Source organism: Phyllobates terribilis, unplaced genomic scaffold (genome assembly GCF_046119375.1).
Source record: "Phyllobates terribilis strain yellow unplaced genomic scaffold, ASM4611937v1 Scaffold_7__3_contigs__length_470593459, whole genome shotgun sequence".
Taxonomy (NCBI): Eukaryota; Metazoa; Chordata; class Amphibia; order Anura; family Dendrobatidae; genus Phyllobates; species Phyllobates terribilis.
This window is the reverse complement of record NW_027362767.1, coordinates 236,365,378-236,509,100: the sequence shown is the minus strand read 5'-3', so window position 1 is coordinate 236,509,100 and position 143,723 is coordinate 236,365,378. Positions and strand designations below refer to the sequence as shown.

Genomic DNA, 143,723 nt, shown 5'->3' with positions numbered 1-143,723 from the left:
ATTTAGATTTCTCTTTTCTTCATTCACTTTGCATTTTGTTAAACTTATAAAAACAAACTTAACACTTCCATTTTTAAAAGCATTCACTTTGCAGTATTTTTCTACACCTGCCTAAAACAGTACAGTATGTAATTTGTTTAGAGATCATTCCTAATAAAAATCACGACGCAGGGCAAGATCCATGGAATAACAGCTACTGCTGGCAAATAGCAGACCCAGTTGACTTATATAGGGGCCGTCAGGATCTGTCTTGGTTTGTGTTATTTTGAGGAGAAAAATAGTGTCTAAAATGGGATGGGATTGCTAATTGCCGTGTGAACACAGCCTTATCTTCACATTTTTGTCGGTGTCAGGATGGTGGGACTAAGTTTCATCATTTAAAAGGATTGTCCATTACTTGTATTGTGAAAAATAGTGACAGATCTGGGATCATTTCACATTTTATAAGGTGCTCATTTCCTCTTTCATCCTGAAGGGGGCGCTTTGAACCTTTTATATTTTTTTTTTGTACAAAATCTCAGAAAATCAATGTCTGAAGATAAATCAAACATTTTTCTTAATTTGGGAGAAAAAATTAATTCAAACCGTTGGCAAAATCCTGTCCGGTCTGAGTTATCACATTTCTAAAGGCAGAATTCTGACTATTTTTATGTTCTGTAATTCAGGTTTGTGTTATATTAAGAAGATAGAAAACTGAAGTCTGATCTTTAGTATTCAGTACTTATTTCTATCAGAGGATGGATGCTGTAACTGCTGCATAGACAGTAATTGTTTCTTTCCAATCGTTTAGACCAAACCTAGTGGTTCTTTTATGTCTTTTGTTGCCATTTTCTGAAAAATTTCATTGGACTCCATAACAATACTATAATGTGCAACTACAATCACATAAGACTGAAAGCCACGACCAGCTGGAGGTGAATCGGCTCACAAGATAAGCCGGTAATTCACTAGTATTTCCGAAGACTCGTGTGCCCCTGCCGGTGAGCGTGGCCTTCATCCGCATGTGGCAGCGCAGCGAGCAACCGCACACTTAGGAGGAACTTTTATAGGATTGGAACAAGTTTTCTGGGAAATTTAAAACAGTTTTAAAGATTTCAGACATCTAAAAAAAAAATAGAATAAAATTAGTCCTCACTAATCTCCCATTCCAGTGCTTACTAGGTCCCTTCTCAACATATCGGACTGGCTAAGCATTGGAACAGGGTGTTGCGGTTGAACAATGAGTATTATTATTTTTTTATTCATTGGAAAACCCTTTTAAAGGGAATCTGTCAGTAGGATCAACTCTCCTAAATGGTCTACACGGGCATAGCTGAATAAAATGAAACCTGGATATCTGTGTTCCCATGTCTTTTTATAGAGAAATCCACATCTTTTTCAATATGTAAATGAGCTGTTAAGATCTATGGGTGGGACATAGATCTATCTGAGGATCTGCTTCCAGAGCTTATTATAAACGTTTGGGGCGTTACCAGTGTGAGACATGTAATAACTGACAGTCTGCTCTCCTGATCTCACACTGGTAACTGCGCCGTTCATTTACAATAACCTCTGGAGGCAGAGAAGATCTATGTCCGGCCTATAGATCTTAACACCTTATTTACATATGAAGAAAAATGTGCATTTCTCTGGAATAAAACATCGGGTCACAGATATCAATATATAATTTTATTCATCTTCCCATGACCTACATGCCCATATAGACGGTTTAGAAGGGTTTATCCTACTACCAGATTCCCTTTAAAGCCACATGCAGGACTGTACTATCTATTATTACCTGTCTCTCAGCTAAGACACTGATTTTAGGGACAACCATTGTAATTTTTCGCTTAATTATGACCCACATTCACAGCAATCATTTGCTACATCCTGTAGCATCTGCGTCTCTGCCCCCTGCCCGGCAGAGATGCCGTCCCCCTTACTGCCGCGGTCCTGCTCCGGTGTCTTCCTGCAGCTGCTGCTGGTGCACGCAACTTCCCCGGCTCTGTGCTTAGGGCACGTGCGCGCTCCCTCCCTCTTAAAGGGGCTGCGCGTGCCATCCTAAAAAGTCCCCGGCCAATGGCCGGAGGACTTTCCCTATAAAAGGCACCTCCTCCAATATGGAGGTGCCCGTGCAAGGTTGTTGCTTTGTGTTACTTACTTTGCTTCGTGTTACTTACTTTGCTTCAGCCCTCAGGTCCTCTGCAAGTCAGCCCAGTCCGCCAGTCGGACTACTATCTAGCCCGACTGTCTGTCCACAGTCCAGTCCACCAGTCTGTCTATGGGCTCTGCCCGCCTGCTTACCTGGAAGCACCTGCGAGCTATCTGTTGTGCCCGCCTGCCTGCTTACCTGGAAGCACCTGCCAGCTGTTGTGCCCGCCTTCCCGCTTACCTGGAAGCACCTGCCTGTTACCTGCCGTGCCCGCCTGCTTACCTGGAAGCACAAGCCAGCTATCTGTTGTGCCCGCCCGCTTACCTGGAAGCACCTGCCAGCTATCTGTTGTGCCCGCCCACCTGCTTACCTGGAAGCACCTGCCAGCTATCTGTTGTGCCCGCCCGCCTGCTTACCTGGAAGCACCTGCCAGCTATCTGTTGTGCCCGCCCGCCTGCTTACCTGGAAGCACCTGCCAGCTATCTGTTGTGCCCGCCCGCCTGCTTACCTGGAAGCACCTGTCAGGCAAAATGTATTTTTGTCCCAGTTTTAAAAATGAGAGATGTCTTAAATCTCCACCCCCCTGCTCATTTGGAAGAAGCTACATAGTACTCACTCATACTTCCCCCCCAAACCAGGAATTTTTATGAGCCCCATAAAGCCTCAGCCCAGAGCAAGCCTTCTGGTAAACTGGAAATTCCCTCCCAAAAATCCTATTGTCTATCTGTAGAAACTTTTAATGTCGATTTTAATAATGCACATGACGATCACAAACCCAGGGACCACATTTTTGAGATGTTCACCTTTTTCCAATTGTGATGGTGTGGTTTTCGTGGCTGGGAGACCACCGGAAGCCCGGGAAATGGGTTCTGAGCTTCTGAGCGACATAGAGATATCATAATTGATATCCATCTTCATGAATATTGGTGAAGGCAAACATGATGTCTCCATCTTGGATGTGGGACCCCCCCACACCAAGATATGAAATCTGAAGGATTTCTATGTCTTATGCAGCTGGGTGGGTTCACAAAACCGAGCCCCCGTGTGAGGTAAATAACATGGGTGTCTCCCAATGTTTTGGCCCCTTACTATAAACCAGAGCTGCCATTTTAAGTCATTCTTGCCAGGGACGTCAGACGCATGCACACCTTGCTGCGTGGAAGAATCACATCTAATTTCCGGGGAGCCGTCCCCCCCCCCCACAGAATCTGAGACCATCACCTCGTGGCGCAGGTTTTGCTATTACTTATCCCTTTTATTTTAATAACTGTTTATGCATATATGTACATTGTCTCTTTTATAATATCTTGTATATCTTTTGTAAACACTGCCCACTTTCGGGAGTAAATCATTATTATTTACCAGCTTCGTTCTTCTGGTCTTATGTCGAGCAAACACGTTCCTCACCCGCTAATTCACGTTACCTAACGGGTACCCGATCCACCTGTTAAGCGATCGGTGGTGGCAGCATACTGTGTATTTATGTGATATTGTGGTTTGAGGGTGGCTGGACGGAGGTATATATACGTTCCTGGAAGGAACTGGTGGTATATATACGTCCTGTCACATCACGTGCCACAATAGTCAACATAAATTAGAGCAGCTGCGCCCGTGCTTATCCTCGGTCAATACCGTGTTTGACCAGCAGGATAAGGGGGCGCCAGAGGGCTGCAAGGTCTGACCAAGTGTGTTTTCGTGACAGCACCTGCCAGCTATCTGTTGTGCCCGCCCGCCTGCTTACCTGGAAGCACCTGCCAGCTATCTGTTGTGCCCGTCCGCCTGCTTACCTGGAAGCACCTGCCAGCTATCTGTTGTGTCCGCCTGCCTGCTTACCTGGAAGCACCTGCCAGCTATCTGTTGTGTCCGCCTGCCTGCTTACCTGGAAGCACCTGCCAGCTATCTATTGTGCCCGCCTGCCTGCTTACCTGGAAGCACCTGCCAGCTATCCATTGTGCGCGTCTGCCTGCTTACCTGGAAGCACCTGCCAGCTATCCGTTATGCCCGCCCGCCTGCTTACCTAGAAGCACCTGCCAGCTATCCGTTGTGCCCGCCCACCTGCTTACCTGGAAGCACCTGCCAGCTATCTGTTGTGCCCGCCAGCTTGCCTACCCGGAACAATCGCCTGACTATCTGCCTAATCAGCCTGCTTGTCTACCCGGACCAACCGTCAGCCTGCCGCCGAAGCTCATCCGCTGTACCAGTCAGTTCCTGCCTTCTGACCCGCGGGAGTCACCTGCTCTCATACAGAGTCGGTCCCAGAGTGGCACCTGGTCCCTCTGCTCGGTTCCTCCCTGGTTCACGGAGTCGACTAAGCAGCCATGCGACCTTGGTCGGGCCGAGTGGATACTTAGTCACGCCCCTCTGGCCCCTCCTTGCACCGCAGCACAGAGGTTCCACCACCCGGATCCGTAATACATCCACTTTGTACGCTGCGCTCACATTGGTGTTATTGCCTCCGCTTTTCTAGGGCCTATAATGTCCGATGTATTTGTCATCATCTATAAGATCCGTTTCGAGACTCCATTTATTCTGTATGGGGACATAACTCTAGCGGATGCAGTGGCAACAGGCGCACTTGAGGTCCTGGCCACCGAGGGGGCCCAAAGGCACCTCTACCACATAAGAGGACACATGGTAATTAGGGCTCAGTTGGTAATTTAGCATTACTCTCCTAGATCTCTATGTTACACCTCTGAGTCTGCAGTTTTAGTTGTCTTCATAAAATGCATGCTCATGCAGAAGATTTAGTTCCTCAGCTACAGAGCCCTTCCCTAAAACAATTCCAGTATGTTGCTAGGTACGAAAAAAAAACAAAATCCCATAACAAACTGGAAGAGCAGTCAGCCATGAAACACTACCGCTCCGGTCTATAGACCACTCTGTAATGCTTGGAGAGCAAACTCATTTCTTGCATTTGATTAAAGTCCCAGAATTTATGCTACTACATATGACAATCTCAATAATTGCATACCCCCTATTGGGAGAGAGCGGGACCCTGATTATCCCCATTGCTCCAAGCAAAATGACTGATGGCAGTGACTTGACTTTTCTGTAAAAAAAAAGTGTATAGACCATCATTCATAAAGCAATAAGATAAACCATCACTTTCTGATCATGGGGTCACCCCACCAATCCTAAGAATAATAGGACAACAGCACTAATTTAGAGTTGAGCCTGATTCATACTCCCCCCCCCCCCCCCCCCCCCAGAGTGTCGGGGACACAGCAGCCCCTTTATTGTGAGGATTGCTGGAGGTCTCGGCAAACAAATGCTCACTAATCTCTAATTTTTTCCTCTTTGACTACAGAAAGTGCGACCATATTGGTAATCACTTTCAGATTAGCTTTGGTGTAAGGCAACCCCTTGTGGCTAATATTGAAGGAACATGCTGACAAAATGACACTGGGAACCTAATCCATAAGGGACAGCCAATAATGTAGCCTCTCATCAGATATTACCAATGTAAGAAAATAAACAAATAATATAGACATTTTGGATGAAAATCTCCCTTACAGGAGTTATCTCATCACAAGCGTCTGGCACCAACTAGATATGGAGAAATTAAATGGCCACCATTCAGATGAAAGGTCCACCATGAAATAAATGGATGACCATGGTCAGCCAGAGCAAGGACTGCGGCTTCACACTGACTCTCTTCTGCTGTACACTCCAGGTGTCTGCATATACAAGGCTGTTAGTTTGGGACAGGAGACCAGGGGTCGGTCTGGGCATTGAAGTCCATATACAGACGGTGAAACAGGGATGTGTGAATTCGACCTAAAACAGATGGAAGTCCAGTGTACCCCCGTATGAACAAGAGTAGATAGTCGCTAAAAATCAGCGCCCATATATTTTACGGGCTACCTTGTAGTTGTTTCCCAGCCAAAGTATTTTCTGCCCTAATCTGCCCTTCCGGGCACTTTCCTGGTGTGCCGCGGTGTGGTACTGAACGCTGCGACGCACAGGTGCCTGGAGCCGGGAACGCGCTGATACTGTCATATGTCAGCGCCGTCTGCTCTCCTGCCCTAGCAACTCTGCAGCACGCACTGCCCTGCCGGGAGAGCGGGGAATGAGGGGAGGGGAGGAGGAATTTTTTTTAAATCAATCAGTACTTTGTGGGGGCCATGATTCATCATATTATATGGGGGATAATATGTGCAGGACTATATGGGGGATAATATGTGCAGGACTATATGGGGGATTATATGTGCAGGACTATATGGGGGATAATATGTGCAGGACTATATGGGGGATTATATGTGCAGAACTATATGGGAGATTATATGTGCAGGACTATATGGAGGATTTTATATTGGGGATTATATGTGCAGGACTATATGGGGGATTATATGTGCAGAGCTATATGGGAGATTATATGTGCAGGACTATATGGGGGATAATATGTGCAGGACTATATGGGGGATAATATGTGCAGGACTATATGGGGGATAATATGTGCAGGACTATATGGGAGATTATATGTGCAGGACTATATGGGGGATTTTATATTGGGGATTATATGTGCAGGACTATATGGGCGATTATATGTGCAGGACTCTATGGGGGATTTTATATGGGGGATAATATGTGCAGGACTCTATGGGGGATTTTATATGGGGGATTATATGCAGGACTATATGGGGGATTTTATATGGGGGATTATATGCGCAGGACGAGCGTCTGGCACCAACTAGATATGGAGAAATTAAATGGCCACCATTCAGATGAAATGTCCACCATGAAATAAATGGATGGCCATGGTCAGCCAGAGCAAGGACTGAGGCTTCATACTGACTCTCTTCTGTTGTACACTCCTGGTGTCTGCATATACAAGGCAGGACTATATGGGGGATTATATGTGCAGGACTATATGGGGGATTATATGTGCAGGACTATATGTGGGGCCATCATACTATGCGAAGGACTATATATGGGGCCATTATATTATGTGCAGGACTATATGTGGGGCCATTATACTATGTGCAGGACTATATGTGGGGCCATTATACTATGTGCAGGACTATATGTGGGGCCATTATACTGTGTGCAGGACTGTATGTGGGACCATCATAATATCTGCAGCACTATATGTGGGGCCATCATGTTATGTGCAGGACTGTATGTGGGGCCATCATACTATCTGCAGGACTATATGTGGGGCCATCATAGTATGTGCAGGGCTATTAGGACTTTTGCTATGGGGCCCAATGATTTCTATGTAAGACACTGGCTGCTGTCTAATCCACTCCAGACCAGCAGTCATCCGCAGTGTGTTGTCCTTCCTGCCCCTATCTGCAGCAGTCTGGGTCTCCGGCTGAGTTTGTGTTCTCTCCCAGCCCAGAGACAAATTTAGTAAATTTTAAAGTGGTTGTCCACTGCTTTAACATTGATGACTTATCCTTAGGAAAGGGCATCAATGTCTCATCTGTGTGGCTTTGACACCTGGAACCCCCGCAGATCAGCTGTTCTCACAGCTCCGCCTACTGTATAGTGGCCGGTACTGCACATTCTTCACCTATTCAAATCAATAAGGGGCGGATGCGCAGTACCTGATTGTGGCCACTATACAGTAGACGGAGCTGTGCAGTTCTGTAACTGAGCAGTTCCTGGCACCGAAAACAGCGGATTTGTGGGGGTGCCAGGTGTCCCACCAACACCGATCAGACATTGATGACCTATCCTAAGGATAGGTCATCAGTATTAAAGTAGTGCACAACCCTTTAAATATTCATGTTTCCCTCTTCTGGACCAGAACTGACTGGTAGCTGACTTTTGGGGCTGATGATAATTACGTTTTCTCCCTAGTAAAAACAGTCAGTCCTCCAGCCAGTTTTGCACCAGGAACTCATTTGTCCAAGAACATATGATTTCTATAAGTGCTGGACAATCATTCCCATAGGCGGATTATAATGAGGGCAATCTGGACTTCCGCCCTGGGCCCGAGGCCTTGGCGGGGGCCCATTGCCAGATTGCCCTTATTATAATGTTTTGTGCGCCGTGCCACCGATGTGGCGCACATATTCTGTGCTCGGCCGTGTCTGCTTAAGTGACTTCACGCAGTGTGTGCCCGGCCTGCACTGCTGCGTGCTTACCACTGGAGAGGACCTGGACCGGAGACAAGCCGGGGGATGGGGACCGGAGACAAGCCAGAGGATGGGGACCGGAGACAAGCCGGGGGATGGGGACCGGAGACAAGCCGGGGGATGGGGACCGGAGACAAGACGGGGGATGGTGAGTGAGTGCTTCCCAATGTACCCCCTGTGTGTCTGTGTGCATGTATGATTGTGTTATCTATGTAGGTGTGATATGTCTGTTTATATGTATTTTTCTGCATGTCTTCAAATATGTTTACGCCTGTTTGTGTCTTTGTGTATGTCTGTATATGTGTATGTGTGTGTGTGTGTGTGTGTGCACATTTCTGCGACCCGTATATGTGCAAGTCTGCATGTATATACATGACTGCATGTGCATGATTTTGTGTGTGCGTGTGCGTGCCTGCTGGTGTCTGACTGCATGTGTGACTGCGTGTGTGTACTTTACCTAATGAGCTACGTGCAGCCTCATACTGTACCCAGGGAGCTACGTGCGGCCTCATGCTGTACCCAGGGAGCTACGTGCTGTCTCATACTGTACCCAGGGAGCTACGTGCTGCCTCATACTGTACCCAGGGAGCTACGTGCGGCCTCATACTGTAACCAGGGAGCTACGTGCTGCCTCATACTGTACCCAGGGAGCTACGTGCGGCCTCATACTGTACCCAGGGAGCTACGTGCGGCCTCATACTGTACCCAGGGAGCTACGTGCGGCCTCATACTGTACCCAGGGAGCTACGTGCGGCCTCATACTGTACCCAGGGAGCTACGTGTGGCCTCATACTGTACCCAGGGAGCTACGTGCGGCCTCATACTATACCCAGGGAGCTACATGCGGCCTCATACTGGATCTAGGGAGCTACGTGCGGCCTCATACTGTATACAGATGGATATGTGCGGCCTCACACTGTATCTAGGGATCTATTTGGGGGCTCATACTGTATCTAGAAGGCTATATGGGGGCTCATACTGTATATAGGGAGCTATGTGGGGCTTATACTGTATATAGGGAGCTATATGGGGACTCACTGTATATAGGGGGATTATGTGGGGGCTCATACTGTATGTAGGGGGCTATGTGGGAGCTCATATTGTATGTAGGGGGCTATATGGGGGCTCATACTGTATATAGAGAGATGTCAGCATACTTAATTGTACTCAATATTAAGTCATACAATTAATGAAAACAAATAATTATAATTAATATATTAATATTGTGCAGAATTAAATTCAGCCTATTGATTCAGCCTCCACAACAGTCACGGTCTCTCATGTGGCTATTTCTGTCTTTTTCCATCTAAAGATATGCACCAAAGCACCTAGGTACTGCTGACATGACCTATCACGTGATTTATCAATGGGGATCATGTGACATGTGATACATCAGGTACCGGGGTGGGGCCACGCCTTCTAAACTGCCCAGGGCTCTTCCTACTCTTAATCCACCCCTGATCAGTCCCTATATAAATCATATCTTCTTGGCCAAATAAGTTCCTGGTGCAAAACTGGCTGGAGGACTGGCCATTTTTAGTAGGGGGACAAACCCTTTAATTTTTTCTTTATGTGATAACATTAAGGGCTTGTTCACACGAATGGATGATTGCCAGATAATCAGATCGATTATGGTAATGACACTGACCAAACTCTGATCGGAGCTTGATCAGTGTCAGTTTACTGTGATCTGATTCTCTCGCATAAGAGCATTGTATCACAGGTGCGGAGAAGATGGAGAGCTGAATTTCTCCATCTTCTCCATTGTCTGTGTCCGCTTACATCAGACTGTAGTTGAATGACATCCAAGTGCAGTCCGATGTTTCACACAGACCCATAGACTTGTACCGGTGATCCGAGTTCTGTAGCCGCTCACAGATTGCTGCAAATGTTTGTTTTTTTTTCCACAGAATTTGGTCTGTAGAAAACAACGCAGATCTGCACTGCCCCATACTATAACAATGGTCTGAGATCTATCCGATAAAACACTGGACAGCACTCAGCTGTGTTATACGCCAGTGTGAGCGAGGCCTCACTGTGCCAAACACATTCTCATCTGCTTCCCTCAATAGAAAATTAAGAGAATTGGAGGAGAAGTAACGAGAATGTTTGGCAGATCACATACTTATGGTCACATGACAACTGGCTGAACCGCCTGGTAAAGCCAAACCCCAACATTACACTCTGTTAGTCAGCAGTGCAGCTCGCTGAATACTAAAAAAGTGCACTGGGTGGAAAACCCCTTTAAAGAGGTGGGAGGATGGACTGAGTGTATAAATCAGTGGCGTACCGTCAATGGCGGCAGGCCACGCCACTGCTATGGGGCCTGTGAGCCAGGGAGTCCCGTGAGCTGGGGGCCCAAAGCAGCCCTGGGAACGAAGAGGATAGTTGAGTATTGTATTTACCGGGGGAGACGGGGGGGGGCAAAAGAGTGGGTTGCGGCGGTGGAGGAGCGGGGCACACGCAGTAGCCGGTTGCTGCAGCTCCACATGTGCCCGCTGCTAAAGGGAAATGAATATTCCCTCTTCTCCACTCCCATAGGCGTGGAGAAGAAGGAATATTCATTCCCTTTAGTAGCAGGCACAGAGGAGCGCTGAGCCGCGGTTCCTGCTGACAGTGCCCGCTACTGAAGAGAATGCATTTTCACTCTTCTCCACGCACATAGTCCCGGCGTGGAGAGGAGAAATATGCCGGCAGCAGCAGCTCACATCCGTGTCTGTGTGTGCATGGCTGTGACGTCATGCGCTGCTCAGATGCTGACATGAGCTGCTGGCAGATAGGACGCAGCACTGGAGCAGAGGTGAGGAAGGAAGGTGATATAAATGTTGTTTTTTTTATGTGTGCAGTGATGGGGCCATGTATACCAGGATTGGGGGATGAGGGGGCCACACATACCAGGATTGAGGGATGAGGGGGCCACACATACCAGGATTGAGGGATGACGGGTGCCATACATACCAGGATTGGGGGTTGAGGGGGGCATGCATACCAGGATTGGGGGATGAGGGTGCCACACATACCAGGATTGGAGGATGACGGGTGCCATACATACCAGGATTGGGGAATGAGGGGGGCCATGCATACCAGGATTGGGGAATGAGGGGGCCATACATACCAGGGATTGGAGGATGAGGAGTCCATGCATTCCAGGATTGGGGTGAGGGGGCCATGCATATCAGGATTGGGGATGAGGGGGCCCATACATATCAGGATTGGGAGAAGAGGGCCCATACATACCAGGATTGGGGCATAAGGGGTGCCATACGTACTAGGATTGGGTGATGAGGGGGCCATTCATACCAGGATTGGTGATGAGGGGTGCCATACGTACCAGGATTGGGGATGAGGGAGCAATGCATACTAGGATGGGGAAATTTACCAGTAGCGGCTGCATTTCCTACCCTAGGCTTATACTTGAGTCAATAAGCTTTCCCAGTTTTTTGTGGTAAAATTAGGGGCCTCTGCTTGTACTCGGGTCAGTTTATTTAAAATATACAGTATTTTAAAATCAGTGGGTACGTGGTACCCATAATACTGCAGGACTGTGGGGTGCATTATACTATACTAGATGGTGGCCCGATTCTAACGCATCGGGTATTCTAGAATAGGTATGCGGCCGACCGGGCGCAAGCAGCAGAGCGGTGTTTACATTTCGTGCCAAAATCGCTGATTGGTCGAGGCCGGCCACCGCGACCAATCAGCGAAGAGGTGTTTAAATTTGGCGCCAATATCGCTGAATGGTCACGGCCGGCCACCGCGACCAATCAGCAGAGCGGGGTTTACATTTGGCGCCAAAATCGCTGATTGTTCACGGCCGGCGACCGCGACCAATTAGCAGAGCGTTGTTTAAATTTTGCGCCAAAATCGCTGATTGGTCGCTACCGCCAGCCGCGACCAATCAGCAAAGTGGTGTTTCAATTTGCCACCAAAAAAACTGATTGGTCGCGGTGGCCGGCCCCCGACCAATCAGCAGAGCGGGGTTTAAATTTGCCACCCATATCGATGATTGGTCGGGGCCGGCGGCCGCAACCAATCAGCGTCGTATTAGTGAGGACCAGGGAGCGGCGCTGCCTGTGTGGGTACTTCCGCTGCGAGCAGCTGGGAGATGAGATCATAGCGCTGTTTAAATTAGGCGCCAATCTCGCTGATTGGTCGCGGTCGGCTGGCGGCCGCAACCAATCAATAGAGAATTGTTTAAATTTTGCGCTAATCTCGCTGATTGGTCGCAGATGACAGCCGACCGCGACCAATCAGCAGAGCGTTGCTTAAATTTTGCGCCAATCTCGCTGAATGGTCGCGGCTGGCGTCCGCGATAAATCAGCACAGCAGTGTTTAAATTTGGCGGCAAGATCGGTGATTGGTCGCGGCCGCTATTTAAATGTGGCACCCAAATCGGTGATTGGTCACGGGCAGCGGCCGCGACCAATCAGCAGAGCGGTGTTTAACTTTAGCGCCAAGATCACTGATTGGTCGTGGGCGGAGAGCGCGACCAATCAGCGAATCGTATTGGTGAGGACCGGGGAGCGCCGCTGCCTGTTCGGATACTTCCGCTGCGAGAAGCCGGGACATGAGCGACTGCTTGCAGCAGAAGTATCCCGACCCGCAGCGCCGCTCCCCAGTCCTCCCTTGACACCCTAGCCGCTGATGTCCCCATAGTATCCGCATGGTGTTACAAAGGTCCGGACATTTGTGTTAAAAATCGCTGATTGGTCGCTTTCGCTGCCCGCGACCAATCACCGATTTGAGATCACAGCGCTGTTTAAATTAGGCGCCAATCTCGCTGATTGGTCGCGGTCGGCTGGCGGCCGCAACCAATCAGCAGAGCGTTGTTTAAATTTGGCGCCAACCTCGCTGATTTGTCGCGGCTGGAGGCCGCAACCGATCAGTAGAGCGTTGTTTAAGTTTTGCGCTAATCTCGCTGATTGGTCGCGGTCGGCTGTCATCCGCGACCAATTAGCACAGCAGTGTTTAAATGTGGCGGCAAGATCGGTGATTGGTCGCGGCCGCTATTTAAATGTGGCGCCCAAATCGGTGATTGGTCGCAGGCAACGGCCGCAACCAATCAGCAGAGCGGTGTTTAACTTTAGCGCCAAGATCACTGATTGGTCACGGGCGGAGAGCGCGACCAATCAGCGAATCGTATTGGTGAGGACCGGGGAGCGGAATCGTATTGGTGAGGACCGGGGATCGCCGCTGCCTGTGCGGATACTTCCGCTGCGAGAAGCCGGGACATGAGCGACTGCTCGCAGCAGAAGTATCCCGACCCGCAGCGCCGCTCCCCGGTCCTCCCTTCACACGCTAGCCGCTGATGTCCCCACAGTATCCTCATGGTGTTACAAAGGTCCGGACATTTGTGTTAAAAATCGCTGATTGGTCGCTGGCGCTGCCCGCGACCAATCACCGATTTGGGCGCCAAATTTAAATATCGGCAGCGACCAATCACCGATTTTGGCGCCACATTTAAATAGCGTCCGCGACCAATCAGTACAGCGATGTTTAAATGTGGAGCCAAGATCGGTGATTGGTCACGGCCGATATTTAAATTTGGCGCCCAAATCGGTGATTGGTCGCGGGCAGCGTCCGCGACCAATCAGCACAGTAGTGTTTAACTTTTGCGCCAAGATCAGTGATTGGTTGTGGGCCAAGACTGCGACCAATCACCGATTTGGGCGCAACATTTAAATAGCGTCCGCGACCAATCAGCACAGCGGTGTTTAAATGTGGAGCCAAGGTCAGTGATTGGTCGCGGACGATATTTAAATGTGGTGCCAAGATCGGTGATTGGTCGCGGGCAGCGCCCGCGACCAATCAGCGATTTTTAACACAAATGTACGGACCTTTGTAACACCATGCGGATACTGTGGGGACATCAGTGGCTAGGGTGTCGAGGGAGGACCGGGGAGCGGCGCTGCGGGTCGGGATACTTCTGCTGCGAGCAGTCGCTCATGTCCCGGGTTCTCGCAGCGGAAGTATCCGCACAGGCAGCGGCTCTCCCCGGTCCTCACCAATACGATTCCGCTCCCCGGTCCTCACCAATACGATTCCGCTCCCCGGTTCTCACCAATACGATTCGATGATTGGTCGCGCTCTCCGCCCGCGTCCAATCAGTGATCTTGGCGCTAAAGTTAAACACCGCTCTGCTGATTGGTCGCGGCCGCTGCCCGCGACCAATCACCGATTTGGGCGCCAAATTTAAATATCGGCCGCGACCAATCACCGATCTTGGCTCCACATTTAAACACCGCTGTGCTGATTGGTCGCGGACGCTATTTAAATGTGGCGCCAAAATCGTTGATTGGTCGCGCCCGGCGTCCGCGACCAATCAGCACAGCGGTGTTTAACTTTTGCGGTAAGATCAGTGATTGGTCGGGTCCGAAGACCGCGACCAATTATAGAATCGTCTTGGTGAGGACCGGGGAGCGGCGCTGCCTATGCGGGTACTTCCGCTGCGAGAACCCGGGACATGAGCGGGCGCTCGCAGCAGAAGTATCCCGACCCGCAGCGCCGCTCCCCGGTCCTCCCTTCCGCATGGAGGCCAGCGGCGCCGGCGTTCGGGGTCCTTCCGCTGCTACCGGCCGGGAGATGAGCGCCTCGCGCCGCTCATCTCCCGGCTGCATCTCCGTCCCGCAGATGGGTCCGGCGGTCGAGGTCCTTCTGCTGGTACCGGCCGGGAGATGAGCGCCTCGCGCCGCTCATCTCCCGGCTGCATCACCGCTGAGCTCCGCCCCGCAGATGAGCCGCTAACGGCCGCCATCTTTATTCAGAAATCCCGCAGCGCTGATTGGCCGCTGCCGGACCAATGAGCGATGCGGGATTTCCAGGACAGACAGACAGACGGGATAAGACGATTATATATATAGATGGGGGCTGCATTTTACCCTATGGGGTGTGTAATATACTGTATGGAGGACTATGGGGAGTGCATTATATTCTATGGAGGACCATGGGAAGTTCATTATACTATACAGAGGATTATGGGGGGCGCATTATAATATATGGAAGGCTATGTGGGGCCATTATAATATTTTGAGGGCTATGTGGGGGGCCATTATACTGAATGAAAGCAATTATACGGTGTGAAGGTTTGTGTGGGGTCCATCATACTGTTTGGAGGGCTGTGTGGGGCCATTATACTGTTGGAGTGCTAGTACGGGCCACTATACTGTATGTAGGCCCATTATACTGCATGGAGGGCTGTGTGCGGGTCACAGTTGGGGGATCATACTGTGTTAGGGTCACCATACTTTGCCTTGGGAGTTGAAGTGGGGTACAATAGGGTCATTATACTGGACATGTGGAGGCTAATGTGAAGGAATGCATCACGGGGGTATCATACTGTGTTTAGGAGGCACTTTTATTGGCATCACACTTTATGGGGGCAATGAAAGAGGAATATAGGACTTCGGCAGGAGGAAAATTGCTATGTAAAGGCTGGAAAGTTTTGAGATCTGCTCTTCTGTAACACAGACAAATATATATATATATTATTATTATTTTTTTGGGGGGCAATTAAAGCTTCTGCTATGGGGCCCCATGATTTCTATGTTCGTCCCTGGTATAAATTATAATTATTATAATATGCACTGACCTTAGGTCCTCCTGCAGCTAGGGGCATACATAGAAGGCATGGAGCCCCATAGCAGAAGTCTTAATTCTGGTTCACCTTTCCAAAAGTAAAAATTCTCAGCGGGGTCACGGGGCAGAGGCGCAGTCACAGAATGGCGGATCTGCCAACTTTTAAAGACAGTGAGAGGGACATGTACTGTCATTTTTCCCACATTGAACTCCCATAGTGTTCTCCCCCCTCAAACTGTATACAAAAGATCGCAAAGAAAAGATACACTCCTGTTTGAAAACAGAGATTTGCATGTGGGCTGTTTTGGTTTGTGTGCAAGATTTTCAGTCCCAGTCCGGCCCTGATAGGATATATATAAAAATACAATGTATAGTCCATAAAAAAGAGAAAAGTCTTCAGGACTGCTATCTTTGATCCACTGAAAATGCCCTCCCAGCCAATCACTGGCTCAGGCAGGTCATCACTTCGGCCAGTAATCAGGTATTTCCAAAGTGCCCAAAATGGGACCGAGAAGCACAGACCAGTAAGAGCGTGGGAATCACCTTAATGGGATTGGTAAGGGTAACTACGTATCATTTATTCTATTATCGTTAACTATTTTCATTATAAATACACTGCATCAGGTGGAAAACCCCTTTAAAACTGGAATGTGTGAACACTCCCAAAATTACGCCACTTTTGTCCATGGCAGTGTAGCTTAGTAGAATCAATTTCATTTTGCAACTTCATTTTTTTCATTGAATCTTAATCTGTACAGTGTCTTTGGAAACAGGCAACAATCTGCTTATTCTTATTTAGGCTACGTGCACACGTTCAGGATTTGAAGCGGAAATTACTGCATCTCCTTGGCAGGAAAAACGCTGCGGAAAAAATGTGCATTTTTGCTGCATTTTTGTACATCAATGAATGCTTTTTGGAGATAAATAAAATTATTTTGGTGTGACATAGCTTTAAGCCATGGATTACCATCAGAACTGGGGTGAGTAAATTGGTTAATTTAAATGATTAAAGAATGTGTCTGTTGTATTTCAAATAAAGTATTTACTGTGTGTCTGTGTGTTTATTTAACTCTTTAATTAGGTTTAGTGATGAAATGGTCTGATTGACACCTTGTCATCACCAAACAAAAGAGCTCTGTGTCAGCTAATCCCATTCACTCAATCTTCATTAGTATTTCCATTCATGTAATTTCTGGGGCAGCTGTGAGCTGCTATTTTTAGCCTAGGAAGGTGCCATTAGGCAAACATGGTCCCTGGCTCTTATTAACAGCTCCCAGCTGTTTCCTTAGCCGCTACATCCCCACGAACAGCAATAAGCAGCGCTTTGGACGCAGCATAATTTTGCAGCGTCCAAAACGCGGTGTTCTAATGCCGCACTTTTGTTGTCGGTAAATGTGAATCCACCTCATATAATGACACTTCAATCGGTCGAAATCTGCAGCGGAGACTGGCGTGTCCGCTACAGAAATTAACATGCTGTGGGTGAGTTTGGGTACGTGGCCACGATCAGGAGCCGCTGCAGGTTTGACGCTGCATGTTTATACAGCGTCAAAGCCACAGCGTCCAGATGTTACAGCATAGTGGATGGGATTTCTAGAAATCCCATGTCCACTATGCGTGCATCAGAGGCTGCGAATCACCCGTGGACACTGACATGCAGCGCGACTTTCAGCATGTCAAATTCTCTTGCGGAGTCGCTATTCTCCACAACAGAAATTTGACTAGTTGAAAGTATTGAATGCGATAAATCCACATGGTTCAGTGAACACATGTGGATTTACCTGCGTTCAATAGAACGCAGCATTTTGGACGCAGCAAAAATATGCTTCCAAAGCGCTGCTACATCCGGATCATGGACACCGAGCCTTAAATGGAAAAAAAAAAAAATATGGCGTGGGCTCCCGTGTAATTTTTATAACCAGCAGAGGGAAAGCCGACTGCTGGGGGCTGATATTAGTAGCCGGGGAAGGGGCCATTAGCCAACAATGTTCCCTAGCTATTAATATCAGCCCACAGCTGTTTGTTTAGCCTTTACTGGCTAGATTACAGGGGGACCCTAGAAAAAAAATTGACACAGGTTTCACCTATAAAATCTAACCAGAATAGGCTAAACAGACAGCTATGGGCTGATATTAATAGCCAGGGAAGGGGCCATGAACACTAGCCCCCTCCGCTGCTAATAATATCACCCCTCAGCAGTCCCAGAAATGGCGCATCCATAAGATGTGCCAAATCTGGCGCTTAGCCTCCGCTCTTCTCACTGCCCTGTAGCAGTGAGTAGGTTGGGGTTCATGTCAGCCTTGTATTGGCGGCTGACATGAAGCCCGCATTAGTAATGTAGAGCTCACGTGACCGCAGGTCCTGGCAGAGCAGTACATTGCTGGGAGTGAGTGCGCTCCCAGCAGTGTACCGCCGGCCGGATGACATCGCCGGGGGGACATCGCCGGATAGGTGAGAATAAGGTTTTTTATTTTTTTTACGGCCAGTGGTTCCCGGTGCCGGCTGAGGAGACTACTGCTCCCCTCAGCCGCACCACTCTCGCTGCTATCAGCGGGAGCGGCGGTTGGATGAGGGGAGTAGTACTCCTCCTCTGCCGACCCGAGTACCACCCGCAGCGCGTTTCCACAGCGTTTCACCGCCCATTGGCTTTAATTGAAACACAGCAAATCCGCAGGTATAAATATTATACCTGTGGATTTGCTGCGGTTCAATTAAAGCCAATGGGCGCGAATTCGCAGCGGAAACGAGCGCGCAATTGACATAAAGCGTTTTTTTCCGCAATGGTAATCCTGAGTGGAAATTTCCACATCATGTGCACAGCACATCAGGATTACCATTGCAATAGCTGGCAGACCGATTAGCAAGTGTTTTCGAGGCGAAAAACCGCAGCGAAAACGCATCAAAAACGCTATGTGTGCACATAACCTCATACTGTATAGAAGGTAATGTGGGGCCCATTATACTGTATGGAGGACTATGTGGGGCCCATTATACTGTATGGAGGACTATGTGGGGCCCATTATACTGTGTGGAGGACTATGTGGGGTCCATTATACTGTATGGAGGATTATGTGGGGCCCATTATACTGTATGGAGGGCTATGTGGGGCCATTATACTGTATGGAGGACTATGTGGGGTCCATTATACTGTATGGAGGACTATGTGGGGCCCATTATACTGTATGGAGGGCTATGTGGGGCCATTATACTGTATGGAGGGCTATGTGGTGCCCATTATACTGTATGGAGGATTATGTGGGGCCCATTATACTGTGTGGAGGACTATGTGGGGTCCATTATACTGTATGGAGGACTATGTGGGGCCATTATACTGTATGGAGGGCCATGTGGGGCCCATTATTCTGTATGGAGGACTATGTGGGGCCCATTATACTGTATGGAGGACTATGTGGGGCTCATTATACTGTAAACTGGTTGACCTGTGACTTTGTCCAAATTTGTTTGACTTTAACATCCCTGCCATAAAGTAACAGTTCTGGAGCATCTTTCCTTAGAACTCTGTTCAGCGAACAGTTCCTCTGTTATTCTTCCTGGAAATGTATGAATAAATAGGCAACAGTCGGGATGTGTCCTAGCCAGAACTAGCTTATATTTTTCAGGGCTATTCCCATGGGTGCATAAAATATTTATATGGAACTCCACTGAAAATCTGAATAGCCTCACATAAGACTATATAGAGCAGCAATCTTTATTTTCTGTACAATGTATTTCAGTTTGCCCTAAATTATCCATACATTACAGTAAAACCTCATTTCAGCCTTCATTAAAACACAAGATTAAAAGATGCTAAATGTGTCCCTGGTGCAGGTTTCTGGGAATGGAAAACATTACCAGACTTGATTCTATATCAGCACTTTTGCTTTCTCTCATGCATCTGTGAAACTCATGCATTCCCAAGGTTTACCCTTTTCTGAGCATTTCTAGTTTGCAAATCCCATGATCCACATTTTCAAATTCTCCATGACAAAATCAGAATCGGTGAATAGGGATCACAGGATGTGTAAAGACCCCCAGTCTTTACTAGAGTTCAAGTCCTCTTCTTCTCTGAAGAGACAATTTGTATTTTAAATTCCCCAGAGGAGCATGCAAAGCATTTAAGCCTCCTAATACTGGCATGTCACTCTCCATAAGGAGAAAACTTACCCCTTAGATCTAATGACCCCCATACACATTTGATTATAGTCAACTAGCCATCTAAGGCAGGGGTGTGCAATTAATTTCCCTGAGGGGCCACAAGAGAGACTGACTATTGTGGAGAGCAGAACCAATAGTCTGAAATTAATTCTGCTCAATATTAATTATAATTATATTATTAATAATTATATTAATTGCATCACTTAATATTGAGCAGAATTAAGTATGCATTGTATGAGCCCCCACACATCCTCCTTATATGCAGCATGAGCCCCACACAGCATGAGCCCCCACACAGCCTCCTAGATACAGCATGAGCTCCATACAGCCTCCTATATACAGCATGAGCCCCCGCACAGCCTCCCAATATACAGTATGAGCCCCACACAGCCTCCCTATCTACAGCATGAGCCCCACACAGCCTCCCTATCTACAGCATGAGCCCCACACAGCCTCCCTATCTACAGCATGAGCCCCACACAGCCTCCCTATCTACAGCATGAGCTCCACACAGCCTCCTATATACAGCATGAGCCCCCACACAGCCTCCCTATCTACAGCATGAGCCCCACACAGCCTCACTAGCTACAGCATGAGCTCCACACAGCCTCCTATATACAGCATGAGCCCCCACACAGCCTCCTATATACAGCATGAGCTCCACACAGCCTCCTATATACAGCATGAGCCCCCGCACAGCCTCCCTGTATACAGCATGAGCCCCCACACAGCCTCCCTATATACAGCATGAGCCCCACACAGCCTCCCCATATACTGCATGAGCCCCACACAGCCTCCCCATATACTGCATGAGCCGCACACAGCCTCCCCATATACTGCATGAGCCCCTACACAGCCTCCCTATATACAGCATGAGCCCCTACACAGCCTCCCTATATACAGCATGAGCCCCTACACAGCCTCCCTATATACAGCATGAGCCCCTACACAGCCTCCCCATTTACAGCATGAGCCCCACACAGCCTCCCCATTTACAGCATGAGCCCCACACAGCCTCCCCATATACTGCATGAGACCCACACAGCCTCCCCATATACTGCATGAGCCGCACACAGCCTCCCTATATACAGCATGAGCCCCTACACAGCCTCCCTATATACAGCATGAGCCCCTACACAGCCTCCCTATATACAGCATGAGCCCCTACATAGCCTCCCTATATACAGCATGAGCCCCTACATAGCCTCCCTATATACAGTATGAGCCCCTACACAGCCTCCCTATATACACCATGAACCCCTACACAGCCTCCCTATATACACCATGAGCCCCAGCCTCCCCATTTACAGCATGAGCCCCACACAGCCTCCCCATATACAGCATGAGCCCCACACAGCCTCCCCATATACTGCATGAGCCGCACACAGCCTCCCCATGTCCAGCATGAGAGCCCCATAGCCTCCTCTTGTTCAGCGACAGACCCCCATAGCCACCCCTTGTCCAGCATTAGAGCCCCATAGCCTCTCCATGTCCAGCCAAACATCCCATACACAAGAAAAAAAAACATCACATACCTCGGTCCCAGCTTTCTGCTCCTGTCTGTTGACTCTCTGCAGTACAGCTGACGCGATGAGCTGTTTCCCACGTCGATTGGGGGAGGAAGGGATCGGAGGCCCCTCCTCCACCAATGCAGTCAGTGCAGATGGAGACAGCAGGCGAACGGCGAGCAAGCGGCAGAGGAGGGCACGGTGCGGCCCACGGGCCACTGTTTTCCAGCCCCTCGGCTGTCTCGGTCCGTGGGCCAGACTGGAACAGCCAGAGGCCTGGATGTGGCCCGCGGGCCGCACTTTGCCCAGGTCTAATCTAAGGTATATGGTGGGTCTCCCAAGGTGTCTGGTAGCAGTTACTCCCATAGGAAAACAAACGGACAGATTTTTATCTGAGTTCTGAATATGATTTTCATCAATGGTTGGTTTATGCGTCGGTCTTTACCAATCTTGCATCATTCTTTTTTCATACTAAAAAAAAACGGAAGATTCTCAAGCTTCTCCCAGCAACCGGAGAAAAACCTTGCCACCATATAGATGCAATCCGTTGAGCTGTCTGTATTTTTTTCACAGGCGCATTCCACTTTGGGTATTCATTATATTGTAGCAGCTACCACATTACTATTTCTTCTAATCTCTCCTTTGCATCATTATATGCAACGGGTGAAATAAGTATTGAACCAATTTTCTAAGTAAATCTATTTTTGAAGGTGCTAGTGACATGAAATTCTCACCAGATGTTGGTAAAAACCCGTCCAATCCACACAGGAAAGAAATAAAACCATAAATGTCCATAAATTATATGTAATAATGAAAAATGACACAGGGAAAAAAGTATTGAACACATGAAGAAACAGAGGAGCAAAAAGCCATAGAAAGTCATGGCACCAGCTTAAATCTATCAGTAGTTAGAAAGTAATCCTGTCACTCAGTGAAAAATATCAGCTGGTTCAACTGATGGCCTATAAAGAGGTGTCTCATTAACAAGGTGCCACAGAAGAAACATCTCATGGTGGGTAAAACCAGTGAGCTGTCTCAAAACCTTCACAACCTTATTGTTGCAAAACATACTGATGGCATTGGTTACAGAAGAATTTCTAAACTACTAAAAGGTTGCAGTGAGCACTGTTGGGGTCCTAATCCGGAAGTGGAAAGAACATAATTTCACCATAAAGTGGCCATGACCAACCAGGTGCTCCCCACAAGATTTCAAACAGAGGAGTGAAAAGAATTATCAGAAGAGTTGTCCAAGAGGCAAGGACTACCTGTGGAGAGATACAGAAAGACCTGGAATCAGCAGGTACAATTGTTTCAAAGAAAACTATAAGTAATGCAGTCAACCTCCATGGCCTGTATACACGCTGACCACGCAAGAGTCCATTGGTGAACAAAAAGCATGTTCAAGTGCATCAACAACATTTAGACAAGCCTGTGACATACTGGGAGAATCTGGTCAGGAGAGACCAAAATTGAACTCTTGGGATAATAATATGGTGCCATAATACACACCATGTTTGATGGCCAAAATGCACCTCATATCACCCCAAAAACACCATACCAACAGTGAAGTTTAAAGGTGGAAATATGGTGTGGGGCTGTTTTTCAGCATATGAAACTGGCAAACTTCATATAATTGAAGGAAGGAAGAATGGACTAATGAACCGCTGCCATCAGGATGATGAAGATGAAACGAGGGTGGACATTTCAGCAAGACAATGATCCCAAACACACAGCCAAGGAAACTCGATTGGTTTTAGAGAAAGAAAATAAAGTTGCTAGAGTGTCCGAGCCGATCACAGGGCCTGTCCAATAGAAAATGTATGGAAGGAACTAAAGGTCAGAGTTCACAGAAGGAGCCACGAAGATTCAGGATGTGAAGAGTGTACGTATCGAAGAATGAGCCAAAATCACACCTGAGCAATACATGCGACTAGTTTTTCCAATCAGGAGGCGTCTTGAAGCTGTCATCACCAACAAAATTCAGTAAGCGTGTTAAATACTTTTTGTGTCATTTCTCATTATTACACATAATTTATGGACATCTATGGTTTGATTTCTTTACCTGTGTGGATTGGATGGGTTGTTATCGACATCTGGTGAGAATTTCATGTCAATAGCACCTTTAGAAATTGATTTACTTAGAAAATTGGTGAAGTGTTCAATACTTATTTCACCCGCTGTATATTCTTACTGTTTAGGTTTTAAAGTACGTGAAACTTGAACAGATGAATGGAGCCTTAATTTCCACATCAGCAATGAAAGAAACAACATTTCCATCTCACGGTTGACTTCCTGGAAGGGCGGCAGCCATTGTTGGCCAGTCTCCTACTGCAGCATGTTATGGGATCAAACGTGAAAATAATCCTCTGGAAATCGAGCAGCTCATTAATGCACTTACTGGGAAATGATTGTGCTGTGTATGTGATAATTTTCTATCAGCCATGACAGGTTGGAAGGAAGCGTTTAACAATCAGACCTTGCCAAAGCATGTGATGGCCAAATTGGTTGCTTGCCACGCGGCTTATTTCTTGGATCAAGAGGCTAAATATAATTTATCGTCAGCATTTTGATTTTATGAAGAAGTGAAGTCTGCAGTTAGGATGGCCAGGAGGTAATAGGTTCAAGAAACTGAACAAGTGCATCTCTCAAAATAATACCCTTGTTGTTTGCTGCGGATATAATTTACTGTCTTGCAATAGGTTGGAGTCACAGACGTATTTAACCCTTACAATATAGGAATGTGTAGTTTGGACTATACTATGTTTTCTTAAAGGAGTTGTCGATCCTTGGATATATCAGATCAATGAGGGTTAGACGGCTGCGCACCCCCCTGACCTACGGTACCTGGAGCCGAGGCCGATGAAACTCCCATTTTGTATGAAGCCAGAAAAACACAGCTTTGGACATTCTGTAGTTGCCAATAAACTTGGATTCTGCAGCTTAGCTCCTCTTAAAGTGAATGTGATCTGTGCTGCAGTACCCGAGAATGGCCACTACAAAGTGTACGGCGCTGTGTTCGGCCTCTATGGACTGAGAACCGTCCAGGTATACGCAGAGCATGTCAGACACACAGATCTTATATGGATGACCTATTTTAAATCTGGACAACCCATATCAATATTATATTTATTAATAGTTAAAAAAAAAGAAGTGAATTTATATCCTGTGGAATAAAAATCCACTTAAAGGAATTGTTCAACAGCTCAGAAATGTGCTTGAAATGTTATAGAATTGGACTTACTTATAGATATCCCGATTTCAGCACCACTTTTCAAGTGTGAGCAGCACCATTTCTGAGTGTCCCTCCTCCTCGATGTTGGTACACTGTTTCTTCCAATACACGTGTATATGAAGTTTTCCCATGTAATTCTCTACATCTTACCATACCTCTTTAGTGCAAGGTCTTCAAGACAAGTCTATAAAATGTCTGGTGCGGGAGGAAGATCAAAAGACGTTGTTGCAGCCTGACTGATTGAAGCACAAGTTCTCAGTATATTTAACGCTCCTCTTCTGTCAAACAGAAAATCATGGTTTTCGACTAACAATTGTGTATAAAAAAAAATGTTTGTACCCCTTTAAAAATGAAATCATAAAAAAACAGATATGGTTAATCCATGAATTAGCCAACTATGGACAATCTGTACAGCACGGCACAGAGACCTTCCAGCTCCCTACTACGGAGTTGTATAGACTCTATGAACGGCTGTACAGGCTTTGTTCAGACAAACATATGCTAAATAGTGCATTTTTAATAAGGAAAAAAAAAAAAGATTTTTCATCCAAATTGCCATCCTTATGTAATCTGCATAACAGTTTTTTCCCCCGTCTGTATGTGTTTTTTTTTTATAGTCGCATGATACCATATAGTGTCGTTTTTACATGAACAATTCAATAAGCCAAAAAACACATTTCCTACGTCAATAATTACAATAAAAAACATGCATAACATATGTACGGTAACCCACTATTTTTAGTTTTAGCTGCTAGAGCACTTCTTCTCAAAGATTTTTTTCCAGAGCCTCACCGGCACTGGACTTCAGGGCCAACTGCACAAATAAGTCTTGTCCCACAGGGCTAGCCATAGAGCTCCAGGCGGTCATGGGGAGGTGGGAATTTAGCAAGGTCTGTATTCTGATGTAAAAAAAAAGTTGCAGATTTGGACACACACTATTTTGTTAGACGTTTTGTACTTCTCCCGTCATGTTTTAAAAGAACATCCCTGTACTTAAAGGGGATAATCGGGACTTAAAAACTTTGTTTGGGCACAACAGGCAGGTAGACAACTACCTGCCTGTTATTTAAAGTCCCAGATATCCCCTTTAATAGTCGTTTGAATGAGCAAAGTTTAAGCAGGAAGAGGTGGGGCAAAAAAAAAATGATGTCAATTTAAGTGCAAATCTACTCTAGCTCATAGCTTGCACACATTTTATTTTATTGTGCATGGTCAGGCAAAGATGAGGCATCAACCTCAATAAATTTGGTACACCTACTCCAGTGAAATGCATAAAAAGGGAGCTTCTAGTTTGGCCCTTTTCCTAAGTCATGTGACAAGGCCCTTTAAAAGAAATCTGTCAACAGGTTTTTGCTAGGTAATCTGACAGCAGCATAAGGTAGGGGCAGAGAGCCTGATTCCAGAGATGTGTCACTTAGTTTGTTGGGTGCAGTAATTGTGATAGAATCAGTTTTCTCTGCTGCAGATCTAGCAGAGCTCTGAATACTGAGCTGTGTATAACCCCGTCCACAAACCTGATTGACAGCTGTCTGTGTACACTGTGAATTGACAGAAAGCTGCTAATCAGTGGTCAGGTCGGGATTGGATCAGGAGGCACAAGACACCTAGTCCTGTAGTGATAATCTCCTGCTGATAAAACACAGATTGTACTGAAACAGCAAAATAGTCTAGTAAGTGCCACATCACTGGAATCAGGGTCTCAGCCCCTACATTGCTGCTCACAGATTAGATAGCAAACTGCTGACAGATTCCCTTTAAAGGGTTGATGGGGCCTGTGCACATGTTGCAGATTTGCCACTCTTTTTCTGGTAGATTTGTCACTCTTTTTCTGGCAGATTTTTCACTCTTTTTTCTGGCAGATTTATCCAGCAAAGTGAATGAGAATCCTAATGTCTCATGCACACGTTGCTTATTTTTAACTTGCAGATTTGAATCTGCAGCATGTCAATTCTTTCAGCGTTTTTGCTGCATATTTCACGCATACTAATGAGTGGGGAAAAATCTGTACCAAAAATGCACGGAAAATGTGTTTTTCCTTTCAAGAGCAGAAATTCCTGCACCAAATACTTAACATGTGCACATACCCTTAGAATTGTTACTTCCAATAGGTGGCTCCAGCGGTCCAGTCCTCTTCTGTGAAGAGGTTATTTGCAGATATAAAGCCAGTCTTCAGTGTCTCCAGCGCCAGGCATTGCTGCCCACTACCAGTCATAGTGCAGACAGTAATATCCCACTCTCCTCCCCACTTAGCTTTGTAAACTGTGTAGTGGCTGAGCTTGTCTCAAGGGAGGAAAGGTGTTGATTTTCGGTTCCATGGACTGTGAACTTCCAGAGACCACGGCCATTTGCCTTATCTGATTGTGGGGGTGTGGGTTGTCGGGCTCCAAACAATCTGATATTGATGACCTACCTAAGGATGGGCAATCAATATCTACGTCCTGGAAAACTCCTTTAAGGCTGTGTGCCCACGATGCGGTTTTTAAGCGTTTCCGCAGTGGCAATTCCGCTGCAGAAATGCTTAAAAACCGCTTGGTAGAAGGTCTGCCATGTTCCCCAATGATAATCCGCATGTGCGGTGCACATGCTGGGGAAATTTCCACTGCTGATTATCATTGCGGAAAAAAACGCAGCACTACCAATTATTTTGCGGAAGCGCGGCGCTTTCGCCGCCATTGACTTGCATTGGAACGCATGGAATCCGCATCACTGCATCTGTACATGCAGATTACAAGCGTTTCAATGTGCAGATGGTACCCGGGTGTGGAGGACAGGAGACTCTCCTCAGGACCCGGGTACCATAGAACCTGTAAAAAAAAGAATAAAATAAAAAATAAACTTACCTTCTGTTGGCCCGCGGTGTGCTTGTCTTCGCTTGCCGGCAGATCGCGGTGGACTGTAGGTAGGTCCTTCAATGTACCGCGAGCTGCAAGCAAGCCAGGACGGAGCGAATAAAGACTGCAGGGGCCATCAGAAGGGAAGTATAGATTTTTTTATTTTTTAACATTCTTTCGGACACACTACATAAATCCATGTCGTTTGCATGGATTTATATACTGTAACCAAGTTGTCAAGCACTTTCCAAGTGATGCTAAAATCGCTTGGAAAGCGCTTGTCAACCCGCATGTAGAAATGCATGTGAAGAACGCTTCACATCCGCATGTCCCTGGCAGGAAAAACACATGTACAATCCGCATGCACAATCCGCATGTACAATCCCCATGTACAATCCCCATGTGTTTTTTCTGCCAGGGAGATGTGGAAACGCTCAGGAAAAAATCCAGAGCATTTCTGCATCGTGGGCACATAGCCTAAGGGTGATAGAGCAGTTTTGCAATAGTTTAAAGAGTTATTAGTAAAATTGTGCTCTTTCATTAGTGGATTTAACCCTTTTGTTAAAGTATGCATTTTTTTGGCTTAGTGGGTCCGATTCATCATTTACATATTTTAACTCACTTTTCTTTTAGTCTTGTAGTATCTGTTGACCTTTTTTTTTTTTTGCACCAAAATTTTTGAACGGCGCATGTGTTTCATAAAATGTTATAATAAAAACAATGCTCTGTCTGTGAAAGGTTTTGTCTTTCACATTTTGTTAAAATTTATCAAAAAAAAAAAAAAAAAAAAAGGAGAGACAAGGAGTACATATAAACACTCTGGGGAGCTGCAGTACATTTGGACAAAAATATTGCGACTTTTTTAAGAAGAAAAAAAAATGATGAATCGGTCGCAAACATTTCAAAAGCAAAAACAAACCCCATCATTGGCAGACATAATAAAAATAAATGTGCAAAAAAATAAAGAAGTCTTGGCACAAATTAAAACAGTTTGGAGCAAATCAACACATGTAAGGCACAAATGCAATAATGAATGGGGCGCAGTGGCTTTCCGGCAATGATACGACGCAGAAATAACCCCACATGTTAGTACAGAGGGGTGGGATTAGGTGTAACAACGGGGCCGTGACTAGCAAGAGCGTTCAGCATATTTATTAATGTGTTACAAAGCAGTTGTGTTTGGAACAAGTTACTTCAGTTTTGTTTAACAATACTAACTTCAGATAAAACATTTATCGACGTTGTCTTTACCCATCAAAATCTACACACAAATATAAAATTTTTAACACCACAGTTTTAACGGACTAGCAAGGAATTCAATGTCTTAAAACAAACTCAAATCAGGTTCTTTTTTTTTTTTTTTTTTCTTTTAAAGGGAGTAATAACCTCGAGAGGGAAATTTAGGGAAAGAAAAAACAGGCACTAGTTTGATACACGTGGTAACAGAGCGGAACTGTACAGAGAAAGCACTCGGCATACATTTAATTAACAGTCCTTTATATTTGGTCATATGATGTTCACTACGGAGTCTTGAAGCAAAAAAAAAGTGTCTGTTTTGTACGGCTGTTAATGGAAGCAGTGAAGAACGGATTCCCTGTGTCAACGTGGGCTGGAAGCCACTTAAAAAGGAACAAATCTATTTTTGCTACTTCTCAGTTGGGTTTTCTAACACTGTTAAGTCAGACATCACTTAGGTCAATGTAAATCTATTGATTTCACGGATATGAACTTGTAGCCCATGGGAAGTCTAAGTTACGTTTAACAAAAAAAAAAAAATTAAATGGGTTATCCGATCCTTCAGGGAAGACAGAAAATAATCTGGTGAAGACAAGGGCACATAGCATATTAGTGAACAAACAATTGTATATTTGACGTTTGCAAGTCAACCACTTCCTTCACAGAACAGATGGAAGCAGGAAATCAATCGCCCCTGATTGAGCTCCACTGTAGATGATCAAGTGATCGTTAGTCGTGATCGTTAGTTTGCTTACAGTTTATTACTGTCGGCAGCACATGCCGGTGTTCAAGAGTGGCGGACAGCGATGGCAGGAAGCTGCAATCAAAGAATGGCTTCCATTGGCCCATCATTGTATTACATCTGAATGACAGCCATGAAATATTACATTTCCCCTGTAGTGAATAGTCAGGACAGCTTTAATTGTCAGAGGGGTTTTCTTCATGACAAAACCCATTTGAAGAGTAAATAAACTTTTGACATATACAAACTTTTTAGGCCCTTTAATTGCCTGGAGATCATTTGAGTCCAGGCCCTGTGATCCCCAGAGATCGCTCAAAAAATCTCTGAGAAGTGTGCAGGTCTGGAGACAGGAGGGCTCGGCTCCTGCCTGACCAAGAGCACAGGGTGGAGGACAGATGCAATAGAAAGTTATGGGCTCCTGAGACCCTCCCAGCAATCGCTAAAAAAAAAAAAAAAAACCTCTAAAAAGCACACAGCTCTGGAGGCAACAATCATTCAAAAAAAATCTCTAAAATTGCACAGCTCCTGCCAGACCGAGCGCACAGCAGAATACTACTTCAATGGGCTCTCGATTAATCACTCAAAAGATCTTTACGAAAATGCACATCTGTGGCCGCAAGAGTGCACGGGGTGGATTACGGATTTAATAGAAAGCTCCTGGCTTTCTATTGAATCTGTACTTCTTTGCGCTCGCTCAGGTAGGTGTTGCGTGCTTCCGCCTCCTACGCTGCGCACTTCTGAGCAGCCATTGGGGGTCTCAGGAACAGAAACCCCCACACACTAATCTGCAGGCAATTAAAAATATAATAAGAAATAAGTCAAGAGTTTAGCTACTCTATAAACCTTGGCATCCAAGAGCCACGTAAAATAACATCAAGAAAATTTCAGCTACAGAACACGTCTATTATGCACTTTTCATATTTCAAGTCTTAAAATAAGAGCGCTCCAGCCATGAGCCTGGAAGCGCAACCCTTACCACAGTGGAAGCATAGATACATCCCCTTTCTCAAAGTTTCTCTATATCCCAAATCTCACGTTATTTTCATCTGAAAAGTGTTACAATGTATAATGGAAACACATGTTCCTTTCCTGTCCTGCTTCCAATTAACACAGCAAAACTATATATATATATATCTCTATCTATCAATCGAGAGAGCGATATACATTATATGTACAGACCAAAAGTTTGGACACACCTTCTCATTTAAAGAATTTTCTGTATTTTCATGACTTTGAAAATTGTACATTCACACTGAAGGCATCAAAGCTATGAATTAACACATGTGGAATTATATACTTAACAAAAAAGTGTGAAACAACTGAAAATATGTCTTATATTCTAGGTTCTTCAAACTAGCCACCTTTTGCTTTGATGACTGCTTGGCACACTCTTGGCATTCTCTTGATGAGCTTCAAGAGGTAGTCACCGGAAATGGTCTTCCAACAATCTTGAAGGAGTTCCCAGAGATGCTTAGCACTTGTTGGCCCTTTTGCCTTCACTCTGCGGTCCAGCTCACCCCAAACCATCTTGATTGGGTTCAGGTCTGGTGACTGTGTAGGCCAGGTCATCTGGCGTAGCACCCCATCACTCTCCTTCTTGGTCAAATAGCCCTTACACAGCCTGGAGGTGTGTTTGGGGTCATTGTCCTGTTGAAAGATAAATAATGGTCCAACTAAACGCAAACCGGATGGAATAGCATGCCGCTGCAAGATGCTGTGGTAGCCATGTTGGTTCAGTATGCCTTCAATTTTGAATAAATCCCCAACAATGTCACCAGCAAAGCACCCCCACACCATCACACCTCCTCCTCCATGCTTCACGGTGGGACCAGGCATGTAGAGTCCATCCGTTCACCTTTTCTGCATCGCACAAAGACATGGTGGTTGGAACCAAAGCACAGATTTCCACTGGTCTAATGTCCATTCCTTGTGTTCTTTAGCCCAAACAAGTCTCTTCTGCTTGTTGCCTGTCCTTAGCAGTGGTTTCCTAGCCGCTATTTTACCATGAAGGCCTGCTGCACAAAGTTTCCTCTTAACAGTTGTTGTAGAGATGTGTCTGCTGCTAGAACTCTGTGTGGCATTGACCTGGTCTCTAATCTGAGCTGCTGTTAACCTGCGATTTCTGAGGCTGGTGACTCGGATAAACGTATCCTCAGAAGCAGAGGTGACTCTTGGTCTTCCTTTCCTGGGGCGGTCCTCATGTGAGCCAGTTTCTTTGTAGAACTTGATGGTTTTTGCAACTGCACTTGGGGACACTTTCAAAGTTTGCCCAATTTTTCGGACTGACTGACCTTCATTTCTTAAAGTAATGATGGCCACTCGTTTTTCTTTACTTAGCTGCTTTTTTCTTGCCATAATACAAATTCTAACAGTCTATTCAGTAGGACTATCAGCTGTGTATCCACCAGACTACTGCACAACACAACTGATGGTCCCAACCCCATTTATAAGGCAAGAAATCCCACTTATTAAACCTGACAGGGCACACCTGTGAAGTGAAAACCATTTCCAGTGACTACCTCTTGAAGTTCATCAAGAGAATGCCAAGAGTGTGCAAAGCAGTCATCAAAGCAAAAGGTGGCTACTTTGAAGAACCTAGAATATGACATATTTTCAGCTGTTTCACACTTTTGTGTTAAGTATATAATTCCACATGTGTTAATTCATAGTTTTGATGCCTTCAGTGTGAATGTACAATTTTCATAGTCATGAAAATACAGAAAAATATTTAAATGAGGTGTGTCCAAACTTTTGGTCTGTACTGTATATATAATATAGCGAGAGAGCGATATACATCATATAAAACCAGAAAGATTGTGGAGTTGACGGATTTTCTTTTGACATACAGGCAGACTGACGAGTGGTTGTCATTATATTTCCCTTCATTTATCCTACAGATTCCAGACATATCATAAATAGCTTGTAACATCTCAGCAAATGCAGAAAAAAAAACTAAAAAGCGTACAAAAATGGAAAGGGGAAAAGAAAAATGTTCAAATGATAAAGAAGCTACGAAAGCATTTTTCATTTTAATGATGCAAGGACTAATAAACAAAAAACGGGGAACATGTACATGATTCAGTCATTCAAAATGATGAAAAGTTTAATATAATGTACACAGTAATATATATATATATGATCATGTACACAAGTGGAGGAAGTTGTCAGGAGGCAGATTTTGGGATATTAGACAATGGCATGCTCCAACACAGAACGTCACATATTTTTCCATCGGAGTATTACCAGTATTGATATGATCTTTTACCTGCCTGACAGACAAAATAGCTTAAAATAAAATCAGATTAGTCTTTGCCAAATGGTTTTGTCTGGTGATGCAGTATTGAAGCGATGGGGCAGGTACCCTATAAAGCCCATGGATAGGAGTGTCGCTGTAAGACCCTTTCTCTAATCTCAGGCAAATGTCTCCTGTAACTTGTAAATGAGAATATGAGCAGGATTCCTGTCAAAGGCTGTAAACTAAAGTGCATCTAAGCAATATGAGAAAGTAAAACGTTCACACTTCATAATGTGATGAGCTAGCGGGCAGTGATTGTGAACGCAGCGGCGTCTAAGCTCGGGGCAAGGTCGCAGTGCTTACATGGAGATCTCTGGTGGTATACCCTTTGTAAATGGTGATTACAGAGAAGCTCTGAAATGTTTCCACAATGGGAAATAATAGGATTTTACTATTCAAAAAGGTAGAAATAAATTTAACCATTAGGCACAAAAAACCCCAGCAGCTCGGCTGAAAAGTAATGTGAAAAATAAAATTTGGCGGCAATATACAGGTAACGTCATCTTGTTCTACCTCAATCCAGACAGAACAGCTTTCTTCGTACTGGAGTCATGGGTGTATAACATAAATCCCTTTTGCAGCACATCCTGACCAATTCTATATATGGGTTTGTTTTTTGGGGTATTTATTTTTAGCGTGCAGAATAGGGCATCAGACTACAGTATTTTCCATGTTAGGAGTAACGGAAACCTGATGGATCTGAACACGGATGACAATGTGCTGCTACATCCTACCCTGCCATAGGTGTCAGCTCACTGGTTACTGTAGAGTACCACAATTCTCAATACTTGCAAAAGGCACATACCTACCGATAAGAAACCGATAGGCTGCACTTTGTGAGGCCTCGCACCCATCACATGAAAAGTCCCTGTACTGCAAGAAACAGGGAGCAGCCATGTTTATTATTGGTTAGATCCATTCTTATCAGGCTTCGAACTGAGTTCCTAAACTATTAAAAAGTTTGTCTAACTAAACAAAGAAAATCTTCACCAGTTAGCGTGTACCATCCAAATAAAATTACTAACATACATTGCTTTTCAAAAGTGTATACATCGAAGGATTTGAGACTCCTAAGCTGATCTTAACACAAGAGCTGTGTCACTGAGGTGCTTGAAGGGGGCTGGCTATCTGGTTCAGTTTATGAGCTAAGCCAGGTCCCTTTTCTGCTTAATGAACAGTCAGCTCCCTTCAAGCACCTCACCGACAGATGGGGAAGCACTGTCCTGTGTTGTAACGTCACCGGAAAGGCTTGTTCATTTGAACGTATAGCCGTGGACCATACATGGCCCCATTACAGCCAGAGTACATAATATTCCACCTCGACCAATGGTCTTCATTGAAAGCAAAAAAGAACAAACCAGAATGCAGCAAGCACTACTTTGGTGCAACCAGAATAATGTATGCAGGCAGCTCCAGCACCCGTCCACAACCCGGCCGAGCACAGGGAGCCTATTAGTGGACATGAATGGTCCAATACACAATACGGCCGTCTGAAGCTGGTTACATTCATCCGTGGTTTTCAGTCTGTGCTTGGACCGGCCGCAGATCTCCTCACAGAATCATAGGCATATATGAAGCTGTCAAGTTCACGTCAGAAGATCCATGGCCAGTCCAAGAAAGGACTGTGCAACAAAGAGGTGTCAAAAAGGCCTTACATAAAGGAAGCGCCATCTCCGGGACTGGCTGCTGGAATGGAAATACAATCTATGCACTTTTGAAAATGAAAAGTAAATTAACTTTATTTTTTTTTATTTTTTAAATTTCCCAAAAAATAGGAGTTTTCTCTTTAGCCGAACAACACCATTTTGCCACGGACGACCCATTATGAAACCAAGACCATACAAGGGCCCCATATGAAGAGCTCCTGTTATTTCTGAATAAATATCCAGTATAAATGTTATTGAACGGGTCCCAGTAGCAGTAAGCAGAAACTTCAGGCTACCAGACTTTTTTTTGTGAAGAACAAATGCCAATCAAAATATTACGATTCACAGAGTAAAAGGTGCATTACATCTGCCGGAAAGCGACCTCATGCTCGTTGTCAGACTATTTGGATGGAGTCTGTGTCTCGGTTTAAGGCATTAACATAATGTCCTCTATATATGGCAGTTTTGATTTCATACAATCTAGCCAGGTGTCAGCGTCTATTATTAAAAAAAATAATAATAATAGAAATTGAAAAATAAGCTGTTTTCAAAATGAACTTGAAAACTGAATCGAATCGGTGCGGTCTAGGCAGATGTAGAAACCACAAATCTTTTCTTGTACATCTTCACACTTCCTCAAAAGTGCATCACTGTAAATCCACACTGCTTTGCCTACTACTTCCTGGAACACAAGATTCAGACAAGACTCCTACAGCATCTCTTCTTAGAAATAACCAATACTTTGTTTCATCTAGGCTATTTAAGTTTTGCTGGAAAGAGCCATTTGGACATGACAACACATGACAGGGGCTCCTGGTGATGTAACTGTTCTGAACAATGATAGGATCAATGCTTATATAGAGGGTTGTCATCTTAGCTGTGTATTAATACTCCCCCTTGTGGAAGAAGTAGTATCACACAAGTATCTGCAGGCTGTTATCCTGGGGAGGAAGTGGAAAAATGGGCATGAAATAGTGTGTAATAGCTTATAAATTGATGTATTGCTACCAATTCACAGACAGGTCCTGCCGTGCAGAGGCAACGTACAAGGCCCATAAGACAGCACATGTACAGGGGTAATGACTACATGCCGTCCACTATCACATACTGTTATTATATAGGGGGCCAGACTGGATGATGATCCTGTAAATATCTATATACACTAAATCAGAGGAGCGGAAAATGAAAACATGGAGAAGGACAAAACTGTAGGGGGTATTTACTGAAAAGGGTATTCTCAAGTTTGAAAATTTCCTCCTATCAATTGGATAGGGAATAAATTTCCAATCTTTGGGGGTCTGACTGCCGTGGCCCCCAGTGATCCAGAGAACCGGTCGATCATGCGCACTGTCTCTCCATTCATTCTAATGGGAGCGCCGAATATCAGTCAAGAGGCTCGGCAATCTCGGGCGCTCCCATAAAAAGAGTGAATGGGGCGGCAGTGCGCATGGTCAACCTCCTTCTCCATTCAGCCGGGGCTCCTCAAGGATCCCAGTTCTTTGGGCAGACACCCAGCAATCAGGAAGTTATACCCTATTCACATGACTTTCCAACTTGGGAATACTCATTTAAGACCGCTGTTCATGTGCTTGTCTTAAATGTCCCAGGGCATTTATTAAAAGGCGCATGCCTCTTTATAGATTTATTGGTCCATCTTGCACCACAAAGAAAAATCTACACCAGCTCAGAGGCTCAGGTATAAAATGTAGTAAATGCATTATGCAGCCTTAGAAAAAGTAGCATTTTGTGCAAGTAGGGTCCTTCCTAAATCTCACATATTCAATATAGGGATGGAAAAAGGTAAAATCGGACTAGAGAAAACGTCCTATACAGTACGATGTGATCTGACAATGATATTCGAGGGCATTGCGTTTTTTGATGACTATCATAATAAGCCGCATCGCCCCCTCATGTGTAGAGACATCTACCGATCTAAGGAGTTGGTTGCCATCTATGGCTGGTTTGGTGAAATTTAAGGCTTGACGCAGTGTAATGATGTCACACACGTAGATGTGATTGGGACAGTCACAACATTTAGGAATAATGATGACTATAGAAGGAAGGAAATGGGCTCACAAATGTCATTTTCTACCATTCTTAACCTCTATCTAAAGTGAAATAATGAAATGGATAAAAATAATAATAGGGTAAATGCAGATGCTGTGGGACCACAAGTTACTGAAAAGAGCATAAGACGTGCCACAAACTACTTTATATATGAGGAGTAACCCAATGTGGTGAGTGGTCACTGAGGAAGCTGCGTGTAGTTCTGTGCTCCGCATTCATATATCGTACTTATCGTCCTTGGTAAATATAAATTACTCTCATTTCATGCCTCTCAGAAGGTGATGACCCTATTGACGCTGTGCAATACACAAAAATATATATATTTTATATTTAGCTATATAGGCATTCATCGGCTCTGCAGAATCTGAGGGGGGCAATCTGAGATTAATTACACTGTAAAGTAAAATATTAGGAATGACTGATGGTGTCTTATTAAAAGATTATTCTCAACTTGGACATTTATGACATATCCACAGACTATGCCGTGAACGTCTGACAGAGACAGGTCTCACCTTTGGGATCAATGCAGCGGTCATTGCACTAATTGTTCGCAGCATGGATACAGTCGTCATCCTGTTAAGTCAGGGACCCTCATCATATAAAGACAGAGTACATCTGAAGTTATGTTCAGGTGTAGAAAAGTGCAAGTTTCCAGCTGCAAATCTGCAAGGAATCCATGGCAAAGGCCACCTGGCATGGGATACAGATGGATTTTGAATCGGTAATGAAATCTGAACATGGCCTTATAGGCGTAGGAAACTTTGAGAGTAGTTTGTACAGTAGAGTTCCCTTTTAAGAAAAGCTATATTGGAGTGTCTGATACATTGCACAAAGGGTGCTACTGACTTTTGCACTCCAGATCTATTTTTCCCAAAATCTACGACAGCGACTCGTAACAAATCTGTAGACGCAGATGTGAAATGAGCTTTTCTTCCCTGACTGATACCATAGCTGCAAAGCAACAAGTCACCTAAACCTAAGGACACGTTCATACTGGACTGTCCATGTAAGGACCGCAGTCCCCGGACAGACCGCTGGTCTATTCACTGGAACAATAAGCCTAGACAGGAGACTGATCGGCTCTGCATTGTGGTCCATACATGGACTGCCTAATACGCTCGTATGAATGATGCCGAAGAGTGCTAAAACCTAAACCACTTCCAAAGGGAATTTTGGTAACGCAAGCATGAAATGAAAGATCAAAGCAAAGCCAGGGTTGGTTTGTGTATTTCGGTAAGCAGACATTTACACACGATATCTGAGAGTATGGATGCAAAATTTTTCCTATGATGGCAATATTCTCAACACAACTAAAGTGCTCTCTATGAAAAGGCATCTGGGAAAGGGCACTTGATTTTCTTTACAAAATAAAGTGCACGTCTCCCGTTAAACATAAAATATCAATGTCCTGAAATATCACGGTTACATAGCGATCGTCCGTGTTCTTTCAATCGGGCAGCCGATGGAAGCAAAAAACAAAAACCAAAACCATGATGTTACTGCACTCATTCCAGTGCTAGAAAAGTCTCTGAATGTCAGTTATGTGGTGGTAATGGGAAAACACGGAAGCTGCTTTTCTAGTTGGCGGATTTCCTGCTTGTCGGATAAAATAGTGCTGAAAGACGATGTGCACGGTCTCGCCTGATGACACACAACAATCCTATGTCATTCTCTCCGAAGGTTTGTGTAACAGAGCGATTCCTCGCAGTCACCGCCGACAACCACGCCGCCTCCCTTTAACATGTATCATGCCGAGATTCTGTAATGATCCGGTATACACAAGGTGCTCGTCGCGTGACGCACCAATGCAAGGAGTTTCTCTGTAAACAATGGGATTCTTCATTTCCAAGCAGACGTATGGTGCAAGGTTTATAAGGACTTCCAAGTTTCGCCATGCCATAGTCATGATTATGTAATGACTGTATTATTAGACTTTCAATTAGATTATATACATACATTTTTCTTTTTTTTCCTTTATAGAGTGCTAATATCCTGACAACGTATGAAGAAAAACAGTCTTCCCATTAACACACACAATGGTGTTTACAGATATATATAATTCCTGTAAATCGAAATGATGATATAATTATTATATTTCCTAGGAGTAAAGCACGTTTCTAACCATAAATCCATGCAAACTCACAGCGTCCTTACAAATATAAAAAAAGGCCCTTACGTGACATTTTCATAAAAGAAATGCTAGCATAAAAGAGTCACATTCACTCAGTTACCGCCTGCACCTCTCACATACATCCACAAACTTTTAGATGTCACTTAAAGGGAATACGTCAGCAGTTTTTGCTATGTAATCTGAGAGCAGCACAATGAAGGGGCAGAGACCCTGATTCCAATGATGTATCACTTGCTGGTCTGCAAGTTGTATGATACAATCCCTGTTTTCTCTGCTGCAGATCTAGCAGAGCTCTGAATGCTGAGCTCTGTATAACCCCACCCACACCAATGATTAGCTGTTAATATACACAGAAATCAGCCAATCAGTAGTGGGGGCGAGGTTGGATCAGGAGGAGTGAGACACCTAGTCCTGTAGTGATAATCTCCTGCTGATAAAACACTTATATAATTGAAAGAGCAGAACACAGCCTAGTAAGTGACAGCTCACTGGAATCAGGGTGTCTGCTCCTACACATTGCTGCTCTCAGATTACATAGCAAAACCTGCTGGCAGATTTCCTTTAAGCAACTACTGCTGTTCTAAGCTTTTTATACCAAGTGGAGTTGGAATATGGAGTGAACGCTATACTAAACAAACAGAAATTTGTTTCTAATAGGAAGTCCTTATGAAACTGCAAAATTTAAAAAAAAAAAAAAAAAAAAAAAAACACAAAAAAAAGTCACAAAAACCTAACACTTAGAGTTTCGCAGCTTCATGTAACCAAAAAAAACAAATGTAAGTGTATTTACATAAAACATCCAAAAATGAAAAATAAAATCCCTAGATTAGCGCCTTCATGCTCATCGACTCTGGTTTGGATTGTATGGGTGAGAAGAACAGTGCAATACTGATTATTACTAGAGAAGTAGCCACTTCTGTTACAATAACTGGAAGAACATTTCATGTCATTCTCCCCCGTCCTATCTGAACATACAGATGGGTGTACGTCTACAGATACAGCGGCACATGTCTGTGTATACTGCCGCATCCTCTTCATATGATCACTGCCAATAGAGTAGCTTATTGCAGAGCTGCATCTGTAGCGAGGATTCATCTTGGGAGTGAGAAATCGGGGTTTTCGAGTAATAGATACCCAAAGAAATTCTTGGCCAGACCCTGTTTAGTTCAACATGGCCAGTTATGTAACCAATAGTGCTAAAAAAGGACTACGTATATACATGAACCACTGTGGGATAAAAACAACCGTCACAATGAACTAAAAAAGAAAAAAAAAAGAAAAGGGAAGCGATTACTTCATAAATGACTAGGTAAAATAATCTTTTACATGTTGCCGGCTCAGTGCATGGGAAATGATTCATTTGGCAATACTGTGATCTGTCTATACATTGATCACGGACTGAGTTACAATGTAAGATATTGAGACGTTGCTTTGCAACACGGTGAACCCCCACTAGAGATGGCACAGTGTGCTAAACAGGAGCAAAGCTTAAGTTGGCATACCTAAAAAAGTTAAGGAAACAGCCCACCTTGGTCAGTAGTATGATGCAGAGTAAGCCATGATCAAAAGGAGCCTATTTAGTATAAAAAAGTGCAAAGCTGCTTCTGGCTCTGTTAAAAGTCTTCACCCCTGACTGACTGTGCTCGTCGGTATTAAAAAGATCCACATTCGACATTTACTCCCACCCCGAAGCTACGAAACTCCAAGCTACAGGAGGAAAAAAATAGACTTTTCTTTACTTCATTTATAGGGAAGCTTTGTCAGAGCCCTACCAACAAGGAGAAAAGACAACAGCTGCCTTTATATATATATATATATATATTTTTTTTTTTTATAACTGTTTTTTGTTAATCTTCTTAAAGTCAGCTAACTCTCTCCGTCACTGGTGTTCTTGTATCGACAGCTTCCTCCCTGGTCGGCCTTTGTACAGACGAAGAAACAATGTCTTTTCGCTCGCCTTCCCCTCTGTTTTTGCACTTATCTGCAGGCTGAGTCTTAGGTGGCTCCTGAGCGCATCCGTCATTTTCTGGGATTTTTTCATCTTTGCAGATTTTGACACTTAAGTCCTGGGGTTCGGGGGCACTTATGCTGTCCTTTGAAGTCTCTGGCTCTGGGTTGGTAGTGGATGCTTTTGATTCGGAGTGGTGGTGGTGATGGTGGTGATGATGGTGATGGTGCAGTTGTTCCTTTTTCGGTAAGATGCTCCTGCTAATTTTAGGACTACTCTCTTTGCTCTTGCTTTCTGGGCTTTTTGCAGGCTTCGGTATTTTAACACTTTTTTCTAGAACAGTGGAAGGATATTCCGGGGTCTCTGTGTCTATAACATCTAGACTCACAGTTTCCCGTGTCTTGCGTTTCTTTATTGGTAATACGGTCTCTAAAAGCGGCTTGATGGAAGACTCTTTGATTGCTTTTTTCTTTGCGGCCTCTGCTGCTGCTGCTGCGGCTGCAGCTGCAGCTGCGGCTGCTGCTGCAGCAGCAGCGATGACACTGCCTGGCTTACGGCCTCGTTTTTTCGGAGCAGCTGCTGGGTCAGTATCTAATTTTCTTTTACGGCCTGGACGTTTGATGACAAGGACTTGCTCTGATGTTGTTGCATCTGATTCTTCCTTATTTTCTGAAAAAGGCATTTTCACTAATAGCTTGCCGGGAGTCTTTTCTATGACCCGTTTAACTTGGACCCCCTCTAATTTTACAGCTGGCTTAGCTTTCACACTTCCTTTGGGTCTACCTCTTCCACGACCTGTTCCAACAGGCTTAGGAGCTTTGGGTTTCTTCGGGTGCTTTTGCTCCCTCCGAGATGGGCTGCCTCTTCCAGTTACCGTGAAGTCAAAATCATTTGGATCAAGGGTTGTGTCTCCTACCTTTTCGAAGTATGCTATAAGCTCAACTTTGGATCGAAAAGCTTTACCAGTTGGGCTAGTAAAAGGGGGGAGATAAAAAAAAAAAAAAGATATAAAAAAAACATGAATGTACATATGTTATAGCACTATTCAATCTAGCCTCACATTAAAAACATAAAAAAAGTGAAAGATTACACAAATGACTAACCTCTACAGGAGGAGAGCTGAAGGTTTATAATACACACATAAAAGGTTATACCAATTCCTCCAACCCCTCCATGTACATGACTACTTGTGTGCATATATTAAGACAGAAGAAAAAGGATTGGGCATATTGAAATCTAAAAGTTTAATTCTTCTCTCCTCTGACATTTCCCTTAGGGAAAGAGCTGGACAGCCAACATACATTGGGCTAGTTTCCTTCATTCCCTGAGTTGATGTAAAACATCAGAATTGGTCACGAGTGAACTGCAGCTCAACAGGACTACTTACCACGGCCTTACTGTGAATACTGCAATGGTAGTTGATCACAGGGCATGAGTTAGGCTATGTGCCCACGATGCAGAAATGCTCCGGATTTTTCCTGAGCGTTTCTGCACCTCCCTGGCAGGAAAAATGCATGCGGATTTTACATGCATCTTTCCTGCCGGGGAGAAGCGGAGGTGAAGCATTTTTCACATGCGGGTTGTCAAGCGCTTTCCAAGCGATTTTAGCATCACTTGGAAAGTGCTTGACAACTTGGTCACACTATATAAATCCATGCAACCAGCATGGATTTACATAGTGTGTCCGTAAAAGAATGGTAAAAAATATACATTATACTTACCTTCTGATGGCCCCCGGTGTCCTTCTCCTGGCTTGCCGGCAGCTCGCGGTAGAGTAAAAGGACCTGCCATGACGCCATTTAGTCATGTGACGGGTCAGGCGACCGCCGACGTCAGCAGTCGCGTGACCCGTCACATGACTAAATGACGTCACCACAGGTCCTTTTAGTCCACCGCAAGCTGCCGGCAAGCCAGGACAAGGACACTGGGGGCCATCAGAAGGTAAGTATAATGTATATTTTTAATTTTATTCTTTTTTTTACAGGTTCTATGGTACCTGGGTCCGGAGGAGAGTCTCCTCTTCTCCAAACCCGGGTACAATCCGCACATTCAAACGCATGTTATCGGCATGTACAGATGCAGTGATGCGTTCCAATGCAAGTCAATGGCGGCGAAAACGCCGCGATTCCGCAAAATAATTGGTAGTGCTGCAGATTTTTCCGCAATGATAATCCGCAGCGGAAATTTTCGCAGCATGTGCACAGCACATGAGGATTATCATTGGGGAACATGGCAGACCTTCTACCAAGCGTTTTTTAAGCGTTTCTGCAGGGGAATTGCCACTGCGGAAACGCTTAAAAAACGCATAGTGTGCACACAATCTTACATAGCTGACAATGAAATTTAACAATTTAGCAACACACGGTGGTAAAATGGAAAGCAACGTCAGGGTGTTTCAGCTCAGTCAGAGAAACCAACTCTTAGTATTTGTTACGGTCAGAGAAAATGACATTTAACCCCTTAATGACCACCAATACAACTTAAAAACTGACCTACGATATAAGAGACTAGCATCCTCTGACGGGGGACAATCGAGCAGCCATCAGCTGTACACTATAGCTGACAACTTGCTGCATCAGTCATGATCAGTGTTTGCACGGCCCGTGGCCGTTTAACCCCTTAAATACTGCTGGCAACAGTGACTACAGCATCTAGATGGTTAACAGAGTGTGGGGTCTCTCTTTTTAACCCCATCGGCACCCTGAGATCTTGACTGCGTGGTCCTGATGTTTGCCATGGCAATTCATAGCCAAATAACGGCCTTATAGTCTTCAGGCTATAGCGGCCTGCTCAGAAGTTAGAAACATTTAGGTGATCAAAATAAATTTTTTCATTCCTGTCAAGTCACTTTGCATTAATTTATGAAAAGCACCTGAAGGGTTAATAAACTACCTGAAAGCAATTTTAGATAGATTGAGAGGCGCGGTTTTTAAAATGGTATCACTTTTGTGGGTTTCCAATATATAGGACCCCCAAAGTCATTTCAAAACTGAATAGGTCCCTAAAAAATAAGTTTTGTAAATTTCCTTGAAAAAAATAAAATTACTGCTACACTTTTAAACCATTTTACAAATGGTGATGATGTAAAGCAGACATGAGGGAAATGTTGCTTATTAACCACTTCGCGCCAGAGCCTGTTTTCACCTTCCTGACCGGGCCAATTTTTTCAATTCTGACCACTGTCACTTTATGAAGTAATTACTCTGGAACGCTTCAACGTATTCCCCTGATTCTGAGACTGTTTTTTCATGACATATTGTACTTCATGATAGTGGTAAAATTTCTTCCATATAACTTGCGTTTATTTGTGAAAAAAATCGGAAATTTGGCGAAAATTTAGAAAATTTTGCAATTTTCAAACTTTGAATTTTCATGCCCTTAAATCAGAGAGATATGTCACACAAAATAGTTAATAAATAACATTTCCCACATGTCTACTTTACATCAGCACAATTTTGGAACCAAAATTTTTTTTTGTTAGGGAGCTATAAGGGTTAAAAGTTGACCAGCGATTTCTCATTTTTCCAACAAAATTTACAAAAACATTTTTTTAGGGACCACATCATATTTGAAGTCACTTTGAGGGGTCTTTATGACAGAAAATACCCAAAAGTGACACCATTCTAAAAACTGCACCCCTCAAGGTGCTCAAAACCACATTCAAGAACTTTATTAACCCTTCAGGTGCTTCACAGGAATTTTTGGAATGTGGAAAAAAAAATTAACATTTAACTTTTTTCACAAAAATGTTACTTTAGACCCAATTTTTTTTATTTTCACAGGGGTAACAGGAAAAAATGGACCCCAATTTTTTTTGTGCAATTTCTCTTGAGCGTGCTGATACCCCATATGTGAGGGAAAACCACTGTTTGGGCGCACTGCAGGGTTCGGAAGGGAAGGAGCGCCATTAGACTTTTTGAATGTAAAATTTGTCTGAATAATTAGCAGACGCCATGTTGCGTTTGGAGAGCTCCTGATGTGCCTAAACAGTGGAAACCCCCCACAAGTAACACCATTTTGGAAACTAGACCCCTTAGGGAACTTATCTAGATGTGTGGTGAGCACCTTGAACCCCAAGGTGCTTCACAGAAGTTTATAATATTGAGCTGTAAAAATAAAATTTTCACATTTTTCCCACAAAACCGTTTTTCATCCCTTAATTTTGCATTATCATAAGGGTAATAGGATAAATTGCACCATGAAATTTGTTGTGCAATTTCTCCTGAACACGCTGATACCCCATATGTGGAGGCAAATTACTGTTTAGGCGCACGGCAGGGTTTGAAAGGGAAGGAGCGCCATTTGACTTTTTGAATGTAAAATTTGTTTGAATAATTAGCGGACGCCATGTCACATTTGTGGAGCCCCTAATGTGTCTAAACAGCGGAAACCCCCCACAAGTGCCACCATTTTGGAAACTAGACCCCTTAGGGAACTTATCTAGATGTGTGGTGAGCACCTTGCACCCCCAGCTGCTTCACAGAAGTTTATAATATTGAGCCGTGAAAATAAAATTTTCACATTTTTCCCATAAAAAATGTTTTTCATCCCCTAATTTTGCATTATCATAAGGATAACCGGAGAAATTGCACCATGAAATTTGTTGTACAATTTCTCCTGAGTACGCCGATACCCCATATGTGGGGGAAAACCACTGCTTTGGTGTACGGCAGGGTTCGGAAGAGAAAGGAGCGCTATGTTGGCTGGGATAGGCAGCAGACACCATGTCACATTTGAAGAGTCGCTGACATGCCAAAACAGCAGAAACCTCCACAAATGACCCCATTTTGTAAACTACACCTCTCAAGGAATTCATCTAGGGAAGTAGTGAGTATTTTTTAATTTTTAAATTTATACCATTGGGCAGTGAAAAAAATCATAATTATATTTTTACCACAAAAAAATATTTTACCCTCAGATTTTACATTTTCACACAGGGCAATGGGTAAAAATGGTGCCGAAATGTGTCACACAATTTCTTCTAAAAGTGGCAATACCCCATATGTGGCTGTATCGTACCGCTCAGCCATACGGCGAGATCTGGGGGGGGGGGGGGGGGGGGGCGGAGTGCTATTTGACAATTGGAGAACAAATTATTGTAGAATAGGCATTTGGATTTGGGAGCACAAAATTTTCTGAATTTCTTTTGGGGGGCAAGGGTCATTTTGCTTTTCCAGAGCCTTTCTGCTACCAGTAACTTGGAAGTCCCTTATATTTTTAACAGATGATGGACCTGAGTGGGGACTAGCTTTTTTTGAGGACTGAGTTGAAGCTTTTATTGGGAACATTTTACGTAACATTTATCCGGCGCTCGAGGCTGAGCACTTACATCGGGGTTTCCATCTAAATTTCCAAGTGATGTAATTCAGATGAAACCCCTGCAGGATCCATTCACTGTAATGAGGCAGCAGAGTTACTCTGGACACCGTCTGGCCTCTGTGTAGCGGTGTCCTTTTTTTCAGAAGTGCACAAAACTGTGGCCAACCGCACTTTTATGCACGCCTAAAACAAATGACACTGTGGGATCCCAGGCTAGACGGCGTCCACAGTGGCCTATATCTGTCTCATTACAGGGAATCTTCCGTCATGGGTTCCGGCTGAATCATGTATTTCAGAGATTTACACGGAAACTCTGGTGTAAGTGCTCAGCGCAGAGCACAGGATAAATGTGGGCAGAGCCTTACTGGGATCTTTGGGGACATAATAAACAAATCAGTAGCAGGTGAAGAATTGGTTTTATTTATTTTTTACGCCGTTCCTAGTGTGATATAACTGATTAGATTACTTTATTCTTCGGGTCGGTGTGATTACAGAGATACCAGATTTATATCGGGTTTTTATGACTGACAGCTGTCACACACTAAAAGACGCTTTTTTTTGCAAAATCTAGTTTTTGCATCACCATATTTTGAGAGCTATAATTTTTCCATATTTCGGCCGACAGAGTCATGTGACGGCTTGTTTTTTGCGGGACGAGTTGACATTTTTATTGGTGCCATTTTTGGGGACGTGACATTTTTTGATCGCTTTCTATTCCGTTTTTTGGGAGGTAAAATTAACAAAAACAAACAATTCAGGAATTGTTTTTTGAGGTTTTTTTTTATGCCGTTCTGCGTGTGGTAAAAGTGATCAGGCAGCGTTATTCTTCGGGTCAGTACGTTTACAGCGATACTACACTTACTGTATTTTTTTTATGTTTTGGCGCTTTTACACAATAAAACTATTTTATAGAAAAAAATATTTTTTTTGCATTGCTTTATTCTGAGCGCTATAACTTTTTTATTTTTCGGCTGATGGAGCTGTATGGCGGCTTTTTTTTTGCGTAACAAGATGACGTTTTCAGTGGTACCATTTTTATTTCTATTTTGTTTTTTGATCGCATTTTTTTCCACTTTTTGTTTGGCAATATGATGAAAAAGCATATTTTTTTGCTCCGTTTTTTATTTATTTTTATTACGGTGTGCACAGAAGGAGTTAATTAGTGTGACAGTTTTATAGCTCGGGTTGTTTCGGACGCGGCGATACCAAATATGTGTACTTTTTTTGGTTTTGTAAAAATATACGGATTTATTGGTTTAATATTTTATTTATTTATTTTTATTTATTTTGTGATTTTTTTATTAATAGTTTAAAAACATTTTTTTTTACTTTTTTTCACATTTTTTCTTAGTCCCTGTATGGGACATTAATTTTTATTTTTCTGATCTCTGATCTCATGTAATGTAATAGACATATATTACATTACATGAGATCTTCCCTGACTGTTTCAGTCAGAGTCTCCTGTCTGGCTACAGCTGCAGCTGAGCCAGACAGGACACCATATATGGCAGAGCTGGAGGCGGTCATGTGACCTCCAGCTGCCATAGCAACCCCAGGTCCTGGAAGGACTCGGAGGTCTTCGGAGAGGTAAGTTGACGACCCCCTCTCCTCCTGCTGTCTCCTATATGCCGCGATCACTATAGATCACAGCATATAGAAGACAGCTAAGGGTTAACGTCACTGGGACCTGATCTAATCAGGTCCCGATGATGTTCCCTGTCAGAGCTAACGCTCTGCACCGGAATCGCAGCGCTTGCAGGACCCTGGGGGTCCTGAGCGCTGCGAGACCACCCACCGTTTTTAAACGTCGGCGCTGCACAGAGCCCGGCAAGCGCCGACATTTATCTACAGTGGGCGGTCGGGAACCGGTTAATGTTTTTGTGTGGTATGACTATCTGGATTAAAGGGATAATCATTCAAACTTTGAAAATTGAACATTTTTTTACATTTCTGTCACATTTCTGATATTTTTATAAATAAACACAAAACATATCAACCTAACTATACCATTATTATAAAGTATAATGTGTCACAAAAAAAAAATCTCCAACTCAATGGGATATGATGAAGCGTTCCAGAGTTATTACTACATAAAGAGACACGTGACAGATTTCAAAAATTTGCCCTGGTCATGAAGGGGTTAAATTCCCTGGTCCAGGACTTAAGACTGATGGCCTAGGGATCAATGTTTTATAGCTGGGGTGCCAACTTCTCTGTGAGGGCTGCATTCTCTTTTTCCTTAAAGGGAATCTGTCACCACTTTGGAGTTATCAGACCGCTACAATGGCCATACAGGGTATAGAAAAGTAAATGTATACATACCTGTATGGCCCATAGTAGACATCTGAATGCAGAGAAATGTAGTTTTATCTTCTTGGTTTTTCACAGGCTTGGCATCCCCCGAACACCAAGCTATCCCGGCACATCTGCTTATTATTCCACCAAATCCCCACCTATGTCCACATTTACCATATCCCCCCTTCCTCCCCGCACGTCACAGCGCTGAAAAGCTTTATAAGGCTGAGTTCACACGATGCGTTTTTCATGCGTTTCCGCGGCGTTTTTGCAGTTGCGTAGACGCCGCGGAAACGCATGGTAGAAGGACAGCAATGTTCCCCAATTGAAATACGCATGTGCTGTGCCCATGATGCGGATTTTTCCGCAGCGTAAACGCTGCGGTCAAAAATCCGCAGCATGTCAATTAATTTTGCGGAAACGCTGCTTTTTTGCCGCCATTGACTTGCATTAGAAAGCATGGAATCCGCATCACTGTATATGTTGATGTGCTTTTCAAGCGGTCTAATGTGCGGATGGTACCCGGGTGTGGAGGAGAGGACTCTCATCCAGACCCAGGTACCATTAAAAAAAAAAAGAATAAAATAAAAAATATATATATTCTCACCTTCTGACGGCCCGCGCAGCGCTCCTGCTTGATTCCCCGCACTTCGCGGTTGAATGAAGAAGGACCTTCGCTGACGTCAGAGTCATGTGACGGGTCACGTGACGCTGACGTCGGAAGGTCCTAAAGTCTTCACTGCCGGCAGCCGGGACCGAGCGAAGCAGGACACCGGGGGCTATCAGAGGGTAAAGTATATATTTATTTTTTGACATTCACACACTATATAAATCCATGCTGGTTGCATGGATTTATATAGTGTGACCAAGGTTGACAAGCACTTTCCAAGTGATGCTAAAATCGCTTGGGAAGCGCTTGTCAACCCGCATGCAGAAATGAAAGTGAAGACCGCTTCACATCCGCATGTCCCTGGCAGGAAACCGCATGTACAATCCGCATGTACAATCCGCATGTACAATCCGCATGCGTTTTTTCCTGCCAGAGAGATGCAGAAACGCTCAGGAAAAAATCCTGAGCATTTCTGCATCGTGTGCAAATACCCTTAGTCACTTTTAAAGCTATGGACATTCAGCAGTATGTGCTCCTATGTTACAGGTATACAGCAGTGGTAAAGACAAAAAGCAACAGAAAAACCTAACAAAACGGAAACTAGTGGTAATTGGAGATCAGGGGCGTGATGCTCTGTTTGCTGTTCTTGAGATGAATATACACACACTTTACTACAGGCAGAAATCAAAACTTTTATAACTTATTGAATTGTTAAAATATATATTAAAGCTTATTTTTAATCTAGCCACATGCAAGTTGGGAAAGCTTCTTTATTGTTAGAATTGTTTTGGTTCTCCGTACATATATACAAATTTCATGATATGTGATGGTATGGATGCTTATGTGATTCACACTTGCCTGATACAGGCGTTTAATGAAGCTCATTTTCCAACCATTGACTGAAGGATTAGCCAGTTACAAGCAATCCATCTGTAGGCCGGCCACTTCTATTACCATCTAATTAACCCCTTCCCGACCAGTGTCACACCGTTTGTGACATGGAAAACAGTTCGTTCCCGACCCATGTCACAGCGTCTGTGACATGGAGGGAAAGAGCCCCTGCAGCGCCCCTGCTACTGCAACTGGACATCCTGAAGTCGACCCCCCGGGGGGTGGATTAACCCCCCCCCGTGCCTGGGACCCCTCCGATTGGCTGTTTCATTTTCACTTTTAATGAAACTGCCAATCGGTATGAATTAAATATTTCACCAATGAAAATTGGTGTAATATTTAAATCTGGGCATGGCCTGATGCTTACAGCATCAGCCATTGGCTGGGGGGAGTGCCACCTCTGTCCCCCCCCCTCCCCCCAGATCTGATTGGGGGGCTAGCGTCACATGGATACTAGCCCCAATCAGATGTGGAGGGAGTTTTTAATGATGGCCGCAACTGCCCGTCCATGGATCGGGTGCCGGCCGTTGTGGACCCTCTGCTGCTGCCCCCTGTGGACCCTCTGCAGCTGCCCCCCCGTGGATCGCTTCTGCCGCCGCTGATCTGCATCAGGTAGTATTACCCCCGCTCCCCCCCGACCCCCCCTCCACTCCACCCTGCCCCCCCTCCACCCCCGACTCCCCCCTCCACTTTCATACCTGCACCCCGACCTCCGCTCCCTCTCCCACGTCTTCATCCACCGGCTGCTGCTCTCCTTCTGACAGCCGGTGGACTGTGATCACAGCAGCAGCAGGCTCAGTGTAAATGCCCTGCTCCTGTGATCAAACCCACCATCCCCCAGTCCCAGTGATATCACCCCCCACCTCCCAATAATCACCCCTGTCCCCAGTGTTCACCCCCCCCTGTCCCCAGTGTTCACCCCCCCGTCCCCAATGTTCACTCCCCATCCCCAGTGTGCACCCCCCCATCCCAGTGATCATCCCCCCCCCCCGCAAACCCAGTGATCACCCCCCTGCTGCTGGCTCCTGCTCCCCTTTCTGCCCCAGTAATCACCCCCCTGATGCTGCCGGCCTCCTACCCCCCTTGCTGCTGCCGGCTCCTGCCCCAGTGATCACCCCCCTTGCTGCTGCCGGCTCCTGCCCCAGTGATCACCCCCCTTGCTGCTGCCGGCTCCTGCCCCAGTGATCACCCCCCTTGCTGCAGCTGCTGGCTCCTCCATCTCTTCAGCCCCCCCCCGTACGCCTGACAGCCCCCTACGCCTGACAGCCCCCACACGTGACTGCAGAAGGTTACACCAAGCACACACACGTACACTCACACTATAATAAAGTTTCGATTTTTTTTTTTTACACACGCACACAGCACACAAAATGTCCCGCCCGTCCCACTCATCCCAGTCTAGGGCGTACTCAGCTTAGGAGGCTATGTCAGGTTGGTGTGTGTGTTGTAGTGTGTGTGTGGTGTATACACTACAATATACCACACCGCACACCAACCTGACATACACTACACAATGGTGTCCACTAACAAATTGGAACCATGTTGCGTTTGGAGAGTCCCTGTGTGCCCAAACATTGGAGCTCCCCAACAAGTGACCCCATTTTGGAAACTAGACCCCCCAAGGCACCTATCTAGATGCATAGTGAGCACTTGGAACCCCCAGGTGCTTCACAAATTGATTCATAAAAATGAAAAAGTGGAAAAAAAAACACTTTTTTATTTTTACGGATTAATTTGTGAAGGACCTGGGGGTTCCAAGTGCTCACTATGCATCTAGATAGGTGCCTTGGGGGGTCTAGTTTCCAAAATGGGGTCACTTGTGGGGGAGCTCCAATGTTTGGCCACACAGCGGCTCTCCAAACGCAACATGGTGTCTTCTAACAATTTGAGCCGACAATTTGTTAGCGGACACCATGTTGCTTTTGGAGAGCCGCTGTGTGCCCAAACATTGGAGCTCCCCCACAAGTGACCCCATTTTGGAAACTAGACCCCCCAAGGCACCTATCTAGATGCATAGTGAGCACTTGGAACCCCCAGGTGCTTCACAAATTGATTCATAAAAATGAAAAAGTGGAAAAAAAAAACACTTTTTTATTTTTACGGATTAATTTGTGAAGGACCTGGGGGTTCCAAGTGCTCACTATGCATCTAGATAGGTGCCTTTGGGGGGTCTAGTTTCCAAAATGGGGTCACTTGTGGGGGAGCTCCAATGTTTGGCCACACAGCGGCTCTCCAAACGCGACATGGTGTCCGCTAACAAATTGAATGGAAAATCGGCTCAAATTGTTAGCGGACACCATGTTGCGTTTGGAGAGCCCCTAATGTGCCTAAACAGTGGAGCTCCCCCACAAGTGACCCCATTTTGGAAACTAGACCCCCCCAAGGCACCTATCTAGATGCATAGTGAGCACTTGGAACCCCCAGGTGCTTCACAAAATGATCTGTGAAAACAAAAAAGTACTTTTTTTTTCACAAAAACTTTCTTTTAGCCTAAATTTTTTAATTTTCACATGGGTAACAGGATAAAATGCATCCTAAAATGTATTGGTCAATTTCTCCTGAGTACACTGATACCTCATATGTGGTCATAAACCACTGTTTGGGCACATGGCAGGGCTCAGAAGAGAAGGAGCAATTTGACTTTTGGAGCTAATTTTCCATTCAAAAAGTAAAATGGCGCTTCTTCCCTTCTGAGCCCTGCCGTGTGCCCAAACAGTGGTTTATGACCACATATGAGGTATCAGTGTACTAAGGAGAAATTGACCAACAAATTTTAGGATGCATTTTATCCTGTTACCCATGTGAAAATTAAAAAATTTAGGCTAAAAGAAAATTTTTGTTAGAAAAATAAAAATGTTCATTTTTTTCTTCCATGTGGCTTTAGTTCCTGTGATGCACCTGAAGGGTTAATAATCTTCTTGAATGTAGTTTTGAGTAGCTTGAGGGGTGCAGTTTTTGGAATGGTGTCACTTTTGGGTGTTTTCTGTCATAAAGACCCCTCAAAGGGACTTCAAATGTGATGTGGTCACTAAAAAAATGGTTTTGTAAATTTTGCTGGAAAAAAGATAAATTGCTGATGAAATTTGAACCCTTCAAACTTCCTACCAACATTTTTTTTTTTTCCAAAATTGTGCTGATGTAAAGTAGACATGTGGGAAATGTTATTTATTAACTATTTATGTCACATCACTCTCTGGTTTAGTAGAAAAAAAAATTCAAAATTTGAAAATTGCAAAATTTTCAAATTTTTTCCCATATTTTTGATTTTTTCACAAATAAACGCAAATATTATCGACCTAAATTTAATACTAACATGAAGCCCAATATGTCCCGAAAAAACAATCTCAGAATCGCTAGGATCCGTTGAAGTGTTCCAGAGTTTTTACTTCGTAAAGGGACACTGGTCAGAATTTACAAAAATACCAAGGTCTTTAGGGTCAAAATAGGCTGGGTCCTGAAGGGGTTAAAGGGGTTACCTAGGACGGTTTACTTTTTTTACTACAGGCCTAAGAACTAACAGATAGGAAGTTGCTAACTACCCTCCTGTTGTGCCCGATGCCGATCTCAGCTGGCACAGATCGGTCACTGACCGCTCCTCCTAGCGATTCAGCGGCACTTTAGCATTCCACTGACGTCACATCCACAGAGCAGTGGCTTCTCATCCGCTCTGCTCTGTTGACGGGGCGTGACTGCCAACACCATGCTTACTGACAGCCGGCTAACTGCTGCGTAATTGCTGGGAGCCATTTGTCAATCGGCATGATGCCGCCAATCACGCCCAGTTGACAGAGCAGCCCGAAAGAAGAAGAGCTGCTGTTTTGATGTGGAGCAGTTGTATCTCCGGCAGGAGACCGCTCTGAGCCAGGTTGAACAGGCAGGTAGTTGCCTCTATTAGCATCTACGTGTCTGTTAGTTTTTAGACCCATAAATAAAAAAAAAATTAATAAATAAAAAGGTCCTGGACAACCCCTTTAATAGAATAGTATAATATGAGACTAAGTTACAATCATAAACGTGCTCTTTCTTATGCTTATTCATTATGATACAATCGACCAACCAGTACTTTGTCCTTATGATCCACTTTAGGTCCTACTATTATAGGATCAAGGACAGAGAGCCTCTTAAATGAGTTATTTTCTTTGGAATCTAAAGTAGTGGACAACCCCTTTAAAGTACATTTTTCTTGTTTAAATCCTCCATACATTTCTAGGGATATGCATCTCTTTTAGTGCAAATTTTTATGGTCTTTACAAGCCCCAGAGGATCACATAACTGAAGCCCCTTCGGTAAAGACCATAAAATTACCACAAAAAAAGGCCCATATCTCTGTAATCGTATGGTGGTTTTCAAATATTAGATGAAAGCAAAAACTGGCCACTTCAGACCTGGTGAGAAGTCCTCTTTAACCTAAAAGGATATTTATAAGGAGTTTTCTAAACCTGAAACTTACAACCTATTTTCCATATGGTTTCAGTGCACTGACATACTAGTTAGACATCCACATTTCTAGTAATTTTGGACTACTTACTTTATCAAATAGACATCATATTTTCCGGCAGATCGCCCAGATTTTCTTTGTTTCAGTTTTCTTGTCCAGCCCTCAGGAAGAGTGGGGTCTTCATACATAGGCCCTCTATCTCGAATAACAGAGCGCCTTTGCTTTGGGGAGGCAGAGGCTTCAGCAGGCACCAAGGGTGCAGCCTCGGTACTTTCTGGTACCTCTGCTTTTCCCTCTTCACCAGGCTCCTCTGCCTGCTGCGCTGATGGATGTCCTTCTTCAGGTTTGTCGTCATCATTCTTTTTATCCTTTTTAACTTTCCTGAGTTTTGGTGGTTTATCTTTCTGGTCTAAATCTTCCGTTTTTTCCTCCCTTAAAAATAAAATAAGATTGGAAATTAAACAAATGCAGCTCTTGCATTCCTATAATCATACGCTACCTATGGTATGGTAGTGGTATCTATTTATACTTCTGGTACATGGTTTGAAAATTATTTAATTTTTTCAGCTCCATCTTCTTATCTATTCGGTTTAAAAAAACAAACAAAAACATTGGTCTAGAACGGTGTTTCCCAAACCCCATCCTCACGGCCCCCCACAGGTCATGTTTTCAGGATCTCCTTAGTATTACACAGGTGACTGAAGTATCATCAAGGCATCAGGCATTCTCTCACCTGTATAATACTAAGGAGATCCTGAAAACATGACCAGTGGGGGGCCGTGAGGACGGGGTTTGGGAAACACTGGTCTAGAAAGTGCTAACCACTTTTTAGATAGAGCAGCTGTCACTCACCTTCCCCCATTCCTAATAAAAAATGTACTCAAATAACCAGCAGGGAAGGGGCAATAAACACAGAATTAAGCCACAAGAAAGGTTGAAGTTATCATTATACATACTTCACTACTGCACTTGTGGTAGTAAAGATTCAACAATATTCCTGGGATCCAGGATCTCCACTTTTGGACCTGCACTCAATGAAGGTAAGTGCTTTCTATGTCAGCAGATCATCAGTACTGTGTGTGAAGGGGGCTGGCTAACTGTTCAATTCAATAGCAAAGCCAGCCCCTCTCCTTCATCTACGTAATGGTTGTGAAAGAGGAGGCACCTGCCTTAACTGTTGACATGAGCAGTCAGCCGGCCCCCTTTATACACCACACTCGTGATGTGCCCACTCTGGAGACGCTTTTCTGTTTCGAGCACAGAGCTGGAATAGGAGCTGCAGGGACCCCAGCATTTGGTAATGTGGATATTGGTGTAGCTTAGCTACTAATTAATCAACATCCAAATTTTCTTTTTAAACTAACAACCCCTTTAAATTGGATTAGAGTGGTTATCCAGCACCTCCCATTTCCACATTGGGAAGTGAAATTAGTATATATTTCCATGACATGATGTATTAACAAATGTTGTTTTTTTTCCCCCTCAAATTTCCGCAAAATCACGGCCATAAAAAGACCACAACCTGCGGCGAGAACACGAAACCTACTGTTTGCTCAAATGCAAAAAAAAATAAGAGAAGGACAGATAAAGCCACTGAATTGGCTTCTATGATGCGCTGTGCTGAAGGCCGCTGAATTTAGATTTATGAGTAAGGAGTTTCTAATAATCATCTGCTTTAAAGACATTGGCAGAAGCACAGACTATTACTGGCAGAAGCTTTAAGTAGTTGGCATGACAGATTTATATTTGTGAGGGTATTTAGGATGCTAAACTACTCTTTGTTGGGAAACACTGGGTCTGGGTAAGAATGAAAAAAAAATTAAGCCGGATTGTCAAATTTAGGCTAGGGCTGAAGGGCGACTTATGGCACCATAATATTAATACCGCAAATGTCGAACTTATGAGGACTAAAGTCACACAGGAATCCCGCAAGGTTGGATTTTGGCTGACTATGGTGTCACGACGAGATCTCATTCACTAATGATAGCCGTTTAATATTGTTATCTTAGGTCATTCCTGTGGAGCCTAAAGTCGGCCAAACACATTAGATGGCCATCAGCCAATGGCCATTTGAGTCAACTCTACCATACACAGGAGCACTCCTGTGTTCTCTATGAGAAGGCTGCCGACTGACACTTATCTCCAGGAGAACAATGTGATAGGCAGTCTGAAATCGGACAAGCGTGATCAACATTTGTCCTATCAGTCAGCCGATGCCCCCTTGTACATAAGACCGTTGGCCCAAACCAATGAAATCGGCAGGTTCGGTAGACATTAGTCTAATATGTATGGCGGTCTGTAGAAGAGTCAATTAGACACAAACCAGCTGTAGCCTAGTGTTTGCCTGTACTTTTCAATCCTGATTTTCACTGCTTGCTATGAAATAATAAAGAAGATTTTTCCAAGACATTGTGAATGCCTACATCTTCACTTCTACTACTTGGCTCTTTAGCCTTATTTCCCCCCTAAGTTCCTGCAGTCAGACCTCCAGCAATTTCAAGAATGGGATCTGGCAGCCAGCTCTACAGCGGCCAGTTTTGAATGGAGCAGAGGTTTGCATGCTCGACCTCCACTCCATTCATGGTCAATTGGACTGCCAGAGAAAGCAGAGGGCTGCTCTTTGCTTCTGGTATCATAGACAGTGATTTAAGTGGAGGTCGAGCATGTGCACCACCGGCTCCATTCAAGATGGTGCTCTAAAAAGCCAACAGGTAAAAGAAAAAAAAAGAAATAAAAATGCCACTGTTAGTACAAATTGCTGTTACTTGTCCAGCTACCGTCAAAAAATAAAAATACGTGTCCAACATATACAAGTATTTGTTACAGAATGGGAGCAAATTTTTATATGTATTTTAGTGGTCCTTAGTGGTTAAAAACAAACAAACAACAAAACAGGCACTTATTCTCTTTCTTTTTTCAATATCACCCAAAAACAGAGTACCATATATGACAGTGACATATAAAGTATCATGTAAAAAAGGGTCACAATTACTTGAAAATCCAAAGTAATTTTTTTTCTCTTACTTTTTTTTTTTTTTTTTTTTTACACAAATCTTTAAACTGCATGTACAGTACAGACCAAAAGTTTGGACACACCTCATCATTTAAAGATTTTTCTGTATTTTCATGACTATGAAAATTGTACATTCACACTGAAGGCATCAAAACTATAAATTAACACATGTGGAATTATATACTTAACAAAAAAGTGTGAAACAACTGAAAATATGTCTTATATTCTAGGTTCTTCAAAGTAGCCACCTTTTGCTTTGATGACTGCTTTGCACACTCTTGGCATTCTCTTGATGAGCTTCAAGAGGTAGTCACCGGAAATGGTTTTCACTTCACAGGTGTGCCCTGTCAGGTTTAATAAGTGGGATTTCTTCCCTTATAAATGGCGTTGGGACCATCAGTTGTGTTGTGCAGAACTCTGGTGGATACACAGCTGATAGTCCTACTGAATAGACTGTTAGAATTTGTATTATGGCAAGAAAAAAGCAGCTAAGTAAAGAAAAACGAGTGGCCATCATTACTTTAAGAAATGAAGGTCAGTCAGTGCGAAAAATTGGGAAAACTTTGAATGTGTCCCCAAGTGCAGTTGCAAAAACCATCAAGCGCTACAAAGAAACTGGCTCACATGAGGACCGCCCCAGGAAAGGAAGACCAAGAGTCACCTCTGCTTCTGAGGATAAGTTTATCCGAGTCACCAGCCTCAGAAATCGCAGGTTAACAGCAGCTCAGATTAGAGACCAGGTCAATGCCACACAGAGTTCTAGCAGCAGACACATCTCTACAACAACTGTTAGGCTGTGTGCCCACGTAGCATTTTTCAAGCGTATATGCTGCGGAATTTCCGCAGCGTAAACGCTTGAAAAACGCATGTATATCCGCACCCCATGGTCCCCAATGGGATTCCGCAAGTTCTATGCACATGCTGCGGATTTTTCCGCAGCGTTTATGCTGCGTTCAAAAATCCGCAGCATGTCATTTAATTTTGCGTTTCCGCAAGCGGAATTGCCTTTGTCCAATGCATAAAAAACGCAAGGCAATTCCGCATGTGGAAAACGCGTGATAAACGCGCGAAAAACGCGTGCGGAATTCCGCATGCGTTTTTCCGGGAGAGGACTTGCATTTATGCAGCAGAAATTTTCTGCTTCATAAATGCAACGTGGGCACATAGCCTTAAGAGGAGACTTTGTGCAGCAGGCCTTCATGGTAAAATAGCTGCTAGGAAACCACTGCTAAGGACAGGCAACAAGCAGAAGAGACTTGTTTGGGCTAAAGAACACAAGGAATGGACATTAGACTAGTGGAAATCTGTGCTTTCGTCTGATGAGTCCAAATTTGAGATCTTTGTTTCCAACCACCGTGTCTTTGTGCGACGCAGAAAAGGTGAACGGATGGACTCTACATGCCTGGTTTCCACCGTGAAGCATGGAGGAGGAGGTGTGATGGTGTGGGGGTGCTTTGCTGGTGACACTGTTGGGGATTTATTCAAAATTGAAGGCATACTGAACCAGCATGGCTACCACAGCATCTTGCAGCGGCATGCTATTCCATCTGGTTTGCGTTTAGTTGGACCATCATTTATTTTTCAACAGGACAATGACCCCAAACACACCTCCAGGCTGTGTAAGGGCTATTTGACCAAGATGGGGAGTGATGGGGTGCTACGCCAGATGACCTGGCCTCCACAGTCACCAGACCTGAACCCAATCGAGATGGTTTGGGGTGAGCTGGACCGCAGAGTGAAGGCAAAAGGGCCAACAAGTGCTAAGCATCTCTGGGAACGCCTTCAAGATTGTTGGAAGACCATTTCCGGTGACTACCTCTTGAAGCTCATCAAGAGAATGCCAAGTGTGTGCAAAGCAGTCATCAAAGCAAAAGGTGGCTACTTTGAAGAACCTAGAATATAAGACATATTTTCAGTTGTTCAACACTTTTTTGTTAAGTATATAATTCCACATGTGTTAATTCATAGCTTTGATGCCTTCAGTGTGAATGTACAATTTTCATAGTCATGAAAATACAGAAAAATCTTTAAATGAGAAGGTGTGTCCAAACTTTTGGTTTATACTATACGAGAAAAAAAAAAACACGAAAATGTGCCAGAGTCAGAAGCTGGGGTAAATGGCCCGATCTTGGACTGGTTAATACACTTTCCTATATTTCGTACATATTTTTTTTAGAAAAAAAAAGAATTGTTGAGATGTCTTCTTTAAAATGATGGAGCCCGAAATCCAGAATAATTGACGACTGTAGCAAAAGGCCGGCATCTTCACAGGAGACAATGGAGATTATTTTCTCCAGAAAGGGTCTGGTATGAGAGGAAAAGGCTGGTGGCTGCCATTGTGGAATATAACCTTACTGCATATTCTGCCTGCTCCTACAATGAGCTACAAAAGCCACATCCCAATTGCTTCATTTTTTTCCTGAACCATGACTTACAAAACGATATGTCACACAGCTGAAACAGAACTCCACAGCCGTCCTGTCCAATGGACTCAATGTCTGTCGGTAATAACACTCTCCTATTCAGTCCTGCTTATAGGAAAAGTGCAGCATAGATAGGATGTAATTAGATGTCCTATTTAAAATTCCGCCCCATTGTAAAATAGGCTTTTCACAATGAATAAAACCTACTTTCCACATTTTGTACTTTCATTAGTCAACTTGAGTGAAACCCCAACAGGATGTGTGATTCACCTTGCAGCAATTCCTCTGAGCTTTTAGAGATTTGCTAGCTGTTCCTGTGTGACTTTTTACACATCATTAGACCACGGAGTTCACTTTACAGGGAGCCTATCAGTGCAGCTGCCATTTGCAGTATAAACTCATTATTTTTCCGTAGAAATTGTCATGTTAAACTACATTAGTGCAGTATAAGGACGCTGGCTAATCAGTGGTACAGTATGAGTAATTGTCAGTAACTGACAAGGTGTTCACCATTTACAGTCTTTCTTGTCAGCTTTAATAGGATAAAGCGAAACAGGCGTGGAATAGGAGAGAGTTAATCTCTATAGAAGGATTTACACCTGAAGAGCAGCGGTAAATAAAATATTTTTTTTAATGGGGTGGTGGGTTTAAAGAAATAGAACTTCACTTTGACAAACCTGTTTAACATAATGGGAGTAAAAAATGTGTTTCTTGGCCGATGACTCCATGAAAGGGGCACACATGACCCCATGGCTGGGACTACAAATGTGCACATAAAAAGCCTACAGCGCAAGGCATATAATAAAGCACTAGGACACATACCACAAGCGCCCCCATAGCAGAGGAGCTCTAATGTTTGGGTAGGGAACTCAGCATACAGAAGCACTCAGCCATAGATAGAGGTTGCCCATTCAGATATTAATCACAATTCCAATTTTAAACCAAAAAAAAGTGGACCCAAAAGTTGCCAGTATAAAACCTATTTTAGTAGTACTTTGTGGTCTTTAAAAAAATAAAATGAAAATAGAAAATGGCAGAGGTACATGGTAGGAGCTGATGACTGGATGTCACTGCTTCAGCCAAAACACAGAGATCGGAGCAGTGGAGGACAGCCGACGCTGGACCCAGGGAGAGCGACTATTATCTGATTACTTTACATGATACAAACATTGACTAAGAGTGGAAAACCCCTTTTACCACTTCAAGACCAGGCACATTTTGTATTTGTATTATTTTTTGTACACATGGTCTCTAAAGTTCTGTTATTCAAACAATTTTTGCCAATTTTTTATGGCAATTTTATATATTTGGGGGGAGGGAGGGGGCATATCTAATCATGGCACCCAACGTGACCACTAGGACAGAATAAGGAATGTTATTGCTTCCTAACTCTATACACAGCGACTGGGAAGGTAGAGATGGTAATAAACTCCCTGCTTACTCTATGGGGAATCCTCCCAGCTGTATTTACAGACCACATCATGGGAAAACTACAATTTACATACTAGGTATCACCCTATTGTGCGCTCTGTTCCCCACATTTAAATCTACATATAATAAAAAAATAGACATGAATTTCACTATTCAACGTGGGGAAAAAAAGCTAGTATAAGGCTGTGTTCACACGTTGCATTTTTGCAGCGTTTTTTTTATGCAAATTTTCAGCGGCGTTTTACAGTACCAGCAAAGTCTATGAGATTTCAGAAATCTCATGCGCACACCTTGGATTTCTTTTCCTATTTTGTCAAAGAGCTGCGTTTTTGCAAAATGCAGCATGTCACTTCTTTCAGCATTTTTCACTTATAGAAAGCAATAGGTAGTGCAAAAAAGCAGGTAACAGGTTTTGCTGCGTTTTGGTGCCAAAACCTGCTGAAGTTGAATTAGGTTATTTTTTATGCACTAAACTTTATCAGCATGCAGAAGAGACAAATGAACACTGACAAAACTGCAGTAAAAAAATGAGGCAAAACCTGCTTTTTTGATGTTGCTTCTTTAATGCCAAGAGAGCAGGTTTTGCCTGTGGGGAAAAAAAAAACGCATCAAAAACACAATGTGTGAACATAGCCTAAAAGAAGCAAACGTCAATGAAAACAACGGCCTTCAGCATTGCATCACGTACAGACATGTTTGCACCAATTCTGAGTAATACATCAGATATTATTTTAATAAATGCTATTTGATTAACACAAAGACATAGTAAACACTGATCACTGTAGATTTCAACATTCCCCCCTTCACTATGCTCACAAGGACAGACTTTGAAGCAAAGTAATTTCAGGCTCATGATGAAATACAATCAATTTTGCTTGTGTGAGTTAATAAAAGGTACAAGAAAAAAAAAAAAAAGTTATTGCCACCAAATAATGTCTATTTCACTGCCGGGCTGATTCAAAAATGTACACCAGTGTCATATCTGAACAGTTCAGCCACAGGGGTAGCTCGCCCTTCTGACATCATTGCCGTGTTGTCACATCAAATAGTCAAATAACCATCTATCCTTAAAGGCCTGAATTAGTCTTAAAGGGAATCTGTCACTATGTTTTCGCTCCCCCACCTGAAAGCAGCATGATTTAGGGTATGGACCAACGATCAGGAAAAATAGTGTTTTTGACGCAGCTTACCTACGCTGCGTCCAAAGCGCTGTGTTCTACATTAGAAGCACAGTGGATGGGGTTTATAGAAATCTCATGCCCACCGTGCTTCTATTTAATGCTGCGAAAACTCACCCGCGGTGCCGGTTTACAAGCCGCAGCATGTTAATTATCTGCAGCGGAGACGCTAGTAGTCGTTTCAGCCATAGCCATTCATTAGATGTGGTAAATCCACATGGTCCAAGATCCTACTATTTCCTGATCATGGGCACATAGCCTTAGGGGCAGAGAGCATGATTCCAGTGATGTGTCACTTGCTGGTTTGTTTGCTTTCATTTTGATACAATCAGTTTTCTCTGCTGCAGATCTAGCAGTACTCTAAATGCTGATCAGTGTATAACCCTGCCCACACCTCTGATTGGCAGCTTTCTGTGTACACTGTACATAGGCAGAAAGCTGCTAATCAGAGTGGGAACTCATGAATATGGCAGCAGGTTTACTAGTCCTCTAGTGATAAAATCACTTTAATCAGCAGGAGCCAAGTAAGGGACGTATTGCTGGAATCAGGGTCTGTCTTTTCATTACGCTGCTCTCAGGTTAGGTGGCAAAAACCCAGTGACACAGTCTATATGTCCATACAGCTTTACAGGACTGGCTAAAGCAAAAAAAAAATGTACATGCAGCAGAAGCATCAAGATATATATTTTAGCAAACAAAAACTAAGTTAAATCTTTGCCGGTGATGGCTGCAGAAAACAGCATTACCACAAACCACACAGACCAGAGGTAGCTAGTAAAATGCAAACAACAAACTACTGACAATACTGACAGAGTAAGGCAAAAGTAAAAAAAATATCAATAATAAGGCTGTGTGCACACTATGCGTTTTTTAAGCGTTTCCACAGTGGCAATTCCGCTGCAGAAACGCTTAAAAAACGCATGGTAGAAGGCCTGCCATGTTCCCCAATGATAATCTGCATTGCTGCGGAAATTTCCGCTGCGGATTATCATTGCGGAAAAATCCACAGCACTACCAATTATTTTGCGTAAACGCCGCGTTTTCGCCGCCATTGACTTGCATTGGAACGCATGGAATCCGCATCACTGTATATGTAAATGCGGAATCCAAGCGTTTCAATGTGCGGATGGTACCCGGGTCTGGAGGAGATGAGACTTTCCTCCGGACCGGGTACCATAGAACCTGTGAAAAAAAGAATAAAATAAAGGTCCTTCAGTGCACCGCAAGCTGCCGGCAAGCCAAGACCTATCGGATAAAGACTCCGGGGGCCATCAGAAGGTAAGTATATATTTATTTTTTACCATTCTTTACGGTCACACTATATAAATCCATGTCGTTTGCATGGATTTATATTATATAGTGTGACCAAGTTGACAAGCACTTTCCAAGTGATGCTAAAATCGCTTGGAAAGTGCTTGACAACCCGCATGCGGAAATGCAAGTGAAGAACGCTTCACATCCGCATGTCCCTGGCAGGAAAAACGCATGTACAATCTGCATGTAAAATCCACATGTACAATCCGCATGTAAAATCCACATGCGTTTTTTCTGCCAGGGAGATGCAGAAACGCTCAGGAAAAAATCCGGAGCATTTCTGCATCGTGGGCACATAGCATAACATTTTTTTTTTAACCTGCAGAATTTCTATGAGACTGAAGGTGTCACTGGGAAAAAAAAAACTGTCAATGATAATTAGGTGGTGATCCAGCTCACATGGTGGGACGCAAGCACATGCTTACAAGGATGCCAAAATTATTTCATTCCCTAAGCAGGGGCCTTCAGTCTAAATATATGTATATTACACATGATCAAACAGTTCACATTTAGCTTTGTTGGCAGATACATCTTGGGGAAAAAAAAAAGTAGTTCATGCCATAATGTTAAGATTTCTGAGGGTCTGGGCTCTCCTGAGCAATAGACCATAATGGTAGTGATGCTGGTAAGGAGCATCAAACATTTTGGATTTTCTTCTCTTGCATAGCATCACTCCCAATTACAGAATTGCGCATAATTTCTGAAGACTATATTAAAAAACAAAAACAGCCATGATAACAGACCTACAGACAGTTTCTCTTTCACGCTAACACTCATGGCCTCCAGATGTGATGACACTTTGGTGACTGAAGGACTCTACTTACTGATCAGGCCTATCAGGGTCCAGACATTTTGATGATAAGAATATGTTGAGCTATTCCTGCAGTCTAGTGACAACTGACATATGAAGAGTTAAGAACAATTTTTGTACAAAGCTACATTATAGTGCCAGATGAGGTCCAACAAAAAAAAAAAAAAAATTGTGCCACCGGACCCATCCAATGCCATAAGTATCTTATCTCCTAAACATGGTGCTATGGGACAAGTATCAGTACTCGCCATATGCAATAGGCCTTCTTGTAATTCATTCATGTGATAGGCCATATCAGACTGTTAAATGGGTTGTCTGAGATATTTAAAAAAAATAAATAAATCGCCATCTTAGGATAACCATTACTTACATGTGGGTTTTAATCGGATCAGATCTGCAGCAGATTTCTTTCTTGGTACTTCAAATGGTGAAACTACCAATGAATTCTGTACAAAGACTTGACATGTAGCGGAATAAAAAAAAAGAAAACAGCACAGCATGGTAATTTTTCGCACTGAAAATTTCCAAAGAGTGTAGACGGTACTGTATTAAATTGCAAATCCGTGTGTAAAATCTACAGCAAATGTGCTACATGTGCAAATAGCCTAAAAAGTGACCTATCTTCACGCAGCGGTAGAAATTTTGCTAACGCTGTGATTTTTTTTTTAATCTGATTTCCATCTTTCTGGAATCTGTCTAAAAATAGATTTTTTTTTTTTTCTATAAAAGCCTAGTATTTGTTGGGTCTTTTGGTGTGAAGACACTGCTGTCCTGTGCGCTTCAAACACAAAGAATCTACAGCCATCTCCCTGTCAGCTGTATTGTGTTACCACTGACCAATGTTCTGTGGACTTAAAGCCAACCTGTCAGTAAAAAAATACAATGCAATGCAACCTGCGGGCATCAGGTTATATAGAAGGAGGAGGTGAGCAGAATGATATGTGATTTTGTGAGAAAAGATTCAGTATAACCTACGATTTATTCATTTAACCTCTGACTTTCTGGGATTTTCGGTCCAGTGGGCGGTCCTATCAGTGACTGACAGTTATTTCTGTACGCACTTATATAAAGATAGCTGTCAGTTATTGATAGCCCCGCCCACTGAACAAGACCCCCCCAGAAAGAGCAGAGGATTAAATGATGAAAACACAGGTTATACCTAGTCTTTGCTCACAACACTATACATCAATCTGCTGAGCTCCTCCTGCTTTATAACATGATGCCTGCAGATTATAATGCATTTTCATGGTGACCGGTTTCCTTTAAAAGAACTGTGAACATAGTATACTAAGAAATATATTGCATGCATTCACACTAAACTAAAACTAAAGAGCATACTATCCCCATATAATCTCTTTTTGAAAATGGCCACGCTGATTTGCTCTCAACTGTCTTCCTAAAAGGGTCCGTTTTTTTACTACCAGAAATAGCGCCACCTTAGGCATGGGCGGTGTGTGGAATTGCAGCTTCTCCTTACTCAGGTAAATGGGCTAGGGTGCAATACAGACACTGATCATGGACACAAAACACAGCACGTTTTTTCTAATCCTGGAAAAGCCTTTAAACACCATAATAATAATATTCCTCAGCAATGTTTCAATAGTGATAATTTCATATATTTCTATATCTATATGAAGACAATTACGTATTTATTTTCACTTCATTGCTACATGCTGCTGTTTTCTGAAAGTAAGAAAGGTTACAGTTCTTGCCCCTTATCCCTCCGCGCTCCGGATGTGTTAGCAGGAATGCACGATTACTAAAATTCACTTACATCAAAACTGGAAATGTGAAAACCCATTAGTAAGATCCTCGCGCATTACTACATAAGATAGCATAACAGTAATCCAAACTGAGCAGAGAAAGCGCTGTACAATCAATACCTATACAGAGCAAATCTAAATACTAAATGCCGTTCACATAAGAGTTCATCATCAGCAAAAATGTATTCCCAAGTAAAAAGGAGATAGACATGACTGCGGCTTTTCTAAACTGGAATAAAAAAATAAAAGATGTGGAAAAAAAAAAAATTGAAATAAAAGATGCAATTCATATAAAGCTTACAGGACAAGCTGTATACGTTCATCACTATACAGGTCATTCTGAAGAGAGGTGGCTGTAAAAGCACAATGTCTGGGTGCCCAAGCTCACAGCAGACAATTGCGAACGCTCGGACAGCAGACAATTGGGAACACTCGGACAGCAGACAATTGGGAACACTCGGACAGCAGACAATTGGGAACACTCGGACAGCAGACAGCCGTACATCAGTAGGATTTTGAACCATCCGTGTTGCATCTATCTACTGTACTATTTTCAATGAATGGTTGCAAGGGGGAACGTGGAAAACAGTTTTTTTTTTCTTTCCACACAAGAAAAATGGTTGACACATGGATGGTAAACAAGGGACCAAAAACACAGATTAAAATAAAAAAAATGCAGTTTTTTTGCAAACAAGAAAAATCACTGACTTATGAATTTGGCCTAACATTTTCTGGCATCAAAAAAGGCCATGTACCAACTATGTAGATCAGTTTCCCCATTGAGAAGGCAAGAAGCCTTAGTCAAAATCCGTATTTATATACAGTTATACAGTCCATATATATATTTGGACAGAGACAACATTTTTCTAATTTTGGTTCTAGACATTACCACAATGAAATTTAAAAAAACAATTCAGATGCAGTTGAAGTTCAGACTTTCAGCTTTCATTTGAGGGTATCCACATTAAAATTGGATGAAGGGTTTAGGAGTTTCAGCTCCTTAACATGTGCCACCCTGTTTTTAAAGGGACCAAAAGTAATTGGACAATTGACTCCAAGGCTATTTCATGGACAGGTCTGGGCAATCCCTTTGTTATGTCATTCTCAATTAAGCAGATAAAAGGCCTGGAGTTGATTTGAGGTGTGGTGCTTGCATTTGGAAGGTTTTGCTGTGAAGTAAACATGTGGTCAAAGGAGCTCTCCATGCAGGTGAAACAAGCCATCCTTAAGCTGCAAAAACAGAAAAAAAACATCCGAGAAATTGCTACAATATTAGGAGTGGCAAAATCTACAGTTTGGTACATCCTGAGAAAGAAAGCACTGGTGAACTCATCAATGCAAAAAGTCCTGGGCGCCCACGGAAGACAACAGTGGTGGATGATCGCAGAATAATCTCCATGGTGAAGAGAAACCCCTTCACAACAGCCAACCAAGTGAAGAACACTCTCCAGGAGGTAGGCGTATCAATATCCAAATCTACCATAAAGAGAAGACTGCATGAAAGTAAATACAGAGGGTTCACTGCACGGTGCAAGCCACTCATAAGCATCAAGAAGAAAAAGGCTAGACTGGACTTTGCTAAAAAACATCTAAAAAAGCCAGCACAGTTCTGGAAGAACATTCTTTGGACAGAAGAAACCAAGATCAACCTCTACCAGAATGATGGAAAGAGAAAAGTATGGTGAAGGCGTGGTACAGCTCATGATCCAAAGCATACCACATCATCTGTAAAACACGGCAGAGGCAATGTGATGGCTTGGGCATGCATGGCTGCCAGTGGCACTGGGTCACTAGTGTTTATTGATGATGTGACACAGGACAGAAGCAGCCGAATGAATTCTGATGTATTCAGAGCCATACTGTGTGCTCAGATCCAGCCAAATGCAGCCAAACTGATTGGTCGTCGTTTCATACTACAGATGGACAATGACCCAAAACATAAAGCCAAAGCAACCCAGGAGTTTATTAAAGCAAAGAAGTAGAATATTCTTGAATGGCCAAGTCAGTCACCTGATCTCAACCCAATTGAGCATGCATTTCACTTGTTAAAGACTAAACTTCAGACAGAAAGGGCCACAAACAAACAGCAACTGAAAACCACCGCAGTGAAGGCCTGGCAGAGCATCAAAAAGGAGGAAACACACCATCTGGTGATGTCCATGAGTTCAAGACTTCAGGCAGTCATTGCCAACAAAGGGTTTTCAACCAAGTACTAGAAATGAACATTTTATTTACAATTATTTAATCTGTACAATTACTTTTGGTCCCTTTAAAAACAGGGTGGCACATGTTAAGGAGCTGAAACTCCTAAACCCTTCATCCAATTTTAATGTGGATACCCTCAAATGAAAGCTGAAAATCTGAACTTCAACGGCATCTGAATTGTTTTAAAATTCATTGTGGTAATGTCTAGAACCAAATTTGAAAAATGTTGTCTCTGTCCAAATATATATGGACCTAACTGTACCTGGTGGATTTTGACACAAGTTATGCTGCAGTTTTCATCATATCAGTATGCGTAGACATGGTTTTTAGGGTTAGTTCTCACACAGCAAATATGTGATTTGCAGACTGAAAATCTGCATCATTTTACAGTTAACAATATCAATGACATCTCTAATCTTATTTATACGCCCCATGAAAAAAAAAAAAATCAGCAGCGTGAATTGACCTGTAGTGAAGACTTTCAATAACCAACATATGCATTTATGCTGAGCATTTTCACTGCAGATTTCATTTTTTGCAATGAAAAGGTTAAAATCTGCAGCATTTCCACAATGAAATCCACTATAAAACTTGCCAGATAAAAATCTACAGCATATCTGTAGAATCGGCGTCTCTGCCTCCTGCCAGGCAGAGACGCCGTCCCTCTCACCTACCTGTTCAGCGCACGGCGTTCTCCAGCGCTCCTTCCCTCGCTGCTGCCGGCGCGCACTCCTTCCCGGGCACTGTGCTTAGGGCGTGCGCGCTCCCCCTCTCTTAAAGGGACCGCACGCGCCGTCCTAAGGAGTCCCCGGCCAATAGCCGGAGGACTTCGCATATATAAGGCACTTCCTCCAAAATGGAGGTGCCCGAGCAAAGTTGTTGCAAAGCATACTCACCTCTGCTTCAGCCCTCAGGTCCCATTGCCAGCCTGACTACCAGTCCTGTCTGCCTGCTTGTCTTCTCTTCAGCCTGAAAGTCTGTCTCCTGCATCCGCCAGTCTGTCTATGGGCAAGTCCACCTGCGGACCAGGAAGCACCTGCCAGTTACCTGCCTGCTAGCCTACCTGGAGGCTCCGCCGTCACTTGCCGTGACCATCTGCCTGCCAGCCAAGAGACTCTTACCCGCTCCGCCGTCACTTGCCGTGACCATCTGCCTGCCAGCCAAGAGACTCTTACCCGCTCCGCCGTCACTTGCCGTGACCATCTGCCTGCCAGCTAAGAGACTCTTACCCGCTCAGCCGTCACTTGCCGTCACCGCCTGCCTGCCAGCCATGAGACTCTTACCCGCTCAGCCGTCACTTGCCGTGACCACCTGCCTGCCGGCCAAGAGACTCTTACCTGCTCTTCCGTCACTTCCCGTGACCACCCGCCTACTGACCCAGAGACTGCTACCTACCTGTTGTGTCCACCCGCTACTCCGGTCAGCCCCAGCTACCTGACCCGTGGGAGCCACCTGCTCTATTACAAGGTCGTCCCCAGAATAACACCTGCCCCTCGGGGTCCCTCCTTGTTCCAAGGCACAGAGGTTCCACCACCCGGCCCCGTTACAATATCATTCTCATGATGAACCCTTATAACTGGATTCTGAACTAAAAACGCACAACAAACTCACAGAGTAATGCTAGTGAACAAAGCCCAGTCACACATGGCAGATTTTTCCGCTGCGGATTATAGGTCTTGCTGCAGCATGACATTATGTAATGGTTACTGTACATTCCCCTGGGTCACATACTATATATACACAGCGAATTTTGTGCTGTATCAGCAATGTGAACGTTTGCCGAAATCCACACAATACAGAAGCAATCCACAGCGTAAATCATGGATTTGAAATCCGCAGCATGCTGATTTATGCTGCAGCAATTTTTGGGAATTTCCAGGATGAAATATGCAGAAACACCTGAGTATTTCCGCACAGAATGTACGCAGTTTTACTGAAATTATACAGAATCTTTCCCAAGAAAACCATAAATCACTTGGCTCAGCTGACAGGTTCCCTTTATAGATTTTAGATTTTTGAAACCTAATATTTTGCATTCACAGTTTCTTCACACAGAAGTGATTTCTCAGAACCTCACGATATAAATAACAGCTGACATGGAGCAGTTATTCCCATTGTGTGGGTCAGAACAGCAGCTCCTCCCATGATATAAGTATGCACCACACAAGCAGTTTGCCCAAGCATGGGTTTATGCCTGCGATGATGGAAGAAGGTGGCAAGAAAGCTTCCGACAGTCACCGGAGACTCCCACCTTCTCATCTGGAGCCAAGACAAAATTGTAACTTCCTTTCCTGCTCCCCGAGCTCAGCAATAGGCTTTGGTTTATGGACAGAAAGGTCAGTTTCACAGGAGCACAAAAGAGGTACATTGTGATGTACTTTGTTATATAATTGTACTAGTAATTTCCCATTAAAACTAATAAAGATTTTTTTATAGAAAAAAAAAGCCAAGAACACAAAGACTGCTCAATACAAAGACTGCTCCAAAAGTATAAAGCAAACACCCCCATCCAAAAAAAAAATCCCCAGGTTTTAGTAATTCCTTATTGAAATATAGCCGGCTTTCTTTTCTCCACCCCTCACCACCAAGCCATACAAAGACATTTTCAAGCATTAGAGGCTTTTTTAACATGCATTTTTTTGTGGCCTATGCAGTTTTAAATTCCTATCTCGAAGTTTATGGAAAATGATTGCATTTTGTGAGACAAAATGCAACACCCTGTCTCCCGCCATCAAAAAGCAAAGCGCATGCTATGTAGCACATTTTTTGAAGAGAACCTGTCATCGGGGTTATGCATATTAAACTAAAGATATGCCCATACTGGAGCTGTTGTGGTACAGTCAGATAGCGGCATTACTCGCGCAGGATGGCATTGCAATCCTCAGACTCTCCTGACCTGAGCGTGACAGCATGTATTTTTATGCAGCTACCACGCTCAGGTCAGGAGAGCTGATGGCCAGTACAAGGATTGTGATGCGATCCTCACGCAAGAAATATGGCAGTCTGAATGCGCCTTTATGTTGATTTAATACATACAACTGCTTCTCACTATATTAGAATATCATCAAAAAGTTAGTTTATTTCAGTTCTTCAATGCAAAAAGTGAAACTCATCGTATAGAGTCATTACAAACAGAGTGATCTATTCCGAGTGTTTATTTCTGTTAATGTTGATGATTATGGCTTACAGCCAATGAAAACACAAAAGTCATTATCTCAGTAAATTAGAATCTACTAAATAATCGGCTTATCCCGTCTGTCTGTCCTTCTGTCCAGGAAATCCTGCGTCGCTGATTGGTCCAGCCTCGGCCAATCAGCGACGCGGGATTTCAGAACAAGATGGTGGCCGTTAGCGGCATGGAGGTCAGCGGCGATGCAGCCGGTCATCTCCCGGCTGCTCACAGCATAAGTACCTGACCTCCATGCGGCTACCGTTGGGAGATCAGCGGCTAGGGCCGCTGATCTCCCGACGGCAAGTGTGAAGGGAGGACCTACCCGATGCGTTGGAATCGGGCCACCATCTAGTACTTTATAACAGCTTGAAAAATGTTTTTAAAATCCGAAATGTTGTCCTACTGAAATATATGTTCAGTAAATGCCCTCAATACTTGGTCGGGCTCCTTTGACATCAATTACTGCATCAATTCCGCAATGTGGTATGGAGGCGATCAGCATGTGGCACTGCTGAGGGGTTATAGAAGCCCAGGTGGCTTTGATAGCAGCCTTCAGCTCGTCTGCATTGTTGTGTCTGGTGTCTCTAATCTTCCTCTTGACAATACCCCATAGATTCTCTATAATAGATTCTCTATGGGGTTAAGGTCAGGCGAGTTTGCTGCCAATCAAGCACAGTGATACTGTTGTGTGTAAACCAGGTATTGGTACTTTTGGCAGTGTGGACAGGTGTCAAGTCCTGCTGGAGAATGACATTTCCATCTCCAAAAAGCTTGTCGGCAGAGGGAAGCATGAAGTGCTGTAAAATGTCCTGGTAGACGGCTGTGCTGACTTTGGTCTTGATAAAACACAGTGGACCTACACCAGCAGATGACATGGCTTCCCAAACCATCACTGATTATGGAAACTTCACACTAGACCTCCAGCAGCTTGGATTGTGGCCTCTCCACTCTTCCTCCAGACTCTGGGACCTTGTGGAGTGTGTCCATGACTGCCTTCTGGACATCTGTCAGGTCAGCAGTCTTCCCCATGATTGTAGATCCTACTGAAACAGACTAAGGGACCTTTTTAAACACTTAGGAAGCCTTTGCAGGTGTTTTTGTTAATTATTTAATTTTACTGAGATAATGACTTTTGTGTTTTCAATGGATGTAAACCATAATCATCAACATTAACAGAAATAAACATGTGAAATAGACCCATAAAATATTTTACAAGCACCTAACAACGCGATAAAATAAGAACCTTACAAATCCTGTGGCACTGGAGATATTACCATTGTCTACTGCCAGTCTTTGCTTACCAGGCTCCAGTGATGTTGCGTCTACCACAGACAATCACGCCGTCTAAACTGTATAAATTACCTACCTTTTCCCCTAAATTTGCACTGTAATTTACAATTTTCAATTCTAGATTCTGGTCAAAACTCCAGCCTATACCAACATTGCCGCCAGGTAAACAGAGACCGGCTAGGACCAGGAAAGAGTTGGCAGGGGATTGTCAAGAGCCATTAGGCCAGTTTCCCTCTTCTGATATTTTGATATTCACTGTCCAATTACACACCACTCGCGGGTTTACTGATCTGAATTCAACAGCCTCGTATGCATACATTGGGATATTGAGTTTTGGTTTGGGGACCTGAGGTCAGTCAGGACTCAGACCATGAATGTCGGATGTATGAAACTGGCCTTAGGCTGTGCACTTCGCCTAAAGTACTGTGCACTTTGCCTAAAGTACACATGTGAAGCTTTTCCCGATGTAGATTTCAATGTTCACGTAGGCCTCTGGCATTTTATTATATACCATTTTGTAGCTCGGGAATTTGCTCTAACTTTTTAGGATAGGACTGTGTACTGTACTCCCCAAATTAATAAAAAAACAAAGAACATAGTTTGTATAATTATGTATTGGGACGGTAGGTAATTTTTACTTTTTCGACATTTATTTTCACTCTTAGCGTGCCCTCATTTTGGAGTTGTCACAATGCACTTAAAGTGTCGTTCAATTGTTCTGTCATCAGGAGCGCAAAGCTCCTTGTCTTACTACTCTGCAGGGAGTGGTGCGCTCCTGAAGAGCGACAAATCGGAGCAGCAGCATGTTTGCCTCTGCAGCATGGAAGAAGGCAGGGACACAGACTGGTCATAATAAGCAATTCCGCCAACTTCAGAGTGCCATGGGCAACCTCCTTACCTAGGTAACTTGCCACTCAAAGTAAGGGTGGCTGGTAATCTAGCCAATGAGCTGTACACTATAAATTAAAAATCCTTCTGCTCTTGAGAACATAGAGGATTTTTAATAGGAGGAAAATTGCAAAATTTATTATTTTTACAAGCACTTTGCAATTTCTCCCATTTAAGAAATTCAGGCAACCCCTTTAACTACTGCTTGGGAAGAATCAAGCCTGGGAAATGTAAACGTTAGGTGAGGAGGCTCTTATCTACATACCGTACATTGATATATGATGTATGATATCATACAAGTCTATAGAAAAAAAAAAAACTATGAAAGTTCTACATCCAATTACTGTCACACTGCATGCAATGGTGACAGAAGGAGAGCAAAAACTGTGCCAACATGTTCTCTAACCTGTCTGTGAACCCAGCTCAGTATATAATGCTGATGGGATTTAAAATACAAGCACTGACTACATCTACCCTCCTGTTTCACTGGATCCCCATGAGCAAGCTTTCAAAATTGGTAGTACTTACAACTTTTATTCCATAAAAAAAAATTAGTTATGGCTCCTACACTACAAAGGATAAAGCCCCAATATGGCTTGTGGATTTGCTAGCTGAAAAAGAAGGCCAGGTTATCTGTGTATACGACATTCCTTGAATCCTCCAAGTACCAGGCGATCTTTCGTTATTGCGCCAGGGCTGTGGAGTCGGTAAGCCAAACCTCCGACATCACACTACTGAGCGTGTACATAAAGTGCAGCTCAGATTTATCTCAACTAAAAGCCTAGACCCTTTTAGGCTATGTGCCCACGATGCAGAAATGAAGTAGAAAATTTCTGCAGCGTTTCTGCATGTTCTTGGCAGTCAAAAAAGCTTGCGGATTTTACAAGTGTTTTTGACACGTTTTTGCGGCATTTTTACATGCGGATTTGCCATGCGTTTTTCCAGTGCATTGGGACCTCAAATCCGCATGCAGAAACGCACAAATAATGGACATGCTGCGGATTTTTGAGCGCATCAAAAATGCTGCGTAAAAATCCGCAGCATGGCCATTGAAATTGCGGATTCTCATTGGGGACCATGGATGACGGATTACCAAGCGTTTGACAAGCGTTTACGCTGCGGAAATTCCGCAGCATATACGCTTGTAAAACGCTACGTGGGCGATCAGGAATAGGACATTTCATAACTTTCCCAAATTCTTAGGCTATGTGCCAACGTTGCAGAAATGAAGCAGAAAATTTCTGCTTCATTTCCGCATGTCCTCTCCCGGAAAAACGCTTGCGGAATTTTGCAAGCGTTTTTCGCGCGTTTATGATGCGTTTGGGACATGCGGAATTGCCTTGAGTTTTTTATTGCATTGACAAGGCAATTCCGCATGCGTGTCCACAAAATTAATGGACATGCAGCGGTTTTTTGAGCGTGCATAAACGCTGCGGAAAAGTCCGCAGCATGGGCATTGAAATTGCGGGTTCTCATTGGGGACCATGGGGTGCGGATTACCAAGCGTTTCACAAGCGTTTACGCTGCGGAAATTCCGCAGCATATACGCTTGTAAAACGCTACGTGGGCACATACCCTTATAAAAAAAAACATTTACAGCACATCCTGCATTGAACTACTGTACCCAATTTATTATAGATTTTAGGAGTCGGTCCATTTTTATACCGACTCCACAGCCCTGTGTTGCGTTTTCATTTTTTTCCTCCAACAGCCATAACCTTTTTATTTTTCACTCAACATTGCCATATGAAGGCTGATTTTTCTTTAGCGTGTAGTTTTGAATGCCCCCCTTCATTAAACATCATCTGGCAATAATTCTCCAGGTCAGTAGGATTATAGAGACAAGAATTTATTTTTTTTTCAATCCTTTAAAGGTTTGAAAACATTTTTTGTTTTTCATACACCATATGGAATAACTATTTTATTAGTATGGGCAATTACAAATGTGGCAATACCAATTTTTTTTTATTTGTTTACATTTTGCCATTCACGTTTGTCGATAATTTGGGAAGGAGGGTTTTCATAACTATAGAGATATATATATATATATATATATTTTAGCGTTGTTGCACTTTTTATTAGTCTCCTTAGGGGACGTGACTCTGCGATTGACTATACAATACACTACAACATAACACTAGTACTACACCACACCCATAGCAGTACTATATTATATTTCTGCAGTGTATTATAAAACTACTGGTCTCCTATGAAGCTCAGTCACTAGCCTTTTGTCGGCTATGTAATGCAGAGGCTCAGTTCCATTCTTGGTATTTACTTTGCTGAAGGGACACATTGGCCCTCAGTTACAGAGCTTGCTCCACAGTGATAGCGCTGTAGTAACTAGTAGCCCACAACTATCCCTCCTGAGTCCCTCATACAAGTATGTACCGTATGTGTTTTCAACAGGGAGCGGACTGCTGGCAGCAGCTTATGTCTTGCAGGAACACAGCTCTCTTTATTTATTTTTTTATTAGTGGCATCAACTGTATATTAGTAATATTTACTGTAGAAAATGTAGGAATTGCTTTAAGAACAGTTATTTGGGAAACCACACCGCATTACAATGTGGTAAAACCCTAAAAATGTCCCATATGGGACATGCTGGTTTCAGATCCTGAAGCACGCGCTTTTTATAATGTCCCATTCACAACAATGTTTATTTACTGCAGGAGCAAATGGCATACACCCAAAAGGTGTGCACACAAGAAACACTATGGATTTCATGGCAGAATTGCTGCACATTTCATCCTTTGCATTGCTTGGCAGCGTGTGCATGACTTTCTTTAAAAATCTCAATCACAATGCTACTTCAAGTTGAAAATGCCCTGCTTATTGCCTTCATGTGCCCATAACCTAGAGGGGGGAACACTACAAGACGACAACCTGAAAACAAGTAAAAGCTTCTCAGCACAGCTGAAAAACAAGCAAATGAGCCTCAATACGTAGGGTAACCTAACAGCTGGAATACTTCATAGCGGTTGGGAGAAGTCATTTTCTAGCAAGTCCGCACTGACTAAACTTAAACTGAAGGCTGATGTAATCTCTCAAAAAAAAAAAAGATATTTTTTTAACTCATACTTGCTGAATTTTGTGATTTATATTTTCCGAGCCCATTCCTCTTTTGTTTTGTTTGGTATGATTTGTAAAAATATTTGCACTAGATGGCTTCCCATTCTTGGTATTTACTTTGCTTCCTCTGAGTGTAAGCTGTCACTTTAACGCTTTTCAGACTGCATTTTTTTCCCCATCCCTTAAATACATTCACCGGGAATGCTCCTGGCATATAGGTCTAAAGGAAGAATTAAAAATATGCCACATAGTGGTATCTGTCACCCAGAATACACCATACAGTAAGTTTTATAATCCTGCCACTTATGATCTGACTGAAGCTACGTGTCCACGATCCGGATGTAGCAGTGCTTTGGACGCAGCATATTTTTGCTGCGTCCAAAACGCTGGGTTCTATTGAACACAGGTAAATCCGCATGTGTTCACTGAACTATGCGGATTTACCACATTCAATACTTTCTAGTGGTCAAATTTATGTTGCGGAGACTAATCACTCCACAAGAGAAATGGACATGCTGCGGTCCAGAAAGACACGCCACATGTCAGTGTCCACGGGTAGATGCACTCATAGTAGAAATCTCATCCAATATGCTGTAACATCTGGCCGCTGCGGGTTTGATGCTGCATAAATATGTAGCGTCAAATCCGCAGCTTTTCCAGATCGTGGGCACATACCCCTATAAAGCCACAACATTCTTAGGTTGCATTAACATCATCAGAGACCAATAGACCCTAGTAACTTAATTAGGTCTGTTGGCTTTTAGCATGATGTGCATTATTTTTATGAAAAATAAGTGGATGCATGTAGCTCCTACACAGATGTGAACAGAGCCTAATGCTATGTTCACATGTTGCGTTTTTGCCACTTGTTTATGCAAATTTTAAGCTGCGTTTTACAGAACCAGCAAAACCTATGAGATTTCAGAAATCTCATGCACACACATTGTTTTGTTTTTTCCTGACTGATTTGGAAAACTGCTGCATTTTTGCAAAATGCAGCATGTTGCTTCTATCAGCGTTTTTCACCAATAGAAAGCAATGGGTAACTGCAAAAATGCAGCAAAAAAGGTATCAGGTTTTGCTGTCAAAACCTTAAGGAAGTTGCATCATCTTTTTGAGGGGCACTACAGCAAAAAAACTCAGCAATACCTGCTGTATTTCCTTACTGACATACAGACATCTGACCTGTTTGTTTTTTTGCAAAGAGAGTGGTCATAAATGCTAGACAATGAGACAATAAATGCTGTGTGCGTGGAACCAGAAGGTATACGGAGAGAGCAAAACTATTTATTAGGAATGGATATGTACAGTAAACATCTCAAAAATTTCCTCTCCAACTGAAATTCTGCCTCTTTAACGACTGAATACTTATTGAATGAGAATCAGGGGTTAATAACAGAAGCACACGTAGTGATGTAAACGCTGTCAAACATGTGTTCCTGAAAGCTGATCTGAGGGTCCACAGCTAAGTGGAAGCAAGGCTGTGTCCAATCCCAGCCGTCATGTGCAAAGAAAATATTGTAATAGCACATTTACAATTAAAGTTTTGTTGGTTTTCCTTCCTAAAGCTCGCTGCAGCCCTTTCTGCTTGTCTTGCTCTAACAGGGCCTTGCTCCTCGTTCATTTCAGTTGTGTTATGTTTCAGCATTTTTTGTTTCTACAGTTGTTACCATTTATATTATGTAACCTAGTCCAGCCTTACAGCTAGTATAAATAACATTATCGCTACCTCAGTTGTCCCCCCCAAAATCAGCTGATTGAGCAGTCCTAGTATTTAAATCTGGTTGTAAAAAAAATCTGTTCCAATCTATTAAACCCATATTTGCAAAAATTAAATCCCCCTGTAAGTCATTGATAGGGCATTCAAACTACACAAAAACTTAAAGAATCTGTATTTTCTAGAACCTGAGAAGACAACTCATCTGGATCTATTGTATTCACCTACTGCTTTCATTCACCTTTTTACAACGCTCCATCAGATCTAAGAGTTTGACACTCATCAATGGTTCAAGTAATATGATCTTGACAATCATCTGAGCGTTAATGTCAAGATGAATGGCTTAACTCCTTCACGATCACTCAACAAATGTTACAGCTGGACGGCGCACTATGGCGTTACACCAGAAACCTTCCCACTGAACTAGGGCTGCGCCTACAGACAGTAGTACACTGTACATATTTGTGCCACCAAAATGCAATTTTTCTCCTAGGTAAATGGTTTGGAATATTTCCCACAAATGTAAAATTAAGGAAAAAAAATATGTTCCAAACAAGGACGTGTGAATTTGGTCTAAAGGCTTATCAATGTAAGCATTTTCAAATGCATCAGATTTCTATCCTGAAAAAGTGAGCTCTTCATCCATATGTAAATATTAGATTTCGTTTTTCAGCCTAATTACATAATTCATTGTGTATATATATATATATATATATATATATATATATATATATATATATATATATATATATATATATATATATATATATATATGACAAACTGGATCCGTTATTCAAATAAAATTTTTTTGTCTCCGCTGCTAAATGGGATATAAACATAAAGGTGTGATTTTTTGGGGTGTGATTTTTCTTTTAATAGGATTCTAACACGGAGTGTGTCAGTTTTCAAAATCATTCGCCTGAAAGGGCCATTGACTATTGTGAGGTCACTGTGAAGTCTAATTTGCAAACGTTTTGTATGCAGCCCAAAATTGAAAAATACGCTGTCTGAATAAAGCCCAATTCACTCATTCGTGCTTCTAGTCCACAACTATGAACGAACATGCACAGCTGGCTGCGGGTATCCTGAGAAGAACACACAGCCTCATAGGAAATGCGAATGTGTGAATCGGACATAGCCTTAATAAATGGCTGATAAGTACCACATGATAAACTGCGTGGTGCCTTTTGACCACTCAGGAAAACACACATTAGTATACACACAGTGCATGGGGTCGACATTCAGTGGGTACAATAGTATCTGTTGATGTAATTTCAAGAGAGTGTCTAATAAAATGTATTTGTTTTGGGATGTGGTGCTGAACCTGACATTAAACATATGTTATAACCTGAACTTCTGCGGACACAGATGTCAACCATTTACTGCCATTCATGGTTACCCATCGTCAGGTGTAACAGGGTTCTTCTAATACTTCTGATCAGCTGATAGCAACTACTGATAATATAAATAATCAATCATTTACACTAATCACATGCTCAGGGTAGAGCCAAACAGTGAGGCCAAAACTCTGACCACCGAGATAGTCAATTGCCACAAGATTTTGTTTCACAGTAGTGCAGCCATTGGCCAGGCTTTAACTGCATAGCCACCATACTGTCTGCCTGAACCCTTTACCCTAACAAAAAGCAAAAATCCCCCTATGTAGCAAATTAATAAAATGCTATAGCTGTTTAACATAAGAGCACAGCTAGTCATTAAAACCAACACAGTGTTAAAGTAGGGATATATAGAACATTATGATCCCTAAGGCCTCATACAGAAAAGGTTATTTTCAGTCTGCGCAACTGAGCACACGGGGCAGCCCCTGCACCCCTCCGGGATGTGGGTGACCACACAGAGCTGCACATACAGCCTATCACATCTGCAATTTGAAGACGTGATGGACCTAGCTATTAATATGGCTTTCCGATCCTGGAGTAAGATCTCGTTCACAAGCCCATTTTTTTCCCCTTATTTTTTGACAAGAGGAAAAATGATTGAAAATCAGATGAAAAAAAAAAAACCCTGATCAAAATCATTCATTCATTTTTCTCATATGCAAAAAAAAAAAAAAAAAAGTTTCTCCTATCAAATAAACATTAAAAACGGACAGCACTTGGATGACACACGAATTGCATCTCTGTGGTGTCTGAGATTTTCACAGACCTATAGACTAGACCTGAATGGGATTTTTTGATTTGGTTCATAGACTAGAATGGGAAAACCATGGACACACCCTGTATGTGAATCACAGACATCTGAACGAGTCTTAAGGCCTCATTCAGACAACCGGGTTTCATATACATGATCTAAATGCTGTTTTTATACACAGAACACATGCCAATTATGGGGCTGTTCACAAGCTTGGATTTTCTTCTGGACTGTGTTCCCCCAAGGGGAAAGAAAAAAAAAAGAAAAGGACAGACATTTCCAAATTTGATTGAGGTCACGAATCAAACCCATTCAAGTCTGTGGGTCAGTGAAACACTTGGACAGCATTCAGAAGTGATCATGGTGCTATTTCACTGACTGTATGACACCAGAAACCTCCATTAGTTATTTTGGCATACGGGGCTAGCTGATAAAACATTGAAGGTAAAAATGGACACCAACCAAACACTAATGAGAAACTGACCATTCACTTATGTAAGCCAGCCCTTTGCTTTCACATAAGAGAAAAAACAACAACACTGTCTGAATGAGGCCTAAGTCTGTAAAATCACTGATTAATGACACTGACATTATCTTACTGGGATACAAAATCAGAGCACATCTCAATCTTCAGGATGCATTTGTCGCCCATTTATCCACTATAATGATATAATTCATCTTTACAGTGCACAGTTGGATCGGGAAGACCTCTCTGTGGAATCTTTTCTTTCCTACAATATGTGCAAATTAAATTGTGTGCAATATTTATTCTACTTACATGCTGATAATTCTTGATGTACACCAAGAGCTGAGAAGAGTGGCTTGGATGACCATGCATGCAATGGTCATGTTGTGGCTTTTAACTATAGCAGCCCTGTGACGCTGAGGTCTTTCCATTGCCTCCCTGCACTATCACTTAATTTTGTAGGGAAATATTACGATTGTCCGCAGTCTTGCAGGTGAAACAGATGTTTCCCGACAAGATTAAGTAATTGGGCAGGGAAACAGCAGCACAGGGCTACTACAGCATAACTGCTTGCTGCATGTGAACGCAACATGCAGTAGGAGCCAAACATTCACAATCACAAATAATACATTTATATAAAAAAAAATCTAGCTAAATATTATAGATTTATTTTTAATTTAAACATAAGTCATGATGCATATGTGAACAGAGCCTTAGAGGGGTTTTCACTACTGCTACTTCTACTTCTACCACGATAGAGGTAAGAACTATATACAATGGAACCACACCAATGCAGAATTCCTGATCAGTGTTGGGCCAGTGCACATGTTGCAGATTTGTCGCTTTTTTTTTCTGCGTTGATTTGTCATAAGGCTATGTTCCCACACATTGTGTTTTTTCAGTCAGAAATGTGCAGCAAAACTGATTTCTGGCAGAAAATCAGCAGGTTTTGCTGCGTTTTTTTCACTGTCCTTCTGTGTTTAATGCATGTACATAAAGTTCTGTGAAAAAAAAGAATCCCATTCTATTCTGCCATCAAAAAATGCTGAAAGAAGTGACATGCTCAATTTTCCAAAAACCCAACCAAGGCAGAAAATAAGCAGCAAAAAAAACACAACATGTGGGAATAGAGAATTCTAGTTTCTCATAGACTTTGCTGCTACTGCCAAAAGCAGCTGAAAATTTGCATAAAAATCTGCAGCAAAATACAACATGTGGGAACATAGCCTAAAACTTGAAGAGTTTCCTGTTGCCAGCAAAGTTAATGAGAATCCTGCAGTCTCATGCACATGTTGCTTATTTTTGACTTGCAGATTTAAATCTTTAGCATGTTAATTGTTTTTCAGTGTTTTTGCTGTCGATTTCACGCATACTGAGTGGGGAAAAATCTGCACCGAAAAAGCAGCAAAAACATGCCTATTTTACGTTTTTTTCCAGTCAAGAGATGCAGAAATTTCTGCACCAAATACTTTTCACAACAGCATTTCCAAAGCTTTGCAAACATACATTCAAACATCAGCAGATACAGTTGCTAGGAAAAATCAACAATCCACTAAGTTAACATTGCACATTTGGTTAGAAAATTATCCTGTGGCCAAAAGCCACTACAGCATGTGTTTTCACAATGCTCTTTTAGGTCCATGTGTTTTTTTCCAGGGAAAACAGCACTTATGACCATAACACAAACACTAAAATGTGACTATACCATGCGGAAGAAGCCTAGGACCTCAATCACATTTGCGTGTTTCTAAGCCAAAACATAAACGTTTAATTGAAGGATTGTCACCTCTTACAAACGTCCTGACTGACGAAAATATACAACTGTGGATAAGCCCCAAAGTTGGATGCAATTGTGGTCCACACCACAGTTGCATCCAAATGATCCAGAACAATTTGTAAAAGCTGCAAAAAAAATTTGGGGTGCAAATCAGTGAAAGGGGCTGTCCCCTGAAAACAAGTTATCACCTATCCACAGAATAGCTACTAACTTGCTGATCGGTGATGGTCTAATCACTGGGACCCGCAACAATAGGCAGAAAGGGGAGAAACTTTTTTTTCCCTCATCTTCTCCTATCAGTCAGTAAAAGATGGACAGCACACAGGTGGCAACCGAGCGAGGTCTATTTTTTTTCACAGATCCATAGACTTGCATTGACTATTTTGATCTGACACCCGGATCAATATCAGACATGTCACCACGATTTTGCATGGATCACTTGGTTCAAGAAAATATAAAATCGGACATGTGAATGGCCGAGTGAAAAGCACCGATAGCACGAGAAAAACTGAAGTCTGAATGAGGCCTAATGCTATGTGCACACTGAGTTTTTGATGCGTTTTTTTCCATGCAGACATGTACCAAAACCGCTAGGTAATCCGTGTGCCAGCTAATGCAATGACAATCCTGATGTGCTGTGCACATGATCAGGAATTTTACTGTCAGGATTGCCATTGTGTTTAAATCTGTAGCATGTCAATTCTTTGTGCGTTTCTGCAGCGTTTTTCACCGGAGTTCATCAGCTGAAGATCAGCTGAGAGCTTCGGGACCTCACTTAAGGCATCAGTGCTGCGTGCGAATTTTCCCATGCAACACTGATGCAGTGAGGGCACCAGAGCTCATCAGCTTAAGAATTCTGGTGAAGTCAGCCCCAGCTGGTGTATCTGCAGTAAAAGTGACCCGGATCGTCGTGGGACACTGGGATTATGTCATGACGGCGGACAGGTTAGGGATATCGTTGTTTTTCATTTTTGTTTTTACAGGAGACGAGGACTTCGGGAATTGGGCGTTAGGTGAGTATACAGTGTTTTTTATTTTTAAATAAAAGATTAAAACCGTGTGGAATTTTATTTAAACAAAAGACTTTATTCTGGCCGTCTTTATTTAAAAGAAAATGTCAAAACCCTTACTACAGGGTTAGTAATGGGTGCGTCTTATAGACGTCCTCCATTACTACCCTGGGCTTCATGTCAGCCGCCAATACAAGGCTGACATGAGCCCCAACCTTATTACCCCACTCGCCACCGCTACACAGCAGTGGGAAGACCGGAGGCTAAGCGCCAGATTTGGGCATCTTATGGATGCGCCATTTCTGGGGCTGCTGAGAGCTGATATTATTAGCCGCGGAAGGGGCCAGGATCCATGGCCCCTTCCCTGGCTATTAATATCAGCCCGCAGCTGTCTGTTTAGCCTTTTGCTGGTTAGATTTTATAGGGGAACCCTATGTAAAAAAAAATCTGGGTTCCTCCTGTAGTCTAGCCAGTAAAGACTAAGCAAACAGCTGTGGGCTGTTATTAATAGCCGGGAAACATTTTTGGCTAATGGCCCATTCCCCGGTTACTAATATCAGCTCCCAGCGGTTGGCTTTCCCTCTACTGGTTATGAAAATGACGTGGAAGCCCACACCATTTTAGTCTATGTGCCCACAATCCGAACATAGCAGCGCTTTGGAGGCAACATATTTCTGCTGCGTCCAAAACGCTACGCTCTATCGAACGCAGGTAAATCCACATGTGTTCACTGAACCATGGGGATTTACCACATTCAATACATTCTAGTGGTCAAATTTCTGTTGCGGGTGATAAGCAGCCTAAGTTGCAAGCATAGCGGACATGGGATTTTTAGAAATCCCATCTACTATGCTATAACATCTGGACGCTGCAGGTTTGACTCTGCATAAACACACAGCTTCAAACCTGCAGCGGCTCCTGATCGTGAGCACATACCCAAACTCACCCGCATTTCTGTAGCGAAGACGCTAACCTCTACTGTAAATTTTGACCGATTGAAGTGTCATTATATGCGGTGGATCCGCATGTATTGACAACAAAAGTGCAATATTAGAACACAGCGTTTTGGAAGCAGCTAAAATAAGCTTAGTCCAAAGCGCTGCTGGTTGCTGATTGTGAGGACGTAGCAGCTAAACAAACAGCTGTGTGCTGTTATTAATAGCTAGGGAACATGTTTGCCTAATGGCACCTTCCTAGGCTAAAAATAGCAGCTCTCAGCTGCCTCATAAATGACATGAATGGAAATGCTAATGAGATTAAGGTTTATGGGATTATCTGACACCTAGCCCTTTTGTTTAGTGATGAAAAGGTGTCAGACCCTTTCATTATTAAACCTAAGGCTAAGTGCCCATGATGCAGAAATGCTGCATATTTTTTCCACATCTCCCTGGCAGGAAAAACGCATGCGCATTTTACATGCGTTTTTCCTGCCAGGTAGAAGCGTTTGTCAAGCGTTTTTGCATGCATTTCTGCATGCGGGTTATCAAGCGCTTTTCCAAGCGATTTTAGCATCACTTGGAAAAGTGCTTGACAACTTGGTCACACTATATAAATCCATGCAACCGGCATATATAGTGTGACCAAGTAATAGTTAAAAAAAAAGGAATAAGAATAGTAAAAAATAAAGATTATACTTACCTTCCGATGGCCCCCGGTCTTTTCTCCCCTGCGTCCGGTCTCTTGTACTGCTCGCGGTGGTGTGAAAGGACCTTTCATAACGTCATTTAGTCATGTGACAGGTCACGCGACCTGACTAAATGACGTCATGGAAGGTCCTTTTAGACCATCGCGAGCCGCCCAACACACCGGACGCATCGCTGAGGAGACCGGGGGCCATCGGAAGGTAAGTATAATCTTTATTTTTTATTTTAAATTCTTTTTTTTAACAGGTACTATGGTACCCGAGTCTGGAGAAGAGTCTCCTCTTCTCCAGACCCGGGTACCATCCGCACATTGAATCGCTTAATATCCACATGTGCATATGTAGTCATGCGGATATTAAGTGATTCAATGCAAGTCAATGGCGGCAATTAAACTATGTGTCTGCAAAATTAATGGACATTCTGCATATTTTTCCGCAATGATAATCCGCAGCGGAAATTTCCGCATGTGCACAGCACATGCGGATTATCATTGGGGACCATGGGGCACGTATTACCAAGCGTTTTCGCTGTGGAAATTCCGCGGTAAAAACGCTTGAAAAACGCATAGTGGGCACTCAGCCTAAGTAGAGTTAAATAAACACACACAGAGAGTAAAACACTTTATTTGAAATACAACAGACATTCTTTAATCATTTTAAATTAACCAATATACTCATCCCAGGTCTGACTGTAATCCACAGGTTAAAGCGATGTCCCACGTTTCTTTTTTCAAATATCTTTATTTAGCTCCAAAAAGCATTCATTGCTGTACTTAAGCGCATCAAAAAACGCGCGTTTTTTTCTGCAGCATTTTTCCTGCCAAGAGATGCAGACACCTTAAGGAATTTTCTGTATTCAAATTGTGAACGTACGCACATAGCCTAACAATTTATGTAAGTAAAGATTTCTAATGTATAACAGGATGCATTTGGTAGGTTCACAAGAGCACATTAAAAATTGTTCAGTTTCATCCAGAAAACTTGGGACGATTATTTTCTCACTTGTCATCCATGTGAAATCCATTTTTACAGTAGCGGCTTTTAATCATTTACAAGACTATTTAATTTCCAATGTTACAGAATTGTAATGTATCTGTAAAATTGGATACTGTAGCATCTGAGTTTCCTTGCCCACCGATAGACTTGAATAGGGAGTCTCATCCAATTTAGAGATTAAACTAGTGCATGATGTGATTTTTTTCACATGCAGATTTGGTCAGTGAAAAAAAAAAAAAAAAAAATCACTCATCTGCACTGTCCCATTGAATGACAATGGTCCAAGTGTTGTCTGCCTTTATCATGAACAGGGCTTGGCCCAAAAATACTGTTCTGTGAACAAGCCCTGACGGTGATAAATTTGGCGCATCTTCAGGCTATGTACCCACGTAGCAGATTTGATGCAGAGAGTTTTTGCCTCTCTCAGAGAGAAGCATTTTTTCAGCGTTTTTACATGCGTTTTTTCAAGCAGTTTTCCAAGCGATTTTGAGCATCACTTGGAAAAGTGCTTGACAAGTTGGTCACACAATATAAATCCATGCAACCGGCATGGATTTATAATGTGTGAACAACTGATGCTTTAACTGCAGCATCTATAGTAAAAAAAAAAAAAAAAAAAAAGAGAATTAAAACGTTAAAAAAAAAAAACAAAACCTGTACACTCACCTCTCCGGTCTCCTCCCGGCCACGTCCGCTGTCCTTGGCGCCCCGCGGTGTACTGTCAGGACCTGACCGCCGACGTCAGCGGTCATGTGACCATCAGGTGACTAAATGACGTCACCGCAGGTCCTAACAGTACACCGCGGGACGCCAAGGAGAGAGGACGTGGCCGGGAGCAGATCGGGGGCCGCCTGAGAGGTGAACATACAGGTTTTGTTTGTTTTTAACTTTTTTAATTCTTTTTTTCACCGCGTGGTAGCCGGGATGAGAGGAGTTGTAGTCTCCTCTTCATCCCGGGTACCACACGCACCGCGATTACGCTGCAAATTCGCGGCCATTGAATTTAATTGAAACGCAGCAAATCCACCTATACCTGCGGGTTTGCTGCGTTTCAATATTCCTCAATGGCGGCGAATTTGCAGTGTAATCGCGGTAGAAATGGTCATGCTGAATTTTGCAACGCAATGCGTATTCGGCATGCTAATTAGCGCATCATGTGCACAGCACATCCGAATTCACATTGCTTTGCATGGCAGACTGTTTTACAAGCGTTTTCGCGGCCGTAAAAACGCTACAATAACGCTACGTGGGCACTTAACCTCAGACTGCCCAAACTAAGTTAATACTGTCTACATTATGATAGCATCAGGTCTCATTCAGGAGTCAGCTTTCACACATTATATTCTATAAAGCTGTTCACATGTCAGACACGGAGACAAGTCCTTCTTTGGTCTGATTTGTAGCTCAAACTCGCCAATGCAAGTGAATGGGTCAATGAAAAAAAAAAAAAGTGGAAAACTCACAAGATGCTGTTCATGTTACATCTGTGTGCTTACCTTTTTTCACTGACTTGTTGCTAGGAGAAGCTTCTTTTGCATGTGAAAATTAAAACACACAATGGTAAAAATTGAAACATGCAAGCACCAAAAATAGATTAAAATCGAATCCAATACACTGATGAAAATCTGTCTGTTTTTTTTAAGGTAGAAGGAAAGAAAAACGGATATGTGAATTCAACCCTGGCTTTTAAAAGGTTTGTGAAAATGCCAAACATTTCAAGCATTTTTTGGTTGTGTTTTTTTTTTGTTCTACTATTTTTAAAGCCCTATAGAGAAGCCTTAACATGCTGTGCTTAAAAAACAAAACCCTGTGTATATGTAACATCTGGCTGCTACGATTCTGCCCTTAAAGAAAAAGTTGTTCAAGATTCCATAGAAACAAGGCGAAAACTCTACAAACCTGTGTGTGTGAGCCTCAAAGAGGATTTCTACTTTTGGAAAAGTGGACCCCAAATGGTGTTAAAGTGGACCTTTAGTGTTAAATAACAAAATTAGATAACTAATGTGGATGTATACAACATTGTAATGTATGACAAGTAAACAAGAGGTGATAAACTGCACTGTAGCTGCAGATATTTGTTATATTTTTATTTTAGCACATTACCTGTTAAAGTCTTTTTAAAATACTGGATAACTCAGGCTGGAAAGACAAATGCATTTTTTTGTGGCAATTCAATGAGGAGAACCAATACATCTATTCTATGGCGTTCTTTTTGTTTGAGCATTTTTAGCCCGACTCCTCCCACAAAAAAAAAAACACTGCATGCTACAGACACTTTTTCCATAGACTTCTATGTATGAAAAAAGCAAAAAAATAAAAACATCTGAAATTTGTGGAAATTTTTACAAGCATAAAGAAAAGCCACAAAAAAAGTGTTTGAAGGCAAGTTGGTTTCAATTGTCACACATCAATTTTGACAAAAACAAGATGTTTTTCAAGGTGTTAAATATTTTACGCACTACATGCAATGCGTTTTGATTTGATGCATTTTCCGTTTACCCCCACCCCAAAAGCAGCATGCTCTGGGATTTTTGTCATTCTTCTTCTTTACTGGAACTTAAATGTTTTTTTTATGTACAAAATGACCCCGAATACAAATGGTACTAGAAGGCGGGAATCACACACTATTTTTCTATGCAGCATTTGAGCTAAAGCAATAAGTGGATCCATCTAAGGAGAAGTATACGGTAAGTCCTTCCTACATATTTCCCTTTCTTTTTTCAATCCACTTCTGACTTGGCTAAATATAAAAACTGCATCATAAACTACATATGCAATTCATGCCATTAGAGGGTTCAATGGCTTTTTTTTTTTCACGCAGTATACTTTGGGTAGACAGCACTTTTCTGGCATTTTCAAATAGGGTTTTCTACAGGAAAAAAATATATATTTTTCTATTTTTACAGATACATATATTATAATTAATATTATGTGTAACAAAATAAAAAATACCACCAAGAACTAGTAAAAATAAAAGCTATGAAAAAAATTGTGACAGTCACATTTTTTGCTTTAGCAAGCATTTAAAAAATTAAACCATAAGAACATTTGTGAATTCTCTGCTGCATTTGTCACAAATTTTCATGTGTATTTGCTGAATATATATATCTGCGGAATCAATTGACATTATGCAAGTTTAAATTCCACATTATAGGTTAATTTCTGCTGCGGATGTGATATAATCTCCTCCAAATCCAAATGGAGCCTAAAAGAAACAGATTACTAGATCTGCATCTCTGGAAATTGACCTCTCAGGATTGCAGGTTTTAAGTGCAATCTAGATCATCTACCCAATGATATTTGAACTGTGAAAGTTACTTTTAAAAATTGTATTTACTACGACATAAAACCAAGAAAAATACATTGGTGCTGCTTCAGAAGACACAACCAGCAGGTGACAATGGCGGCACAAGAACATTCAGGGTTGTAATGCACATTGTGAATAGGCGTTCGTGCTACCAGGGCTGTGGAGTCATTAAGCCAAAACACCGACTCCACAGCCACAGCACGGCCTCACTACTGAGCATTTACATAAAGTGCAGCACAGATTCAACTCAACTAAAAGCTTCAATCCTTACATCAGGAATATTACAGACATTTCATAACTTTCCCAAATTCTAATAAAAAACATTTACAGCACATCCTGCATTGTACTACTGTACCCAATTTATTACATATTTTAGGAGTCGGTCCATTTTATAAAGACTCCAACTCTGACTCCACAAACCTGACTGTGCCAAAAGTTTAGATCACTTGCAAATTCTTTTTTTTTTTTTTACCCACATTGGCACATGAGAAGTGCTGGCAACATTGCATCTACTCTTACATCTCAAAACAACATAGTCGACAGATACCATGTACCTCAGAATGGTCACAAGTTTCCACGCTAGTGACCTTACACCAGGGTTCCCCAACTCCAGTCCTCAAGGCCCACCAACAGGTCATGTTTTCAGGATTTCCTTAGTATTACACAGGTGATAATTCCATCACCTGCACAGGCAATAATTCCATCACCTGTGCAATGCTAAGGAAATCCTGAAAACATGACCTGTTGGTGGGCCTTGAGGACTGGAGTTGGGGAACCCTGCCTTACACCACCATGCTAACAAGTTAGTGCTACTTTCTGTTACTTTTTTTGCATCAAGGTGCTAGTTTTGCGGTGAACAAAAAGTGGTAGATTTTGTTCAGGCACCATATTTACATTAATATTAGCAGGGTTCTTAGAAATTTTGGAAAGGGGCAAGAACAGCTGTCAATGTTAATCTAAAGGGAGAGTGGTTATCAACATTTTCTGTTTTTAGGACAGCATTAATTAGATATGGCATACTTTACTCTGACAAACATCAGGGATAAGCTATGCATCCACTTCCAATTTCGGAGAAATTTCTTATATTGTAACAATAGTCGCCGAAATATTTAACTCCATATATTTTTTTCTTTGCTAGAAAGTGGTCTGGTGACATAATCACTTAAAGTTAGGTGTCATTGATTCTCCATTTCTTTAAGTATTTAAAATGGTTACACAAGACCTTTCACTTCTGCATTGGACAATGATTGGCTGTAATGACCCATCAGTTATAGCTCACGCGTCCTATTCTCATTACTAGGCTAAGAGCACGCTACTTTCTAAGTGGATGTCACATCCTCCCGATGTATAAATGAGAGGCGCTAGTTAACGTCTTTACAAAGTTACGCTGAGATTGAAAGGATAAGTGATAAGCGTCTGATCGCAGGAGCTCCCTCTAGTCACCAGAATGGATTTTCTCTGGAAGGAGCGGTGGTCGCACATGCACGCTGTCGCAGCATTGAGCGTGTGTAGCACTGCTGAAGATAGCCTAGAGTGGTCTCCAATTGTCACAATTAATGCGATCAGATGTTGATTGCCAATCCTATCATTCTTTGGCTTTGTTCACACATTACATTTTTGTTGTGGTTTTTTTTCTGCAGGCAAAACCTGCTCTCTTGGCAGTAAAAAAGCAACCTCAAAAAAGCAGATTTTGATGAGTTTTTGTAACGTTTTTTACTGCGTTTTTGTCAGAGTACATTTGTCTCTTGTGCATGCTGATAAAGTTTAGTGCATACAAAATAACCTGATTCAACATCCTCAGGTTTTAGCACCAAAAACGCAGCAGAACCCGATACCCGCTTTCTTTGCACTACCAATTGCTTTCAATGGGTGAAAAACGCTGAAACAAGTGACATGCTGCATTTTGCAAAAACACAGCTATTTGACAAAATAGTCAGGGGAAAAAAAAAAAAAAAAAGGTGTGTATAAGATTTCTGAAATCTCAGACTTTGCTGGTACTGTAAAACGCAGCTGAAAATTTGCATAAAAAAAGAGCAGCAAAAACGCAATGTGTGAACATAGCCGTAAGGTCTCCTTCACACGTCCGTGAAAGAAAACACTGGTGGCACCAGTACCGTTTTATGTGTCCGTGTTTACCATCAGTGTTTATCCGAAATAGTTAAAGAAAAAAATTAAATTACAAAGCTTCTGCGCTCCTTTGCAATTTTAAACACGTACAGCACACGGACTGTACATGGCTGCCATCCGTGTGCTGTACATGTTTTTCACGGACCCATAGACTTGCATTGGTCCTTGTCATCCGTTTTGCCGGGAAAAAAACTGACATGTATCTGCGTGTTTTGCACGTACATACTGCGTAAAAACATGGCCATGTATATAGCAGCATATGTTATAATGAATACGTGTGGAGACACGGATATGTGAAGGAAGCCTAAGACAACCCCGTAACATAAAAGGACTTATCTAGCGCCTCTTATTTCTCTACTGCTAGGCGAGGTGCTACTGACGCGGTGTCTATCGGTTATTTCACGTGTCCTATTTTTTAATAGGCTGGGCGCCGAATTCCTGCCAAACATAAGTCACTTCAGTAGCGACTGTCTCCTCTAGATGAGGAAATAAGAGGCACTTATAATAAAATTGGCTTTGACCAACAGGTGTCTGAACACTTTACAGGAATGGGGCAGCGGTGGTCCGGGTACACTTCCGTAATGTTCAGGGACTATGGGGCTGGTGAAGGTGCCACTCATCGGTGGGATCCTAAGCGATCAGACACATATCCAAGGATAACCCCTTATGGGTGTTATCCAGCGTATCCCATTTCTGCATTGGCGGGGGGCGCTGCTGATTGGTTGTCCTCCGGTTAGGGGTTACGCGTCCTATTCTGAAGCCCCATCATACACTTTAGACAGCAGACAGCCACCCCACCGACAGTCCCATACGCGAGAGCCCTTGCTCTGCTCCTGTTTTCTCTACGAGAGGTCACTGGCGGCGGCTTATCTCAAGGATCGGCAGCTGAAATCGGACATGGCGGACCCTTATCTCCTCCGACATCATCCGCTGGGGGGTCCCCATACACAATCTATGTCGGCGTTAGTCTAATGTGCATGGGGGGGCTTTAAATACATGTAAATGAAGGATGGACAGGACAGGTGACGAGCGGCTGACCACCCACAAACGCTGCGAAGGCGTGAAAGTGCACCCGCCGCCCACTCACACGCCCCCTTGGCGATCAGAGGCTTGTGAATGTAACAGAGACAGCGCCAATACATTTTTACGGGTTTGTTAAAGGGCCAGTGCGACCCCTTAGGAGCCACTAACGTTCCACAGGTGAGGGATACACAGATGGGGCGAGGGACATGCAGCAGGCCCCCTGCCCAGCCCCCTTCAGTTCTCGGCCTCTCTGCTCTGAGGGGGCTTCAGTGACGCACTGTGTAAAGCCCACCCAGGACGGTGCCCCCCAGCTCTCCCCGCAACCGTGCGACATCCCCACACAGAACAGAACGAAGGGGGGGAAGCCACAGCCGTTGTCAGGGACATTTTTATCCCCACAGCCCCGCCCCCCTTCTCAGCCTGAGGGATTCATAATAAAAAAAAAAAAAACAAACATCCACCCTGCGGGGCCCGCCCCCCTCACACACCACACACGGACATAATGGCAAGCGAGAGGGCGGGAAGGGGAAGCGGAAGGGAAAAGGGAAACCCAGCACTCACAGTCTCTCCTCTCCGCTCGGCGCGGCGGCCATTTTCTAACGGCTCCTCCACAGGCTGAGGAGGGAAAAGAGTGGGCAGGGCGGGAGAGAGCAGCGGCGAGGTGACGTCACCGCGCGTGCCGAGCCTACCTGCCTCCTCTGTCGCTTCTTACTCGCAGTGACGTCAGGGAATGTTTCATTGTACAGAGGGAAAAAAGGCGGAGGTTTCACAGCTAACCCCGCCCACTGATTTGCATGAAGCCCGCCTTCGTCTAATGGAACCTTATGGCAAGGGGGCGTGGCAGCAGCATAGACGGTGTAGGCTGTGGTGACGCAGTTACTATTATTTAGGCGGGAACTTGGAGCAGCTTCCTGTCAGGGGTGGAAAATGTGTGGAAAATGTAGGATTAGAGCTTCTTGCACCGTGTTACTAATAGCTATAAACGGAGAAAAGGCTAAAAGAAGTCCTGTAAATGAAGGAAGACTTATTGAAGCTGTTAAGGGGGAATTTATGAAGCGAAGGCTTTTCATGGTGGCTCGTGCATGGAAATTGACCTGCAGTGTAAAGCAGCGAATCCGCCACCCTCACAGCGGCCCCCCAGACCAGAGGCTTGTCGCCTCCCATCAGTGGGTGATTGGTTGTAGATCAGGGTGATGTCTGTAGGGTTTACCGCCATAAGCCCCCACCGGTTACCTAGACGTCAGCTTTCCAAGGCCGGTTTCACACTTCCGACATTTACGGACCTCAAGGGCCAAGACTCGAACGCAGCAGCGTGCATGAGGCTGTCAAGTGTGGGGATCGTGATTGGACCATGAATGTCTCAAGTGCGCGCCCGGCCTTAAAGTACTGTAAGATTAGGAACTTCATTGACTTGCAGGAGTCATGGAGGTGGAGCCATTGGGCAAAAGAGTCACAGAGGCGGGGCTAAAAATATATATCCGTCTTGGTTGATGGCCCTGATCACAGGCCTTCTCGCGCCCTCTTCTGTCACGCTGATGGCTTTCGGCACATGCAAATTGAGCCTCCGTATACTTGTGCCGGCCTCATTGGCGCATTGTGCGTGTAACCGGAAGCCACCGAGATCTTGACGTGATGTATCATCGACTCAGGGCTGTCAATCGAGTCAGATTGACCATATTTAAAGGGAATCTGTCACCGGACCTTTGCCTCCTAACCTGAGAGCAGTATACTTTAGGGGCAGAGACCATGATTCCATCGATGTGTCACTTACTGGGCCGATTGCTGTAGTTCTGATAAAATCAAAGTTTTATCAGCTGGAGATTATCACTAGAGGACTAGTAAACCTGCTCTATATAACTCCACCCCCACCACTGATCGGCAGCTTTCTGTCTATGCAGAGTGTATATAGGAAGCTACCAATGAGTGGTGTGGACTAGGTTATACAGAGCTCGGCATTCAGAGAGCCGCTAGAGAAAAAAAAAACTGCAGCAAGCAGCCCATCATTGGAATCAGTGTCTGTGCCTCTACATCATGCTGCTCTCAGATGGGGGAGCAAAAACCTGGTGACAGATTCCCTTTAACACGTGACCACCATCACTCTCCTCCCACGTAAGCTCCACCTCCATGACTCCATCTCCATGACTCTACCTCAATGACTAGACCTCAGTGACTCCACCTCCATGCCTCCATCTCCATGACTCTACCTCAATGACTCCATCTCCGTGACTCCACCTCCGTGCTTCCATCTCCATGACTCCACCTCCGTGCCTCCATCTCCATGACTCCACCTCCATGATTCCACCTCCGTGCCTCCATCTCCGTGACTCCACCTCCGTGACTCCACCTCCGTGACTCCATCTCCGTGACTCCACCTCCGTGCCTCCATCTCCGTGACTCCACCTCCGTGCCTCCATCTCCGTGCCTCCACCTCCATGACTCCATCTCCTTGACTCCACCTCCATGACTCCACCTCCGTGACTCCATCTCCATTACTCCACCTCCGTGCCTCCACCTCCATGACTCCACCTCCGTGACTCCATCTCTGTGACTCCACCTCCATAACTTCTATAGGGGGATTTGCATACAGGTCCTGCTCGGATTAAACTTATTCTCTTACATAATGCAGCTACTAATATAATGATACTTTAGAAAACTAAAATCACTGACAGGTTCCCTTTGATGGGGACTAAAGTACATCTACTGCTCTTCCTATGCTATAAGGGGTCTTTATTAGTATTTGTCCTTTTACGTGGGCCAAGGAGGTCCCTAGACTCTTAAGGCACAAGTGCACTCACTATAGTTAGTGCACTCACCACAGGACACTATTATGTGGGACCTGTTTCTGTGCACCAAAAGGTACTAGTGTAGGTGAAAATAATTCAAAAATAAAACTGGTCGGGAGGAACAGAAAAGGTTTATTGGGGGCTCTTCTTGCTCTTTTAGGGTATGATGATAGACTCACCTCTATCTACTTCTTTGTAGGTGTCTGCGTTCTCATATCACTACCTTTTTATTTTCTTTTATACATCATATATATCAGATCGGCGATCAATAGGTTTTGCTCTAAACCAGACATCATGGGATAGAAATGGTCTTCTATCTATCAGCAGAAAATAAAATTCATCCTTTATGTTAAAACCTTGTTAGTTTTGTTTTTTTATCGGAATCCTAAAAATGCAAAATATATATGATTACAAATCGAGGGTATGGTAATGGGCACAATAATGTGTGCAGCAAGGGCAATGTATGAAAAACAGAATGGCAAATACAGGCTCCATTTTACAGTACTTGTCCACAATTAGACTAAAGTAATAGCATGGGAAAAAGTATAATTTAAAAAAATAAAAAAAAACACGGTGCCAGCTCTTATATACCTCTGATCTGTCATGTGCAATGAGAAGGCACAATGGTGTGCAGGTTTAACCCCTATTTTTATATGTATACTTTGCCTGATTGCAATAAATGATCACAATAGATACTATTTTTTAACCCTTTAACAGCATAGTTTTTTATAAAAAAAAAATATCTTTTTTCTTTTGACGTCGCTTTGCTTTTATCTAGGCCATTTTTGAAAAGTTCAATTTATAGTACAAATAATGTATTGTCTTAATTTTTTTTTAATTTTTTGGGGTAGTGCAGAACAACAATTCTGCTATTTTTGTGGAGGTTTTTTACACTGTTTACAGTGCTATATAAATGGCATTATAACTGTATTCTGCATGTTCTTACAATAATGGCTATACCAAGTTTATACGTTTTTTTTTTTATAGTTTTCTATTTTTAAACAATAAAACCACTTTTTTTTTTGTAAATTGTTTCTGTATTGCTGCATGTAAACAGCCGTGACATTTTTATTTTTTCTCTGAGAGATTGGGTTGTTTGTTGTTTTTTTTTTGCACAATGTCTTGTAGTTTTGATCGGTCCCACTTTAGAGTTCATTCATTTGTTGTTGTTGTCTCTTCACTATTTATTCCATTTTTTGGGAAATGGGATGAATAAAAAACAGCAGTTCTGGCATTGTAAAATAATATATAATATATAAATAATGGGTTAATTTTATTAAACGGGTCATTGCCAAAGTGGCAACACCAACTGTGGATACTTTTTTTTTAACGTAAAAAAATAAAACACTTCATAACGGAAAATGGTACTTTTTAATTACATTTTTCTTTATTTCTTTTTGCTTTTTTTAATGCAATTTTGTCTATTAATGAGACTTGTCCCATCTCCAGATCACTTATATAGTACCCTGCAATACATCTGAATCTGTTGTGCATTAATCCATGCACATCTTACAAAAATCCCCTCCTTTCAGATGTAGGAATTAGATTTTTACGTCAGAGAAATTCCTGTAAGATTTCCGCCTCCTATGTATATATCATCATTATATGGCCTTATAACCTATAGGTCATTTTTTAATTATAGTAATCTAAAATATGAGTCGGAATAATATATTGGCTACCTGAACAAAAAAAAAAAGTTATAGGCCGTAGAGTTCTAACTACATTACAGTCCATCCAAGCTGATTATAAAATAGTCCTTGTCTAGTTGTAAAACACTGAATATTTGGATTCTGAATTGCTGGTAGAACTAGTGTGATGGATTATAACTTTTCAAATAGATAAAAACATACTTTTTTTTTTTTTGCTAAAAGATATTGTATAATTTTGATACTTTTTTTTTATTGCTATAATGAATATAAAACAATGAAGATGATTTGCAACTATTATTGATTAAAAACAGCCCACCGTTTTCTGCATGCAGCCTTTATGCAGACCTATGTGTCTTCATAGTTACACACCACAAGCGAAATATACATTAACAAGGAGAATTAACCCTGAAGGCCGTCAGCTGGAAGCTGCAAACTTCTTACTGTTTCAATGCAAGATACATCATTGCAAAAAGAGTGCGAAATCTGCTGTGACTGCATTAAATTCATGCCAAAGAGTGCAGCAGCACACTGTGTGCGCCAAGATATGTATAAACATTGTATATATGAAAGTTAAAATCCGTTACTGCCATTTAGAATATATTAAAAAAAAATTAAGGTATGGAATGGACAAATTGTCCTGTCTGTGTGTGCCCACCTGCCATTTTTGATAGGACCCTAAATGTTTCTATCAGACGTAACTCTCCTGGGCAAAAAGTTCGCAAATTTAAAGGGCTCCTGTCACCACCACATCTACTTCAAAGGGAACGTCAAGGGAAAATGTGGTAAAATATTAAAATCACCATTAGTTTCCTGTTAAATTCCCCTCCACTCTTGCACTTTAGCTCTTGTGGTCCGTGACAATTCTACAGCGAAGGCACCATGTCCATAATGCGTGTGACCACTGCAGCCAATCATATCAAAATGGTCATACAGACATACCGCACATACTGTATTTATTAAGGCCTGTGATTAGCTGCAGTGGTGATGTCAATGACTGACTGTTATGTAGGACCACTGGAGCAGTAGTGTTGGAGTTATTATAACATATTTCATACCCTTAACTCATTTTTAAATACTTCCATCTATCTCCTTAATGTCATTCGGACATTGCAGTATGCTATAGAAAATAATCATTGTTTTGCTTTCACTTTCAAAGCTTACTAGAAAATTCCAATAATCTAGAAGGAAGTTTTATAGTTTCGGAGCTTTTATTTCATAAATGCATATTGTAGATGAGTGTGACTTAATTTTACATATAATAAAATAACAAAAAAATCCTATAACAAATTGATTATTAAAAGCAACGTCCTGCATTAGGATGTTCAGCAAAAGCCGCAAATAAATCCTCAAAAGGTGAAAAAAATATAAAGGGAATTATGCACATTTATATAGTTAAAGTACGGGATAATAAATTTGTCCGCAAAAACGGACAAATCTATAAAATAAAAATAAAGAAACAGAAGAAATCATTTGCCTAGACAAAAAGACGAACATGTTTTTCTCATTTCTCCTGCTGGTTGGTGAGAGAATTTTAAATATCGTTAATTATTAAAAATATGATTAAAAAAAATAATGTTTTAATTTTTTTTTTAATTGAAGTATTGACATCACCCTCATCTCTTCACTTTATCATCCTTGGCAAAAACTTTGGAGGAAACTGATGGCCTAAAAATATTGCAGCGCAAAAATGGAGCAATTGATCATGTCAATCAATCAAATTTCACCTCTCAGTTTTTAATTTGGGGGTTTTGGAAAATCAAAGCAGATACATGATATTATGGTTAGACAGTTAAAGGGGCTGTCCAGACTTGGCTATGTGAATCCCCACACCCCTCTAAATAAAAAAAACTGTCCTGATTGTTCGTACCAACCAATAAGAGCTCAGCTATTATTTTTTCAACAACTCTGGTAAATTCAATGCTGGGCTGTGATTGGTTGCTTCTGTCAATAAGGACAGTTTTTCTTTTAGATAGCATTGATAAATCTGACACTTTTTTTGTGGCAGATTTGTTTTGGGGGAGCCAAAGTAGATTCAAGAGCTATGGCAAACAGAAATGAGGGAAACAGATGTTTCATTTCTGCTGGACTCACTCCTGGCTTTGGCTCAAAAATTACTGCCATAATTCCACATGTGTTGGGTAGTTTCACATAGGGTTTTTTTTTTTCCTTGGCGTCTTCGTCTGGAAGTCAATAGGAAAATTTTCTTCACTTTAGGTGTCTTTTTTTGGATGAGTGACATTTTTATTTCACAACCCAGCATCCCCTAAGTATGGCATTTACTACAGAATTTAAAAATGCTTGGAAAAAAAGGCTTCGCAAAATCTGCTTGTAAAAAAATGCGTAAAAATCATGTAATTTTCAGGCTTTGTTTCCACGATGAGTATTTTGTGAGTTTTTGATTTTGCAGATTTCCTGCAGCATTTCTTTATCATTAACTAAATTAGGTTACTTACGTTTTTTCATTGCTTTTTTTTACATGTGTTTTTATTGCGTTTTTGATGCTGCGGCTCTTGTCTCTTTTTGGTATGTCATGTTTTAAAGTAAACTGCATTTGTTTTTGATACTTCCTGGTATTTGGCTCTGACAAAACTTTATTGATACAGTCATTTGTGCATTACATGCATTTTTTCTACTTGCGGTTTTTATAGGGAAAATCCGCAACGAAAACTCATCATAGTCACAAGAGAAATTGGCATGTCGTGGATTTCAAAAACACTCGCCACAGGTCAGTTTCAGCAGTAAACAGTAAAAATAAAGCACAGGGACACATTTCTATAAATCCCATCCACTTTGCTAAGATGCTGCTTTTATTTGCGCAGTGAAAATTTGCAACATCAAAAACTCACCAAAATCTCATTGTTAGATCTTAACCTTACAAGGAAAAAAAAAACACAAAAAAACTATGCGTGACGGAGGCCTTATTCTGTAGTTTTTAATTAGTTCTTCCAAAAAGCTGGAATTCGGTGAGCTATTTAGTGTTTGTGCACATGGAATTTTGTTTTAAATGGTCAAAAATGGCAAATTTCCTAGTGGAAACCTCATATTTTTTCCTGAAGTGTTTTTTTTTTTTTTTTTTGCAGCCTTCTGATTGGACAGTGTCTACGTTTTTCATCAGAATATACTTTACCGAAGTGACATGCACTCTCATTTTTCCCACTAAGTATTTTCAATAACATTTATGATAGGATAATAGCCAATATTTATTATTGATTATTATTATTGATTATTATACAATTTTGGTCATTTTTTAATAAATAGATATTAATGAATTAATTAAAAAAAAAATGTGTGGGTCATCCCTCTTTTTTTTTTTTATTAACCGACAGAAGTGGTCTAAGATTTTTGGAATGGGAATGTTAGATTGATATTATCTCTTAATGATGTCAAGTTGTGGGCATTTGGATAATAATAACGATGCTTTGAATTCACTTCCATCCCACTGGGTTCCCCATAGACTTCTATGGTATGGTTAGCATCTTAAGGGTATGTGCCCACGATGCAGAATTGAAGCAGAAATTTTCTGCAGTGTTTCTGCATGTTCTTGGCAGTAAAAAACGCTTGCGGATTTTACACGCGTTTTTGCAGCGTTTTTAAATCGTTTTTACATGTGGATTTAACTTGCGTTTTTCAAATGCATTAGGGCCTCAAATCCGCATGCAGAAACGCACAAACAATGGACATGCTGCTGATTTTTCCGCAAGGAAAATCCGCTGCGGAAAATTCAGCAGCATGGGCACAGAACATGCAGATTTTCATTGGGGATCATGGGGCACGGATTACCAAGCGTTTTGCAAGCGTTTACGCTGCGGAAATTCCGCAGCAAAAACGCTTGAAAAGCGCATAGTGGGCTCACAGCCTAAGACACAACTCCGATATGAGGATTTGGCAGGGCAAAAAACAGGATGCAGACATCATCAGCAATATCTGTAGCGTGTGAACCCACCCGAAGACCACCAAACTAATTTACCATTTTTCGACATGTAATAAACAAATATACCACATGACGGGTGCTCTGTAATACAGCTGACACAGAAAAAATTAAGTTTATTCTTGCTCGTGGATGCTTTGTTTTTACGAAGGCCCTCGTGTCTACCATCTTCTACAGGTAGGACTTTATAGGAGCACAAAAAAGCAAAAATAAAAAATAAAACATTAAGAAACAGTGTAAAATGTTTTAAAAAATATATAAAACATTACATTGAAAATAAATATAATATACTATACAAATTCACATCACCTCCTTTTTTTACCTGTAAAAAAAAAGGAAAATAAATCTTCATATAGCTTCTTTGACAGAAAAATAAAACAAAAAGTTATAGATCTTAGAAAATGGAAACACAAACCACATTTTTATTTTTTTTTAGAGAATAAAGCCGAAAAAACGATATGAATTAAGAATAATCATACATAATAAATAAATATTAAATAAATCTTACTGATCTGCAGAAGAAAGTTTCCAGACCATTCTTACCGTTTCTTATCGAATTATAAAAGGCCTCATTCAAAATCTGTATTTTTAATGTACAAGTCTCCATCAGTGATTTGGATCAGATTTTCATCAGTGTTTGGTCAGTGTGTTTGCTTTTAAAATAAGTTTGTCATCATAAAGTTGTGGTACTTAGTCAGTGCTGGATGCGCCAAAAATGCCATGTACTGGAGTCGCCGAAGATGCCAATGAAGACCGAGCTGAAGAAGACGACCAGAGAAGAGCTGCAGGCCAGCTGGGCATAATTTTTTTTTACCCGCCTGAGTCCTCTATTTGTCCAAAATGACTATAAAAAAAGAAATTCTGGTGAATCCTATTTTTTTTGTACAATTCCAAATAAGAGAAGTAAGGGCCTTGCTTGCCAGAGCTTACAATCTACACCGTGTGCAGAATTATTAGGCAAATGCGTATTTTGATCACTTTGATACTTTTTATACATATTGTCCTACTCCAAGCTGCATAGGCTTGAGAGCCAACTACCAATTACGTAAATCTGGTGATGTGCATCTCTGTAATGACATCAACACCCTATATGAGGTGTGCTTAATTATTAGGCAACTTCCTTTCCTTTGGCAAAATGGGTCAGAAGAGAGATTTGACGGGCTCTGAAAAGTCCAAATTTGTGAGATGTCTTGCAGAGGGATGCAGCAGTCTTGAAATTTCCAAACTTTTGAAGCGTGATCACCGAACAATCAAGCTTTTCATGGCAAATAGCCAACAGGGTCACAAGAAGCGTGTTGGCCAAAAAAGGCGCAAAATAACTGCCCATGATTTGAGGAAAATCAAGTGAGAAGCTGCCAAGATGCCATTCGACACCAGTTTTGCCATATTTCAGAGCTGCAACGTTACTGGAGTATCAAAAAGCACAAGGTGTGCGATACTCAGGGACATGGCCAAGGTGAGGAAGGCTGAAAAACTACCACCTTTGAACAAGAAACATAAGATAAAACGTCAAGAATGGGTCAAGAAATATCTTAAGACTGATTTTTCAAAGGTTTTATGGACTAATGAAATGAGCGTGACTCTTGATGGGCCAGATGGATGGGCCAGAGGCTGGATCAATAAAGGGCAGAGAGCTCCACTCCGACTCAGACGCCAGCAAGGTAGAGGTGGGGTACTGATATGGGCTGGTATCATCAAAGATGAACTTGTGGGACCTTTTCGGGTTGAGGATGGAGTGAAGCTCAACTCCCAGACCTACTGCCAGTTTCTGGAAGACAACTTCTTCAAGCAGTGGTACAGGAAGAAGTTGGTATCGTTCAAGAAAAACATGATTTTCATGCAGGACAATGCTCCATCACATGCATCCAACTATTCCACAGCGTGGCTGGCCAGTAAAGGTCTAAAAGAAGAAAAAATAATGACATCGCGCCCTTGTTCACCTGATCTGAACCCCATAGAGAACCTGTGGTCCATCATAAAATGTGAGATCTACAGGGAGGGAAAACAGTACATCTCTCGGAACAGTGTCTGGGAGGCTGTGGTGGCTGCTGCACGCAATGTTATTATTATTATTTATTATTATAGCGCCATTTATTCCATGGCACATTACATGTGAAGAAGGGGTATACATGCAAGAACAATTGCAATAATCTTGAACACAATGTGACGGCGACTGGTACAGGAGGAGCGAGGACCCTGCCCGCGAGGGCTCACAGTCTACAAGGGAAGGGTGAGGATACAGTAGGTGAGGGTAGAGCTGGTCGTGCAGCATTATTTGTGGAGTGGTAGTTACTGCAGTTTGTAGGCTTGTCGCAAGAGGTGGGTCTTCAGGCTCTTTTTGAAGGTTTCCACGGTCGACGAGAGTCTGATACTTTGGGGTAGAGAGTTCCAGAGTAGGGGGGAAGCACGGGAGAAATCTTGTATGCGATTGTGGGAGGAGGAGATAAGAGGGGAGTAGAGAAGGAGATCTTGTGAGGATCGGAGGTTGCGTGCGGGTATGTAGCGGGAGACTAGGTCAGAGATATATGGAGGAGACAGGTTGTGAATGGCTTTGTATGTCATGGTTAGGGTTTTGAACTGGAGTCTCTGGGCAATGGGGAGCTAGTGAAGAGATTGACAGAGAGGAGAGGCCGGGGAATAGCGGGGGGACAGGTGGATTAGTCGGGCAGCAGAGTTTAGGATGGATTGAAGGGGTGCAAGAGTGTTGGAAGGGAGGCCACAGAGCAGGAGGTTGCAGTAGTCAAGGCGGGAGATGATGAGGGCGTGCACTAGTGTTTTTGCAGATTCGTGGTTGAGGAATGTGCGGATCCGGGAGATATTTTTGAGTTGGAGTCGGCAGGAAGTGGAAAGGGCTTGGATATGTGGTTTGAAGGAGAGTTCAGAGTCCAGGGTTACCCCAAGGTAGCGAGCCTGAGGGACTGGGGACTGTGGGCAGCCATTGACTATGATGGATAGGTCAGTTGGGGGGGTTGAATGAGATGGCGGAAAGATGATGAATTCTGTTTTGTCCATGTTAAGTTTTAGAAATCTAGCAGAGAAGAAGGATGAAATAGTGGACAGACATTGGGGGATTTTGGTTAGTAAGGAGGTGATATCAGGTCCAGAGAGGTAGATCTGTGTGTCGTCAGCATAGAGGTGATAATGAAAGCCATGAGACTCTATGAGCTGTCCCAGGCCTAAGGTGTAGATGGAGAAGAGCAGGGGTCCTAGAACTGAACCTTGGGGGACAGATAGGAGGTGAGATGAGGAGGTGGTGTGTGAGTGGGAGACACTGAATGTCCGGTCTGTTAGGTATGAAGAGATCCAGGATAGGGCCAAGTCTGTGATGCCGAGAGATGAGAGAGTTTTTAGTAAGAGGGAATGGTCCACCGTGTCGAAGGCAGATGACAGGTCTAGGAGGAGGAGGACAGAATAGTGTCGCTTAGATTTGCAAGTTAGTAGGTCATTGGTAACTTTGGTCAGTGCAGTTTCAGTAGAATGGTGCGGTCGGAAACCAGATTGTATGCGGTCGAAGAGGGAGCAGGAGGAGAGGTGGGAGCTCAGCTCAGAATGGACGTGTTGTTCCAGTAGTTTTGAGGCATAGGGGAGAAGTGATATGGGGCGATAGCTAGACAGAGAGGATGGGTCAATGGAGGGCTTTTTGAGGATGGGTGTGATTGAGGCATGTTTGAAGCATGAGGGGAAGACACCAGTTGTTAGTGACAAGTTGAAGAGGTAGGCTAGGGCTGGGATGAAGATAGTGTTAAGGTTTGGGATGAGGTGGGACGGAATTGGGTCAAGTTTACAGGTAGTGAGGTGTGATTTGGAGAGTAAAGAGGAAAGTTGATCTTCCGTAATGGTGGAGAATGTGGTTTTGGAGGAGGAGGGTTGAGTAGGTGTGGGGAGGGGCTGTGGGGGCTTTAGGTAAAAGCTTTGTCTGATGGTGTCAATCTTCTGTTTGAAGAATGAGACAAAGTCTTCGGCTGAAATAAGAGGAGAGGAAAGAGGCACTGGGGGACGGAGGAGAGAATTGAAGGTGTTGAATAGTTGTTTGGGGTTGTGAGACAGGGAGGAAATGCGAGATGAGAAGTATGTTTGTTTTGCTGCAGTGAGTGTGGACTTGAAGGTAGTGAGGGACTGTTGGAATGCGATGAAGTGCTCATTGGAGTGGGACCTTTTCCATCTACGCTCAGCGACCCTGGAGGCCCGTCGCAGTACTTTAGTTAGGCTGGTGTGCCAGGGTTGTCTGTTGATTGTGCGAGCTTTGGTCTGTGTGAGGGGGGCGACCGAATCGAGAGCTGCAGCTGTTGTGGTGTTGTATAAAGTGGCAGCAACATCTGCATCATGTAAGGAACTAATGTCTGTAAGAGGGAGAAGGGATTCAGAGAGTGAGTGTAGGTCAAGGTGTTTAAGATTTCTTTGAGGGTATGCAAGTTTGTGGAGTGGGAATTGTTGCCCTGGAGAGGAGAGGGTAGAGAATGTAAGTAGGTTGTGGTCAGAGAGAGGGAGAGGTGAGTTAGAGAGGTTAGATAGGGAACAGAGGCGGGTGAAGATGAGGTCCAGCGTGTGGCCGTCTTTGTGGGTGGGTGTGGAAGACCACTGGGTAAGACCAAAGGAGGAAGAGAGAGATAGAAGCTTAGAGGCAGCTGAGAGGGAAGTGTCAATGGGGATGTTGAAGTCGCCCATGAGGATAGTGGGGATGTCAACGGAGAGGAAATGAAGTAGCCAAGTGGTGAAGTGGTCAAAGAAAGTGGTGGCTGATCCTGGGGGGCGGTAGATGACAGCCAGTTGGAGGTTGGAAGGGGAGTAGATGCGCAGTGCACTTCAAAAGAGGGGAGAGTAATTGAGGGCGGCAGTGGGATATGGGTGAAGGAGCAGTTTTCTGAGAGGAGGAAACCTATTCCTCCACCGTGCTTGCCGGTGGGGCGGGGGGTATGGGAGAGGTGGAATCTGCCGTACGAAAGTGCAGCAGGAGAGGCCGTGTCAGAGGGGGTGAGCCAGGTTTCAGTGATGCCAACGAAGGAAAGCTTGGTGATGAAGAGGTCGTGAATGTAGGAAAGTTTGTTGCAGACGGAGCGAGCGTTCCATAGAGCTCCTGTTAGGGGGATTGGGGAAGTGGGGGCTGGGCGGATGGGTATAAGGTTAGAAGGGTTACGAGAGTTTGTGATAGATCGTGGGTAGGAGGTGGAAGTGACTGTGGGGATGTGGTGAGGAGTGCCAGGATTTGGAGAGATGTCGCCGGCAGTGAGGAGGAGCAGAGAAAGCGTTAGTAGGTGGGAGCAGGAGAGGGCATGAGGTGGCTGTCTGTGTTTGGAGGCAAAGGATTGTATGTTGAGGAATAGCTCTGAGGAGGAGGTGAGATGGGTGGGGAGAATGGAGGGAGAGATGAAGAGTTCCTTACTAGGTGTAGGGATTAGGGGTAGTTATAAGAAGTGAAGGATTAAGGGGGTGAGAGTGAAAACAAACACAAACATTGTTTACTGTGACTTAGTATCCAGTTACCTTCAGTTCACTTCAGATTCAATTCAGAATTAATTCATATTTCTCACACTTCAGCTAATGTTGATCGAAAACAGATCAAGCAACTGACAGAATCTATGGATGGAAGGCTGTTGAGTGTCATCATAAAGAAAGGTGGCTATATTGAGCACTAATTTTTTTGGTTTTTGTTTTTGCATGTCAGAAATGTTTATTTTGAAATTTTGCGCACTGTTATTGGTTTACCTGGTGAAAATAAACAAGTGAGATGGGATTATATTTGGTTTTTATTAAGTTGTCTAATAATTCTGCACAGTAATAGTTACCTGCACAAACAAATATCCTCTTAAGATAGCCAAATCTAAAAAAATCCCACTCCAACTTCCAAAAATATTAAGCTTGGATATTTATGAGTCTTTTTGGTTGATTGAGAACATAGTTGTTGATCAATAATAAAACTAATCCTCTAAAATACAACTTGCCTAATAATTCTGCACACAATCTACAGTATGATGAATTAGATGTAACATAAAAGATTAAAAGTGCTTGTATTGCATGGTCCATCCATCTTTAATAAAAAATAAAATAGGGTTATAAATGTAAAGCTGCATGAGCTAGTCACCTCGTATGTCAGATACAAAATGTTATTGACTGCATACAGGGACAGTTTTAGACAAAGTGGGGCCCTGAGCAAACATCAAGGTGGGGCCCTGGTGACATCAAGGTCATGTGACTATGATGTCACCAAAGGTCCTTTAATTACTATAGTCTTGAGCAGACCTTGGCAAAGTGCGGCCCCCGGGCCACATCCGGCCCTCTGGCTGTTCCAGTCTGGACCGAGACATCTGAGGGGCTGAAAACAGTGGCCCACGGGCAGCACCATGCCCTCCCCTGCCTGTCCACCACCGCCCACTGTCACCGCTATCTGCATCCTCGGGATGCAGACAGCAGTTAATGCATTGGTAGAGGAGGGCCCCTTCTTCCACCTATCAGCGTTTAAGACAGCTGACACAATGACGTAATTTCATCATGTCAGCTGTGCATTGTGGAGTCAGTGCATCGGAGAGAGCAGAGGCAGAGCGCTAGGGGAACAGGAGCGAGGTGTGTATGTGGTGTTTTTTTTTTTTTCATGTGTATGGGATGTTTCGCTGAACATGGGAAGGCTATGGGGCTCTGATGCTGGACATAGGGAGGCTATGGGGCTCTCATGCTGGACATGGGGAGGCTATGGGGCTCTCATGCTGGACATGGGGAGGCTATGGGGCTCTCATGCTGGACATGGGGAGGCTATGGGGCTCTCATGCTGGACATGGGGAGGATATGGGGCTCTCGTGCTGGACATGAGGAGGCTATGTGGGGTCTCGTGCTGGACATGAGGAGGCTATGTGGGGTCTCATACTGGACATGAGGAGGCTATGTGGGGTCTCATGCTGGACATGGGAAAGCTATGTAGGTCTCATGCTGATCATGGGAAGGCTATGTGTGTCTCATGCTGTATATAGGAGGCTATGTGGGGGCTCATGCTGTATATACGAGGCTATGTGGGGGCTCATGCTGCATATAGGAGGCTATGTGGGGGCTCATTCTCTATATAGGAGTTTATGTGGGGGCTCATGCTGTATATAGGAGACTATGTGTAGGCTCATGCTGTATATAGGAGGCTATGTGGGTACTCATGCTGTATATAGGAGACTATGTGGGGGCTCATTCTGTATATAGGAGGTTATGTGGGGGCTCATGTTGTATATAGGAGGCTATGTGTAGGCTCATTCTGTATATAGGAGGCTATGTTGGGTGCTCATGATGTATATAGAAGGCTATGTGGCGGCTCATGCTTTATATAGGAGGCTATATGGGGGCTCATGCTGTATATAGGAGGCTATGTGGGGGCTCATGCTGTATACAGGAGGCTTTTTGGGGGCTCATGATGTATATAGGGGGCTACAGTGCTGGCCAAAAGTATTGGCACCCCTGCAATTCTGTCAGATAATACTCAGTTTCTTCCTGAAAATGATTGCAATCACAAATTCTTTGGCATTATTCTCTTCGTTTAATTTGCTTGCAAGGAAAAAAAACAAAAGAGAATGAAGCAAAAATCAAATCATTGATCATTTCACACAAAACTCCAAAAAAGGGCCGGAGAAAAGTATTGGCACCCTCACCCTAATACTTTGTTGCACAACCTTTAGCCAAAATAACTGCGAACAACCACTTCTGGTAACCATCAATGAGTTTCTTACAATGCTCTGCTGGAATTGTAGACCATTCTTCTTTGGCAAACTGCTCCAGGTCCCTGATCTTTGAAGGATGCCTTCTCCAAACTGCCATTTTGAGATCTCTCCACAGGTGTTCTATGGGATTCAGGTCTGGACTCATTGCTGGCCTCCTTAGAAGTCTCCAGTGCTTTCTCTAAAACCATTTTATAGTGCTTTTGGAAGTGTGTTTTGGGTCATTGTCCTGCTGGAAGACCCATGACCTCTGAGGGAGATCCAGCTTTCTCACACTGGGGCCTACATTATGCTGCAAAAATTGTTGGTAGTCTTCAGACTTCATAATGCCATGCACACGGTCAAGCAGTCCAGTGCCAGAGGCAGCAAAGCAACCCCAAAACATCAGGGAACCTCCGCCATGTTTGACTGTAGGGACCGTGTTCTTTTCTTTGAATGCCTCTTTTTTTTTTCCTGTACACATCTATGTTGATGCTTTTTCCCAAAAAGCTCTACTTTTGTCTCATCTGACCAGAGAACATTCTTCCAAAACGTTTTAGGCTCAGGTAAGTTTGGGCAAACTCCAGCCTGGCTTTTTTATGTCTCGGGGTAAGAAGTGGGGTCTTCCTGGGTATCCTACCATACAGTCCCTTTTCATTCAGACGTCGACGGATAGTACGGGTTGACACTGTTGTACCCTCGGACTACAGGGCAGCTTGAACTTGTTTGGATGTTAGTCGAGGTTCTTTATCCACCATCCGCACAATCTTGCGTTGAAATCTCTCATCAATTTTTCTTTTCCGTCCACATCTAGGGAGGTTAGCCACAGTGCCATGGGCTTTAAACTTCTTGATGACACTGCGCACGGAAGACACAGGAACATTCAGGTCTTTGGAGATGGACTTGTAGCCTTGAGATTGCTCATGCTTCCTCACAATTTGGTTTATCAAGTCCTCAGACAGTTCTTTGGTCTTCTTTCTTTTCTCCATGTTCAATGTGGTACACACAAGGACACAGGACAGAGGTTGAGTCAACTTTAATCCATGTTAACTGGCTGCAAGTGTGATTTAGTTATTGCCAACACCTGTTAGGTGCCACACGTAAGTTACAGGTGCTGTTAATTACACAAATTAGAGAAGCATCACATGATTTTTCAAAGGGTGCCAATACTTTTGTCCACCCCCTTTTTTAAGTTTGGTGTGGAATTATATCCAATTTGGCTTTAGGACAATTCTTTTTTTTTTTTTTTTTTATTGAAGACAAATTAAATGAAGAGAATAATACCAAAGAATTTGTGATTGCAATCATTTTCAGGAAGAAACTGAGTATTATCTGACAGAATTGCAGGGGTGCCAATACTTTTGGCCAGCACTGTATGTGAGGACTCATGTTGTATGTAGGGGGCTGTGTGGGGGCTCCTACAGTATATAGGGGGCTGTGTGGGGACTCTCACGGTATATAGGGGGCTGTGTGCGGGTTCATATGATCAATAGAAGAGGGTGTGTGCGGGCTCAAACGATATATAGGGGAATGTCAGCATACTTAATTCTGATCAATATTAGTGATACAATTAATATTAATATATAATAGTTAATATATTAATATTGAGCAGAATTAATTTCAGCCTATTGGTTCGGCCCTCCACAACAGTCACAGTCTCTCATGTGGCCCCTAGGGGACAATTAATTGCCCACCCCTGATTTAGAAGAAGTAAAGAGGAGACAGGTTGGTATGGAGGGCCGATGTTAGAAGGAAGGGGGAGCAAACTGCCAATTTCTCAGGTCCTAACTCTCTTAGGGGTCCCCAGCATTTCTATTCTGACGTTAAGACTGCTTAAGGACCTCTGGTAACATCACGATCATGTGACCATGACGTCTCCAAAGGTCCTCTAACTGCAGTAGTCTAGAGGAACTGAAGAGACAGGCTGGTATGTATCGTATGCAGTGTCGGCTTTGGACAAAGTGGGGTCTTTGGCAAAAGTTTAAAGTGGAGCCCTAAATGCTGACATATTGCACCATCATACTCAAACATTTTGTTTGCTTTTACACGCTCTCAGTTCAGACCGTTAAACGAGTTCGGTCGACAATATTGAAGTCGTTCGGCACTTGTTTACCGGCCTCTTTACACCGGCTGAGGAAGATTGACGGACACAGAAAGATCACTAGTAAATCAGTCCATCCACATACACTATAATGTTATCAGCAGCACATCTGCAGGTTACACCGGGCGATTTGCTGCTGAGAACAATGATTTTTGTTCCGCCATAAACCATCCAATCACCCGATGAACAGGCAGCATTTTGCTCGTTCGTTGGGCAATTGCCAACATGTTTACACCTATGAACTCTTGTCTGTGCAGCAAGGATTTATAAATGGATGCTACATATGTAAGAGTGGTGGACTGTACTATTGTGTTCCTACCCCTAAAGACACCAATCACGCTGTACTGTGTACTACTATGTGAATAGTGTCATGCGGTTTTACATATATTTTGACATGTGAAGTGTGAGCTGTGTATTGTGGTTTTAGGTGTACATGATATGGTAATGTATAGAGTATGATAAGCATTGTTAGTATAGTAGACATAGTGTGCAACACGGCTATAGGGTAGGGAATGTAAGGCTATGTTCACACACGTTGATTTTTTCTGCTGCAAATCTGCTAAGTTTTCTCTGGCAGGAAAACAGCTGCGTTAAAAACGCAGGTTTTGTTGCATTTTTGCTGCATTTTTTGACCACCCATTACTTCCCATAGGTGAAAAAATGCTGCAAAAACGCAGGTGCGTTTTGTGCTGCAAAAACGCTAAAAGAAGTGACATGCTTTATTTTCCAAAAACACAACCAAGTCACAAAATACGCAGAAAAAAACAACGTGTGAACAGAGAATTCTGGTTTCTCATAGACTTTGCTGGTACTGCAAAACGCAGCTGAAAATTTGAATAAAAATCTGCAGCAAAATACGCTGCAAAACCCAACGTGTGTAAACATAGCCTAAAATATAAGATAAGTGACACAATACATAGGTTAGGTTTTAGGACATCAGGTAGTGACCATAGGATAAGATAGACTTTGGTAAGCAGTCTAAATATAATATGTGTAAATGTAATGCAAAGTGTTTGTGATGGAGGTCTGCCCAGCTACATAATATAGGGACAGACATAGTTAAAGTTTGAGACTGGCCCATAGTGGTAGGGGGTTAGCCCTACTAAAAGAAATTCCTGGTTGCAGCCCTGCTCCAGACCATGTGTCTAGGACAGGATATGCCATAAAATGCCGACCAATTAGTCTTTTGTATATGCAATGATTAAAGACCTTTCCGTCTTAAACGCGTTTGCCATACAAACTCCCCAACGGGGTTATGACTTCTATGTCATATTAAGGTTTTTAATGGTATATAAAAGGATTGGCGTGCACACAATTAATGGGCGAGGTGCTGGTGGAATGGGGTATGGTACCCACAGATCAATAGATTAAAGATTCACCGCACACTCCGGGCTTGGGTGATGAACAGTTTATTGATTCTCCATGACAAGCAGAATTCAAACGTGCATGAACTTTTTTATGCTTGAATGTGACCAGATATAGATAACGTTTCGACCCTAGTGGGTCTTTTTCAAAGCATCATTTGAATGTAGAAGAGTAAATGGAATTCTGTGTTTAGCTGTAATCGCGCCCCCTGCCCTAACTGACAGCAGCTCAGCAACCATGCTTGCGCCACCCCTATGACTGAATGCTGAACGCTGCCCAGAGGAAATTAACTTTTGAGGCTCTCAGTCCCGCGGCCGCTTGGGGTCAGAACGCTATGAAACTGCAGATTAACCTTATATATGCAGATTAATAGTGTTTTTTCACGTGACAGGTTTCTTTTAACCCCTTCACGACATCTGCTGCACATTTACAGCGCAAGTCGGAAGCGGGTGTAGGGTGAGCCCACCCCATATCCGGCAAGAGTGTGCAAAGCAGTCATCAAAGCAAAAGGTGGCTACTTTGAAGAACCTAGAATATAAGACATATTTTCAGTTGTTTCACACTTTTTTGTTAAGTATATAATTCCACATGTGTTAATTCATAGTTTTGATGCCTTCAGTGTGAATGTACAATTTTCCTAGTCATGAAAATACAGAAAAATCTTTAAATGAGAAGGTGTGTCCAAACTTTTGGTCTGTACTGTATGTGGACAGAAAAATGAAAGAGTTATGGCTCTGGGAAGAAGGGTAGGAAAAAAAAATGTAAAAACGGAAATTGGCCCCTTTGTGTGTTTGTTACAATTGTATGCATTTGCCTCTGTGAGCTAAATACATCACAATCACAAATCTTACACTTACTCAGGTATACAATACAGTGTCCCCCATATGCTCTCTGTGTGTATTTGACTGCCAGTATAGGTCATAAAGATGCAGGTAAGCAGAAGGAGGAGAATTTTGTCCCTAGTGAAGACCAGCACTCCTGAGTAAAGGTAGATTAGAGAGACAGAGCAAGGATTGAGAGAGAGCCACCACAGGGTGGAACATAAAGGTATTTTCTTCTGAGTTAACACAAATTCCGAAATTCGTGAATTATGGTCCAAGAATTCGGACTCTTTGGTGTCTCCTGATCTGAGCTCGACAAGCTCATGCACATATATACAGGTCCGGAGAAATCCCACATAAAGTCTGGAGTGGACATCATGGTCCATACAGACTGTTTTTCACAAACTCAATTACTGAAGACAGCGCTCACCAGAAAGCATACAGAAAAAATCCTTTATTGCTCCATAAATCTACATTTATGGAGCAATAAAATATTTTTTATACATTTTCCCAGGTAATCGCTGTCTTCACTAACTGAATTTGGATTCGCACCTAGTGGTTTTGTTGGACGTCTTTGGACTGCGTCACTGTAGCGCTAGTTGCCGGCGTCCCTGCAGCATTTCCTCTCTTCTTCCTCCCGGCAGAAACACCGGCATACTCACTGCCCCGGCTGCACGGCAGTGTCCCAGCTCTCTGCTCTGCTTCCTGCTGCAATGCCGGTGGTGTGCCTAGTGCGCGCGCTCCCCATTTCTTAAAGGGGCATCACGTGCACTTTGAAAATGCTCCCAGCTAATAGCTGGGAGGCATCCAGTATATAAGGCACGCTCCCCAGTAGGGAGGTGCTTGAGCAATGTTTTCCATTCAGTAGCATTGTGCCGTACCTGAACCCTGACATCACACCTGCAGTAACTGAGCTTGATGCCTCTCTGGCGGTACCTGCACCCTGAAGCCACACGTGCAATCCATTGATTTCTAATAGTGTGATACTTACATCGTTTGATGTCATTTCTTTATATACCTCGATACAGCATGAGATGGGTTTGTTTGCTGTTAGATGTAAATTGAATCATACAGAGTATAGTCAGAATACCATAGAGTTTATTATGAAGTTGCTTGAGTTGCTTCTCACAAATAATTATTTCTTATTTGGCAATGAATTTTTTATTAAAAAAAGCGGGACTGCAATGGGTGGCAATATGGCACCCGCGTATGCAAATTTAATGATGTCTATGTTGGAGGAGGAGCTTATCTATGTAGCGCCACCATTCTCTCATGTTTTGAGATGGTGGCGCTACATAGATGACATCTTCCTTCTCTGGACTGGCATTTCAACACAATTGCACCTTTTTAATTAGTTTCTAAATGAGATAGATAATGATATCAAGTAAACTCTTGAAACCTGTTAATACTCCAAATAAAATGTTGAGTAGGTTACCAATGATTTCTACATTCTCAGAAGAAAGTGGTGCAATTGCCAGAATTATTAAAAAACATTGGCAATACTTTATTGAGCCACCAACAGACAATAACATATAGCACAGTCCCAGCAAGTACGCTTCTGGCAGGCACCCACAGAGAGGAGGTAATAACAAGCTTAGGAAGCTGACAGTCCATTGAGGTACGTAACCAGGTGACCGCAGAGTCCCAAACTGGCTTCTCCAAACGTCTCCATGGGGCCAGGTGACCAGAAGGTCCAACCTGGCTTCTCCGAACATCTCCATGGGGACAGGTGACCAGAGAGTCCCAACCTGGCTTCCCCAAATGTCTCCATAGGGCCAGGTGACCGGAAGGTCCAAACCTGGCTTTCCCAAACGTCTCCATGGGTTCAGTGATGGTCAATGGAGCAGATCTGTATTCTTCAAGCTAGGATCATGGTCCCTTAGGCTGGCATCCAATAGAATATCAAATCTGTGTTCCTCTTGATGAAGCCATGATGCCTTGGCTAGTGTTCTGTAGAGTCTCTCTGCACAAGGATATATATCCCTGTTTATACCCACATCTGTGGTTAAGGCCATCATCCACAGATCAGGGGGAAGAAGGAGAGATGAGGTTAACTCTCATTGTTTGAGTATTAATAAATCTGCATAGTTTGGCCTTCACTGTTTTGCATGTCAACAAGCTACATGGACTTATACAATGGGTAATCAACATATTAACAAATATTGATTCTTCAATGACCCTGTGTCCCTGTCCTCCAAAGATAGCAATACAATCACCTGTAGGAGCTGATATAATAGGTAAACGGCAGCCATTCAACAATTTACAAACATCAAGACTCATATGAACAATAGTCTATGTCTCCTGGCCTACTGAAAATATACGTCTAGCATAATTAAGATTAAATGCTGTGTCATTACAATACACTATATACAGTTGTGCTCAAAAGTTTACATACCCCGGCAGAATTTTTGCTTTCTTGGCCTTGTTTCAGAGAATTTGAATGATAACAAAAAAGTTTTTCTCCACTCATGGTTATTGGTTGGGTGAAGCCATTTATTGTCAAACTACTGTGTTTTCTCTTTTTAAATATTAATGACAACCAAAAACATCCAAATGACCCTGATCAAAAGTTCACTTACCCCAGTTCTGAATACCGTGTATTGCCCCCTCTAACATCAATGACAGCTTGAAGTCTTTTGTGGTAGTTGTGGATGAGGTTCTTTATTTTCGCAGATGGTAAAGCTGCCCATTCTTCTTGGCAAAAAGCCTCCAGTTCCTGTAAATTCCTGGGCTGTCTAGCATGAACTGCGCGCTTGAGATCTCCCCAGAGTGGCTCAATGATATTGAGGTCAGGAGACTGAGATGGCCACTCCAGAATCTTCACTTTGTTCTGCTGTAGCCAATGACAGGTCGACTTGGCCTTGTGTTTTGGATCGTTGTCATGTTGGAACGTCCCATGCGCAGCTTCCAGGCTGAGGAGTGCAAATTTTCCCCCAGTATTTGCTGATAACGTGCTGCATTCATTTTTCCTTCAACTTTTGCCAAGTTTCTTTTGCCTTTGTAGCTCACACATCCCCAAAACATCAGCGATCCACCTCCGTGCTTTACTGTAGGAATGGTGTTCCTTTCATCATAGGCCTTGTTGACCTCTCTCCAAATGTAACGTTTATGTTTGTGGCCAAAAAGTTACATTTTGGTCTCATCACTCCAAATTACCTTGTTCCAGATGTTTTGAGACTTGTGTCTGTGCTATTTGGCTTATTGTAGGCGAGATACTTTGTGACATTTGCGCAGTAATGTCTTTCTTCCGGCGACTCGACCATGCAGCCCATTTTTCTTCAAGTGCCTCCTTATTGCGCATCTTGAAACAGTCACACCGCTAGTTTTCAGAGATTCCTGAATTTCAGCTGATGTTATTTGTGGGTTTTTCATTGCATCCCGAACAATTTTCCTGGCAGTTGTGGCCGTAATTCTTGTTTGTCTACCTGACCGTGGTTTGTTTTTTTACAGAGCCCCTGATTTTCCATTTGTTAATCACAGTTTCAACGCTGCTGACTGGCATGATCAATTCCTTGGATATCTTGTTGTATCCCTTTCCTGTGTTATACAGTTCAACTACCTTTTCCCGTAGATCCGTTGACAATTCTTTTGCTTTCCCCATGACTCACAATCCAGAAATGTCAGTGGCTGGATGAAAGATGCAAGAGTCTGTCTGGATCCCAGAAACTCACTCAGCTTTTATGCACACACACTGATTACAAGCAAACAGGTCACAGGTGAGGATGTTACCTTTAGTAGCCTTTCAACCCCATTTGTGTCACATTCTGTGCATGTTATCAGGCCAAAATCACCAGGGTATGTCAACTTTTGATCAGGGTCATTTGGATGTTTTTGGTTGTCATTAAGATTTAAAAAGAGAAAACACAGTAGTTTGACAATAAATGGCTTCACCCAACCAATAACCATATTCTCTGAAACAAGGCCAAGAAAGCAAAAATTCTGCTGGGGTGTGTAAACTTTTGAGCACAACTGTATACATACAGGTGCTTCTCAAGTTAATTTATTCCAGTTCTTCAATACAAAAAGTGAAACTCATATATTATATAGAGTCATTACAAATAGAGTGATCAATTTCAAGTGTTTATTTCTGTTAATGCTGATGATTATGGCTTACAGCCAATGAAAACACAAAAGTCATTATCTCAATAAATTAGAATAATAAACAAAAAACACATGCAAAGGCTTCCTAAGCATTTAAAAAGGTTCCTTAGTCTGTTTCAGTGGGCTCCACAATCATGGGGAAGACTGCTGACTTAACAGATGTCCAGAAGGCAGTCATTGACACACTCCACAAGGAGGGTAAGCCACAAAAGGTTATTGCTAAAGAAACTGGCTGTTCACAGAGTGCTGTATCCAAGCATATTAATGGAAAGTTGAATGGAAGGAAAAAGTGTGGTAGAAAAAGGTGCACAAGCAACCGGGATAACCGCAGCCTTAAAAGGATTGTTAAGCAAAGGCCATTCAAAAATTTGGGGGAGATTCACAAGGAGTGGACTGCTGCTGGAGTCATTGCTTTAAGAGCCACCACACACAGACATATCCAGGACATGGGTTACAGTTGTCGCATTCCTTGTGTCAAGCCACTCATGACCAATAGACAATGCCAGAAGCGTCTTACCTGGGCCAAGGAGAAAAAGACCTGGACTGTTCTCAGTGCTCCAAGGTGTTGTTTTCAGATGAAAGTAAATTTTGCACTTAATTTGGAAATAAAGGTTGAAGAGGCACACAATCCAAGCTGCTGGAGGTCTAGTGTGAAGTCTCCACAATCAGTGATGGTTTGGGGAGCCATGTCATCTGCTGGTGTAGGTCCACTGTGTTTTATCAAGACCAAAGTCAGCGCAGCCGTCTACCAGGACGTTTTACAGCACTTCATGCTTCCCTCTGCCGACAAGCTTTTTGGAGATGGAAATGTCATGCTCCAGCAGGACTTGGCCCCTGTCCACACTGCCAAAAGTACCAATACCTGGTTTACACACAACAGTATCACTGTGCTTGATTAGCCAGCAAACTCGCCTGACCTTAACCCCATAGAGAATCTATTATAGAGAATCTATGGGGTATTGTCAAGAGGAAGATGAGAGACCCCAGACCCAACAATGCAGACGAGCTGAAGGCTGCTATCAAAGCCACCTGGGCTTCCATAACCCCTCAGCAGTGCCACAGGCTGATCGCCTCCATGCCACGCCACATTGATGCAGTAACTCCAAAGACATACTGATAGGGAATTTAAATTGTGAGCCCCAATGGGGACAGTTCCAATAACGTCTGTAAAGCGCTGTGGAATTAATGGCACTATATAAGTGAGTAAAATAAATAAATAAATTGATGCAAAAGGAGCTCTGACCAAGTATTGAGGGCATTTACTGAACATACATTTCAGTAGGACATTTCAAATTTTAAAAACATTTTTCAAGCTGTTATTATACAGTATTCTAATTTACTGAGATAATAACTCTTGTGTTTTCATTGGCTGTAAGCCATAATCATCAACATTAACAGAAATAAACACTTGGCATAGATCACTCAGTTTGTAATGACTCTATGTATATATATACCAAATGATACAATGCAAAGGTTATAATGTTGTAAGCACAAATGTCATTTCCTCCCCTGATGAAGCTACCCTAGTAGTGGCGATACGCGTGGGGTTGGGGACTTTTTTCTATACCTGCATTGTGTGTTTATCTACACACGATCACCTATGGTTACCATCTTCTCTTTGGGATCTTTTGTAATTGCAATTGTGCAATAACTACTCTCCCTGGATGCGCTCATATCTTTCTGACAGGCGTCCTTATGGCCATGTATTGGCTTATTGTGCTTACAGCATTATAACCTTAGCATTGTGAGTATCATTTGGTATATCACTATTGATACTTTATATGGATAGGATGTGCCATGTCATATCATATATGGTTGTATGAGTTGATTGTATTGGTGATTTTCTTGTGAGGTTCAGCGAATACAACATTATGTTGAGGTCTAACAAAATAACAATGACAGATAGGACCTTGGATGTAATAGGGGGCATACCACTAAACATTACACTGTGTTCCAAATTATTATTCAAATAATATTTTCTCAGATTTTCCCAAATGACCTATATGAATTGCAGTCATTGTAATTTTCCAGTCAAATAACTATTAGAGTACAATTGAAAGGTTTTTGTACAAACTGCCTATGATAACAGTATATTTTTTAAAATGTAAAAAACTCAAACTGCACTCAAAATGCATGTTCCAAATTATTATGCACAGCAGAGTTTTCAACCTTTTCATTTTAATAAAGAAAAAAAAAATGGTCATGTTTGAAATTATAAGCATTAGCAGGTTATTACACACTGAAATCAAACAGTTTTCAACACAAAACTTTATTCTAGGTGATGTTACATTTGCACATAGGACCCTTTGTTCGAAAGGAGCTTCTGAACGCTCTCATTCATTGAATTTGTCAGGTTTTGGATGGTTTCTGCTTCAATTGTTTTGCATGAGGACAGAATACCCTCCCAGAGCTGTTGCTTAGATGTGAACTGCCTCCCGCCATCATAGACACTCCTTTTGATGATGCTCCAGAGGTTCTCAATGGGGTTGAGGTCAGGGGAGCATGGGGGCCACACCATAAGTTTGTCCCCTTTTATGCCCACAGCAGCTAGAGATGCAGATGTGTTATGTGCAGCATGAGACGGGGCATTATCATGCATGAAAATGATCTTGCTGCGGAATACACGGTTCTTCTTCTTGAACCATGGCAGGAAGTGCTGTTTGAGAAACTCAACATACATTATGGAGTTCATCTTTACCCCTTCAGGGATCCTAAAAGGGCCGACAATCTCTCTCCCCATGATTCCAGCCCAAAACATTACTCCACCTCCTCCTTGTTGGCGCCGTAGTCGTGTTTGCATGGGGTGTCCATCAACCAGCCATCCTCCACTCCATCCATCTGGACCATCGAGATAATTTCATGCATGATAATGCCCCGTCTCATGCTGCACATAACACATCTGCATCTCTGGCTGCTATGGGCATAAAAGGGGACAAACTTATGGTGTGGCCCCCATGCTCCCCTGACCTCAACCCCATTGAGAACCTCTGGAGCATCATCAAAAGGAGTGTCTATGATGGCGGGAGACAGTTCACATCTAAGCAACAGCTCTGGGAGGGTATTCTGTCCTCATGCAAAACAATTGAAGCAGAAACCATCCAAAACCTGACAAATTCAATGGACGAGAGAGTTCAGAAGCTCTTTTCGAACAAGGGGTCCTATGTGCAAATGTAACATCACCTAGAATAAAGTTTTGAGTTGAAAACTGTTTGATTTCAGTTTGTAATAACCTGCTAATGCTTAGAATTTCAAAAATGAGCATTTTTTGTTCTTTATTAAAATGAAAAGGCTGAAAACTCTGCTGTGCATAATAATTTGGAACATGCATTTTGAGTGCAGTTTGAGTGTTTTATTTTTTAAAAAATATACTGTTATCATAGGCAGTTTGTACAAAAACCTTTCAATTGTACTCGAATAGTTATTTGACTGGAAAATTACAATGACTGCAATTCATATAGGTAATTTGGGAAAATCTGAGACAATATTATTTGCATAATAATTTGGAACACAGTGTATATAAACCAGAGAGACCATAGGTATTTTCAAAACCCCAAGATAACATAATTAAAATACCATATGTTGACTAAAAGAGATAAATGCTTTATTTATGTATTTTTTAAGAAATAACACATAGGTATAAATAACATGTGTGAAAAGACATAACATGGGCATGTGAGGCAGCAGGGGGTAGATAGAGACACAGTTGGTATCAAATTGACATTGGACCTGTAATAGGTCACATAGTCCTACCCATATAATCCATTAATCACAGACAATGTGTGCAGAAAAAGTTAAATAACATAGATCAAGTGACAGCATAGATCAAGTGACAGCATAGAACAAGTCACAGCATAAACAACCAACAGAGGTTTTTTCAGCAACACATAAAAAGTACAAGCATCACATGGAAAGGGTTAAGTAAGACATACAGTACAGACCAAAAGTTTGGACACACCTTCTCATTTAAAGATTTTTCTGAAGTTTCATGACTATGAAAATTGTACATTCACACTGAAGGCATCAAAATTATGAATTAACACATGTGGAATTATATACTTTACAAAAAAGTGTGAAACAACTGAAAATATGTCTTATATTCTAGGTTCTTCAAAGTAGCCACCTTTGGCTTTGACGACTGCTTTGCACACTCTTGGCATTCTCTTGATGACCTTCAAGAGGTAGTCACCGGAAATGGTTTTCACTTCACAGGTGTGCCCAGTCAGGTTTAATAAGTGGGATTTCTTGCCTTATAAATGGGGTTGGGACCATCAGTTGTGTTGTGCAGAGGTCTGGTGGATACACAGCTGATAGTCCTACTGAATAGACTGTTAGAATTTGTATTATGGCAAGAAAAAAAGCAGCTAAGTAAAGAAAAATGAGTGGCCATCATTACTTTAAGAAATGAAGATCAGTCAGTCCGAAAAATTGGGCAAACTTTGAAAGTCTCCCCAAGTGAAGTTGCAAAAACCATCAAGCGCTACAAAGAAACTGGCTCACATGAGGACCGCCCCAGGAAAGGAAGACCAAGAGTCACCTCTCCTTCTGAGGATAAGTTTATCCGAGTCATCAGCCTCAGAAATCGCAGGTTAACAGCATCTCAGATTAGAGACCAGGTCAATGCCACACAGAGTTCTAGCAGCAGACACATCTCTTCAACAACTGTTAAGAGGAGACTTTGTGCAGCAGGCCTTCATGGTAAAATAGCTGCTAGGAAACCACTGCTAAGGACAGGCAACAAGCAGAAGAGACTTGTTTGGGCTAAAGAACACAAGGAATGGACATTAGACCAGTGGAAATCTGTGCTTTCGTCTGATGAGTCCAAATTTGAGATCTTGTTTCCAACCACCGTGTCTTTGTGCGACGCAGAAAAGGTGAACGGATGGACTCTACATGCCTGGTTCCCACCGTGAAGCATGGAGGAGGAGGTGTGATGGTGTGGGGGTGCTTTGCTGGTGACACTGTTGGGGATTTATTCAAAATTGAAGGCATACTGAACCAGCATGGCTATCACAGCATCTTGCAGCAGCATGCTATTCCATCCGGTTTGCGTTTAGTTGGACCATCATTTATTTTTCAACAGGACAATGACCCCAAACACACCTCCAGGCTGTGTAAGGGCTATTTGACCAAGAAGGAGAGGGATGGGGTGCTATGCCAGATGACCTGGCCTCCACAGTCACCAGACCTGAACCCAATCGAGATGGTTTGGGGTGAGCTGGACTGCAGAGTGAAGGCAAAAGGGCCAAGAAGTGCTAAGCATCTCTGGGAACTCCTTCAAGATTGTTGGAAGACCATTTCCGGTGACTACCTCTTGAAGCTCATCAAGAGAATCCCAAGAGTGTGCAAAGCAGTCATCAAAGCAAAAGGTGGCTACTTTGAAGAACCTAGAATATAAGACATATTTTCAGTTGTTTCACACTTTTTTGTTAAGTATATAATTCCACATGTGTTAATTCATAGTTTTGATGCCTTCAGTGTGAATGTACAATTTTCATAGTCATGAAAATACAGAAAAATCTTTAAATGAGGTGTGTCTAAACTTTTGGTCTGTACTGTACTTAGTGAAAGTAAACAGGTGACCAGCAGTGCCAGGGGAGGCCCCGACACGTGTTTCGTACTTCCTCAGGGGGCGTGGTGGGTGTGTGTGGATACAGGGCCTCTTATATACATGTGAGTCCCATGTGAAGCAATTAGTTACTGACCAATAGCGGCGCATGTCGCTGCATAACAGCAGACATTGGTGACAGCGGCGCGGTCTCAGGCGGCGTCCAGGAAGAGGGGAACTCCCCCACTGACGTCACATGTTCCGGGACGCCGCCCACCTGAGACCGCGTCGCGACCACATGACCGCAGCATCCGGTGCATGCGCACAAGGTCGGACCACAGGAGTCGATAATGAGCATATAAGGAATAAATATGGAGCAGGACAGACTACTCAATAACGGAGAAAGAGATACATCATATCGGTGGAGTGACAAGTGTCACCCCATTCGCCCTGCACCAAAAGGTCATGCATATAATACATAGCAGATGTTGTTGCAATAAATGTCCATACTAAATAGGTGTCCATGTCCGCTCCTTATCCTTAAAGGGAAAGAGTTCTATTTAGATTCAACCAATTGGTCATCCAAAAACAATCAGGTTCTCTTCCAATGGTCAGATAGGGTTCCAGATATAGAGAGAGGCCGGGGGAGATAAAAGTGAGCTGAAAATAAAAATAAAAACACACATTTACTAAAAGACAGACTGAAAAAAGATAGATATATGGGGCAGAGATGCAGAGATAAATCGATTAAAAATACTTTCACTAAGTATGTCTTACTTAACCCTTTCCATGTGATGCTTGTACTTTTTATGTGTTGCTGAAAAAACCTCTATTGGTTGTTTATACTGTGACTTGTTATAGGTCAATTGATCTATGTTATTTAACTTTTTCTGCACACATTGTCTGTGATTAATGGATTATATGGGTTGGACTATGTGACCTATTACAGGTCCAATGTGAATTTGATACCAGCTGTGTCTCTATCTACCCCCTGCTGCCTCACATGCCCATGTTATGTCTTTTCACACATGTTATTTATACCTATGTGTTATTTCTTAAAAAATACATAAATAAAGCATTTATCTCTTTTAGTCAACACAGGGTGTTTTAATTATGTTATCTTGGGGTTTTGAAAATACCTATGGTCTCTCTGGTTTATATTATGTTGAGGTCTGTTATTATGCCCGTGATGTGCTTTTTAATTGTTTTTAACTTTGGTATGTTTGTCTAGTCAATTGTTCAATAAAATGATTTAAATCTATATATCCTGGTGATCCCTGTCTATACATACTTCTATTTTCTTTGTATTACAGGACTCACTACCCCGGCTGCGCGGCAGTGTCTTCTGCTCTGCTTCCTGCTACCATGCCAGTGGCACGCCTAGTGCAGCGTACACACTTTGGAATTGCCCCCAGCCAATAGCTGGGAGACATCAAGTATATAAGACATGCTCCCCAGTAGGAAGGTGCCCAGGCTATGTTTTCCATTCAGTAGCATTGTGCAACTAGTGAGTTTCCAGGTCCCTTTATCCTGTGCTGTATTTGTCTGAACCTTTTCCAATGTTCTGTAGTCCTGTACCTTGAAGCCGCTCTAGTGGTACCTGAACCCTGAAGCCGCCCCTGCGGTGCGAGAAGGAGAACCCTGACACCGCACCTGCTTTATCTGAACCCTGAAGCCGCGCCTGCGGTACATGAACTCTGACACCACACCTGTGGTACCTGAACTCTGACACCACTCCGGTGGCACCTGAACCCTGATACTGCTCCAGTGGCATCTGAACCCTGAAGCCGCTCCGGCAGTACCTGTATCCTGAAGTCGCATCTACTGTACTTGAACCTGAAACTGTTCTTGCGCTAATTGAATCAACACCAGTGTCCGTCCTGATTAGCGTTCCAGAGTATGTACTATCGGAGCCTGTTCCAGAATCCGAATCTGGTCCTGTCTCTGACTCTGCGTCAGTATAAATTCTGCCTGGTAATCCAGAACCTGTGTCGTCTGAACAGAGTCCAAATCGTGTCCTGCCCTTGACTCTGAGTCTATTTCGGCGTCTGCATTCCTGACCCCTGCGGTCAGAAGCTGCAGTACTTGGGACTGCCTAGGAGTGGTACCTGGCAGCTGCCTGCAGCTCAAGTCTAATTCCACCATCAGGAGCTCTAGCGAAAACCAGGTGGCCGCTTAGCTACGCCCCTCCTAAGTAAGCCCGGCCCTGTGGTACAGTGGGTCCACGATCCACGTGTGTGACTGTGACTTTATAGGCTTTGGGTGTGCTGTGGGAAAAAAAGTACTTTTTGTATTGCACAGATGTCTGAATTTGGCCTAAAGAGAGTAACTGTCAATGGGGCAAAGATTAGCGTCTGATAAGGTGAGGAGATAGCCGCACCAGAGGGGTCTGAAAGCTGACATCTGTGTGTAAAGAAGGTTGCCAAAGCAAAGATGGCTAGGCGTCATCAAAGTGTGCAGGTTTCTATATAAGTTACTGCAGCTCAAGCAACGTGAATTTATCATGTACTGTACTTAGTGACACAGAATGTGTGATGGATTGCAGGAGGAGCTGCTGATGAGATTGCCAGCATGCTTACAAATGTCAGTAAAGTGTCACAAGCATCTGAAAAGTGTCACAGATACCCATGCACTGTCATTACTACAAATTGTTTACTTCGGTAGCTTGTTGTCTCCTGTGTGACTGTTGAATCATATATCCTTGGGGAACCTCTTTGCCACCAAGGATCATTACATCCTACAAAGATGGTCAGCAACATCCTGTTTTTTGGGATTGGTGAGATAGAAGAGGACAGATTTTTACTGGTCAGATTTTTTTTTTTACATATTTACTCCTATAATTAAAGCCGGCTATACAAATTGTATCTGCCAAACCTTCAGATTTTGGTGGGACAGGCCAACCAACTAAAGTGTATGGGGCTTCCCAAACCTCCTTCAATGACAAATGTCAGGAGAGATGTTAGATTTCAGCTGCTCAATCATTTTTTGTTGTTGTGTAGATAAGCTGCCGCCTTTGGTGCTGGCCAAGCCAAGCAATCATGTGTATAGTGGGTTTGGGGAGGCTTTCAGCGACACAAGCATGAGTTTTATGGGTATATTATAAGTTTATTATCAGATCACTTCAAAATACTCTGTGACAAAACATACATCAGACAAGGAGGTGCACTGCTTTTAGGATTTATCTTTATTTACTGTCGGTGATATGATAAATGATCTATCATTCTTATTTGCATACATATTGAATGAACATGGGGAAAAAGCAAAGGCAGGAAAAGGGCATCTGGATCTGGCAGTGACACAGATTCACCTTGGGATCTGAGACAAGCTTTTAAATCAGAGGCTGGAGCTCTGTGTGATTATGGTTTTCATTGCCAACTAAAAGCAGGACATCAGAGCGCTGAAAGTACAATTTTTAAGACCTCAAGCAGATAGACAAGACAAAGTAGTGAAGTGCTATAATAGTAACCAGTGTGCAAGAGTGATCTGAGGTCTCTGACTTTAGCTTTTGAGTGATAGCCTTATTTAGAAGTGATTTATAAAGATTATGGTTCCTGGGGAAAAAAAGACCTAAATTGGTCCACAGGTGAACCTTGAGCTTTAGGGACGTCTAACTAATTAAATATCTGCGTAAAGTAGTTTTTATCTTGGAGGTGTGGAGTAGTAGGACTGGTTCTTTTTATCCCACTACAGCCAATTTTTCATCTTTTTCTTTTTAATCTCTATCTTCCAAGTGCCTTAACTTTTTTCATATTTTTCTGCTGACATAGTCATATGAGGTCTTCTTTTTTTGCAGAATGAGTTTTAGCTTTGATACCATTCTTGATGATCAATGAAATGGAGCATGGGAAACAAATTCCAATTGGGGAGAACTGGTAAATAAAAAAAGCACAATTCAGCGTCATTATGGATTTAGTTTTTAATAGAATTCATTGAATGGTAAAAATGACCTGACAACTTGATTTTTCAGGTCAGCAAAATGACAGTAATACCAAATGTGTACAGTATTTTTTTATAATTACAGTAAACAAAAATATAAACACAACACTTTTGTTTTTGCTCCCATTTTTCTTGAGCTGAGCGCAAAGATCTAAGACATTTTCTATGTACACAAAAGGCCTTTGTCTTTCAAATATTGTCCACAAATTTGTCTAAATCTGTGCTAGTGAGCTCTTCTCCTTTGCCGAGAAAATCCATCCACCTGACAGGTGTGGCATATCCAGATTCTGATTAGACACATGATTATTGCACAGGTGCCTTTGGCTGGTCACAATATAAGACCACTCTAAAATGTGCCGTTTTACACACAGCACAATGCCACAGATGTCGCAAGTTTTTGAGGGATCGTGCTGTTGGCATGCTGACTGCAGGAATGTCCACCAGGGCTGTTGCCCATGAATTGAATATTCATTTCTCTACCATCAGCCATCTCCAAAGGCATTTCAGAGAATTTGACTGTACATTCCAACCTGCCTCACAACTTTTTGTTGAATTTTTTCAGGGAGGTGTACCAAGAAACAGCAATTTTGGAATCATTTTTTTTTTTGCTTTATCATTTACATTTCTATAGACCAGAAGGTTACACACCTGTCCTAGGTATTCTGGTCTGCTGCCCTTTGTTGTGCTTCACCTTGGGTTTTGCAAGTTGCCCAGCGTGAAGCAAACACATCATCTCCCCTTAGTGACTAAGCTAATTTTGACCTTAATGACCAGGCCAAATTTTACAGTTCTGACCACTGTCACTTTATGAGGTAATAACTCTGGAACGCTTCAATGGATCCCACTGATTCTGAGACTATTCTTTTGTGACATATTGTACTTCATGATAGAGGTAAAATTTGTTCGATATGACTTGTGTTTATTTGTGAAAAAATCAGAAAGTTGGCGAAAATTTGGAAAATGTAGCAATTTTCAAATTTTAATTTTTATGCCCTTAAACCAGAGCATTATGTCACACAAAATAGTTAATAAATAACATTTCCCACATGTCTACTTTACATCAGCACAATTTTTGAAACATAATTTTTTTGTTAGGATGTTATCAGGGATAAAATTTGACCAGAGATTTCTAATTTTTCCAACAAAATTTACAAAACCATATTTTTTATGGACCACATCACATTTGAAGTGACTTTGAAGGGTCTATAAAATACCCACAAATTACACCATTCTAAAACCTGCACCCCTCAAGGTGCTCAAAACCACATTCAAGAAGTTTATTAACCCTTCAGGTGCTTCACAGGAACAGAAGCAATGTTGAAGGAAAAAATTAACATTTTACTTTTTTTCCTCAAAAAATTTACTTTAGACCCAAATTGTTTTTATTTTTACAAGGGTAATGGGAGAAAATGGAACCTAAAATTTGTTGTGCAATTTCTTCTGAACATGCCGATACCCCATATGTGGGGGAAAACCACTGTTTGGCGGACGGCAGGGTTCGGAAGGGAAGGAGCACCGTTTGACTGTTTGAACGCAAAATTGGCTGGAATCAAGAGTGGATGTCATGTCGCGTTTGGAGAGCCCATGATGTGCCTAAACAGTGGAAACCCCCCACAAGTGACCCCATTTTGGAAACTACATTCCTCAAGGATTTTATCCAGGGGTGAAGTGAACATTTTGAACCCACATGTACAATACAGAATTTGATAACATTAGATCGTCATATTGAAAAAGTTCATTTTTTTCACAAAAATGTTGCTTTAGCCCCAAATTTACCACTTTTATAAGAGGCAACACTGAATAGTGGACCCCACTGTTTGAGACCCACTTTCTTACGAGCGCAGCGATACCCCACATGTAGTCAAAAAGTTCTGTTTGGACAAACAGCAGAGCTCAGAGCGGAAGGAGTAATATTTGAATTTTGGAACACAATTTGGCTGAAAGAGATGGCCCCATTTTGGAAACTACACCCCACAAGGATTTTATCCATGGGTCTAATGAGGATTTTGAACCCAAAGGTACTACACATTTAATAGCGTTAGGTCGTCATATTAAATATGTCGTCATTAGTTTTGAGCGCAAGTGCTCGCCGCTCGAGTTTGCATTGGGTACTCGATTATGTACCGAGTATCTCAGGTGCTCAAGTGAAATGCCCGCATCTCTGCCCTGCGTGTTTCGCGGCTTTTAAGATAGCCAAAAAAACATGCTGGTATTGCCTGCCATACATGCACATGATGCAAACTTGAGTAGCGAGCACTTGCGCTCAACACTATTCGCCAAATCGTCATCTTTTTTTTTTTTTAACTTTTGGGAAAAAAAACAATCCTAACCCCAACCCTAACCCAGTTTTTCATTTTTAGATTTTGTCTCTCACAGTCGAAGTGTACCTACGATAATAATTACAGACCTCTCCATTCTTTGTAGGTGGGAAAACTTGCAAAATCGTCAGTGTATCAAATACTTATTTTCCCCACTGTAGGTGATCTCAAGAAATATAACATAACATCCAAGCTATTTCCACCTTTTGTCGCCTTAAACTCAAAAATATTTCCATAATCTGTCCTTTCCTCAACCCTCAATCTACTAAAATGCTTGTGCTTGCCCTCATCTTCTCCCGCCTCAACTACTGCAGCATCCTCCTCTGTGGCCTCCCTGCTAACACTCTCACACCTCTCCAGTCCATTCTTAACTCTGTTGCCCTACTAATTCATCTCTCTCCTCGCTACTCCTCCTCTTTTCCCCTCTGCAGATCTCTTCACTGGCTTCCAATTCTCCAGCGTATCCAGTTCAAACTACTAAAACTGACCTACAAAGCCATCCATAACATGTCTCCTCCGTATATCTCTGAACTAATCTCCCGATATATTCCCTTATGTAATCTCTGGTCCTCCCAAGACCTCCTTCTCTCCTCCACACATATTCGTTCCTCACCCAATCGCTTCCAAGACGTCTCCCGAATATCCCCCATGCGCTGGAATTCTGTGCCCCAACACGTCCGATTATCTGTCCATTTGGATCCTTCAGATGGAACTTGAAGAGAGAGAAAAGAAGAAAGCAGTAGGGAAAAAGCTGGGGAACAAAGACAGGAAAGGAGGGTGTTAATCAGACTAAGGGTCCAGTGTTCGGTGATCCTCGCTGTATGCCCGGTACTCGGCAAAAAATATAAACTCGAGCCAATAAAGCCAAGTTTTATAAAAACGGTTGTAGGAATTGTTAGCTGTAGTGTTCAATTCCTCCATCAACATCACCTCATTAATTTTAGAAAACCAAAGGGCGATTGTCAGAGCGGTATCTTTTTTTCCAGAGCAGGGGGATGTACACAATTAAATGCCTCAGTATAGAATGCCTGGATATTTTTAGCGGAATGTCGCAGTGATGGAGAAGAGCAGAAGTCAGGTCAGTCACAAGGTCAGTGAGCCTTCTATCACTGATTGTACTTTGTCCCAAAAAGAGTGATTAGTTTGCATGACCAATGTTTAGAAGATCCCCTTCCTCGTTGCCATATCTCCAACACATGGGACAAGGAGAATATACCTGAGGAAGACATAATCTTGTTGAAACGCGTTGTATTTACTTGAGTAATAAAGATCGTTTGGAAAATATATACCCACAGTATTCACTGGCTTCTTGGGAGCGCATTTGGCCTGGATGAACATTACACTGTGTGCAGAATTATTAGGCAAATGAGTATTTTGCTCACATGATACTTTTTATACATGTTGTCCTACTCCAAGCTGCATAGGCTTGAGAGCCAACTACCAATTAAGTAAATCTGGTGATGTGCATCTCTGTAATGAGGAGTGGTGTTGACTAATGACATCAACACCCTATATAAGGTGTGCTTAATTATTAGGCAACTTCCTTTCCTTTGGCAAAATGGGTCAGAAGAGAGATTTGACGGGCTCTGAAAAGTCCAAAATTGTGAGATGTCTTGCAGAGGGATGCAGCAGTCTTGAAATTTCCAAACTTTTGAAGCGTGATCACCGAACAATCAAGCGTTTCATGGCAAATAGCCAACAGGGTCGCAAGAAGCGTGTTGGCCAAAAAAGGCGCAAAATAACTGCCCATGAATTGAGGAAAATCAAGCGTGAAGCTGCCAAGATGCCATTCGCCACCAGTTTTGCCATATTTCAGAGCTGCAACGTTACTGGAGTATCAAAAAGCACAAGGTGTGCGATACTCAGGGACATGGCCAAGGTAAGGAAGGCTGAAAAACGACCACCTTTGAACAAGAAACATAAGATAAAACGTCAAGAATGGGCCAAGAAATATCTTAAGACTGATTTTTCAAAGGTTTTATGGACTGATGAAATGAGCGTGACTCTTGATGGGCCAGATGGATGGGCCAGAGGCTGGATCAGTAAAGGGCAGAAAGCTCCACTCCGACTCAGACGCCAGCAAGGTGGAGGTGGGGTACTGGTATGGGCTGGTATCATCAAAGATGAACTTGTGGGACCTTTTCGGGTTGAGGATGGAGTGAAGCTTAACTCCCAGACCTACTGCCAGTTTCTGGAAGACAACTTCTTCAAGCAGTGGTACAGGAAGAAGTTGGTATCGTTCAAGAAAAACATGATTTTCATGCAGGACAATGCTCCATCACATGCATCCAACTACTCCACAGCGTGGCTGGCCAGTAAAGGTCTAAAAGAAGAAAAAATAATGACATGGCCTCCTTGTTCACCTGATCTGAACCCTATAGAGAACCTGTGGTCCATCATAAAATGTGAGATCTACAGGGAGGGAAAACAGTACACCTCTCGGAACAGTATCTGGGAGGCTGTGGTGGCTGCTGCATGCAATGTTGATCGAAAACAGATCAAGCAACTGACAGAATCTATGGATGGAAGGCTGTTGAGTGTCATCATAAAGAAAGGTGGCTATAGTGATCACTAATTTTTTAGGTTTTGGCTTTTGCTTGTCAGAAATGTTTATTTCTAAATTTTGTGTACTGATATTGGTTTACCTGGTGAAAATAAACAAGTGAGATAGTTACCTGCACAAACAGATATCCTCCTAAGATAGTCAAATCTAAAAAAAAAACACTCCAACTTCCAAAAATATTAAGCTTGGATATTTATGAGTCTTTTGGGTTGATTGAGAACATAGTTGTTGATCAATAATAAAAATAATCCTCTAAAATACAACTTGCCTAATAATTCGGCACACAGTGTATTGTCAAATCGTTGCCATATTTCCAACACATGGGACTTGTCTCAGGGAAAATTGAAAGTAGTCGAGACGGGACTCTATACCATCGAGACAGCAATTTATAACTGGCTTCATGGAAACGAGAACAAATCGACTATGAAAATGACAAGGTGTGCCTCAGAGGTCCTGCACTTGAGCAAGCTGTCTCGAAAGTCGTTTTCTCACTATTAAAGAAGGCTCTAGGAAGGAGTGACTGAAAAAAATGCAACAGTTGACCCATCTCCATGCATCTAGGGTGAATGGTGAAGAAATACCAAGGAGATGGTCCTTTAAATGACAAAGGTGTCCTGCTCCAAAATGACAAACTCTGAAATGTCCCCTATTTATCCAAACTCGGAAAACACTATCATTGAGACCCGGGGGGAAAAGTGGATTGCCCAAAATGGGAAACATGTAAGAGTACTGTGGTATGATGTGGTCATGCACTACAGGAAGGGAACAGCAAGCCAGAGTAGCCCCAATTGTGGGATGTGTTTTAAGCGCTTTGACCAGAGATAAGTCTAACCAGGGGGCCGATATGAGAGGGATATTTGTAAAGCTTTGTTCATTCCCGACCCATGCTTTTCCAGGGCCATTTCTACTCCAATCCAATATCCTAGACAGGCAGGAAGCAATATAGTAAGCTCTGAAGTCGGGCAGCGCTATACTCCCTGAAGATTTGGAGCAATGTAATATAGTTCTTCTAATAGGAGGAGGTTTGCCGGCCCAAATAAACTTGGTTTGTACTGATGCTAAACTCCTGAATAAGGACAAGGGAATCCTAATAGGGAGAGCTTGTATGACATATAAAATTCAGGTTAAAATGTTCATTTTGAAAATTGCACTTGTCAGGTCATTTTGTGTAGTATACTAATAGTATCCTGAAATAGGGCTTGGGCAGCACTTTCAGGATATGTAACTTTCATTTCTGTATGTGGCCCCATTGTATTGTTATAAGCCCTGGGAAAATGTATTGCCGCGTGCCGGCAAGTCAAGCATATGTAAATTGCAAATGAATGTTCACCCCTTCCCCGCCCATAATCCCACCCACCACTCTGCACTGTTGTCACTGATTCAGTCAGACTGCCATATACCCAAGGATCACATCGCAATCCTCGGACTGGCCGTCTGCTCTCACTGACCTGAGAGTGACAGCTGCATAGAAATACACGCTGTCACGCTCAGGTTAGGAGAGCAGACGGCCAGTCTGAGGATTGCGATGCGATCCTTGGGCGAGTAACACAGCAGTCTGACTGAATCATTGGTGCTGGAGAAGAGGAGTGGGCAGGATTATAGCTGGGGGAAGGGGTGAGTATTCATTTCACATTTACATGCGCACCGGTAAGTCAAGCATATGTAAATGAAAAATGAATATTCACTCCTTCCCCCCAAACATAATTCCACCCTCCCCTCCTGGCTGGCATCACTGATTGGGTGCAGTCAGACTGCTGTGTTACTCGCCCGAGGATCGCATCGCAAATCTCAGACTTGCCGTCTGCTCTCCTGACCTGAGCGTGACAGCATGTATTTCTATGGGGAGTGCATTGTACTGTATGTAGGACTATAGGGAGTGTAGTATACTGTAAGGAAGACTATGGGGTGGGCAGTATAATATATGGAAGACTATAGGGCACATTATACTATTGGAGGACTATGGGACACATTATACTATTGGGGGACTATGGGGCATATTATACTATTGGAGGACTATGGGGCACATTACACTGTGTTCCAAATTATTCTGCAAATAATATTTTCTAAGATTTTCCAAAATTACCTATATGAATTGCAGTCATTGTAATTTTCCAGTCAAATAACTATTAGAGTACAATTGAAAGGTTTTTGTACAAACTGCCTATGATAACAGTATATTTTTAAAAAAATAAAAAACTCAAACTGCACTCAAAATGCATGTTCCAAATTATTATGCACAGCAGAGTTTTTAATCTTTTCATTTTAATAAAGAACAAAAAAATGGTCATTTTTTAAATTATAAGCATTAGCAGGTTATTACAAACTGAAATCAAACAGTTTTCAACTCAAAACTTTATTCTAGGTGATGTTACATTCGCACATAGGACCCCTTGTTCGAAAGGAGCTTCTGAACTCTCTCGTCCATTGAATTTGTCAGGTTTTGGATGGTTTCTGCTTCAGTTGTTTTGCATGAGGACAGAATACCCTCCCAGAGCTGTTGCTTAGATGTGAACTGCCTCCCGCCATCATAGACACTCCTTTTGATGATGCTCCAGAGGCTCTCAATGGGGTTGAGGTCAGGGGAGCATGGGTGCCACACCATAAGTTTGTCCCCTTTTATGCCTATAGCAGCCTGAGATGCAGATGTGTTATGTGCAGCATGAGACGGGGCATTATCATGCATGAAATGATCTCGATGGTCCAGATGGATGGAGTGGAGGGTGGCTGGTTGATGGACACCCCATGTAAACATGGCTACGGCGCTAACAAGGAGGAGGTGGAGTAATGTTTTGGGCTGGAATCATGGGGAGAGAGATTGTCGGCCCTTTTAGGATCCCTGAAGGGGTAAAGATATACTCCATAATGTATGTTGAGTTTCTCAAACAGCACTTCCTTCCATGGTTCAAGAAGAAGAACCGTGCATTCCGCAGCAAGATCATTTTCATGCATGATAATGCCCCGTCTCATGCTGCACATAACACATCTGCATCTCTGGCTGCTATGGGCATAAAAGGGGACAAACTTATGGTGTGGCCCCCATGCTCCCCTGACCTCAACCCCATTGAGAACCTCTGGAGCATCATCAAAAGGAGTGTCTATGATGGCAGGAGGCAGTTCACATCTAAGCAACTGCTCTGGGAGGGTATTCTGTCCTCATGCAAAACAATTGAAGCAGAATCCATCCAAAACCTGACAAATTCAATGGACGAGAGAGTTCAGAAGCTCCTTTCGAACAAGGGGTCCTATGTGCAAATGTAACATCACCAAGAATAAAGTTTTGAGTTGAAAACAGTTTGATTTCAGTTTGTAATAACCTGCTAATGCTTATAATTTCAAAAATGACCATTTTTTGTTCTTTATTAGAATGAAAAGGTTGAAAACTCTGCTGTGCATAATAATTTGGAACATGCATTTTGAGTGCAGTTTGAGTTTTTATTTTTTTTTAAATATACTGTTATCATAGGCAGTTTGTACAAAAACCTTTCAATTGTACTCTAATAGTTATTTGACTGGAAAATTACAATGACTGCAATTCATATAGGTAATTTTGGAAAATCTGAGAAAATATTATTTTTCATAATAATTTGGAACACAGTGTACACTACATGGAGGACTACAGGAAGTGCATTATACTATGTAGAGGACTATGGGGTGCATTATACTAAACAAGCAAAATGCTGCCTATTCATCAGGTAATTGGATTGTTTATGCCGGAATAAAAATCACTGTTCTCGGCAGCACATCGCCTGGTGAAAACTGCAGATTTGCTGCTGATAACATGATACCAAATGGGGACAGATTCATCTATTAGTGATTGTTCTTCCCCATCATTCTTTCTCAGCCGGTGTAAAGTTGCCAGGAAACAAGTGACAAACGACTTCAATATTGTCGATTATTTTCGCTCATTTAACGTCCCGAACTCAGCGCATGTAAATACAACCAAAATGTTTCTGTGTGATGGTGCAATATGTTAGCATTTGGGGCCCCACTTTAAATTTTTGCCCAGGGCCCCACTTTGTCTAAACCCGGCCCTGCCCACCTGGACCTGGGGCTTAAAGGATCTACCTCACCTGGTGAGCCCAAAGCCCCCGTCTCACATAGCGAGATCGCTGCTGTGTCACGGTTTTGGTGACGCAACAGCGACCTCACCAGCGATGTCGCTATGTGTGACACTTTGCAGCGATCTGGCCCCTGCTGTGAGGTCGCTGATTGCTACAAAGTGTCCTGGACCATTTTTTGGTAGTTGCCCTCCCGCTGGTCAGCACACATCGCTGTGTGTGACCAGCGGGAGCAGCGATCAGGCTGGTAACCATGATAAACATCGGGTTACTAGGGGCACACGCGCACCTAGTAACCTGTTGTTTATCATGGTTATGAGCCTGCTAAAGTGAGCGGTAACCTCCCGCTCACCATAGCAGAGTGGTAACGATGATAAACAACGGGTTACTAGGGGCACGTGTGCCCCTAGTAACCCGATGTTTACCATAGTTACCAGCCTGCTCCTGCTTCAGCAGGCTGGTAACCAGGAGCAGGACATCGTGGAAAGATTCTTTCCACGATGTCGCTGCTCCCCTGATCGTTGGTGAGCCTGCCTGTTTGACATCTCACCAGCGACCACATAGCGACGCAGCAACGATCCCTGACAGGTCGTATCGTTGTCGGGATCGTTGCAGCGTCGCTAAGTGTGACGAGGCCTTAACAATAGGGAAGCTCTGGACCCGGGGAAGATGAGTAAACAAACTGCAACAGGAACATTGGGTTTCCGAAACGGTAAAACCCCTTAAAACCCCCTTTCATGCAGAACAATATTACACCTAAAGTTAATAAATGTGTAGTATTAAATTAAAAGTGCGAACGTTTTCTTTGAAATATACAAATTATCGTATTCTTTAAATAGTACTTAAATTACTTTGGAACATGTTGGAATTTCCTCCACAAGTACTGATTTCCGCAATCCCAACTTTTGGGAGAACGTGCTTTACAAAATGACTTCTCAGTGCTTTCACTGTGCTCAATAATTGCTCTCACTCTTGAGAACTTGGCACAACCATTTATTATATGTTCATCCATTGATTTCAATGGCTGCTATGCAATACTACATTTAACCAAGAATATTGTTTCCAGGTTCCAGCAGGCAACCTCTGGTGAAGATAAAATGGCATGGATATGGGACTTACACATTTACAGTTGAAACCAGAAGTTTCCATACACTATATAAAAAGACACATCTGCAGGTTTTTCTCAATATCTGACATGAAATCAGAATAAACCTTTCCCGTTTTAGGTCAATTAGGATTACCATAATTTTTAATACTTGACAAATTCCAGAATAATGAGAGAGAGAATGTTTTAAGGCATTTTTATTACTTACTGCAAAGTCAGAAGTTTACATACATTTCATTAGTATATGGTACCATTGCCCTTAAACTGAATGACTTGGGTCAAACGTTTGCGATATCCTTCTCACAATAGTTGGTCAGAATTTGGGCCCATTCCTCCTGACAAAACTGGTGTAACTGATCCAGGTTTGTAGGTCGCCTTGCTCGCAGCCTTTTCAGCTTTGCCCATAAATTTTCAATAGGATTGAGATCAGGGCTTTGTGATGGCCACTCCAAAACATTGACTTTGTTATCCTTAAGCCACTCTGTTACCATTTTGGCAGTATGTTTCGGGTCATTGTCCATTTGGAAGACCCATTTCCGCCCAAGCTTTAACTTCCTGGCTGATGTCTTGAGATGTTGCTTCAGTATTGCCACATAATCCTCTTTTCTCATGATGCCATCTATTTTGTGAAGTGAACCAGTCTCTCCTGCAGCAAAACAACCCCACAACATCATGCTGACACCCCCATGTTTCACAGTTGGGATGGTGTTCTTAGGCTTCAAAGCTTCTCCCTTTTTCCTCCAACCGTAACGATGGTCATTATGCCCAAAAAGTTCAATTTTAGTTTCATCAGACCACCAGACATGTCTCCAAAAATTAAAGTCTTTGTTCCTGTGTGCATTTGCAAATATTAATCTGGCTTTTTTATATTTCTTTTGGAGTAATGGCTTCTTCTCGGCAGAGTGGCCTTTCAGCCCATGTTGATACAGTACTCGTTTCACTGTGGTTATTGACACAATCTTATCAGCTTCCCCCATAATCTTCATAAGGTCTTTTGCTTTTGTCCTTGGGTTGATATGCACATGTCGAACCAAAGCACGTTCATCTCTGGGACACAGAACCGTCTCCTTCCTGAGCGGTATGATGGCTGGACATTCCCATCTTGTTTGTACTTGTGTATAATTGTTTGTACAGATGAACGAGGCACCTTCAGGTATCTTGAAATTGTAACCAAGGATGAGCCAGATTTGTGCAAGTTCACAATTCTGTTCCTGATATCTTGGCTGATTTCTTTAGACTTTCCCATGATGCTACACAAAGAAGCAGTGTGTTTCAGGTGTGCATTAAAATACATCCACAGGTGTGTCATTAATTAACTAAGCAAGTATTAAAAATGATGGTAATCCTAATTGACCTAAAACGGGAAAGGTTTATTCTGATTTCATGTCAAATATTGAGAAAAACATGCATATGTGTCTTTTTATATAGTGTATGTAAACTTCTGGTTTCAACTGTATATAGCTGTGTAAAACCAGGCCAAAATAACATCTTTATTCTTTAGAAAAGTCATAAACCTCTCTTGGCCCTCATCTGGTCTCCTCCATATAAATAATGTCTTAAACATTATTACGGTGCTGCTCACAACATCATGATATGGATTCTTTATTTAGCAACGTTGCGTTTTCAAGTGTGTTACATTAACAATCCTTGCTTGCTTAAATGCAGAATAAATATAGAATTTCTGACTGCAGTATGTACACCTTTCACCGTAAAAAGTAATCGGTTTGTTGCATCATATATATATATACAGTATATATATATTTTTTTTTATAGCAAAGCGCACTGTACAGCATGCTGCTGCTTTTTATGTTGGCCTATAATGCCACCTAGTGTAACTGCAAGTAATTCTGCTGCAGAGGAAATTGTAGAGGCTGCGCCAGTGTTGGTTCAGCTTTGGCTAATCTTCCAAAATATATTATAGCTCACACTAAAATACCAGTTCTGCATAATTGTGTCACCCTCTAAAACATTTTATTTATTAACCTGTTTGCCCTGCCGCCATTTTTCATTTATTTGCTTTTTTGTTTCATCCACACCTTTAAAGAGCTACAACTATTTTATGTTAACATTTTTTTTTTAAAGACTAATTATATTTTTTAAAAGCGCTTTGTAATTTACTATATAATGTAATGAAGAATGGAAATGGAGGATGAAATAGAAAAAAAATTAAAACAGCAGTTTCGCCATTGTTTGATATCATGTTCATTTTATTCAATAGGTCAGCAAGATTAAAGGGGTTGTCCAGGACTTTTATATAGATATTTATATGTGGGCCCGCAAACGCCAGCACAAATTTCAATTGGTTGTGCATCCTTGGGCAACATCGAGTTTCAGCTCCCTCCAAAGATTTTCTATTGGGTTCAGGTTTGGAGATGGGCTGGACCACTCCAGGACCTTGAATGCTTCTTACGGAGCTTCTCCTTAGTTGCCCTGGCTATGTGTTTCAGGTCATTGTCATGCTGGAAGACCCAACCACGACCCATCTTCAATTCTCTTACTGAGGAAAGGAGGTTGTTGGCCAAAATCTCGCGATACATGACTTCATCCATCCTCCCTTCAATACGGAGCAGTCTTCCTGTCCCCTTTGCAGAAAAGCACCCCCAAAGTATAATTTTTTCCCCACCATGCTTCACAGTTAGGACGGTGTTCTTGGGGTTGTGCTCATCCTTTTTCTTCCTCCAAACACGGCGAGTGGAGTTCATACCAAAAAATTGTATTTTGGTCTCATCTGACCACATGACCTTCTCCCATGCCCCCTCTGGATCATCCAGATGGTCATTGGTGAACTTCAAATGGGCCTGGACATGTGCTGGCGTGAGCAGGGGGACCTTGCGTGCCCTGCAGGATTTTAATCCATGACAGCGTAGTGTATTACTAATGGTAGTGTTTGAGACTGTGGTCCCAACCCTCTTCAGGTCATTGATCAAATCCTCCAGTATAGTTCTGGGCTAATTCCTGACCTTTCTCAGAATCATCCTTACCCCACAAAGCGAGATCTTGCATGGAGCCCCAGACCGAAGAAGATTGACAGTCATCTTGTGTTTCTTCCATTTTCTAATAATTGCGCCAACAGTTGTTGCCTTCTCACCAAGCTGCTTGCCTATTGTTCTGTAGCCCATCCCAGCCTTGTGCAGGTGTACAATCTTATTACTGGTGTCCTTAGACAGCTCTTTGGTCTTGGCCATGGTGGAGAGGTTGGAGTGTGATTGATTGAGTGTGTGGACAGAGGTCTTTTATACAGGTAACGAGTTTAAAAAAGTGCAATTAATATAGGTAATGAGTGCAGAGTAGGAGGGCTTCTTAAAGAAAAACTAACATGTCTGTGAGAGCTAGCTGGATGGTAGGTGATCAAATACTTAATTAAATTGCATTTTATTGCATGAAATATGTAAAAATCATACAATGTGGTTTTCTGTTTTTTTCTTTTTCGATTCTGTCTCTCACAGGTGAAGTGTACCTACTATAAAAATTACAGACCTCTCCATTATTTGTAGGCAGGATAACTTGAATTAATCGGCAGTGTATCAAAACTTATTTTTCCCACTGTATACCCTTATGGAGGGCATATATAACAGGAAGGGATGCAGGATGGGGAACATATATACCAGGATGGGGCCAGGATGAGGGACATATACAGTATACCAGGATGGGGCCCAGGATAGGGAACATAAATACCAGTATGGGGGATATGTATACAACGAGATGGGGTCAGGATGAGGAACATATATATCAGGATGGAGGACATATATATACACACTAGGATTGGGGGGGGGCCAGTTCAAATCTTGCACCGGGGCCCATCAGACTCTAGTTACGCCACTGTTGATAGGCCATCAGTATAAAAGTCCCGGCCAACCCCTTTAATCCTGCCGACTCATTACATTAAATGAACATTGTCATGGCGGATTGCGCTGGGTGAAGAAGAAAAGGGAAGAGAGGGACATCAGACAAAGAAGGAGTCACCTGTGAGTCAGACCATATAAATGTTTATTGTACGTGTATCAAGGTTAAAATTGTTGTGCAGACTTAAAAAAACATGGCTCCTTTTTTCCAAAAAACGCTTCTTCCAAAAGCCCTATTCACTTCAATGGTGCATACATACATTTATTTAGCTTATGGAGTGAGAAAGCTTCCGATGAAACGTATCCATAAGCCTTTATTCATCCATTGGAGTGCCAAAAAAATGGCCTTTTAAACGCTGTTGGGTGGTATATATCTTTAGGTGTAATATAAAATAGTCGACACTCTGTTCCTGTGGTGGTGGTGCACGTGGGGAAATGGCAGTAAAACAGAAGCAGACACCAGCACTCACGTGTTAGTTAATTTATTCCACATAATCCACTCAAGACGTTTCAGCCTGTCCTAGGACTTTGTCAATTGTGGAGCATCATTTAGAGTGGGTACGGAAAGTATTCAGACCCCTTTACATTTTTCACTCTTTGTTTCATTGCAGCCATTTGGTAAATTCTAAAAAGTTCTTTTTTTTTCTCATTAAAGTACACTCTGCACCCCATCTTGACTGAAAAAAAAAACAAATGTAGAAATTTTCGCAAATTTATTAAAAAAGAAAAACTGAAATATCAAATGGTCATAAGTATTCAGACCCTTTGCTCAGTATTGAGTAGAAGCACCCTTTTGATCTAGTACAGCCATGAGTCTTCTTGGGAATGAAGCAACAAGTTTTTCACACCTGGATTTGGGGATCCTCTGCCATTCTTCCTTGCAGATTCTCTCCAGTTCAGTCAGGTTGGATGCTGAACATTGGTTGACAGCCATTTTCAGGTCTCTCCAGAGATGCTCAATTGGGTTTAGGTCAGGGCTCTGGCTGGGCCAGTCAAGAATGGTCACAGAGTTGTTCTGAAGCCACTCCTTTGTTATTTTAACTGTGTGCTTAGGGTCAATGTCTTGTTGGAAGGTCAACCTTTGGCCAAGTCTGAGGTCCAGAGCACTCTAGAAGAGGTTTTCATCCAGGATATCTCTGTACTTGGCCGCATTCATGTTTCCTTCAATTGCAACCAGTCGCCCTGTCCCTGCAGCTGAAAAACACCCCCATAGCATGATGCTGCCACCACCATGTTTCACTGTTGGGATTGTATTGGGCAGGTAATGAGCAGCGCCTGGTTTACTCCACACATATCGCTTAGAATTATCACCAAAAAGTTCTATCTTCGCCTCATCAGACCAGAGAATCTTGTTTCTCATAGTCTGGGAGTCCTTCATGTGTTTTTGAGCAAACTCTATGCAGGCTTTCATATGTCTTGCACTGAGGAGAGGCTTCCGTCGAGCCACTCTGCCATAAAGGCCCAACTGGTGGAGGGCTGCAGTGATAGTTGACTTTGTGGAACTTTCTACCATCTCCCTACTGCATCTCTGGAGCTCATCCACAGTGATCTTGGGGTTCTTCTTTACCTCTCTCACCAAGGCTCTTCTCCTACGATTGCTCAGTTTGGCTGGACGGCCCGGTCTAGGAAGACTTCTGGTGGTCCCAAACTTCTTCCATTTAGGGATTATGGAGGCCACTGTGCTCTTAGGAACCTTGAGTAATTCAGAAATTCTTTTGTAACCTTGGCCAGATCTGTGCCTTGCCACAATTCTGTCTCTGAGCTCCTTGGGCAGTTCCTTTGAGCTCATGATTCTCATTTGGTCTGACATGCACTGTGAGCTGTGAGGTCTTATATAGACAGGTGTGTGCCTTTCCAAATCAAGTCCTATCAGTTTAATTAAACACAGCTGGACTGCAATTAAGGAGTAGAACCATCTCAAGGAGGATCACAAGGAAATGGACAGCATGTGACTTAAATATGAGTGTCTGAGCAAAGGGTCTGAATACTTATGACCTTGTAATATTTCAGTTTTTCTGTTCTAATAAATTTGCGAGCATTTCTACATTTCTGGGTTTTTTTCAGTCAAGATGGGGTGCAGAGTGTACTTTTAATGAGAAAAAAAAATTAACTTTTTAGAATTTACCAAATGACTGCAATGAAACAAAGAGTGAAAAATGCTTTCCATACCCACTGTACAACCAAATAATATATAGAGTAATCCAAGGAAGTGACATCATAATCATTAACATAAAAAAGAAGCAAAATAAAACATATTTCTCAAAATGTTTCACATATAGTGGCATGTAAAAGTTTGGGCACCCCTGGTCAAAACTACTATTATTGTGAACAGTTAAGGAAGTTGAAGATAAAATGATCTCTAAAAGGCCTAAAGTTAAATAGGACATATTTCCTTTGTATTTTAGACAAAATATATATATATATATTTTCATCTTTTACATTTTAAAAATTACAAAAAGGAAAATGGACTGATGCAAAAGTTTGAGCACCCTGCATGGTTAGTACCTAGTAGTGCCCTCTTTTGAATGTATCACAGCTTGTAAACACTTTTTGTAGCCTGTCAAGAGTGTTCCAGTTCTTGTTTGAGGGATTTTCATCCATTCTTCCTTGGAAAATTCTTCCAGTTCTGTGACATTCCTGGGCCGTCTTCCCTGCACTGCTATTTTAAGGTCTAACCACAGATATTCAAAGATGTTCTGATCAGGGGACTGTGAGGGCCATTGTAAAACCTTCAGCTTGCGCCTTTTGAGGTTGTCTATTGTGGATTGTGACGTGTGTTTAGGATTATTATCGATTTGTAGAAGCCATCCTCTTTTCAACTTCAGCTTTTTTACAGATGGTGTTATGTTTGCATCAAGAATTTGTTGAAATTTCATTGAATCCATTCTTCCCTCTACCCGTGAAATGCTTCACGTGCCATTGGCTTCAGCACAACTCCAAAGCACGATTGATCCACCCCCATGCTTAATGCTTGTCGAGATGTTATTTTCCTAAAATTCTGTGCCCATTTTCTCCACACATACCTTTGATCATTG

General features: G+C 42.7%; 1 protein-coding gene across 2 annotated transcripts; it reads right to left on the bottom strand.

Annotated features, from left to right (window-relative positions):
- Positions 1 to 32,509: 32,509 nt before the first annotated feature.
- On the bottom strand, positions 32,510 to 93,715 carry MECP2 (methyl-CpG binding protein 2). 2 transcript variants are annotated; one of them, XM_073639840.1, is made up of 3 exons: positions 93,599 to 93,715; positions 54,224 to 54,565; positions 32,510 to 41,551 (listed from the first exon to the last, which is right to left on the bottom strand). In XM_073639840.1, the coding sequence occupies exons 1-3, from the start codon at positions 93,646 to 93,648 to the stop codon at positions 40,495 to 40,497; spliced, it is 1,449 nt and encodes a 482-aa protein (XP_073495941.1). In that variant the 5' UTR covers positions 93,649 to 93,715; the 3' UTR covers positions 32,510 to 40,494. The 2 variants fall into 2 exon arrangements, with proteins under 2 accessions (XP_073495941.1, XP_073495942.1); XM_073639841.1 differs by having other exon boundaries at positions 93,471 to 93,606.
- Positions 93,716 to 143,723: the final 50,008 nt, after the last annotated feature.

Coding starts and splice junctions, on each gene's coding strand:
- MECP2 (XM_073639840.1), bottom strand. CDS start 93,648: ATGAAACATTCCCTGACGTCACTGCGAGTAAGAAGCGACAGAGGAGGC. Junction 54,566..93,598: donor AGAAGCGACAGAGGAGGCAG/GTAGGCTCGGCA, acceptor TTTATTTTTAAG/GGAGGAAAAAACGGAAGATT. Junction 41,552..54,223: donor TATGATGTCTATTTGATAAA/GTAAGTAGTCCA, acceptor CCCTTTTACTAG/CCCAACTGGTAAAGCTTTTC.